The sequence below is a fragment of the Lynx canadensis genome, chromosome E1 (genome assembly GCF_007474595.2).
Source record: "Lynx canadensis isolate LIC74 chromosome E1, mLynCan4.pri.v2, whole genome shotgun sequence".
Taxonomy (NCBI): Eukaryota; Metazoa; Chordata; class Mammalia; order Carnivora; family Felidae; genus Lynx; species Lynx canadensis.
Window position 1 is genome coordinate 7,186,386 of NC_044316.2, and position 144,179 is coordinate 7,330,564.

The window sequence follows — 144,179 nt, forward strand, 5'->3', positions numbered from 1 at the left end:
GATGTGTCAAGCACCAGATACGCTATGATAATGTGGATGTTTCCCCAACAAGGCTTGAGGTTTGGGTTTGAAGTGGCCCATTCTTCAGGAATTGTAGGATGGGACAGGAAAATAGGCCACACTTCCCCATGTGTGACAGTCCTAAGCTCTTCTCTTCCCTGATTCTGTGGAAATCACACACAAAGTTCTGGGCTTTCTGGAAAGCATGGCAGTTAAGAATCTGCCTTCCTTTGCCATCGCTCAGCAGTTTGGAGCCCTTTGTAAACCCTAGCACCCCCGTCTGATTTCAGCTGTTTACCAGAAGTGGGGCCATTTACTTCTGTCTCTGGACACGTTGGTTACGTCAGGTAACAAGAAATATGGTCACGGCGCTGTCGTGGAGACACAAGACACCGCAAGACTTGAACGTGAAAAAGCCTTCAGACACGTTTTATTGGGAAGCTGTTTTTCCCCTCGAAGTTGATGGATTCCACTTCACAGAAATGCCATTGTCCGTTTGTTGTTAGGAGCTCCTGGACCTCGGCTGGAAAAACTCAGTTCAGTGATGTTTCTCTTTTGTGCTCCTCCTGACAAAAGTGTGGCACGAAACATAGATCTGCTTACTACGATGGGATCACTCTCGGACTTGGGAGAAAGAAGGGTTTTCAAGAGCAAAACCTAGAGTGACAAGGGAAAGAATTACTGGGCAAGCATTCAGTAGAATCTGGTTTTTACACCCGCTTTAGACCCGCGCTCGCTGGATAGGCTTTACTTCTTCTTAAACCAGGAATCTCAGCACTGCTGAGATTTGGGGTAGGGTGATTCGTTGTTGCAGGAGCTCACCTGTGCATCATCGGTCTTGAGCAGCATCCCTGGGATCTGCCCACTAGAAGCACCCTACACTCCATCACCTTTGAGTCAACAGAAGTATCTCCAGACACCCTTCCTGGGAAGCAAAGGCGTCTTTTGTTCTCTTAAGTGTTCCTTTCCTTATCTGTAAGGTGCAATTCAGCAGAGCAGAGAGCTGCTGTTGGTTTAAGGGGATGCCTCTGACAGGGTAATCCGCCACGTGAATGGAACGTGCTATTATCTAATACATGTGTTTAGGTATTCACACATTGAATTGGAGACATCTCCATGTGGAACAGATTGAGCAGGTCTCGGCCGACAGAACCGGATGAAGGGGTTTAGGAGAAATTATTCCTCTTTGCAACAACAGCAAAATCAAGAGTGAAGAATGTCCAGACCCAGGAATGGTTTAAACCCCCACGTAACCAGTTATAGAAAGGATTTAAGTGCCAAATGGGGACCGGATCCATGAGGTTTGTTCCGACTTTGGAGCTCTTTGAAGATAAAATCACAGTGGGATTGATACTCTGCAATAATGAAGGAGCTTATTAATGTCCAGTGGTTAGAATAAATGAGTTCCCCTTGAAAGTTACCAAGTTACCTAGAGAATTATATGCTCTTCTGGAGACAGAATTCTCCACCTCTAAGAAGCGTGTAGGAGGTCAGCGTGGCTATGGAACAGACAACTGAAGAGAAAGCTTGGCTAAGATGTTCACAGCAAGGACAAAACCTGGGGCGCTTAGGTGGCTCAGTAGGTTGAGTGTCTGAGTCTTGATTTTGGCTCCGGTCATGATCTCAAGGTCATGGGATGGAGCTCTGTGTCAAGCTCTGCACGGAGAGTATAGCCTGTTTGGGATTCTTTCCCTCCCTCTCCCTTTGCCCCTCCCCCACTTACTCTCTCTCTAAAAAAATCTTAAAACCCCCCTATTTGATATAGCTAAATGGACAAAAGAAATGTGAAGCCAAGTCCACACACAGCAGGAGTTAAGTGCAATTTCTGCTCTGGAGGAAACTTCCAGTACACTGACTCTAGATCTGTTTGGCTGGGATCTGTAACTTCTGACCCTCTTATGAAACTTGAGAAGTTAGAAAGCTCTCCTGGCGGGCTCTAGAGTCATTCATTTTTTTTTTTTAATAATATGAATTTCAAAAAAAATCTACATGCAAGGAGAGGTGCTTTGAACTCAATTCCGTTCTTTTATTATTTCTTAACACAACAAGAGGAAAATGGCGGAATACAACTGTCAGATGCGCTATTTCCCTGCACAAGGCACATCTGCGCAATGCCAGGCAAATGCTTACCAAGGAATCAGAGGCATGAACAAAATGAGTTAAGAGAAAAGATGCAAAGAGTTTCAGATGAGTATCTCGTTTCTCAAAGTGAGGATTTAAGAATAACAAAACCAGGGGTGCTGCATTGGAAAATTAAGGGCACGGAAGGCAAGACAATCAACTGGGCAAAGGAGATGGGGAATTGGGGTTTTCTTAACTCTCCTAAGTGGTATATTCGTACAGAAAATTCAAGGGTCTGGAGCAATGTTGGAACACCTTGAAACTTAAATAATTTTTCCCCTTCATTTGAATCCTGTGTTAGGTCTCTCCGGAAAGATTTACTTCCCTTGAGGCAGCGTCTACGGTTGAGGCACATTTGGCTGTACATTTGCAGACAACTCTAGTTTCTTTTGATTGACCGCGCCGGAGAAGAAAAAGAATTATTATTTTAGGAGACTGTAGGGTCTGGTCCTTTAAATTTTTGGCAGGTACGGAAAACTTCCATGAGATGGGAGACATTTTCCTCTTGGGTTTACAACTGTAATAAAAGGTTGCTGACAGACTAATTATAAATGTTTTATATATTTCGTGCATATGTGCTTCTCTCTAAACCAATTTAATTCCCATTAATGCTAATCTTGTTAATGCCCACTCAGAGAGGAAAGGAATACTCTTAATAAACTATTGATTTATTTGAGCTATTTAAAGGGAGGGGGAGGAGAGAAATAGATGGGGAGAAGAAAAAAACTGCCATTTTACCCACATCTGTGTTTCTTAGAATATTTCTCAAACATTAATGAATATTCGGTTATCCCTGGTATGAACAGGAAGCAGGGGGAGAAAGAAAGTGATGGTGACAGTCTTCGACCCGTGAAAAATAATGACATTTATTTTTTTTTCTTAGTATTAGCTCCAAGATTAGAAATGACACATTACAAAGAGAAGCAGATTTTCTTTGTTAAAAAAAAGAGGTAACAAAAAAGGAGGTTCATACTCATAAGCTCTTGCTGAAGTGGGTTTTTCTTTAAAAAAAAAAAAAAAAAGGACAGTGAACACCACACATAGGTAACTTATGCTCCTACCACTCTTTTCCTGTCCCTAGTGTGAGTGTCCGTCTGGTTCTCCAGACACAGATCCAGTAATTTCTCTCAACCTCAACAAAACCAAGATTTCTAGATCTCAGGGTACTTCAACAAGCTAAGACTGGCCCTTAAAAGACGTTATGTCCACGTCTGAGCGGTGTCCTCGAACACGGGTGACTCCTTGTGACTTAGCGTGTCACAAAGCTAGCCTGGAACTTCAGAAGGCGACAGGAAACCCTCGCTGTCCCATCTCCGATCGTCCTCAGACTAGCTAACCGTCTCTAAAAGGATACATGCCTCACTTCCAATTCTCTCTGGAACAAGTGGCAAGATATAGGAAACAGGTAAAAGATGGGGTTTTGCCCAAGGTCCACCATCTGGCCTTATGAGAAGTCATTTAACGTCCCTGAGACTCAGTCGCCTTCTCTGTAAAAAGGGAATCATAATCTTTATGTGCTATGCGCTTACCCCACCTTCAGATAAGGACGGGAAAAGGTGCTTTATTCAAAAGTTCTATGGTAACTGGGAAGCGGTGTACAAAACATGGGAGTATTATTAACTGGGAAACGCTTTTTGAAAAGTGGTGCAAGAAAAAAAAAAAAGGGACAAGGGAGGAAATAGAAGCAGAGATCATTTTATCTGGGACCTGTGGAAAGACAGACAAGAGACAGAGAGGCAGAGACAGACACCGAGATCGATCGATTTACCCTCAGGATTTCCCTCAATGGCCACCAACGCTCATGGTTTATAACTGTGTATAGAACACATAAAATAAAAGTAGAAAACTGAAAGTATTTAGACCAGTGAGGTTTTCCTTTTTTGCTGGTCCAAATGTTGGCATGTGGAAGGCAAGACGCGGGCAGAGGCCAGAACACTCTCTTTAACATTCACTGGGGGAAAAAAAAATTCGGAAACAAGTATTTTCAGCACAAATATTAAACTGCCTTTTCCCTACCGAGTGGTAAAAAAATATATTATATTTTGATATTTTTCTTTTCCTTTTTAAATTATACTGTTATCCATCCCAGCCGAAGTCCTGGCCGGTCATCTGGTAGAACTTCAAGTTGAAGGGCCGGTAGAAGTCGCGCAGCAGGCGCACCACCTCGCGGTCGATCTCCGGGTGGGTCCTGCCCTTGGTCTTGCCCAGGCAGTGGGGCTTGCTGCTGCCCTCGGCCTTCTTGAGGCAGGGGAAGCCCTTGGTCTTGTTGAAGTAGAAGTGCTTGTCGGTGATGATCCTCTTGAGGCCCAGGAAGTCCTGCACGCGGCCCAGCTCGCCGGCCGGGTCGCTGATGAGCCGCTCCCCGCTCACGAAGAGCATCTGGCCGATGGGAAAGTGGCGCAGCCAGTGCTCCAGGTGCTTGGCGTAGATGCCGATCCGGATGGCGCTCCACGACGTGTCGATGAGGCCCGTCGTGCGGTTCTTGAACGTCAGGCTCTCGAAGGTGGGGATGTCGGGCCGCTTGGACAGCGTCTGCGTGTAGTCCGAGATGGCCCGGGTCACCGGGTCGCGCACCACCACGATGAGCTTGGTGTCCTTGGACATGGCCGAGATGCGCGCGGGCGCCTCGCGGGTCACGAAGTAGCTGGGCGTCTTCTCCATGGTGATCTGCCCGTCCAGGGTCCTCGGCATCAGGTCCCTGGGGAAAGCAAAAGGTCACGTGAGAGCCTAAAAAAGGAGCGACCTCCCCAGCTGTACAGAGAGAGCGCATTCCGAGGAGGGACGCGTCCTGTAGACTCGGGAGCCAGGGCCCCGGAGCTCAGGGCTGACTCTCCCACTTCCTAGATGGAGAGGTTGATCGAATACTGTGCCTCGAGGGAAACAACAACATTATGGATCTCATACAGCGTTAGTGATGCTTAAGGGAGTTAATATATCTCAATACCTTAGAAGAGTGGCACAGAATAAGAGCTATGCAATTTATTATTATTATTATTATTATTATTAAAAAAAGTTAACGTTTATTTATTTTTGAGAGAGAGATTGAGAGGGAGAGAGAGGGAGCATGAGCAGGGGAGGGGCAGAGAGAGAGAGAGGGAGACACAGAGTCCAAAGCAGGCTCCAGGCTCTGAGCTGTCAGCACAGAGCCCGACTTGGGGCTTGAACTCAGAACTGGGAGATCATGACCTGTGCCGAAGTCAGACGCTTGACGGACTGAGCCACCTAGATGTCCCTTATTATTACTATCATTATTATTATTATTATTGTCAGCCCACAATGCTGTAAGAAAATAACCCTGATCAAATTCTTCAGGCAAATTAGACATAATAAACACATGACTACTATGAGATGGTATTAAAATACCCTGAACACTTTCTGTAGTTTTCTTATAAACAAAGCAATCAGATTTAACCTGATGCCCCTGCATAGTACACAGCATACTTCCCTTTAGAATTTCTGAATGTTCCTGTAACAGACAAGACTTATTAAACTTAATCTAATAATTTGAAAAGGTGTCACTCCAACAGTCTACATCCATTGGCTGGATTACGGCATTATTATCATGGTATATTTTCAGGACAACAAAGTGAATTCTGGCTCTCCGTTCGGAACATTCTTGATTCTTGTCTGCTCACTTTTCCTGATGAACGTTAGCATCACTTGGCCACGCTGAAAGAAAAATATGCCACTGGAGTCTTGATGGAGCAGACATTGCTATCCAGTTCAAGCACGAGGTCTTACCGGGAACTGATGGGTTTCAGGACCAGTCAAAAAGTGTGAGTAGGAGAGGGGCACCTGGTGGCTCAGTCGATTAAGCATCCTACTGTTGACTTCAACTCAAGTCATGGTGTCACAGGTTGTGGGATCGAGCCCCAGGTCGAGCTGACAGTGCAGAGCCTGCTTGGGATTCTTTCTCTCTCTCTCTTTCTCTCTCCCTCTCTCTGCACCTCCCCCACTCATTCTTTCTCTCTCTCTCTCTCTCAAAATAAATAAATAAACAGGGGTGCCTGGGTGGCTCAGTCAGTTACGTGTCTGACTTCAGCTCAGGTCATGATCTCACAGTTCATGAGTTTGAGCCCTGTGTTGGGCTCTGTGCTGACAGCTCGGAGCCTGGAACCTACTTCGGATTCTGTGTCTCCCTCTCTCTCTCTCTCTCTCTCTCTCTCTCTCTGTCCCTCCCCTCCTTGCTCTCTGTCTCTCGAAAATAAATAAAAGTTAAAAAAAATTAAAAATAAACAAATAAACATGTTTTTAAAGTGTGAGGAGGAGAGTTAACCTATTTATTCTTCCATGTTAAACGTACTACTTACCATTAAACCCCCCATCTGATATAAAAGCACTGTCTCCCTAATTACAAGTTTTGTAAGAAATAGCTGTTGCACAAATCATTACTAGAACAAATGTATTTTGGAGATTTATTTCAATGACTACATTTGTTCTTTGATCCGTCATTAAGAAGAATCGAACTTCTAAATGTTCTTACACTGGATTCACTTTTATTCCTGGAATACAGACTGTTTCTGATCTATTTTTCTTTTTATATAGACCTGATTTGGCTCATCGTTATTTTCTTTTGGATTTTCATTCATATTCATTATGAGCTGTTCCGGCCATTTTTCTCTTGATCAATAGCTTAATCAATTGTTAGAATATGAAATATTACACAAATGAGTTGAGCAATATTTTGTATTTTTCCATATCCTAGAGAAGTTTAAGTAGAAAATAATTTTCTGTTCTTTAAATTTGGGGGGCATTACCTACAAAGGCATCTAATACTGGTTCTTGTGGGAGGCAGGATAAGAAAGAAACTAGAATTTTCTTTTTTTTTTTAACGTTTATTTATTTTTGAGACAGAGAGAGAGAGAGCATGAACAGGGGAGGGTCAGAGAAAGAGGGAGACACAGAATCTGAAACAGGCTCCAGGCTCTGAGCTGTCAGCACAAAGCCCGACGCGGGGCTCGAACCCACGGACCGCGAGATCATGACCTGAGCCAAAGTCGGACACTTACCGACTGAGCCACCCAGGCGCCCCAGAAACTAGAATTTTCAAAAACCTTTTCACTTTTACTTACTTATTTTTTGTAAATACTCTGTCTCGTGTCAGTTTTGGCAATTAAGATGCTTCTAAGTCACCCAGCCTTACATCCCAGTCTTGACCGTAATTTTACAGTCTCCCGTAATTTTGTGTTTTCTGCCCTTCTTTCTGCTTCCTAGATTCGTTTATCTTTTTAAATTCATTTATTTGCATTTTAGCTTTTTTAATGCTCCCTTTCGTCTTTTTCTTTCTCTGCTCTGTTCTTCAAATTCATTTTGCAGGATGCTTCATTTATTTTCGATCTCTCTTCTCCAGTAATAAAATCATTCTGAGACCATTATTTCCCCTTGACGTAGAAATTTGGTCAAGTTTCACGTTTTCACACACTGTTGTCATTTTCATAAATATGTTAATTGCGTTTTATACTTTTTATTTCCTTTTTAATCCAGGTATTATCTGGGATTGCTTTTTATTTTATTTCTAAAGGTGGGTTTACTGTATTTTCCCCTTAATTTGGTTATGCATTTCTAGTTTGCCTCTGGAGTAAAATAATGCTAACGTTGTATTAAGAAAAATTTCAAACACACCCCGAAGTAGAGAGAAAGGTAATGCAAATCTCACGTACCTTACATCCAACGTCAAAAAAAATAAAAACTAGTGGCTAATTTCACATCATTCATAACACCCTCCATTTCTACTCTCTCCCTCCACAAATGAATTACCCGAAAGTCTGTCTCAGATGTCGTATCAACTGGTTCATAAACATTCTGGTTCCCCGACAGCTGTTGGCAAGGATGTGGAGAAAGGGGGATCCTCACACACTATTGGTGGGCACGCAAACTGGTGTAGCCACTTTGGAAAACAATAGGGAGGCTCCTCAAAAAATAGAGCTACCCATGACCCAGCAATTGCACTACTAGGTATTTATCCAAAGAACAGAAGAATACTAATTCAAAGGGATACATGCACCCCAATGTTTATAGCAACATTACCTACAATAGGCAAACTATGGAAACAGCCCAAATGTCCATCGATGGATGAATGGATAAAGAAGATGTAGTATATATATACAACAGAATATTACTCAGCCATCAAAAGAGAATAAAATCTTGCCATTTGCAATGACATGGATGGAGCTGGAGAGTATTATGCTAAGTGAAATAAGCCAGTCAGAGAAAGACAAATACCATATGATTTCACTCATATGTGGAATTTAAGAACTAAAACAAATGAGAAAAAAAGGAAAAAAAAAGAGAGAGAGAGAGAGAAGCAAACCAAGAAACAGACTCTTCTTAACTGTGGAAAACAAATTGATGGTTATGAGAGGGGGGGATGGGTAAAATGGGCGATGAGGATTAAGGAGGGCACTTACGATGAGCACCCGGTGATGTATGGAATTCCTGAATCGCTATATTGTACACCTGAAACTAGCATTATCACACTGTATGTTAACTAACTGGAGTTTACATGAAAACTTAAAAAAAACAACAATTCTGCTTCCTCGTGGCAGATTCCTCAATATTTGTGGCAATAAGCCACTGACGTTGGGTTAGTTTAGTAATGCTGGGTATTCTCAGATTCTTGCGGTCTTGGCTACTTCAGTCAGGTTATCTTCACTTTCTTCCTTGGAGAAGGACTTGATAAGTAGATATCTGATTTCTGTTGCTTTTTGTTGTTTTAAGAAATCTGCAATTCTTTCTGCAAAAGAACCTTTCACGTTACCCATCCTCTCCCACTCCTTAAATACGCCTTCCGGTCGGGGTTAAGATTCAGCAGAGACCAGAGTTCAGTGTTGCCATGAGGAAGACACAGATTGCGGTCACTGCCTTATGCAGCACTGGTGTCTTTGTGTGACCTCCATTCACGGACTCGTCACGGTGACGCTCCCCACAGAGATCTGACAAACTGGCTAGGCCAATCCCCTTTGGAAGCTTAGGTTACGCTTTTCCAAGATGAGCCAGGAGATCCATCCAGATACTGTTGGCATAAATCAGTGACGGAAATTTGATCACCTGTGTGAAAAGGTCTGGGGTAGCAAAAGCAAACGTTCAATGTCAGTGACGTGATAAGAAAAAGGATTGGCTGATGAAAAAAAAAGTACACATTCTTGCCTCCTTTCCTAGGATCTCGGACTTTCAAACTACTCTGCCTCCTTTTTTGGCCAGTAAAATAGAGAAAACAGAGTTCGCTCAGAAGCTACTGGTTGGTGATCTCAATCCGCCCCCCCTTGGGTCTCTGGAGAACAGATTCCCCAGCAGCCTTTCAGCAGAGATTATGGCTACAGATTGTGCTGCACCAGAGGAAACCCGGCTAACGTCCCTGAAAAAAGAAACCATATTTCAAATGATCTCAACACAGAAGGGGAAAGAGCTATCCAAGATAGGCGTTTAAAAGAGGAAACAGCTCAAATGGGATTTCAGAAGAAAAACACATTCGTTACTGTCATCCACAGGATGAAGAAACGGACTGGTTTTGACAGGGCGGGTGGGGATGGGGAGTCCGAGTTAACTGGAAGCTGCCTGCAGGCTACTTTCTTCAGAAACCAAGTAATCATCGTCTACGCAAATCCTTAACCAAGCTGACGCCGTAAAAGGACTCGCGACAGGATTCGCTGAAGAGGAATCTCCTTTTTAATTTCTTTATTCCTTCCCACACTGCAATTTGAATTGTCGCGTTCAAACTCAAGGTCATCTATCACAGGAAAGGAAATGCACGTGTAATTTGGAATATCTTATTTCAAACTGTTGAGGACAACCTGCAAACCAACCTTCCTTATTGAGTGAGGCATAGACCGGGACCCTACGCCGTGCCAGGACTTGGGCCCCGAATGGGCAGGGAGAAAGCCATCCCGGTATCATGAAAGTTTTGAAGAAACACCAGACAGGCTAAAGGAGAAGAAAGGTGTGTGCAGTAAGACGCGTGAAGGTTCCCTAAAAACAGAACGAGTAGGGGTGGGGAGTGAGAAATTCAATTGGTAGATAGGAAGGGTACGTCCTACGAGGCCTCAATTCCCAGCTATGTACCCTATCCCAACTTCACCTCTCAACAGTGACACAGATTTAGAGACAGTGGTAGCAGGTATGGAGATAGGGAAATGGGTAAAACCAGAATTTCGAGGGGCGCCTGGGTGGCTCAGTCCGTTGAGGTCGTGATCTCACAGCTTGTGGGTTCGACCCCGCGTTGGGCTCTGTGCCGACAGCTCAGAGCCTGGAGCCTGCTTCCGATTCTGTGTCTCCCTCTCTCTCGCTGCCTCCCCTTCCCTGCTCATGCTCTGTCTCTCCCGGTCTCAAATAAAAAACATTCAAAAAATTTTTTAGAATTTTGAGGAAACATTAGATAAGCTTGTTCCCCCCCACCCTGAGGAAGCCAAGGGTAAGAGGGGATCTCATAAGCAAATGAAGGATTATTACAAAGTGGATGGCACCAACAGGGACACAACAGGAATCACAGCGGCCAAAAAGCGAAAGCAACCAAGTGACCATCGGCGGATGAATGGATACACAAAACAGGCTCCATGCGCACAATGGAATATGCTTCAGCCTTAAAAAGCAAGGGGAGTCTGACATGTGCTCCAACAAAGGACGAACCTTGATGACATTATGGTCTGAAAAATAAGCCAGTCACAGAAGGACTGTGACTCTATGTATGTGAGGTCTCTAGAGCCATCACGTTCATAGGAACAGAAAGTCGAATGGTTGTTCCCACGGGCTGTGGGGGCGGAGGGGAGGGCTGTTTAACCATACACAGTTGTAATTTTGTGAGATGGAAAGAGTTCTGGGGAATGATTGCTCCACGACGTAAATGCACTCAACCCTACCGAACTGGTCACTTAAGAGCGGTTAAGATGGCAAATACTACGTTCTGTCGATTGTATCATGTTGTCATTCATTAAAGAAAAAAACACAACGCACTAAGAAGACAAGGGCTCCAATTGCATCCACAGAATTTAATCAGACAGAAGAGCCTTTCTGGTTTTGCAGATCATGAAGCATTCAGCACAAGGTACTGAGAGAGGCTGTGGTTTTCGCTCTCCTCTTGCTAGACCAAAGGGGAATAGAAGAATTTATGTCGTATCTGGAGCTGTCTGGTTAAGAAATGAGGTTTTTGGCCTGCTTCTTGCCCACTGCTGGCTGGGTGACTGTGAGTGAGTCATTCAACCTCTCTAATCTCCGCTTACTCACCTCACCCGAAAAAATCAAGCCAAAGGGCTCAGAAATCTGGACCATAAGCAGTATTGACACGACCATTATAGCAAGGGACATACCAATAATTGTTCTCAAGAAGGGGATGCCTGGTGTTTAGAATTTCCAGCTTCCAGGAAAACCCCATCCAGTCCAGAGAAGATCAGAGACCCTCTGACATGTTCCCGGGACATCTGCACACCTGTCCGCTAGAGGCCCTGTATGTATGATGTTCAGACAAGGACAGTGCCTGGTTTGAAAGCCACAGCCTGGCAAAGCCAAGTTATTTGGAAGGACTGGCCTGTTCCGGTGAAGAGAGGTGAGCTCAGTTTTTCAACTCCTTCCCATGCCATGTGGCACACCTGTCCCCAGAAGGAAACTGTTTGGGAACACTTCCATGTGCCTTGGGCTGTTGGGCTACCCAGATGCCCTAGGATTTCACTTTGGATCTGATCAGTCTCACTGGGATCAATCTCTATGGGCCTCCAGTTATATTTGAGCCGTTTTCCAGATGTCTGTGGTACAGGAAATGGCCAAGTAGGAACCATAATACACCTGCTAAATAGTCTGTTTTTTTACCTAAGCCCTAAGTCAACTGAGTACTTTGTGATAGGAGTACTCAGGTGACCCAGAAGACTTTTCCTTCTGCCACACTGCTGACCAGATAGATCTGCCTCCATGTCCAGTGACAGTCCCAGAGACAAGGCCACCCGCCACTCTAGTGCTGTGTGCACCACCATCACCTGGCACGGGCAAGGGCACCACCAAGAGGTAGCCCTTGATGGCACTCAACAACACATATTCATCGCGCGTGTAATACAGAGAAAGTATAAAAGAGAACCGACCTCATCATGTGCTTCACCCTTTGTATTCATTTGGGTCATTTCCTCTGAATTCACACTGACCTCATATTGCCTTCCTGCTGGAACTGCTGCTGGCCCTCTCCAGAGGCACTTCTTCCTTAAAAAATTACCCTCCCTCATTGTATTTTTAGTTTGGTTAACCAGTTATTCACATGGAAAAATAAATCTTGGTCTCTCCCCACAGAGAGAAGTCAACTCCAGATGGCTGGTACACATAAACACGAGTGACAAAATAATAAAAACTTTTGTAAGGAAACCTAGGAGAGCATCTTAATGATTGAGGGGGGCAAGTATTTCTGAAGTGTCTTAAAAGAATAACCACAAAGAATGATGAATTGGACTATATTAAAAATAGGAACTCCTGTTCATCAAACGGTTCCATTAAGAGAGTAAGGAGACAGGTGTTAAAAGAAGATATTTAAAATACATTTACCTGACAAAAGATTCATACCCGTAATACACGAAGAGTTCCTACACATCAACGAGTTAAAAAAAAACTAGACATCATAAAAGAAAAATGGGCAAATGTCTTGAACAGGCACTGCATACACAAATTAAAGTACCCAAATCGTCAATAAACATATGAAAAGGTACTGCACCTCATTAGTTATCAAGGAAATGCATATTAAAACACAGTAACACACACCCAACGTGGATGGCTAGAATAAAAAACACAGAGAATTCCAAATATGGGCAAAGATGTGCAACAACTGGCTCCCTGTTGGTCTGAGTATAAACTGGCATGAAGACTTTAGAAAACTATTTGGAACTATTCACCAAAGCAGAACATATGCATACCCTATGGCCCAGCAATTGTACTCCCAGGACCATATGCACAGAATACCCTATGTATGCATAGGTGGCTGGGTGGCTCAGTCGGTTGAGTGTCCGACTTTGGCTCAGGTCATGATCTCACAGTTCGTGAGTTCAAGCCCCGCATTGGGTTCTGTGCTGCCAGGTCAGAGCCCGGAGCCTGCCTCAGATTCTGTGCCTCCCTCTCTCTCTGCCCCTCCCCTACTCATGCTCTGTCTCTATCTCTCTCAAAGGTGAATAAACATTAAAACAAAAATTAGAAATCATACATATGTTCATCAAAAGACATGGTCATGAACATTCACAGTTAATCATAAGAGCCCCAAAGACAAGCTCCCCAAATATCCATCAAAAATAGAAGCATATATATGTATATAAGTATGTATACATATATGTAAATTCATGTATGCATATACATGTGTGTATATGTGTGTGTGTGTGTGTGTGTATCATTTTTGATGATGTAAATTGTGAATGAATACCCAAAACACAATGTTATTAACAAACACAAGCCAGACACAAAATTGTCTATACTGAATGATTTCTCTTCTAAAAAGTTCAAAAACAGGCAAAATCCACGTACAGTGTTAGATGTCAGGACAGTGGATGCCCTTGGGGGAGTGAGAGACTGGAACGGGGCACAAGGTGCCTCTGGAGAGATGGAAGTAACCCCCCCTCCATAATGCAGGATTTGTGTCCTTTTCTGGATTCGGTTACATTGCGGTAAAACGTTTCCAACACTTATAAAAAAATAAATGGACCAATTCTCCCTAATTCTCCAAGAAAAACATGCCATTCAAAACAGTGCATTTGCTAAACCAACCACATCTCCAACTGGTGGAAATTCAGACCATAAAGGAAAAGGAGCTCAGCTCCCATACACGGGAATCAGTGGTCCTCTCAATGACCTCTCCCCCCGCCCTCGCCCAGATCAGTGATCAGAACAGGAGCCACCTAACCTCTGTCCCACACCCGGGTCACTGATTCTCATGGCTCTGTAAGCACAGCAGTGTTCACAGCATCAGGCATCACAGCGGACGTGTCCCTAGAGCGTCAACAGGGGTACAGAGATGATAAAGAATGCATTATGTTTGCAAAAAGTTTAGCAATTGCTTTAAGCTTTACCCGGATCCAGGAGGGATAAGACAGGCATCGTGCTCCCCAGTTTTTCTGACGAGCAGGCTGAGATTCAGAGAGCCTAAGTGGCAGACACAAGTTCCCATAGGCAGTACGGAAGGTGACGGACGGGTGCCCCAATGCCTAGTGCAAGGTCATGTCCACTGCATCGGATAAGAGGAAGTCAGCAGACAGAAGGAACGGGATGAGAATACACTGAAGATGGCTTAGATGGGCAAATCCGACAGGTGGAGAACGTGGGATCGTGAGACACCTGCCCAGAGGGTATCTGTGAAGACCCTGGGAGCCCCGAACTCTGAACTGAATGCAGATGAAGAAATGTGTCTGCACGCTGGGATGGACGAAGAAACAAAGTAGGTGGTTAGCTGGGGTAGGAGGCTCTGCTAACATGAGCTAAAGACCTGGACTGCAGGGGGGTGGGGTTGGGGGGAGGCTTATGCAGGAAAGGAAGAGGTCTTTTGATGAGGCTGAAAAGCTGAATTACGATGGGAACAAAGCAGTTTTCAAAGAAGATCCCAAAGGCTTACACATGGAAAATGCCAGGAAATTTACTGAAACAAATCAACACCCCCCCCCCCGCCAAAAAAAGTTATTTTGAAAAAAGAAGTGGGCTCCCTTTTCCCCCAAAAAGGAAAAGAATATGTTTTTCTTTCAGTAGAGTTGAGGCTAATTTTTAAAGGTTAGGATTTCTGCCTAAGAATTCTAATGAGGACAAAGCATTATTGATTTTACAATAAAATATGGCCCGGATGGATCACCTACCTCCATGAGGACAACACAGTTTTACAGGAAACTCAAAACTGGGACTAGGAAAGAGAATCCATCTTGATTTTGCTGTTCCTGAAATGTGCGACCTTGAGCAAATCACATCAGTTCTCTGGGCCTCGACATCAAAACAAGAGGTCACTGCTAGACCGGCTAGGAGACGAAGATTCACAGACAGGGCTTTGTGAAAAATAACAGACACAGGGCAGCCAAAAATTCAGAAGGAGGTGTCTGAAGACAGAAGCCAATGAACACTTACTAAGCATTTACCGTAGGCAGACCCCGATCTGACGTGTATTTCTCGCATCTCACGACAGCAACGAAAAGCTAGAATTGTTGGTATCATTTCCCAGTTGGAGATCGGTTCAGAGAGGGAATGGGACTTGTCCAAAGACACACGGTGATGAGTGAAAAGAGACAGAACACGAAAACCTTTGAACCTCCCCAGGCATGCCAGCAGCCTTAGCAGGACGGTTGCCGTAACTGGCCACCTTCGATATTCTGTCAAAACATATCAGCATGCCTGATGTTTCTTCCCTACTCATCACACCGCGAAAATGTTTCTGCTTGGAATCTTGCAAACAGGCAGGAAGAGCTAGAACATGGTTTCCAAAGGCTTTCTTCGTAAAGGAAAGTCCCTGAGCTGTAACACACAGGTAATTTACCTTGAGGAGTCAATAAATCTGGCCCTGGCGCTCACGCTCACCACACATTTTCTTACTCTGTACAACCAGTGTGTCTGCTTTTGGAAGCCTCTGGCAGCAGAAAATTCTAGGAAACACATGCTCTTTGCATGGCCTTGGCGTGAAGGTGGTTCCCAGGGGTCCCCGATGCCGTGAGCCTGGAGCAGGAAAGCTCCCAGCGCTGTCAGCCCGCCGTCCCTCGGGCCAAGGTCCCAACACATCAGTATTTCTTTTCCTACTGCTGTGATGTCGGACCCCCCTCCAAACGTGACTTGTAAGGCTGGAAATAAAACTCCCTTTAGCTGTTGTTTGAGTTGGCTTCTGTGGGAGAGGAAGACTTATGTTTTTGAAGCGGCTCCCACACTGACCGAATCAAGATATAGAATTCTTGTTGTTTTTTTTTTTAATGTTTATTTATTTTTGGGGAGAGACAGACCATGAGCAGGGGAGGGGGAGGGAGAGAGAGAGAGAGAGAGAATCTGAAAGCAGGCTACAGGCTCTGAGCTGTCAGCACAGAGCCCGACGCGGGGCTCGAACTCACGGACTGTGAGATCATGACCTGAGCCGAAGTTGGACGCTCAACCGACTGAGCCACCCCAGGCGCCCCTAAATGTGCGATTCTAGTAACCAAACCATGGTCAAGGTACGTCAACATCAATGCTAAAAACCTGGCATACTTCCTAGGGCCACTGATAGCAGATTCCTTCTAAAACTGTGAACGACCAAGTAAAAAAAGAGAAAGGGTTCTTCCCTCTCCCCAGGCTTGATGACAAAGGGAGAAAGCTCATTTAAAAGAACCGACTGGGGCACCTGCGTGAGTCAGTCAGTTGTGCGTCCGACTTCGGCTCAGGTCGTGATCTCACAGCTCATGAGTTCGAGCCCCGAGTGGGGCTCTGTGCTGACAGCTCGGAGCCTGGAACCTGCTTCTGATTCTGTCTTTCTCTCTCTCTTTCTCTCTGCCCCTCCCCCACTCATGGTCTGTCTCTCTCTCCTTCAAAAATAAATAAACAAAACAAAACAAAACAAAACAAAACAAAAAAAACCACCAAACAGGGGCACCTGGGTGGCTCAGTGAGTTTGACACAGGTCAACTCACAGGTTTGTGAGTTCAAGCCCCACACCAGGTTCTGTGCTGTCAGCAGGGAGCCTGCTTGGGATCCTCTGTCCTCTCTCTCCGCTCCTGCCCCGCTCATGCTTGCTCTCTCTCTCTCTCTAAAAAAAAAAAATAAATATTAAAAAAATAAAAACCAAGCAAACAAAATACACATTATGTTCCTTGGCACTCCAGGGGAAGAGAGAAAATTCAATGCTTCTTGGTTGATAACTGGAGCGGGCGGGGGGGAAGGCTTCATGAAATGGCAGAAAATACATCTGTATCCAGGTCAGAGAGGAGGATAATCCTGAAAGGGAAGGAGCCGGAGTCATCCTAGATCATAAATTCAAGCACTAATCCTTTCTGTCTGTGTAGGACCATGGGTTTCCCAAGCAATGACACAAATTATCTTATTCATCGACTCTTAGGAAATGCAGAAATAGACCAGTTTTTTTACAAGGCTCGTTGCCTCAACCCCCTGATTTTCTCCTTCCAAGTTTACTTCACTGGGGAATTTAGGCATTTGTAAGATTTAAAATATCATTTTTAACTCTGTATCCATGGGTCCCCAATTCTGTTCTTAAAAGGCGTCCGGCTCTTGGGAACTGACACACTTGTCCCAATGTTGTATGAAGATATCGAAGAATATCCAGGGTCACCTGCGGGGCTCAGTCCATTGAGCATCCGACTTTGGCTCAGGTCACGATCTCACGGTTCCTGGGTCATCAGGCTCTGAGAGCCTCACATCAGGCTCTGTGCTGACAGCTCGGGGCCTGGAGCCCGCTTTGGATTCTGTGTCTCCCTCCCTCTCTCCCCTTCCTCTGCTCGTGCTCTGTCTCTGTCTCTCTCAAAAATAAACATAAAATGAAATAAAATAAAATCAGAGTAGAAACAAGTCTTAAAGAATGATTCTACATTTAGTTACAATAAAGGACTATAAATAGCAAAGGTAAAGTATAATTAAATTAGTGAGGATCTCAAGGTTGTTATTTATAGACCCTTAGAAGTATCTGTGTGTGTGTGTGTGTGTGTGTGTGTGAGAGAGAGAGAGAGAGAAAGAGGGAGGTTGGAAGAGAAGGAGACTGCTTATAGGGAGACAAAGAAGAGATGGAGAAAGTGAGAACAAAGAAGTCAAGAATGTTCTAGAAAAGGCCAGTGCTGAGTATTAGAATAGGAAGGATCTCAGAACTCCCGCTGACCCAGCCCCGTCATTTCAGGCGCAGAAAGGTCTGAGAAGTCAGCTGAAGGGAGACAAAGCTTAGCTTAGACTCTGGTCCACTGAGCCCCTCGGGTTCCCTCTCTTTCTGTAATAGGACATTCTTCTCTAATCCTAGAAATACCCTACGCACAGGGCTTGACCACCTTTACGTTTCAAGTCCCTGGAAGATAAAATCCCCCCCGTAGAGGGAAAATTCCCTTACAGTGCTTCTGAGGCAGAAAGTGACATTGAACGTGAGCCCTGATTACAAGAATTGGTTTTTCTTGGTCCTATCTGGTAGTTTACCCGGCGTTAGGAGATCAACCATCTAGAAGGGGAGTATGGGGTTGCTAACCGAAGTGGGGGCCGAGGGTGGGCACGTCTCCCGGCTCTGTGGTGGCTGCCCCCACAAAGCCCCATCAAGGCTTGTCTTGGCCTTGACAGGAGTTTTATAAATGATCCGTTTGAGAGCTGTGCTATCAGCTGTGTGCTACTGTGGACAGCTGCTTCGATGCAGAGCTCTCTCATAGCCTGGAATTATCAGCTCTTTGCATATGTGCTGCTGGAGATAAGAAACGTGTTTTCCTTGCCTGGAAATGGACAATCTAAGGACAGTGGGAAAGGTAAGAGAGAGGTGCGGAGGGCAGGATGCAGAGAAACCAGAAGGAAGGTCCATTGTTACATTTGTGCAATGTTTGCTTCTTTCCGTTGCTTTATTTTTTCCCTTCTGTTTGTTACAATCCGGACGCAGAATAGGTGCTAAGTCAATGTGTCTCTCTTCAATTTTTTTTTTAAAGTTTATTTATTTCAGGGACAGAGACAGAGCACAAGCAGGGGAGGGGCAGGGAGAGCCAGACACAGAATCTGAAGCAGGATGCAGGCTCCGAGCTGTCAGCACAGAGCCCGACGTGGGGCTCGAACTCACGAACCGCGAGATCATGACCTGAGCCAAAGTTGGACACTTAACTGACTGAGCCACCCAGGCGCCTCTCAATGTGTCTTTTAAGTTTCCAACAGGAAAAGCGACGCTGCGGTTTTGCATGATCTGGGGGATTAGGACTGCCTGGAGGTTCTTACTAAAATTGCCAGCAGGTGACCCCCGCCACCAGCTTTTGGTTTTGAACAGGAGAAAAGGATACACAGTCTGTCCCACGCACAGAATGTCACCCGTATGCTATAAAGAAAACCTCCAAAGTCATGACATCATCTTGAAACGAAGCACGCAGACAAAATAAACTTTGGGAAAGCCATCAACGAGTGTCCATTAGACATAGTCGGTCGATGTGGCTGTCCCACACGCCATTCTGAAGGGGAAAGCCATCATCGCTCCTCCAGGGACCCCGGGGAACGGCATCAGCGGTGCCCTTCGACAAGAAACAGCCCTGCTCAGAGCCCTCCCCTCGCCCCAAATTCAGAAAGTCCTCGCTGCACACATACACATTTATTAGCCTATTGACACAACCTATTACCATAGACATCCACTCTCACGACTAACGCTGCTCAGGTCCCAGAAGTAGCTTCCACAAGTCTCCCCCCGTGGCTTTAAAGCAAACGGCTGAATGCCGACAACTGACACGGGTCTGGGCTTCTGCTGACGCGGACACGAAAATGGACACAGATCTGGTTCCGGGAAGGTCTGAGGGAGGGAAGCAGTTCGAGGCGAGAAGAGACAAGTCGCTTATCAAATAGTGCTGATCAGAGAGCACGCAGTACCTACTGGGTACGAAAGTAGCAGTTGCACCAGCTCGGCTAGTGATGCTGAGCGTTCATCTCCTGGCTTCACCTCTTCTTCCAATTCACGGCCCCAGAGGTGCTCACAGGCCAGCCCTGTGCTCACAACAGGTGCACTGGGAGGTGGAGGGACGTTCCGCATCACAAAGCGAATGGTGCTACTCAAAACCTCGTGAATACGTAGGGTCCAGGGGAAACAGGCAAAGCAGGACACGGAAGTCTTTGCCTGGGCAGCCCGGTGGAGGCTGAAAGCCAGGCTTCGGAACGGTTCTAATTTTGTGAAAATGTTTCATAATGTGCAATCCCCATTTTTAAAAATGAAGCGTTAAGGAAGACGTTTGTTGGGATGAGCACTGGGTGTTACGCATAGGGGATGAACCAATGGATTCTAACTCCTGAAATCATTATTGCACTGTAAGGTAACTAACTTGGGTGTAAATTAAAAACAAAACATCGGGGCGCCTGGGTGGCTCAGTCGGTTAAGCGTCCGACTTCGGCTCAGGTCACGATCTCACGGCTTGTGAGTTTGAGCCCCGTGTCGGGCTCTGTGCTGACAGCTCAGAGCATGGAGCCTGCTTTGGATTTTGTGTGTCCCCCTCTCTCTCTCTCTCTCTCTCTCTCTCAGCCCCTCCCCTGCTCACACTCTGCCTCTGTCTCTCCAAAATAAATAAATGTAAAACATTTAAAATAAAATAAAATACTATCTTGGCCCTTTCAGAAAAACACCTTTTCCAATCCCTGCTTTGGATAGTTTTTGTCAATAGGACAAAATTATAACAGAATTAGCATCTGCCTGAAATTAAGCATAAAAAACGGAAGATACTGCCGAAGTATAGACTAGCTCGTGATTTGTGTGTGTCCTAATTTTACGACTCGTCTAAGCTTTGCTGACCCATCAACAGAATACCCAGCTGAGCAACAGAATGACATCTAGTTATCTCTGGCATTTGACCAATACTTTCAGACATGTAAAAAAAAAAAAAAACAATAGATTTCAACATACTTTTCTGTTCCGTTGTTAGGAAGGAATATCCCTAAATAGAGGAGAAGAGAATATATGTCATTTAACAGTTTATTAGCTTGATTTAGGACTTTTTAACCATTCAGACCGATGGGATACGGGACCTCCACTTGCGTTTGTGTTCAGGGACCGGACGGCATGGATGTCGGGGCAGAGGGAAGTCACGGGGCTTAGAAATGTCATCCTAAAAAACAAGCAGGCACACAAAGGAGGCTCTGGTTCCAATCAAGCCCGAGGGCCCTCAGGAGCTGGACTTTCCAAATGAGAGATGTCACAGACATGCTCTCACAATATTTGAGTGATTGCACAGGGGAAGAAAAAGTCACAGGATCTAGGGTGAGACCATCCAGAAAACACCTGCATTCCAAATGTACATTGTTTTAACGTTTTTAAGTTTTATTTATTTATTTTGAGAGAGAGAGAGAGAGAGAGAGCGAGCACAAGCAGGGGAGGGGCAGAGAGAGAGGGAGAGAGAGAGAATCCCAAGCAGGTCCCCCTGCTGTCAACACAGAGCCTGATGCGGGGCTTGAACTCACGAACTGAGCCAAAACCAAGACTCAGGTGCTTCAGCGACTGAGCCACCGAGGCGCCCCTACTCTGAAATCTTTACTAATTAGAATAGCAGGTCAATAGTGGAAAAAGGAGAACAATACAGTAGTAACTATTGAAGTCTGAAGTTTAACAAATAAGAAACAAAGACAACGGAAGGGGTACGTTGTCTTTTGTCTCCAGAACATTGGCAGATCAGACCTATAGATTTTTAATAATTATTGCGATTTCCACCTACTAATATTCCAAGGAATGTTCTACAGAGTTCTGGGTCCAAAACACCTTTCCATGAGTGAGTGATAGGACTCTTTCAAGGAATTTTGGAATACGTGGAGGGTTTTGTTTTCTTTGGTCTCTTACACCAGACAAATGCCAGTAAAGAGAAGGAGATCTTCCGGCTTCCGACCAACAGAACTGTGACAGACCTTAGGGCATAGAATTCTGGCAACAGTGACAGAAATCTGGAACCCCTATTCATAGACAGACCCTTGGGAAGGGGGCCACAGGGAAACACCGGGCTGGGGTGGGAAGGATCACAATAGGCAGGAGGTTGGAGGAAGGATGCTTTACGTTTAAAGCCACGAGTATATTTTTAATATAAAAAATGAAATAAAAGTTGCACATGTCAAAAAGCTACACCATAGAAATAGGAGAAAAATCAGAGAAGCATACAATCCTAAAAAGGAGAAGTACCCACCACCCATCACTCAGATGCAGCATTTTAAAATATATCTGTCTAGACTATGCATTTCTTCATAACTGATTTGTAAAATGAAATTATTTTGTGCATATGCCGTTCTACATTGCTTTTTAAAAGCACTAGAGATAAACAGAAAACATCACTCCTGGTACGAACTACGCATCGACTTCATTTTAAATGACTGTGCAGTATCCCATTGTACGAATCGCCATAAAGTGTTTGCTGAATCCCTTATCGTTGGACACTTAGGTTGTTTCCATAGGTAAAGATTCTAATGTTTTATTATTTTCTTGACCTGGAAAAGAAAGCATGTGTATTTTCTTTGTTATTTATTTTTATTTCTTTTTTTGAGAGAGCGAGTGAGTGTGCGAGCAAGGGAGAGGGGCAGAAAGAGACAGAGAGAGAGAGTCTCAAATAGACTCCACACTCAGCTTGGAGCCCGGGAGCCCGATGTAGGGCTCCATACTATGACCCTGGGATCATGACCTGAGCCAAAGTCAAGAGTTGGACACTCAACCGACTGAGCCACCCAGGTGCCCAAGGTAGGTATGTTTTGAAAGTTTTTAAATCGTGTTGCAAACTTGTCTTCTATAAAGGTATTTACACTTTGTCCTTGAATTTTAATGTATTTTTTGAATATCTTATTTCCACTTCAGTAGATTAAGGTACATGTTTTTCATGGCCTAATTAATACTATGCATTTTGGCATTGCACAATTACTGCTGATAAACATAGGAAAATGATGTTTCAATATTTTAATACTTACATTTTAAACTAGTGAGCATTTTCCCAGATGTTTATTAGTTATATGATTTTTTTAAGACATTTCCTGGTTATGTATTTCTTTTGCTGGGATGCTTTCTTCCTTAGATTTTAAGCATTTTCCTTATATTGACAATACTTATACATTTTTATGTGTATGTTTATATACACTTAACATGTTTTTGTATATATGTAGCAAATGTTCTGATTTGTCATTTTTAATCTCTTTGTTTATGGTATTTACAATTTTTTAGTATTTATTTAATTTGAGGGGGGAGGGGCACAGAGAGAGAGAGAGAGAGAGAGAGAGAGAGAGAATCCCAAGCAGGCTCCTTGCCATCAGCACACAGCCTGTCAACCAGGAGATCATGACTTGAGCCAAAATCAGGAGCCCTGAGCCACCCAGGCGCCCTGGTATTTACAGAAATTTTTAATTTTTTTAAATGTTTATTTATTTTTAAGATAGAGAGAACAGAGCAGGAGCAGGGGAGGGACAGAGAGGGAGGGAGACACAGAATCCAAAGCAGGCTCCAGGCTCCGAGCTGTCAGCACAGAGCCCGACGCGGGGCTTGAACTCACGGACTGTGAGATCATGACCTGAGTCAAAGTCGGACCCTTAACCGACTGAGCCACCCAGGAGCCCTGGTATTTACAAAAACTTTTAAACGTCTTTACATCTTCCAGGTCTTTTCTTTATGACCCTTGTTTTTCTTTGATGATGTTTTCTACGTAGGGTTGTGCTGCTGCTAACATGAAATAGACATTCATCCCTGATTTTAATTTTATTCTGAAATTCACTTCCAGTGACTGCTGAGATTGAATTCTAATTTTTTTTAAATGACAGATAACTGACTTTTCATCCAGGACTGACACTCCATATTTGAAATCCCACGTCACTGTCGTGTGCGTTAAGTTCTGCTATTCTATGTTTATGTTGGCACTAGGAGGACACTTTTAAAATTATTATAACTTCAGGATATGTCTTAAATCTAAAATGACATGGCTTCTGTCTTCTATTCTTGAAAATGTTTTCTTTTTATTTTATGTATTAAATGGGTTTTCTTCCAAAAGAAGGAATTATAAAATATGTGCATCAACTCCTCTTCCCCTCTTCACTTCCACTGGCACCAACAACACCATTACATGCACGGACCAATTTAGGAAGAAATGACAGCTCGCTATATCGAATCCGTCAATCTACAGAGATGAGATGGCTTTCATTCATATAGATTTTCTTTTATGTTCCTAATAAAACTTTTCTTTTATTTCGTATTTAAATGAACACACGGCAAAACTGGCTTTTTTCGGGAGCGCGGTTCTATGAAATTCGATAGGTATCTAGATTCGTGTGACCACGACCTCAAGTCAGCGTATAAAACACATCTATCACTCTGATGTTGTGCTCTCGCTTGGTAGTCTTACCCTCTCCTTCATCCCTAACCCCCAGCAAATGTTGATCTGCTTTCCATCACTGTAATTTTGACTTTCTGAGAATATCAGATAAATGGAAATTTTTGTCATATAACCTTTTGAGCCTGGCTTCTTTCAGTCAGCATAGTGCCTCTGAGATCCATTCAAGCGGCTGCATGCATCAAGAGCTTGTTCTTTTTCAATGTTGAGTAGTATTCCACTGTATGGACATACCACAGCTTTTTTCTTATTCATTCACATGTTGAGGACAGTTGCGTCGGGTCCAGTTTTCAGCCATCATGAATAGAACTGCTATAAACCATCTGGTGTAGGTTTGTGTGAACCGATTTTTTTTTCTCTCTCAGATAACTAGCAAGTTGTCTGGTTTCCGGGTCGTTCAATAAGTTATATATTTAACTTCCCAAGAAACTGCCAAATTATTATTTTTTTTATTTTATAGAGAGAGAGAGAAAGAGAGAGTGTGGGCAACACAGAGAGAGAGAGAGAGAGAGAGAGAGAGAGAGAGAATCCTAAGCAGGCTACATGCTTCGTGCGGAACCCGATGTGGGGCTTTGATCCCACAGCCCTGGGATCATGACCTGAGCCAGAATCAGGAGTCAGCCGCTCAACCTACTGAGCCACCCATGCGCCCTGCCAAATTATTTGAAAGAGTAGCAATCCTATTCACATTTCCAAAGCAATGTATGAGAATTCCAATTGTTTCAGCCCTTGTCAACACTTGATACTCTGTGAAGGTTGTGTTTTGTTTTTGTTTTGTTTCTTTGGTGTGTGTGTGTGTGTGTATGTTTGGTCTTTCTAACAGTTATGCAGTGGTATCTCATCGTGGTTTTCATTTACATTTTCCTAACGGCTAATGAGACTGAACATCTTTTCATTTGCTCAACCGCCTCTTTGGGGAAATGTCTGTTGAAGTTTTTGGCCCATTTTTTAAATTGGGTTGTTTATTTATGTTTTTTTACTTCTGAGTTTTGAAAGTTCTTTACATATTCTTTTAAAAAAATTTTAAGCTGTACATTTATTTATTTTTTAAGTAAACTCTACTGGCAACTTGGGGCTCCAACTCAGGACCCCAAGATCAAGGACCACATACTCTGCAGACTGTGCTGGCCAGGCGCCCTGTAAAATTCTTTATAAATTCTACCTAGACGTCCTTGTTTAGATACGGGATTTTGAAATGTTTTCCCAGTCTGTGGTTGGTCTTCTCATTTTTTTTTTCATGACTGCTTGACTATTTTGTGATGATTAAATTTTGAACTTTTTTTTTTCCGTTCTTTTTTACTTGGGGGGAGAACATTTAAATGCTACTCCCTTAGCAAATTTCAATTATGCAACTGTGTTCCCAACTACAGTCATGTTTTATGTTAGATCCTCAGGGTTTACTCATCTTGTAAATGAGAGTTTGTGCCCTTTTACCAGCCTGTCCCTACCTCCCCAACCCCAAGCCTTCAGTAACCACGTTTCTTTTTGTTTTAAATCTGATTTTAATGGTCTATTTATTTTTGAGAGAGAGGGAGAGACAGAGTATGAGAGGAGGAGGGGAAGACAGAGAGGGAGACACAGAATCTGAAGCAGGTTCCAGGCTTCGAGCTGTCAGCACAGAGCCCGAGGTGGGGCTCGAACTCACGAGCTGTGAGATCATGACCTGAGCCGAAGTTGGACACTTAACCAACTGAGCCACCCAGGCACCCCAGTTTTTTTTGTTCTTCATGTTTAGTTTTGGGGAAGAAGGGGCAGAGAGAGAGGGAGACCTAGAATCCAAAGCAAGCTCCAGGCTCTGAGCTGTCAGCACAGAGCCCGGTGTGGGACTCAAACTCATGAAGTGCAAGGTCATGACCTGAGCCAAAGTTGGACACTTAACCAACTGAGCCACCCAGGCACCCCTGGTAACCACTTTTCTGTTCTCTGTTTCACTTTGACTTTTCTTTTTAGGTCCTCATAAAAGTGATACTACATGGTACCTGTCTTTCTTTTAGCAGTGTCTTTGGCTGAGCAAAAGTTTTAATATTGATGAAGTTCAATTTATCCATTTACTTCCTGGATTATGCTTTTTTGGTGCCATGTTTATGAACTCTTTGGTCACAAGTCCCCAGTGAAGTTTTTTATAGGCAGGTTGTGTGTATTTCTTGTTGCCATTATTCCTAAATAGCTTTTATTTTTGCTACTATTTTGAATGGGTTATTGACTTTTCATTTTATTTAAATATACCTTAAAATGTTTATTAAGATGCAGAAGTCCTATGTCCTATGTGGCAATTTTCGTTGAAACTCCTTCTTCCAACAAATTGAACATACCTTTGTTTACACAGAATTATGGTTATGTAATGTCAAACAGGTCACACGGCATATTTGTGACAGATGTTTCCATTTGCATCTATCTCATTATCCATAGCCTACAAGAATACATGAGTGTCAAAAATATTTTAGGGGTAGACTAGATATCTAAAATATAGATTAAGAAAAATAAAATAAAATAAAATAAAATAAAATAAAATATAGATTAAGATATGGATATGACAGACCATACTCTGGCCACTTGCACACTTGTTACGAGGTAAGAATTAAGAACTATGACGGATGGGCAAGTCGGTCATAATGATGATCTAACCTCAAGTACCCAGATCTGCCTCTGGTGTAGTCAAGTCTGACATGGGGCCATGCTCCTACGAACTGAAGGCAGTAAGTTTTTAACCTAAGTTCTGAGAGTAAGAATCGAGAGGTAGTGAGCCCATGTGAGTGTATGTAAAAATGTGAGGGTGAGCATATGTGAATTTTTCTGGGCAAAAAGACTGAAATTTCATCACTCTCTAAAAAACACCATTCCATTTCAAGAAGGCACATGCCTGTTCTCTCCCCATTCTCTCATTTCAAACATATCCAACTCACTGTACAAATTCAACAAGTATGTTTGAACGAATGAGCGAATAAATATTTACTGAATTACTCTTATATGGTCAAAACATTACAAGTGTATCTTACATCTGCATCTTACAAGCATTAAGATTTTTCTTGTTTATTCATTTATTTTGAGAGAGAGAGAGACAGAGAGTGTGCAAGAGGGGCAGAGAGAGAGAGAGAGAGAGAGAGAGACAGAGAGAATCCTAAGCGGGATCCAGGCCGTCAGCATAGAGCCCGACACAGGAATCGAACTCATGAACCTGTAAAATCATGACTTGAGCCAAAACCAAGAATCAGAGGCTCAAATGACTGAGCCACCCAAGCGCCCCATGATTTTTATTCAGTAAACATTTAGTGACTGCCTCCTTTAGCCAAGGACCCTACTGGAACATGGAACTTCACGGACAAAAGGGCAATGATCCTCCTCTCAAAGAGAAAGGCGTAACAACAAATGTATTTCAGTGGGAGAAGTACCAGGATGGGAGTGTTCATTATGTTTGGAGAAGGAGTGCCTGACCTGCTTAAGGACTGTGGAGAAGCTTCACAAATACAGTGGTGCTTGGGTGGAGACCAGAGTGCTGATGACAACTGAGCTCTAAGTAGCTTCCAGAACACGTCAATGGCACACGCTGGGAACTTGAGGTTATTGCAGAGTGAGTGTGATACGGAGGCTGGGAGCCCATCTTCAATTGTGTACATTCTCTTTACCGTGGATTTTGCTAGTGTTTATCAAAGTCAAATCAGAGAAGCATGAGCATTCCAGAAGAAATAGCGTTTGAAAACACAGAAGTGTTAAGAGACAGTGGCTCAGTCTTTCGGGGGGATAAAGTGCGACGGATCCCTAAGTCCTGAATATACAGGTTCAATTTCCAGAAATACCAGTATAAATACACAAGCATTTATGCAATCAGGTGCACACTATAGCACTGTCAAAATGGTCTCCAAAACAGGAAACGACTTAAATGTCCATCATGAAGAGACCGGATAAAAACTTCTGGTATGCTTCTATAATGGAATATTTTCAGTGTCAAAGAGATCGAATTACATCTTTTCAAATTAAGATCTTTTCAAATCTGTTTGAAGTTAAGTAAGGTCTTCAAACTAGCGTAAGCCATGAAGTGATAGGATGTTATCTCATATTTTTAAAAGCCTACGATATAAAAAAAAAACAATGCTTGTGTGTTACGAGACGTTCAGTGATCATTAGGTGGATAGTCCTGATGGCCCGATTTTTTGCACCAGTCTCCATCCTTGCCTTTTGCCATGGATTTTGCAGCTTTTTTGAATCCTGAGTGGAATCTCTTTTCCTGTTCCTTGGTACTGAGTTCAGTCACCTGACTTGCTCTGGCCGGTGGACATTAGCAAGGGTATAGTTATTTCAAGGAGAGGCTTGAAAAGCCTCTTGTCTATCCCACTCGTGCTCTTGCACATGGCCACTACTGTGAGGACATGTCTGGACCAGGCTTCTGGAGGATGACAGACAAGGAGGACAGAGTTGAGTCACCCAAGTTATCTGAGCAAAGACCACCCTAGATCAGCCTTCAGCCAGCTGATTCCCAGACATGTGAGCAGACCCAGACAAGATCAGAGAGCCATCTGGCTGAATCACGGCTGACCACAGACACATGAACAAGGCTGGCTCAGATCGCAAACCAAGCGTGGAACCCAGCAGCCTTGTAAAATAAAGAACTGTATGTCTCTGAGGTTTTGTGGTAATGCCATGGAATATTATTTCAGCCATAGATAACTAATACGCTGTATTTGTATGTAACACAGGCTTACCAAATATCTGGACAGATGCACACCCGACTATTAATAGTGGTTACCTCCAGGGAATGGAATGGGCAGTCAAACACTGAAAGCATTGCTGTACTCTCTAAGAAACGGGGTTGCTGCTTCTGATTTGATTCGTTGTCCTTCTCTACCCCGTTCTTTAAATGTCAAAAATAGAGTAGATAAGAAAATAGATCCTGATTCTGGCAGCTGCCTGCCGCCTGAAGGGTAAGTCGAAATGGTTACAGCACCGACTCTATGTGCAAAAGTGTTAGAACAGCCAGCTTTTGTTCTGGTCTGGACACTAATAGGACGTCGGTGAATGAGCCACGTAACCGCTCTTTTTTTAGCCCATTTTTCTTCTGTAAAGATGCAAGGGGTTCCTGCGGGGGGTGGGGTGGTCACTGAGATAATCATGGTGTCTACTCTGAATGATAGAAGCCATGACGGAAACTGTTCAAGCTACCTGAAACGATGTACCAATGAGCAAATACTCTGAAAAGTACTTAGATTGGCGATGATGAGGATGATGACGACGATGGCGGTGGTGTGTGTATTTCTAGCCCCAGGGACAGCCACCTGATCTCTTAAACTCCTTGAGGTTGATCTAGTTTGTGGACTAGGTGATTAAAATAAAATGAGATCAGGTGGCTGGATACTGATGCGTACAGTTATTTCACTCATTCATACTAACCATCCAGGAGAAGATGCGGTTAATGCTTAACCTTCACCAAGTCTAGAAAAAAGACAGTAATTACAAAGTACTATTGATTTGGTTGGACTGCCCTCCCCACATTAAGCTTCAACAAGTGCTGTTAACTGCCTGCAGGGCATTTAAAATAACTGTAGAAACCCAAAATATCAGGGAAGCATCCCTTGGTGAGAAGCACAGAACTGAGAGGTAGGAGGTATTTGGTCCCATTTCCTCATAGGTGGATGACCCACAATATCAAAATTTCTCTTTGTCTATGTGTCCTCATCCATTTAATGGAAATAGCCAAAGTTCTCCTGTTATGAAAATCAAATTCAACCATTTGCCATCATCTCCCTACTTCCACATTAAAAATAGTGAGAAGTCTGGCAAAGGATCAATAATGAACTGATGAACTATTGCTATGGACCCTCTCCCTATCTCTTATAACCAAAAGATTTTCACTTTATTATTATTATTATTAGGAAGTATGAGTGGGGGGAGGGGCAGAGAGAGAGAGAGAGTAGGGGGAAGGGGGACAGGCTCCACACTCAGCATGGAGCCCGACATGGGGCTCAGTCCCAGGATCCTTGGGATCATGACCTGAGCCAAAATCAAGAGTGGGAGGCTCAACCGACTGAGCCACCCAGGCGCTCCTTGACTCGTTATTAATGTCCCTTTCTGGTATGCTTTACTTTCCAAATGTCCACTTGGGGAGATAGAAAAGATTGGCTAGAGTCAGGGAAGTTCCATGATTACCCAGTCCTCTTAAATCCATCGTACAGTCAAGGGAAAACACACCTTTATGAATCATACCAGACCAACCATACACTTACATTTAAATGTAAATATAAATGTTTATTTACAAGTGCCTACCTAAGAGACATAAAATAATTTGTTCAACATCATACGAATCAAATAGGGACAAAAATCCAGGACCCTGCCCTCCATGTCAGAACAGCCTCTCCAACATTCCCCAACCAGTGCATGTCTGTAGAAGCAACCCATAGCAATCTGTAGAGCTAAAAATGCTAAATAATGTGCAAAACATTTCCACTCAGATAAATCGCTTATTCCCAGAAAAACTAGAATAACATCCCTACATGTTGAGTTTGTTGAGAGCTTGCAGAGACAGCCTCAAACCTTTTATTTTCTAGTCTAAAAAAATTTTTTTAATGTTTATTTATTTTTGAGAGAGAGAGACAGAGACAGAGCATGAGTGGGGAAGGGGCAGACAGAGAGGAAAACACAAGACTCCGAAGCAGACTCCAGGCTCGGAGCCACCAGCACAGAGCCCGACGCGGGGCTCGAACTCCCGAACGGCAAGATCATGACTTAGGCTGAAGTTGGATGCTCAACCGACTGAGCCACCCGGGTAGCCCCACAACCCTTTTAAATAAAAGCAACTTCGTATGCTTCCTCCCAGATTCTCAGTGGCTCACGCGAGCTCTGATGAACGTCCCCAGGGCCACTGCCGTCCCTTCCTCCTCCCCAGCAGCAGCTGTCTGTGGTGGCACAGTCCCCAAACCCACATTACTGAGTTGTACCCACAACCTGCTTCTTGGCCATGTTGTTCTCCAGATCACGTTAAAAGTCCCTCCGCCTCGCATGGCGTCTCGCCTTCCGATTCTTTGCTAAACGCCCATTTCTTCCGAAGGATACAAAACCGCTCAGCGTCCCCGCCCCAGCAGTCAGGATGTTCTCTGCTTCCAGATGTCTCCAGCCCTTTCCAAACTCTAGTCTTGATCTTGGGAAAAGAAGTAATTAGCCTGATGGGGAGTAAACTGCCATGTCAGCAATTTTCTCACTACTGGGTTTTGAAGAAACAGAGGCGCAAGCAGGTCAGGAAAAAGTGGACCGCTGCTGGGTGTTCATGCCCCACTAAGCTCAAATAGCAACCACTCCACCCAGAGCTCATTAGTTCTGACCCAACACTGCTAATTGCCCTGAGCGCTGAATCAGCTTTCATGGACACTTGGAGACACACTCATTAACGTTTTAACCTCAAAGTGCCCCGTACTTTGAAGACCTAAGTCTCACGAGTTGACGTAAACTCAAAGAAGAGCATACACCGGGCGCTCGAATAAGGCAAAACGGGTCTGCTTTGTGGGGTCCCCATGAAGACAAAAGTTGTTATTATCCCTCTGGAAAGACCCCTGGCATATTATTATTATAGGCGACGTTCCCCCTCTCTTGGAAACACGAGCATAGAGGTGTTTCTAGATTGGTGGGTTTTCGATCAGGGTTTCTCAACCTCAACGCTACTGACACTTTAGGATGGATAATTCTTTGTTGTGGAGCTGTCCCGTGGAACGTGGGGTTTGAGCAGCGTCCCCGATCCCCACCCACCAGATGCCAGTAACACGCTCCCCCCGCCCCCAGAGCATGACAACAACCACACATGTCTCCAGACATGGCCCAATGTCACCTGGGAAGCAAAATCACCCCTTATTCAGAGTCAGTGCTTTACAAGATTGTCACCTACATTAAAAAAATAGAATAAAATAGGGGCGCCTGGGTGGCTCAGCCAGTTGAGCGTCAGACTTCCGCTCAGGTCACAACCTTGCAGTTCATGAGTTCGAGCCCCGCATCGGGCTCTGTGCTGACAATGCAGAGCCTGCTTGGGATTCTCTCTCTCTCCCTCTCTGCCCCTCCCCCGCTCGTTCTCTCCTTCTTTCTCTCTAAAATAAACATTAAGAAAATTTTTAAAAAGAATTGAATAAAATAAGATAGGATAGAAATTATCAGAATCAACTAAGGGAAAGTATTCTTTCATGAACATATATTTCACACTTGTTTACTTGTATGATTATGCATATAAATAATGTGAATTTTATTTTTTTTTTAATTTTTTTTTTCAATGTTTTTTATTTATTTTTGGGACAGAGAGAGACAGAGCATGAATGGGGGAGGGGCAGAGAGAGAGGGAGACACAGAATCGGAAACAGGCTCCAGGCTCTGAGCCATCAGCCCAGAGCCTGACGCGGGGCTCGAACTCACGGACCGCGAGATCGTGACCTGGCTGAAGTCGGACGCTTAACCGACTGCGCCACCAGGCGCCCCTATAATGTGAATTTTAAAAGTATGAATAATACTGATAGAGTACATCAACTTTCAAAAAAGTATTTATCTGTGTTACTGCTAAATTTCCCACTTAGAAATGTCTAATTTTTTTCTCAGCGATTTATGGCATGCTTTTTGGGGTTGTTTTTAATTTAATATAGTTTTCTACCAAAACTAATGAAATTTTGTCTTCTATCAAGTTAAGGCAATTATGGTAATATATCTGTACCGTAGATACACAAAACTACCAAAACAGAACATCACGGGTCATCTAGCAAATTAGCGAGTCTTTACTCTGTGCTGAAGGACAATGTGTGAAGCCAGATCTTGCCATGTGAAGATTTATCGTCTATTTCAGGATAAAATCTATTAAATAATGTCTGTGAACATCTCACTTTGTGGACAGATCACACAGAGTTCGTTGGTGAATATTGGAGTCGTACAAGAAACGGTATTTGCTCAGTTAAGACCATCCGACACAAATCCATAAAAATTAGAACAAGAATATAATGGTCAAATAATGTTTAACAACACCAAAGCTATTTCAAGTTTCATAGGCCACTCATGTACACACACACACACACACACACACACACACACACAAAGTGAGTTCAGAAGAGGACGCTCCTGGTTTGTGCCATATTACCACAGAACATTGAAGTGCGATTTTGTAGGTATTGGTAGAGCGAGTTTTTAAGCTGAAATGGATATCTGGAATGAGCTATAAATGCTGAGTGTTTGGAAATGAAATAAATGGGGGAAGATAAGAATCAGAGGCAGAAGGAATATCAAAAGGGAGAAGTTATACCAGCCAGGAAGTTCATAAAGGATAGCGGAGGAACTCGATCTCAAGGGTCCAGCATGTAAGACTCTGGGATCAAGCAAAAAGATCAAGCCAAGTTTTGTCCATTCTCTTCTTACGTGCGATCCTTTCTGGGGGAAAAAAGTGATTTCAAGATCTGGTCATGTAGTTGTATAGAAAGTGGGTGAAATAATAAGAAAAAGGCCAAGAATGAGGCCAGTCCCATTATTTTCTTGAGAAGGAAAAGGATGGGTTCCTTGAGACAAACGATTTAACAATTGGTAACGACAAAGCCTGGACTTGGGGTAAAATCAGAAAGAAAAGACAGCAAAGGAAGAGGGTGGTGTTGGTGGGGAACAAAACCAGTGGGTGGATCTTTAAAAAGTAGTCTTGGGGGAGCCTGGGTGGCTCGACTGTCAAGCATCCGACTCTTGGTTTTGGTTTAGGTCATGATCTCTTGGTTCATGGGTTCAAGCCCCACACTGGGCTCTGAGCTGACAGTGTGGACCCTCCTTGGGATTCTCTCTCTCTCTCGCTCCTCTCCTGCCCCTGTGGTGGGGCAGGGTCTCTTAGGCTTCAGATAAGAGATGTGGGTTAGTTTTATAGGGAGAAACGCCTGACAGTTTTCTCTCCCTTAGTTTTGCCTGCTCTTCTTCAGTCGTTTTCAATTTAATTTGGATTCTCTTTCAACAGCTGATGTCCTCTCTGCTTTCTGCAGACAGTTTTGGTGATGGGTACCTTTTTGATAGAGAATGTATTTCTAGTCTGTTTCAGATTCATGATCTTAAAGTTATACGGTGTGTGTTTTCCATGGTCTTCGATATTTCTGGCCATAACTATTCTCATCGTTTTACTCTATTTTTCTTCTTTCTTAGTTTTTGGATTTCGACATTGACTCGGCTCATTTCCATTCTTTTCTAGAGTGATATTAAAACATGCAAACGTGGGGCGCCTGGGTGGCGCAGTCGGTTAAGCGTCCGACTTCAGCCAGGTCACGATCTCGCGGTCCGTGAGTTCGAGCCCCGCGTCGGGCTCTGGGCCGATGGCTCGGAGCCTGGAGCCTGTTTCCGATTCTGTGTCTCCCTCTCTCTCTGCCCCTCCCCCGTTCATGCTCTGTCTCTCTCTGTCCCAAAAATAAATAAACGTTGAAAAAAAAAAAAAAAAAAAAAAAAAAAAAAAATAAAACATGCAAACGTGAATTCATTCCACTTACGTCACTGACTACAGAGGCATGACAGCTATTTAGTTGATCATCTGGCTTTTCTCGAACTGACCTGTAACCGAAGATTTGATTTCCTCTTGAATTCAAGGATTTAAAGAAAAGAGGTTTTAATCTTGTCATGACTTTCATTCGTCCTTGTTATTATTATTTTTTACTTGTGGTCAAAGTGTGAGTTTCGTATTATTTAAACTTTCAGGGAACTTACTATGCTTTTTATGGCCGAGTATATAAACATTTCTGTAAATGTTTCACAGACTTTTGAAAAGACCACCTGTTTTCTGTTTGTAGGATTAGGTAGCCTTCTGATCCTTATTTTTTTAAGTGTATTTTGGAGACTCCCATGTTTTTTATGCATACTTTCCCAACTGCTCTGGCAAAGATTCAAATGGATGTGTTGGAATATTTTACTGCTATTGTGATATTTTAAGCAATTTCTGCTTGTTCTGTGAATTATATCAGTGCTAATTTCCTGGTTAGGATATTGTACTATAGTGACACAAGATGTTTCCATTGAGGGAAGTGGGTGAAGGGTACACAGGAACTTTCTGTCCACTTATTTGCAATCCTGCAAATCTATAATTATTTCAAAATAAAAAGTAAAAAAAAAACCCACAAAACGTAAAATGTATTTGCATTTCTAACAGCTTTCATATATCTTGGCGCTACATGGTTAAGCCATCTGGTACATAAAGGTTCACGAAAATTAAGCTACAGGTTGTACTCTTGATTATTGTTTAAAAAAATTTTTTAACCTTTATTTTTGAGAGAGAGAGAGAGAAGGAAAGCATGAGTGGGGGAGGGGAGAGAGAGAGGGAGACACGGAATCTGAAGCCGGCTCCAGGCTCTGAGCTGTCGGCACAGAGCCTGACACGGGGCTCGAACTCACAGACCATGAGATCATGACCTGAGCTGAAGTCCGATGCTTAACAGACTGAGCCACCCGGGTGCCCCATCTTGATTATTAACAGTAGATCTCATTTTAAGTGTCTGATCTTGAATTTCATATTGATGCCAATTCTGTCATGCGAGCTAGCTTAATTTCCTTTCTTTTTTTCCTTTGAGTGTGTGTGTATGTGTGTGTGTATGTGTGTGCACATGCGTATGTGTGTCCACGTGTGTGTGGGCATGCACATGCCCACACACCTAAGTCAGTTTTGGCCCTTCTTCTATTTGTAAACACTACTCCATATTGTTTTTTTAAATCTCTTGAAAATAAGAGTGATCACAGATTACTAACTCCCTTTTCTTTTTAAAATTGTTAACATTGACTCATTTTTGAGAAACAGAGCGCGATTGAGCAGGGGAGGGGCCGAGAGAGAGGGACACGCAGAATCCCAAGCAGGCTCCAGGCTCTGAGCTGTCAGCTCAGAGCCCGACATGGGGCTCGAACTCATGAACCATGAGATCATGACCTGAGCTGTAGTGAGATGCTTAACCGACTGAGCCACCCAGGCGCCCCTACTAATTCCCTTTTCTACTATAGAACTCCATCCAGTTAACTCGTTTTTATTGTAAACTGTCTTTACATTAACCATGTCTTTTTCTCCCTCAAAAGTCTGTAGTATCAGGCTACTGCTTTTTGAAAGACGATATTTTGAGAAAGACGTCTCAGGGAAACATCATTTTTCTTCTTTTAGGGGAACCTGTGCTTGTCATCTAGATGATTAAGATTTTTTGTTTTTCCCCCTTCATCCTTTGAGAAACTTTTCTCTGTGGAATCAGGATACATGGAGGGCCGTGTTCATTACTTCTGCATGGTATTTGGTTAGCCTTTTGAACTGAAAACTTAAATCTTGTTGGGAAATGAATGAGAGATTTTTCCAAGTTTTCTCTTATTTCACACTGAAACTCTAGATCCTGGGGGATTCTTCCAGTCGGTTATATTCTCTGAAAGGACTAAGCCTTATGTTTGATCATGTGCCCTTGCTGTTGCCCTTACAGGATGCCAGAGGTGAATCCGTATTTGTTCACAGTTAGGACAGGGATGGCTTTTGTTTTTCTGAGTTCCTGCTGAAATCTGCCAGGGCCAGAGGAAGGGGAAAGAGAAATGTTACCTTATTATCTGGGCTTTACTTGGTCTAATTAAAAGTCAAATGGGGCCCCTGGGTGGCTCAGTCGGTTGAGCATCCGACTTCGGCTCAGGTCATGATCTCGCGGTCCGTGGGTTCGAGCCCTGCATCGGGCTCTGTGCTGTCAGCTCAGAGCCTGGAACCTGCTTTGAATTCTGTGTCTCCCTCTCTTCTCTGTTCCTCCCCTGCTCACGCTCTGTCTCTGATTCTCAAAGATAAACGTTAGAAAAAAAATTTTTTTAAGTCACATATATATATGGGGAAGGAGGGGTGTGAGCACAGAAGCTGCTGGGTCCAGGGAGGGGACACCAGGCATGAACTGTGCTGAGCCCCCACCTGCCGCTGGAGGGGGTGGGATCAGGGTGGCAGGACCCACCTAATTGTCTGCAGGTGTGAACGCTGCCCCATCAACCTGGGCCCTTGGGGTCTCCCCACGGTACACTTGTGTCTGCCCTTGGGTCACTGCACTACAGCCTACTCTCCCCAAGGTCCCAGTATCTGAGGGTACAGGCTTCCAAGTGGGTCGTTCTGTTCTCTTCCCTGGCTCCTGGCCTGCCTGCCCTTTCCCTAATCCAAATTCCCCTGCGTTGTATCTTAGAGAGGTTTACAAATTTTTTGGTAGATTGACGGCGCCTTGCTTTTGTTTCATTACGGATACTGTTTGTTCCTCATTACTATTATTTCTTTGGCCATTTCATTAGGGATTTGGGAGAAGGGGAAACTTGCATTCATACTAGCATATTACCACCATTCTACCATATTCTCTGGTTTGGCCTGTGATTTTTTTTTAATGTTTATTTTTGAGAGAGAGAGAGAAAGAGAGAGAGGAGCAGAGAGAGAGGGAGACACAGAATCGGAAGCAGGCTCCAGGTTCCGAGCTGTCAGCACAGAGCCCGACACGGGGCTCGAACTTCCCAACCATGAGATCATGACCTGAGCCAAAGTCGGATGCTTCACCGACTGAGCCACCCAGGCGCCCCCTGAGGGAATTTCTGTAGTAAATGCGGCCCCATTGAGACAAGCGCGTCACTATTCTGGGGATAAGGAGCCCCATTTCCAGAGACTTCCTGCACATCTGGATGTGCCAGCCTGAAACACCCTGCCCCCTTTCCACGCCTCAGCCCCAAGAGCTGCGGCCGGCCAGGAGAAAATACCAAATCCCAACAACTGGAACCCGGCAGTCTGCGTCTGCACTCAAGCTTCCGCTCCTTACGTTTATCCCTTTCAGTTGGTTTTTCCCCCCCTCTTCTGCCTGGGCTTTAAAAACACAGACAGACAGAATAGAGGCGTCCTATGTCCACAAAATGACACTTTAGGAGAAGGGGAGGGAGGGAATGGGGCATGAAAAAGAAAAAGACGTAGAATGCTCAAGGGACCCAGAGTTGATTCTGTCTAATTATACTTTTTAAATTCCCCTAATTGCTCTGTTTAATTATTGATGTGGAAAGTGTTCCCTTTTAGGGAGTTGAGCCATCAAGAGCCCTCAGGACCAAGAAGACAGACATCACCTGCTTTGGGTTGGGTAATTAAGGCATTACTGGTCACCAGTAGAGGGGGGCAGACCCCTGTGGGAGAGTGGAGCCCCCCCACCCCCACCCCACCACCACGCCCTCAAAGAGCACCAAGAGCCAGTGAAAAGACAGCAGAGCTTTGAAAAGTGCATCTAAGCCTTGGAGCCACTACGGTTTCTAGAAAGAGCGATGGATAAACAGAAAGGAAAACAGACACTCTGCTGTGATTCAGACCCATTCTGCTTATTGATTTTCCTCCTTCTACAAACAAAAATCTGTTCCAATTCCCAACTATGGCCGCAGCTGATCTGCTGTTGTTGGGTTCCAGGTCCCTTCATTATCCATAATTGTTTGGGGACTGCAAGTCATAAAAGCCTACTATTTAAAGTGTCAGGGCTGGGTTTTTTTGATGTGTCATTGAACTATTATAGCCTATTATAGATATCACTAATATTTGCCTCATTTTCTACCCAAAACCCATCAACAGGATGGATACAGTATCTTTTGGCCCCCAGGAAGAGAGTGCTTGCTGGGTACAGATAAATGGATACACAGATGTCATTGGAATGAAAACAGCTAGACTGACCCACTAGATTCTGATTTGGGACTCAAGTCAGTATGGACCATACAAGGAAGGAAGTCATAATCCAGTGCGGGTGAAAAATGGTGCCGTGTCCTTGTCTGTAAAACGTGGAGGCTCACCTGCATGATAACGAAAGCCCCTTCGAGTTCTCACACGCTGGGTATGTGGGTCATGGAATAAAAAGTCCGAGAGGCAGCAAAAAGAGAGAAGACACGAGATGAGCTACTCTGATCCTTCTTCACGAAAAGGACTCGTATCGTAGCCCAGCTGTGGGAAGTGCCACCAGCTGACAGCTTCCAGCTGTTGGGAGTCCTTCCATGGGGTCAATCTCAGTGGCACAGGAGCTGAGCCCCGTCTGCGGGAATTGGGACCTTCTTCGATGAGCAACCTTTACTCTACGTTGGCTCTGTCCAATCCAGCTTACTTCCCTGTTCCTGTGCAGGTGGCTATCTCCAAGACATCATTTATACTCCTAACCCCTTCTAAGGATCTGCTTTCTGGAGAGTTCAAATGGTGACAAAGCATGAATTACAAACGAAGTGGCCTACAGCTCCGGAAAGGAAGTCCGGCCACCGGAACTACACTGGGGCCAGCCAAGTCATGAAGAAAGTGGCATGTGAATGTATCTTTGAAGGATGAGTTGGTGGAGGGGGGATGCCTGGGTGGCTCGGTCGGTTAAGCATCCAACTCAGGTCATGATCTCACGGTCTGTGAGCTGGAGCCCCACGTCCAGCTCTGTGCTGACAGCTCAGAGCCTGGAGCCCACTTCCGATTCTGTGTCTTCCTCTCTCTCTGCCCCTCCCCCTTCTGTGTCTCTCTCCAAAAATAATAAACATTAAAATTTTTTAAAAAAATTTTTGAAAATAAAAAGAATGAGTGAGGGTTGGATGGACAGAATAAAGAAAACAGGCATCTCGATCACGGGGATGGACACGCGCACAAAGGAACAAGGACATAATAGCTGTGGATGTGGGACAATGGATAGTGCCTGGGAATGAAGTATATGCAGTGGTGGGGGCGGGCAGGGAGATAAAGCTGGAAAATATGGGGTCCAAGATATACAGCTGTCACAAATGCCTTATATATATACACAGTCCTATTGGTTTGTAGACTTCTGATATAGGGAAATGGTAACCCTGGGAGAATAACGAGGCACCCAAAGCAATAAAATATGGAAAATTCCATAGCATAGTACTTTTGACAGCCCTAGAGAAAGATATTTTATCTCTATGTAGGTGGTTTCCTTGAACCAATAGCACCTGTTATTTGTTAGGGAGAAAATAAACTGCTTGTCCCATGGTACAAAAAAAAATCAATCATATCATAACACCAACCTATCATGTAAAATTCAGACTCTAGGCCCATGTTTTCAGGAACGAAACTGACAGTCAACATTCCTCTCGGTCTACTTATTTAGGAGAAGAAAAGGACCTGCCTATATGGGTCCTCAGTTAACCTCCCAAAGGCCACAATCAAAGTCTAACAACGAAGTTCGTCTATCCTCACGAAGTTTTCATTTTATCAATCACAACTTTTGCTTTAATTAAAAAAAAAAAAGTAGCCTTTCCCAAACTGTGTTCCAAGGAACACACCGTCCCGACAGATGTTCGTGACAAATGCTCTTGTGCCGTCACCGTCCTTGGAAAACAGTGCCGACGACAAATCCCATTTGGTTGGTCACAGTGAACCTTACACATACAACTATTAAAAGTCCACTATCAAAAAAATCTACCCCAGAAAGAATTCATTTCCCATTCATATTTGACCATAAATCCTCCTTCCTTCATGATACCATAAAACACTATAGAAGTAACATTATAAGGAATACATTTTGCAAGCTGACTTTGAGGATTTCAAAAGCATTTCGTATCAAAATGGGCTAGCAGTAAATAAAAGAACTGAACTTATTCTTTTTCTTAAAGTTTATTTGTTTATTTTGAGAGAGAGAGAGGGGGGAGACAGCACAAATTGGAGAGGGGCAGACAGAGAAGGAGAGAGAGAGAATCCCAAGCAGGCCCCACACTGTCAGCTCAGAGCCTGATGCGGGGCTTGAACTCATGAACCGTGGGATCATGACCTGAGCTGAAATCAAGAGTCAGACGCTTAACTGACTGAGCCACCCAGGTGCTCCAGAACTGAACTTATTTTCTTGAACTTGCCTCTGGACTCAAGGATGAAGTTAAAGAGATTTGTCTCCAGCTAGATACGAGGACAGTCCTTCCAACTGGTCATGACGTGGAAGGTCCAGTGAATGGCGGGACTGGGGAATATTCGACGTACTGTTCCTGTGGTCGAAAAAGAAACGCTTAACAGCCGGGAAGCACACTTGGAAGGTATGAATGAGAAGTTCCAGGCCTACGTTTTGCTGAGTCGCCGAACAACCATCTACGGAAAGAATTTCCCGTTGTGTGAAATGAAGGAACATTTATGATGGCAGCACGATACTCTTGTGTTCGTTTCAAGTTGCAGTGATGTGATAAAAATTGCACATTACTAAAACCAAGATGACAAATATGACCAACACATGCTAGAGAAAATGTGAGCCGGTGAGTTATGCATTCAAACCAGGCTGAATACAGCCCTAGAGGTCCCCTGGAAAGGGTTTAGGGAGACCTGACCAAGCGAGAGGGTAAGCCGGTGGGTTCCTGGCACACCCCTCCCTCAATCAACTAGCACGTATTCTATTATACAGTAAGCGTTGGCAACACGGTGTTTGTTTTTGTTCTTAATTTTAAGACTGAGTCCCAGGGGCACAAACATTTAAAACCACAACTGTACTCTATCCATCTACACACACACATACACACACACGCAGAGGAACATACATTAGTCATTAGGAAAAGAGACGTGACGAGAGGCTAGATCGCCAGGAAAGAAATGCTCTTCTTTTAATCTCCGAAGAGATAGAAAACAAAGTTCCCAAGGAATTCTCTTGGTTGCATATACACAATTCCACCTACACTATTATTTTTATTTTAACTTTGAAAATAAGTAGAGAGTAGAGGGTCCAATGTCTCTAGTCATTGGACTAGGCACTCAAAGTTTAGTCACTCAAAGTGTGAAGGATGCTCACAAAGGATGGGTCCAAAAATGATGGCTTCATGGGGTCATGGGAGAAAGGATACAACCACAATGATCACAGTAAGGTAGTTCACATACACATCTCTACTCCTGACCAAAGCCAAACAAGGCAGACATTATGATTTCTACTTTTCCAGAGGCTAAGTGACTTGTCCAAAGTCACCCAAGGGACCACAAAGGGTGTTGGGACTTAAACCCACGATGGGCAGAGTCCAAAGGCAGTGGGTCACATTCACTAACTTTTAAAAAACACCATGTGCCACGATCTGTTCAGATGTAGGACAAAATAGATCCTCAGTTCGCTCTGTGGAACATGGGGGAATCTGTCACCATCCAAAATTAAACGATACTTCAAAAAGCTTAGATCCCTGTATCAGGGCATCTTCCTAACCCTCCCACTGGCCCCAGTCAGTACAACCCACAGTCATCGCAAGCGGAAACACTTTGTAATCTCTGAGGTTTTATTTTATTTAATGTTTATTTATTTTTGAGAGAGAGAGAGAGAGAGAGAGAGGGCACAGTGGGGGAGGGGCAGAGAGAGGCAGACACAGAATTCGAAGCAGGCTCCAGGCTCCGAGCTGTCAGCACGGAGCCCGACACTAGGCTTGAATCCATGAACTGTGAGATCACGACCTGAGCCAAAGCCGGACGCTTAACCCACTGAGCCACCCAGGCGTCCCTATCTCTGTTTTTATTTTTATTATTTATTAATTTTCCTATCTCTGTTTTGAAAACGTGGCTTTCCATGTTGTCACTGTAACAAGAGGGTAGGAGGGAGGCAATTCCTCTCTTCCTTCCACACAGTGGTTTTACAGCATTGACTCAAATCCTCCTCTCTCTTTCCTGGAGACCTCAGTGAGGGTCCTGCTCACCCCAGTCTGCCCAGGAATGAATCCCCTGGCTTCCCCACTCTGAGAAACAGCATCAAACACTAGAATTTATTTCCATTTGGCCCTGTTAAGCAACTTCTCCTGAGGTCACTTTAGTGTCGTGCAGAGTTCAAGAGACTCCGTCTACTGCACGAGCCTGAATGTCTTGATTAATTCAATCAAACACTTAGGGAGTAAAGCATACAAAGATGCCTGTGTAACCGCATCATTTCTTCTTTCCTAAGTGAATTCAAAGCAAAGCTTGGGTTGAGTTTGTTCAAGGAATGGCCAGCTCCTTAGTAAATAGCTCAGGATTCGAAACCCAGAACCCAGCGTTGGTTTTCAACGCTCCATCAGTTTTTGCTATAGGTGCGATTCCTGAGTGACCAGCCACCCTCCACCAATGTCGTTTCTGGTCCTAGGAGCAAGATTTTGCAAATGGCAGCTGTGTGCATGGGGGTAGAATGGGGGCGGGGGGTGCTGATCCTAACCACATCTCAATATCTGAGAGAGCAAAACTAAACAGGTTTTGTCCCTTTTAAAAGTGTTTCGGCGGGGCGCCTGGGTGGCGCAGTCGGTTAAGCGTCCGACTTCAGCCAGGTCACGATCTCACGGTCCGTGAGTTCGAGCCCCGCGTCAGGCTCTGGGCTGATGGCTCGGAGCCTGGAGCCTGTTTCCGATTCTGTGTCTCCCTCTCTCTCTGCCCCTCCTCCGTTCATGCTCTGTCTCTGTCTGTCCCAAAAATAAATAAAAAAACGTTGAAGAAAAAAAAAAATTAAAAAAAAAAAAAAAAGTGTTTCGGACAGGAAAGACCTCCTTGAATGTTATGAACTTGAATAGGAAAAATGTCCATTCTCCTTCCCCACCCCCCACCCCGTTCCCAGAATCTTTGTTTGCACGAGCCTCAGAAAACATGTAAATCTTGGCCCAGACTAAGCAAATCACCTTAAAAAGGAAGGTTAGAGAACTGTTTATTATTTGAAATGTCTCTCCCTAGACCTTATTTTTGATAAATTGGCTTCAGCTTCATTACTTCATGATCTATCTCCCTTGACATTTAATTATACTTACTCCAAACACATTAAGCGAATCAGTCTGAACAGCTTCTTATTAATATGCAAATTTCTCCTTTGAAAACCCATGAATCTGTGAAAAATCTCTTTAGACTTCCATTAAACCCGCTCAGGAAGTTGTATATCTCACACAGACCCTCGCTCTATTCACTGACTCAATGATTCAGCATTTACTAATTGTCTGAGTTAACTATTCTGGCCACATCAAGGGGAGGTGGGGAGGGCCAGGAGGGGGGACAGGGAACCAAATGGGATTCAGAAGCTGAACACTTAAAAGACGAATGATCAGAAGGCCAGGCCTGAATGAGCGGCTGTAATTAAGAGTTCCGAATCAAGCCTCTTTGCAGGCACAGGGAGCCAGACCAGCCGAAACGGCCCCCGCCCGAGTGGAGACGCCATGGACACAGTTCACCAGTGAGCGACTTCTCCGGCCACCACTGTGAAGCCCGGGGTAGGGAACGTGGTCTCCCGCGGACGCAGGCAGAGGGCTCTCGCTTGCACTCACGAGTGATCCCTGCACACGCGTTCATTTACAGAAGACCTGCTTGTCACGGAACAGGGAGAAGGCCATGGGTAGGTTCTCCTAGTCAGCAGAGGGACCAGGCGAGACCAGGAATGGGCCCCTGGGAAGTTCAGATTTCAAGCGGGCCAATGAATGGTCCTCAGGCTGTCAGGGGCCAGAAGGAAGTTCCAGAAGAAGGAAGCTGAACACCTGGGACCAAAGAAATGGAGACCATGAGATGGGCAAATCGAGCTTTCCAGGAGAACCCAAAGCCCGAAGTGTCAGAAAGAACGTGGAAAAGTATGGGGCGCCCGGGTGGCTCAGTCGCTTGAGGATCCGACTTCAGCTCAGGTCATGATCTCGCGGTTTGTGGGTTCGAGCCCCGCGTCGGGCTCCGTGCCGACAGCTCGGGGCCTGGAGCCTGCTTCGGATTCTGTGTCTCCCTCTCTCTCTGCCCCTCCCCTGCTCACACTCTGTCTCTCTCAGAAACTACATAAGCGTTAAAAAAAGATTGAGAAGGAAAGTGAAGGAGAGACCCACAAAGAAAAGGGATCTGGATGTTCAGAGTTTAGAAGAGGGTTAAGAAATTCTCCGGTATCCGGAGAAAGGATACCCAAGATGGAAAAAGGCAACCATTTTCTCTCGCATCCTCCAATAAAAGTGTGAAATGTGGGACATCTGGGCGGTGCAAGATAAGAACCTCGAACAGTAGCATTCTGCGGTCCGGTTCTGGTGATTTCCAAGAAGCATCTGCAGCTGGTAAACAATCTGGTGACATATGTACTTGGACTCATAACGAAAATGGAAGAATTCTTGAAAATGGAAGAATTCTATCAAGTTATTTTCAGTGACATCTTCGCTCTTATCCCGAATAACCTCATCCTCTGTAGACCCCGGCCTCACCATCTTACCTTAAAAAAGACAATGGCATCTGTTCTGTCCTTTTCTCAGGGATGCTGTAAGGATTAAACTGAATGAAATATGTCTGAGAGTGAGAAGGGGGCTCTGTAAACTATAGAGAAATCTACACGTACAAAGTTATTATGTGTGGTAATAGCTGTACCAGTTAGGCTTTCTGATTTATACACTAGCCTTGTAAATGACTTTATAAATGCTAAAGAGAAATAAACTGCTGACTAAGGTCTCTCTGCCCTTCCCCTGTGCTCGCAAGCTCTCTCTCAAAATAAATAAATAAACATTTTTTTTAACTAAGGGGAATAGAAAAGGAACAAACATTTAAGGAGTCCAGCTCTAGGACCCACTGAAGGTGATTTTTATAAATGATTCCACTCTGTCCTTACAGCAACCTTTGAGGAACATTGAAAAGTTGTCACTGTCCTAAGTCCTGTTTGGAGGGGAAAGGTCTGAAACACAGACCCTACTTTAAAGAGAGTCCCCGGACTTTTCAAGGAAAGACGACAACAGTAAGAACAAGAAAAAAAAATAGGTCATAATCTGAAAAACTACTAAACTTTTTATTAAGTCCACAGGAAATCCCCCTGTATCTGTCCTTTGAGGTTGGTGACATCCATTGCAAATCGGTTAATTCAAAATAATAAATAATAGGAAGAATCTGTATCCCAATAAACAGATGTTACTTTCATAAAAACAACTCCCTAATGCTTTAGATGTGACCTGTAAATTGATCAGATGAGACAGCAATAACCAAAACAAATGAACAAAAAACATTAAATGCTATTTACTATGATCAAGGATCACAGACTAGCGTATAAAGTTCTTTTCTTGTTTAAAATTCTTGTCTTATATGTATTGCAACCAATCAGAAGAAAAGGGACAAATGAAGGGTGGTAAATTCTAGAAAAGCTTCTCTCAGAACAGCTTTACAGGTATCCCAAAGCAGCCCGGAGAGAGAAATTAGGACGAACTTGGGGGTGTTTTTTTATGAAAACCAACTAGAAATACCCATTTTGGTCCCTTCTTTTTCTAGGTCCAAGAGTGACAGCAGGTGAGTGGCCTTTTCCTTGGCCAGCTAGACAGAAGAGCATGGGACAATGAATTGGGAGAGCCCATGAATCGAATCAGGTCCAAATCCTAGCTATTCCATTAGTAGCTGTGCCAACTTGAGTCTTTGTTCCTATAAATAGTTTAATGCCCAACTTAACGTTATCACTGATATAAGTTAAGGCAGGTACTGTATTCAGGTGCTTGGAGTGAGTAATGCTCAAAATGGTTACTACTGCCTTTAAACACACTTCTTGAGAACAGGATACATTCTATTTCACTTCAGGGCTCTTGAACAGGGTGGGCTCTCCACACCTCTAAAGTCTGTTCTCATTATCTGAGGTCGTTACGGTCCATAAAGCCCCAGGAATGCTGAATTAGTGAATACCGAACCGATGAATCTCAGGGGAAATGTAGGGTTAGCTTCCCATGAGCCTCTGGTGACACTGCTGTCAACAAATTAATACAAAATCTTGTTTTTCTATGTGTTTCTGTTTAAAACCTCCTTATTTAATAGAGACTACTGATGCATTAACCTCGAGCTCACAGCCAACCGCACTGTAACTCTTGCCTGAACAAGGCTTATCTACCACACGTATTTTCTCCACGGGGAACATCACAGCCTTCCTTTACTTAGAAACACAAGGCAGCACTTTGGCAGTATCTTGGGGGGGGGGGCACTAAAGAAACACAAAGAATATAAAAAAACATGGCATCCTACAGACCACGAAAAGGACACTTCTTGACAATCTGAGACGTAAAACAAGAAGGCAAAGCACCGCTTTGTTTGACTTCAACTCGGAACACACGTCCAGGGTGACTGAAGTATCTTGTTGCTCTGAGCATGTCCAAAAATGGCCACCAAAGCACCGCAGGTGTTAATCAGGGGGCTGCAAACAAATTGTAACAAGTGGGCGAATTCACAAATAGAAACCGGGGAGTAACAGAGGTCAACTTTATTTATTAGGCGGTTGAAGAGAAAAAAAGAAATTAAAACCCTGTAAAAGTGGACCCCAGGTACTGCATGACTCGGGCTCCTCCCAACTGGGGCTTCCTCTCTTCCAAAAGAAGGAAAACATCCATAGGTCGGAAACACATGTGTTCCTACAAAACAGCCAGCTGATGTCAAATTGCTATCTTTATGCTAATGAGGGGGATTTAGTGACCCACTGTTCTCTGGGGCAAGAAAGGGGTGAGGGGGGAGAGAAAACAGATCTGCAGAATTGTATTAGATTCTCTCTTCAAGACCAGAAACTGGAAAATCAGCATGTTTTTTGTGGCGACTCCAGAACCTTTCCTAAGTGACCCGGAGGACCACAGAAAGTCACTCACTTTGCAGCTGCTGGACAGAGAGTGATGTTTCTCAGAAGTCACAGGCCAAATCTCTATGTTCACGTTTCATGATCCTTTTATGGCGAGAGCAAGAAAAACGTGATGTTCCATCCGAATCTCATCTATCATCTCCCCGAGGGTCAGCCTCAAGACCTAAGCTTTAAAGAAGGCACTAGGGTTTCAAGGTCTCTTTTCAAACAGATAGACCTGCCAACATTGCCTGCAAAGCCAATTCTAAGATAAATGAGCTTATGTTATTATTTTTTTAATTTTTGGGGGGGGCAAAAAGTGGTTTACGTTGCCTTAGAAGAAAGGCGAGGAGTAGTTTTTAAAGTAACTGAATAGATTTGATTTTATTTTATGGATATGAGAAGACATGTTCTTTAAAAAAATTTTTTTTAGGGGCACCTGGGTGGCTCAGTCAGTTGAGCGACCGACTTGGGCTCAGGTCATGATCTCGAGGTTTGTGAGTTCGAGCCCCACGTTGGGCTCTGTGCTGACAGCTCAAGAGCCTGGCGCCTGCTTCGGATTCTGTGTCTCCCTCTCTCTCTGACCCTCCCCGACTCGTGCTCCGTCTCTCTCTGTCTCAGAAATCAACATTAAAATTTTTTTTTTTAATTTTAAATGTTTACTTATTTATTTTTGAAAGAGAGACAGAGCGAGAGTGGGGGAGGGACAGAGGGAGAAAGAGAGAGAGAGAGAATCCCAAGAAGGCTCCGTGCTGTCAGCGCAGAGCCTGATGCGGGGCTCGATCTCACCAACCGTGAGATCATGACCTGAACCGAAATCAAAAGCAGGGCGCTTAACCAACCGAGCCACTCGGGCACCCCTGGCTCTTTTGTTTTTCAACTAAGTTCTCCTTTGCCTCACAAGACAATAGCCACGCACTCTCTGTTCCCCACCTCCTGGGGACCCAAGAGGGTCCACAGATACGTCTCTTTGCACAGATACATCAGATACATGGTTTGAAGAACGGCATGCCAGGGAGGTTCTTTGGAATGAAGATCTGTATTCTCTGACGGAGAGAAGATCCAACTTAACGATACGGCCAACCGCCTTCACCAATGTTCCGATACCGTCCCCAGCCCCGATCGGTTTCTTTTCATACAATGGAAACTGACGACTCCAGACGAGAAGCTTCTTGTCACAAAGTCCTAGAGCCAGGATGGGCTTTCGAGGCATGACACCAATGTGATCTCCCAGGAGACACGCTTCGGAGAGCTTCAGCCCGTGTTCTGTGTCCCACTGTCAAAGCCACGATATTCAGCCCTGTAACCAGGAGCCCTACACTTGCACTGTGAGCTCCGCCTCCCACACGATAAGCCTGATCGCTGACGGATGGAAGAATCCACGGATTCCTGGAGGAGCGCTTCTCTCCCACCCATACTGAGCGATCGACGTCAGGTCCGCGAGACAGACGGGTCGCATACACAGACTTCCGTGCGGCATCAACTTTTCGCCCACAGCCCATCCGTCTGGCCCAGGGCGGGCCGTGCGCCGATCTCTCTTGCAAGGCCCGATTCAAACACACAGGAATGACAGCCTCAGCTCGGCTCTGCACCGACCCACTTTATCTTTATGAAAGGAATGAGCCGACAGACAGGCAGGTTAGGAATACAGTCGTTTCCCGGATAAACAGCCCGGCCCCCGCTCACTCCTTCTGTGTCATGGGGACGTATTTTATGCATATGTATTTTTATAAAGCAGCTAGAGAAACAAAGCAATCTCAGATCATCTAAGAACAACAATGAGACTTTCTGTTTGGCAGGCTGCCCCAGCGTCCTTCCTTCTGCGGGGTCTGGAACAGTATCCCTCACGTGCCCCTTAACTTTGCACAAGGATGAATAAATCAACATGAAACTCTGATTATCTTATTTTCTCTCTGCGCCCTCCTGTTCTGTCCTCCCAGTCTTGAATGGGTTGGGAAAAATTAATGCCCGTGTCTCTGGCAAATGTATTACGCCTATAATTCAGTTTTAAAACAAGCATTCGAGCAGCGGCCAAACCTTGGGTAGGACGTTCATTTCTCATAGGAGTAATTGAATCCTTCTCTTCCATTTTCTTTCAAGTCTTAAAGACAAACTCGTGCCCCTCGAAAAAATCTTCGAAAATTTCCACCAGATGCTTATCAACTGAGGGGAGACATACCTCATGCACAGGATAGGGATGAAAAGGGCAGGCAGGGGGAAAGCATTTTCCTCTACTGCACAGGTAGAAGGTCATTCCAAGGTACCAAACGTGATGACAATTATTTATTTCATCAGCCTCCACTTCATGCCATCGATATTCCAGGAAAGCGAAAGTCTGGGCTTTGGTGTTTCCTTAGGTGACAACAGGGCTGAATGTAGCGGAGGTTTTCGACTAACACGATAAACATTCTTGAGACGTTGCTTCTCCCTGCCAAGGTCTTAAAAGGCGTTTTCTGTCAAGAATTATCTATTTGGCCTATAAAGTGCTACGTTTGTGTATTTTAAGTGACACGGTGATTTTATAGTGTTTCTCTATCCCACAGAAGTGACGCGTCTCCCTACTTAATCTTCAGACATCTAGCAACTGTGTTTCACGGAACCAAGCTCCCTGTGGGTACTGCCTGCGAAAATCATCCTTTTGTGTTTACAGATGGTGTTTCCACCTTTCCCCCCCCGCCCCGGAAAAACTTCTTTTCTAGTTGACTGAAATGACTCTATGATGGACTTACTCCCAGCCATTCAGAAGGCCAGCCGCTGAGGTTGTTTCTTGACATTTTCATGGTGGCCCTTTGTTTTCCTAGAAATTCATTTACCCTTCCTTACCCTGCAAGTGTCTAGTTTTCCCATTTCGGATCCTTATCGCTGACTCCTTCTCCCTGAGGATTTGAATCCTTTAGAAAGTAACTGTGTGCCACCTGTCACCGGGTCCCTTTGCAACAGGAATTGGAAGAAGAGTCTATTTGGAAGAAAGAGAGAGAGCAGCGAAGCGGCTACGAAACAAAACCCATTAGAAATCTCCTGGCCGCGGGGCGCCTGGGTGGCGCAGTCGGTTAAGCGTCCGACTTCAGCCAGGTCATGATCTCGCGGTCCGTGAGTTCGAGCCCCGCGTCGGGCTCTGGGCTGATGGCTCGGAGCCTGGAGCCTGTTTCCGATTCTGTGTCTCCCTCTCTCTCTGCCCCTCCCCCGTTCATGCTCTGTCTCTCTCTGTCCCAAAAATAAAATAAACGTTGAAAAAAAATTAAAAAAAAAAAAATCTCCTGGCCAACTGTCTCCATCACCTACTGCTGTTTTGCAACATACTCAAAACTTAATCCTTAAAACTATACAAAGCATTCATGTGTTCATGCTTCCGTACTTTAGGAAGGGCTCGACTAAGTGGTTCTTCCATTCCGTGTGATGTCAGTCGTACCCACTCACCTTCACTCGTCCCAGAGCTCAGCGGGGGCCAGAATGACCAAGATGGCTACCCTCATGTATCTAGGTGCTCAGCTGGGAGGCCAAAAGACCTGGGGGCTGGCTGACCTCTCTCCCCGGTGGGATGGCCGGCCTCTGAGATGGTGGCTCAGCGCTCCAAGGCTCAACAGAAGCCGTCATGCCTCCACATGGCCAAGCCTAGAACTGACCCAGCATTGCTTCTGCCTCATTCTACCAGCCTCTGCAAGTCACAGACCAACCCAGATCCAAGGGGGAGGAAATAACCGGATTCTACCTCTTGATGGGAGACGTGGAATGCCCAAATGTGGATTGCCATTGTTGGAGTAATCCCACAACTATTGTCAGTGTTCTTCTAAATCCAGACCCTACTTCACAGGAGGGTACTAACGGCCAGGTTTGGGGGTGGGGGTGGGGTCATGGTGATTCTCCATAATTTCACTCCACAGGTTAGAAACACTGCCCAAGAACACTTTTCTCCTTGTATTTGTTATTATGTCCTAGTTTCAAATTTATTTAAGTCACAAGGTAGTTCCATCACCAGGAGTCAACCTGTGGCTAAAGTAGGACATCTGTATGGTGGAATCAGATCATGTGCAAACCCATCCACATACTCAACCAATCAAGGTCAGAGAGAACAAAACGCATAACATATTTATGCCACCTTGTTCCATCCAAAAGAGACCCTGGCTTCCAACATCACAGGAAAAGGAACATCTCAGCCAAATTTTCAGAGACACAAATAACAGATGATAGGTCTTTGAGCTCCTAAGAGTCGAAAGGACGTTTAAAAAGGGTGGGGTGATGCCTGGGTGGCTCAGTCGGTTAGGTGTCCGACTTCAGCTCAGGTCACGATCTCACAGTTCGTAAGTCCGAGCCCCGCGTCAGGCTCTGTGCTGACAGCTCAGAGCCTAGAGCCTGCTTCGGATTCCGTGTCTCCCTCTCTCTCTCTCTGCCCCCACCCCGCTCACACTCCGTCTCTTTCTGTCTCCTGACGATGAATAAAATGTTTTTAAAAAATGAGTCCAAAGGATTCTCAGAGATAATTTTGATTTTGTAGGATCTTTGCCTTTTATGCTGATTTTAGAAACTCACCAGAAACCACATAAGATGAAAGTCCACTCTACATTTTCCAACATGTATCACTGAAGAGCTATAAAGAGAAGGAGGGTGCCCCTGTGCTCCCCAGTTTGGGCTTAGGTCAGTCAGCTTCCGTGCCCTCCATGAACAGGCTTCAGACTTACAGGTCCAGTCTGATGGCCTTGTCTTTTGTGTACCAACAACAAACAGTTCCTTGGGATTCATCTCAGGTAGAGATGAAACACACTTTTTATATGAGAGAAAGTATTGTCCTTTCTGACTGGCCTCTGACCAGTAGGCTTTTGTGACTTGATCAAAACGTCCTCAAGCAACAATCTATGTTCTAGCGTCCCCTGCGTCACTGACTAGCTGCTTGACCCTGGGCAAGATATTTCCCCCTTTTCTGAGCTCCATTTAAGGGGGTCAGGGGCTAAACATCAAAGGAATATTAAAGTTCCAGTTAAAGGAAAGGAGGGAAACATCACCATCAACACTTACTCTTGCAAAACGTTCTAGATGTTACAAAAAATAGTTTTATGTAATGATCTCATTTGATGTCAATATACAAGGTCTCCTCCATGTTCAAACCCCCCCCTTTTTTTGGGGCAGTTTGTTTTAAACAGTCCGAGTTTTAAATGTTCCCGCTGTGAGGAAAATTCACCTCCTTTCGTTTCTGCATTTATGTTGGAAGACCGCATCGCTTTCTAAATATTTTTGCAAAACTTAAGGAGAGGTGTGACTTACTATTTAATGATCGACTGTCGTTCACACATGTTCTGTGGTTCACTGGGAGACATTCACTGTAGAGTAATAATCTCTAAGAGAACAAGAATTCAATCTATCGTCTTCGAAGATCTGGCATTTAAGGGTTACCCAAAAGGGTGAAACAGGAACACTGGGGTCTCTGAGACCCCATATCCCGATCTAAACAAATCCACTTTCCTTGTATCTATCAATTATGTTTCATTTCACTTCAGTGTAAAATTTCATTTGAACCAAGACTTCCAAGGTCATCAAATATCTGAAAACTACTGCTTGAGGGAACACATGTGGATTTGTAAATCCTGCTAAGTCTACTTATATACTGCGATAGAATTCTCCCTACTGCTGTTGTAAAAGAATTTTTTTTTCCTGAAAACTATGATAGAAACTATTCAGACTGACCCTACATATCCCAAAGGCCACCTTTATAGTTCTACCCTGTGGTTTGAATGAGCTTTGAATGGATGCCAAACATTTCTATCTCCCTGGCTAAAAAGACTACAGAAGAAGTCAAGCCAGGAAAAAAAGAAATCTCAGCCCTAAAGTTTTAAAGAATTTTCAGATGTTAATTTTGACCCCAGTGCCAGAGTGATTCGCTGGTCGGTGATGCTGAGTAATCTGACTTTGGGCTTCCTAATCCATGTTCTATTAATGGATTTTAGCCACAGCTCAAAAGGTTAGGAATTAAAGGCCCCATTTCCACCTTTTTTCTTATTAAATTATTCTAACCTCATCGCGGGTAATTCATCACTGTCTCACTCACTCTTGGGATACACGTTGGGAATGGAAGGGTCAGTTTCTGTAATTACCCTCACCACCTTCCCAAAAACAGACTGTAAGAAAACAAGATCTGAGTCCAGGGTCTTTGAGATTTGAGAGGGGCGGGGGGAGCCTTCCAATTTTACATCCTGTGCTGCTCTGAGAGACTCGGGTTCCTGGAGAGCTCTCTCTCCTTCGTGGAATCGTACCCCTTGCCTTGGGTGTGACCTTGCGATGGGTTTGATCATCCTCAATGCTGATCTAGCTTGAGTTTTTGAGTGCCATGGCCAGATAGCCATCTGTTGGCTACCGACACAGAATGCACACAGTGGACACAGCCCCTGAAGGCCACTCAAATCTACTCAAATAACAGAGATGCACCTCGGGGCCTTCTCCACCTGTGAATCGTGCTGGCTTTCCGTTTCCTGTACAAGTGACAACACAGACTGAAGAAACGGATGCCTTGACTTAACTGTACCTTTATGGACTGAGTCATGCCCCCCCCCACCCAAATTCATGTGTTGAACCCTCAACCCCCAACGCGACTATATTCAGAGATAGGGCCTTTAAGGACGTGTTTACAGCTAAGTGAGGTCCTAGGGGTGAGCTTTCATCTAATAAGACTTAGAGACTCTTCTAATAAGAAGAGAGAGAGAGGGGTGCCTCGGTGGCTCAGTCGGTTAAGCGTCCAACCTTGGCTCCGTTCATGATCTCATGGTTTGTGGGTTCAAGCCCCACGTAGGGCTCTGTGCTGACGGCTCAGAGCCTGGGGCCCACTTCGGATTTTGTGTCTGGGTCTCTCTCTGCCACTCCCCTGCTCACACTCTGTCTTTCTCTGTCTCTCAAAAATAAATAAACATTAAAAATATATATATTAAAAAAAAGAGAGAGAGAGAGAGAGAGAGACACCAGGGCGCATGTGCACAAAGGCAAGACCATGTGAGGACACAAGAAGGCAAGGAGAGAGGCGTCAGGAGAAACCAGCCCGGCTAACATCTTGACCTTGGACTTCTAGCCTCCAGACTGTGAGACAACAAATCTCTGTGGTTTAAATCACCCAGTCTCTGGTACTTTGTTATGGCAGCCGTAGAAGACAGAGACACCACCACATACCTCCATACCTGAAATTAGTCTGAAGGAAAGAAAATTCCAGACTCCTATGTCTGTCTTTAAACCTCTGGCGGGCTACCAGAATCAGATTTTTTCCACGTGTACCTAGGAGGAAATCTAGAATAGGCGGGAAACGACAAAGATAAAGATTTTTGGCTCAGGGCACCTGGGTGGCTCAGTCAATTAAGCATCTGGCTTCAGCTCAGGTCATGATCTCATGGTTCGTGAGTTCAAGCCCCGAGTCAGGTTCTCTGCTGTCAGCACAGAGCCTGCTTTGGATCCTGTGACCCCTCCTCTCTCTCTGCCCCTCCTCAGCTCGTTCTCTCTCAAAAAAAATAAACAAATAAACTTAAAAAAAAGATTTTGGCTCAATTATTAAAAAGAGGATTTCGGGGCCCCCAGTGGCTGTCGGTTACGCGTCTGACTCGATTTTGGCTCAGGCCATGATCTCACAGTCCGTGCGTCTGAGCCCCACGTGGGTCTTCTGTCTCTCCCCTCTCTCTGCCCCTCCCCTGCTCTCTCTCTCTCTCTCTCTCTCCCTCTCAAAATAAAACTAAAACTTTAAGAAAATTATCCAAAATGAAGAAATAAAGAAAAAGGTAATCGCCGAGACTCCTTAAAAGCCAAACTCTGAAAATCATTGGTCCTTCAGAAGAACAACAAAAAGCCTCGGTGAAATCGGACGGGGGCTTCTTCCCCGAAATGGGTGAGAGATCACCCCAAACCAGCTGTGGATGCAGAAACCACCCGTCCTTCAGCAGAAGGGTCTAGAACCAGACTAGGACGACCTCTCAATCGTGGGCAACGCCGTCTGTCCTGCCTCTCCCTTCCAGGGCAGTGGCTCTCTGCCTGGGAGCACTTCTGTGTCCCCCTGCTCCCGCTCATCCTTTGCAACGTCTGGCCCGGCCCCCTCCTCTTTATTTGCTCTGTTTGGCTCGTGCTGCTGTGAAGTGATGCTGGGAGGCTCTGACTCAGGTGACCCATGAGGGGCCGATGGCACCCTCCACAGCCCTGGGTCCTCTCCCCGGGCCCCCACTCCTTGGAAGAAGAGTTAATTATTACCAACGGGCAGCGATGGGACGAGCAGAGTCACGTTTTCCACGGGGATCTGGAGAGCGGCCTCCTCCAAAACAGCCAGGCAGCCGCTGCCCAGGGCAACACAAAGGCACCCTGATTGGCTATTGTTTACGAACGTGGTGCCCATTCCGTGGGTTATTGTCCCCATCTGATTAATGACGCGGTGACGCTGACGGGGTGGCCGGCCTGCCGCATCCCATGGCTGACCCACACTGGGCGATGCCCCCGGAACATCAATTCTCGGCACCCTTGTCACAGGACTGCTTACGGGAAGACGGATGCGTGCGGCACTCTCGGGCGAAGGAGGCTGATGTATGTGTTGTTAATGATCGAAACGATCAGTTGGGTAATAAGTGGCGTGTGGGTTTGTCAAGTGGCGAGCTGAAGAGGATTAGCATTCTTCAGGCGCCTCGCCTTTATCTCCGGGCTGGTGCCTGACAATTCCCCAAGATCCCCATGAATAAACACCGAGCCTTACCCAGACAGAATGAAACTGCCAATGCAGATACACCTAAATAGCGTTTATATCTTAATGACAGCAGATAGTGTTCAAATAATGAAAGCAGCGTGCGAGGGGACCGTGCACAACGAATGGAGACATCGATTGCTCCGCGCGCTCCACAGAGAGCGCCGCCCCGAATAACTCGTCCTAGGCTCTGCTTGTCCTCATGGCGGAGCTTTCACGTCTCGAATTTTCTCTTCCATTGGTTTGCCTTCACCATCTGAGAAACCTTTTCTCCCTTCTCCCTACCTATGCTTGGGAGCTAAGCATCTCTCTGCAGGGAGGAGGTTTTATAGTTTCCAGAACAGTCCACTGGCCCTGGAGGAGGTAGTCCTGTGATCTCTGAAATGACCCAAGTGGGCTTGGGACACGGAATACGGTTGATCCCGGATCTGAGGCGGAATTGCATCTCCCGCGAGATCATGGAGAAGTCCTCTCTTCCACGGAAGGGATACGCTGTCCTCCTCGTGTCTGCGTCACCCAGGGCATCTAACACAGTAACTCAGAAAGTATCAGCTGAATCCTTAACTCCAATCTCTTGCCATTTTGGAGGCTGCCTGAGGGTGGGATTATGCATATGTATTTCTCTACTTAACTTCTACCAATCCTTTTAGACCGATTCTCTACGAGACCAACCTTTCACAGCACCCTGCCGTCCAGTAGATGTTCAGTAAATAGGTGTTAAGTGGATGAAAATACACTTACCATGAAAAATCTCCATTTCTCCCCTCAGCATCTAACACTATATGTCGTGCCTTTTCCAGTCCCCATTATTTGATTACACTAACAAGTCCACGTCTCATGTTCATACTCTGATGCTTTCCGACAGTCATTTCCACGGTCTTTAAATGACTTCGCAGCTGTACTGCTTTTATGTATCATCCAGTGTCGGGCTGCTGTTAACAAAAGTCTACAGACTAGGTGGCCTAGGCAACAGACTTTTATTTCTCACAGTGCTGGAGGCTGGAAGGTCCAAAATCAAGGCGCTGGCAGGCCTCGTGCCGAGTGAGAGCTCTTCTTCCTGATTTGCAGATATCCACCTTCTTACCGGGTCCTCATGTGGCACAGGGAGAGAGGGTTCTGTCTTCCTCTTCTCATAAGGACACTAATGCCAACCTGGGTGTTCGCCCATCATGGCCTCGTCTAAACCTAATCACGTTCCAAAGGCCCCACCTCCAAATATCATCACATACGAACTTGAGGGGGATGCATATTTTCAATCCGTAGCCTATAACCACCATGTTTCTTAACATCCTAGATAGTATTCAGGTTAATGGAACCATCCATCACCTTGACATTGGTTCTACCATCTTCTAAGACTTCGCTGATAGCCTCCATTCCACACCTGCCACCCATCAACAAAGGCACAAGCTTAGTTAATGGTACAGCACCAATCAGTCTCTGAGCTCTCAGATGCCTCTTATGGGGATATTTTCTCTTGCCGTATTCTGTTTGCTCACCACCACTCGACAATCCCCTGACCTCAGGGAAATTGACCTGACACTGATCCCTCCCCCATGAACCAACTGCACCGTTCCTCACTCTATTGGGACCCTGTAGTTGAACTCATCAACACTACCATACACAAATCCCCTCAACCACCACAAAGACTTCACTATTTACAGTTGTCATAGCTGGAACTCTCTTGCCAGGTCTTTTTCCATTCTAGCCTCTAGGAAACTTACTGCAAAAAGTCACAAAATCTGCCTACCGTAAGTCCCAACAAATCCCTTAAAAAAAAAGATTTTATTTTTATTTTTTTACATAATCTCCATCCAATGTGGGGCTCAAACCCGTGACCTCAGGATCAAGAATCAATACGCTCTACCGACCGAACCAGCCACATGCTTGAACATAAATTCTTGCCCATAAATATAACTGGGCTGTTAATGGTCAATGATTCTCGGAGGACCTTTTATTCATTTCCTATTGATTATCTGAAAACTTTCCTTTCCTCTAGACACACCATTTCCCAAAATGCCCACAGGATATTGACAGACATTCTATGAGAATGTCCACGGTCCTATATATTTGGGGGAACATAAGGTTAAATGAAAACAAGCTTGTTTCATTTATTGTCAGAGCTTTAAAATGTTATCATGCATTATGAATCTGCTAAAGGGTACAACAAACATTTAGAAGTTTATTTGATACTTGAACCTATTTATTAGTAACCTACCAGGTATACTACATTTAAAAATTGTTTTAATGTTTATTTATTTTTGAGAGAGGAGAGAGAGAGAGAGAAAGAGAGGGAGGGAGAGAGAGGGACTTCACACCCAATGTGGGGCTTGAATTCACAACCCTCCTCCAGCAACTGAGCTAGCCAGGTGCCCCCTAATGCGATATTTAAAAAAAAAAAATCAAAACCGGTGCTAAAAATATCCACCATGCACAAACTATCAACATTTTAAAGAAAGTCAGGATCGCCATTTATTTGCTCCAGTCGCCATGTTTCCCAAACTGACAGAAGTTTCGACCGGACACACAGCAGCAGGTTAAACTGTCCTGTTCTAAGGGCACCAGATAATGCTAAACTACTGAGCCAGAGTCCTTCCCTCTCAGGCTCCAAACCGTTCTTCCTGCTTAAATAGATCTCTCATTCTCTGGGGGGAGAAAAAAGGAATTTTCTAAAACATTCTTTTGAATAAATTGCATTTTCTTCCATCTTTACGTGATACTTGAACGGCTTCCATTCCTTAGCTCTTTTTTCTTTACCGTCTTCATCCGACCAAACACCCCTCGGTGAAGGTCCAAGCGTCTCCTCCACGAGACTTCATCATAACGATCTACTTGTCTTGTGTCATTTCCTTGTTCTCTTTTATGGCTTCCGTACCTTATGTAACCCAAGAATTACTACTGAACATTCCGGGTCTGAGTCTACTCTGTCCAACTCAGCGACATGCTTTGTGAAAAGTCAAGAATCCTGTCTGCCTTCTCCTTCTAATCCCCAAGCAAAAAGATCTCAATTGATGGGCACTTACTGATTTGATTTAGACCTGAGTTTATGGCTGTCTGACTGGCAATTGCTGTATTTGCTTCTCGAACACTTTAATTTTCCCTCGGCTGACCACAGTGCTTATAACCTAAGTGCCAGGTATGACAGGGCGAAATAACGACTGCAGCACTGATCAATATAGCTTCCCCAAGAAAGCGTTCTTAAGGGCAACGTCAAACGTGGATCTGTGCGTGCCCTGCGGGAGGGGGCTCCTTCTGCCTCCTCTTAGGTGTCTGGCTTCAGCCCTGTCACCTCTGTTTGTAAATATGGAAGAAGTTCCCATCTGTACTGAAATGTATTTTTCTCCAGAACTATGTCTCCTGCCGAGGGGCTCGAGGGAGAGTGTTAAAATCTACCTTCGTTGATTTTTCAGTGGCGCATCGGTTAGGAACATTCGAGGAGGGTCTGGGCGACTTTTGAAGACTAAGAAAGGTACAGAGAAAACTTTTCCTCATCCAGCCTCGTCACCAGTCATTGTACTTGAGGTTATTCCAACAGCAGAGGGGGGGTGAAGGGCTTCCCACGGCTTACCTTTTCCACAGCAAGCAAATCATTTGAACCTTGAGTAAACCCAGTCAACTACTTCTCTCCGTGGTGGTTCCTGACTCACACATAATCCTTCCCCTTGAGCAGGGAGGAGAAATGCAATCGACTGCCCCAGAAAGTGGCCTTTCAGTGTCATTTGGACTTCCGGTTCCCAGGGTCTAGGGGTTCCTGCCCTTTCCGTAATCACGTTTAACTTAAATTCGTGTTTTTGTTGTTGTTGTTTTTTTAAATTCCCATGGAGCAGAGTCTACAGAATAAGCCTAGATTTTTCTAGAGGCCCAAAGGCACATACCAAATCCAGAGCCCTGTTAAGGAGCGATTAGACTGTTTTTAACGCGGAGTCATACAGCGGGGGCCCATTCCTCCGGCTTCTTGCTGGTAGGGAGAGTACAGGTGGGACAGGAGAGTGAGGAGGGGGCCCTTCGAGTCCCAGGACGGGACACACGCTGCTCCCCACCTACAACAGGTGCAGCCAGGATGGCCGAGGAGAGCCCCTGCGCAGACCCGGTGCGTGCAGAGCCCCTGCTTGCGGGAAGGAGCAGTTCTCCGCCGCTGCACCTGCTAACGCGGAAGCTACCAGAAGCCATCACCGGGCCGGCGGCTTTACACCAGCACCAGTGAAGACCCCCCTGTGAGAACGATACCGTGCTCTCTAAGTGGACGCCACTGATAACCTGTCTACTGTGCTTGGTGCAGGGTCCTGTCTGGATCAGACTACTTTCTGAACCACCTCCCCAACGTGGGCCAAAATTCTAAGCAGTAGTTCACATCTCCCTAAAAATCTCTGAGATGAGGATGCCTCACCAATCAAGATCAAGCTCCAATTCAGAGCAATCTCTGCCTTAAAGACGTTTCTTCTGGGGCGCCTGGGTGGCTCAGTCGGTTGAGCATCCGACTTTGGCTCAGGTCATGATCTCCCAGTTGGGGAGTTCGAGTCCCACATCAGGCTCTCTGCTGTCAGCACAGAGCCTGCTTCAGATCCTCTGTCCTCCCTCTCTCTGCCCCTCCCCCACTTGCTCTCGGTCTCTCTCCAAATAAATAAATAAACTTAAAAGAAAAATAAAGACTTTTCTTCTGAGGTGCCTTGGCCAGTTAAATTACTCCATTCTCAGTGCTCCTAGAGTTCTAAACATATGAAATAGGATGGATTCCTCAAAAATAAAATAAAATAAAATAAAATAAAATAAAATAAAATAAGCTCTTGATCCCTAACTTTCTACCCTTCTTCTTTCAAGTACTGTCTTTGAAAACTGTTCGTAGGCTCATAGCCTACCTACCCACATCTTTATCAAACTTCCCTTAAAATGACATCCAGAGGGAATTTTCTTTCTCTGATGCGGATGCCCTTTACAGATAGATACTTGATTTTTTAAATGTTTTTATATATTTATTTTGGGAGAGACAGAGAGAAAGAGAGCAGGGAGGGGCAGAGAGAGAGAGAGAGGGAGAGAATCCCAAGCAGGCTCCAAGCTGCCCGTGCAGAGCCCGATGCAGAGCTCAATCCCATGACCTGAGCCACAAGATCATGACTTGAGCCGAAACCAAGAGTAATACACTCAACTGACTGACCGCCCAGGCGCCCCTACGGATAGGTACTTTAGAGCAACGGACAATCTGATTAGTTTCCTTTGAAAAGTCTAGGCAAGAATCTCAAGGAAAAGTAGACAGCAAGATACAGGAATGAGGCCATTGACATGATCACCCCCAAGGATGGGCCCTGGGCACTGTGAGAAAACATCAGGGTTCAAAAGGAAAAACCACACCCTTGGAGAATTAACCAGAGTTGGCGATTTCCTGCTTCGTAAACAAGACATCATATCCATTTGACTGTAGGTTTATTTGGGGGGGGGGGGTTGTTTGTTAGTTTGCTTTGCTTTGTTTCGCCTGGTTTCCGAGCGCTTCTGCTGAGTGGCCAGCCTGTGCTCCAGGCAGGACGGGGCTCAGCACTGTCCAGCCAGCCGTTTGGGGAGCTCAGAACCTTCCGCCGAAGGCAGACGAGTAGCAGAGAAATCCACAACGCTCAAAAGAGTAAACTGCCCGGTCGCTGCTCTACTGGTTGCAATTTTAGTAGCGAATGAGCACTGTATAATGTATCCAGCTTATTAAAAATAAAAGTGGGAAATCCAAGTGCTTACCAGGGGAAATGGCAAATCCACAAAGTTGTCCCAGACATCACCGCTCCCGGACTAGTGCACAGCACGAGGTCCCGTGTGGTGCTGATGTCACCGCGATGCGGTCCCTGATGGACACTTGCTCTCAGCCTTGACCCGCACTCCTTGCTAAGCGCTGGTGGCTTAGGAACTGTCAAGTCCCAGACCTATGAGGCCAACCTAGCGAGAAGCAGGTTCAGCCTTCCTTCGCAAGAGGAGCCAGAGTTGCGTTTTCCAAGCGAGAAGAGGAGAAGCGCATACAGATTTTCCAACCCCACCAGCGTGGGATAAAAGTGCCACCCCTGAGATTAAAACAGATCCCACCTCCCTGGCCATCCATCCAACTTCCTTACTGCCTTATAATCTCGAAACGCAACGATGGCAGTATCCTCCTAAGTTATCTCCCTGCAGGCACACGGCCCCCTTTCTGTTCCATCCTACGTCCAGGTGCTGTCAACTTTGTCCTCCCTAAGTCCCCCAAGGATGGCGTCACTTGAAGCCATTCAGTGGCACCCAGCTGCTTAGCAAATCGTGATGGAACCTTTCAGTCTGGAATTCACAGTTGTCCCCCAGTAGAGCCCCAGACCACCTGCCTCTCTGGCGTGATCGCGCACCCCTCCCCAGCTTGAGACCCACGTTTCTGCTGATCTGGAACACCTAGGGCTCCCCGAGTACAGCCTGAACCATCATGCCTCTCTGCGGAGCCCTCTGTCTGCCTGAAGCTCACCGTCCGGCCACTCCCCTTCCCCAGATCCTTGTCCTTCTAAACCCGACCACGGGCTACCTGCAGTGTGGGAATGAAAAGAAGTGGATGGAAAAGCATCACCAGCCCTACCCTTGTTTAGTCGGTGAAGCGTCTGACTTCAGCTCAGGACGTGATTCTCACAGTCCGTGGGTTCAAGTCCCGCATCGGGCTCTGTGCTGATGGCTCAGAGCCTGGAACCTGCTTCGGATTCTGTGTCTCCCTCTCTCTCTGCCCCTCCCCTGCTTGCACTGTCTCTCTCTCTCTCTCAAAAATAAATTAAACATAAAAAAAAAAAAAGGTGTCATACTAAACCCAAATCCCTTAGGTAGATTTCAACTTGGTGGCAGAGAAAGAACACAAGTGAAACAGAGCAGGGGATTCAAACCGATGGTCAGCTGGGAGCTCATGACCTAGAAGGTTGGGAAGGGGCTGACACTCCATGATTTCATGGTTCGTGGGTTTGAGCCCCGCATAGGGTTCTGTACTGGTGGTGCAGAGCCTGCCTGGGATTCTCTCTCTCCCTCTGTCTCTGCCCCTCCCCGACTCACACTGTCTCTGTCTCTCTCAAAATCAATAAATAAACTTAAAAAACAAAAGAAGACCTAACACCCAAACAAGACATGACCCACCCCCCCGACCTCCCCCCCCACACACACACACACAAAGTAAAGGTGGGACGATCACGTAACTATTTGAAGTAAGAAATAAAGTTCCATCTGTACCTCTGGCCACACACAGAAGTTCGTTCCAGATGCGTGAAGAGTGAAATGTGTATATGACTGTATTATATTACGGCAGAAGACCTTGAACCCAGAGATGAATGCCCAGATGAATCCCTGGAGAGGTTTTTGTCTGAAGTATAAATGACAGGAACAAATCACGAAGGTCAAAGATACCTCTGGCTTCGTTACCACCCCTCCTTCTCACACCCTTCATCCATTTTAGGCAAAATGACCAAAGGAAGATCAAAGTGTGGGAAACCTCCCTCCAGCACTGAAAGTCTCGTTCAGTGCCCAGGTCCTTCTGTGGAGGGGACACAGACAGAATCAAGCCAAGGGATGGTCATAGGGCTATGGTACCCGGTATCTTTCCTAAACAGCAGTGTGCTGTGACGAGCGGTAAGCAGGGAATATCCTAGAAGAACATCTGGAAACATCTGGAATCCCCCTCAATTTGGGGAGGGGTCAGAGAGCAGGGAGAAGTCCTAGGATCCACAAAGAACCACTCAGAAACTCATTGGTGCTTGCACCCCGCAGAAAATCCTCAGGGCAGCAGAAATTCTCCCTGGAAGAAAAGGCAGCCACACAGGAGTATCAGACACAGTCACATCATCTACCCGAAGCCAGGGCTCAGCCCAGCGAATCAGACGAAATGTACAGACTCGCAAGGGACGCCCATGGAGAAGGAAGCCATCTTGTCCAGCAGATCCGCAAGAGTGAACAGGGGTCCGAGGGGCAGCCCAGAAAGGCTCTCTTGGTGGGTGCTCTGCCCTGTGGCCTCTTTTCCCTCCCGGATGCTGCCAAAGCACTTCATCAGAATGTGTTTCATTAACTGGACATCCTGTTTATCGGAGGTGACTCGCCCACCCTGTCCGTTTGAGCAAATTAAAGGGCTGAATAAAACCTTGAGCATTCAAGTATGAGTCAACAGATAACAACCGACATCAGTTCTAGAAAGGGAAGCCACAGAATTAAAGGAAAGGAACAGAGCCCTAAATAGAAAGAGACAACAAAGGTATGTTTTGGAGAGGGAAAAAAAAAAAAGCACAGAACAACAAAACCCGAATTAAACCCCATATGCTCACAAAAGTGAAATAAGGACTCTAAAAATAGAGCAGGCATGAAGCATGAAGACTAAAAACAGGCTAAGAAGGAGGTGCTGGAGGGGGTTGAATATCTGACTTCAGCTCAGGTCATGATCTCAAGGTTCGTGAGTTCGAGCGCCGCGTCGGGCTCCGTGCTGACAGCTCAGAGCTTAGAGCCTCCTTCGGATTCTGTGTCTCCCTCTCTCTGCCCCTCTCCCACTCATGCTCTCTCTCCCTCTCTCAAAATAAAGGAATAAACTCTTTTTTTTTTTTTAAGAAAAAAGAAGGAGTTGCTGGATAGAGAGACAGAAATGAAAAGCAGACAGGTCAAAGACATCAGTAAAAGAAACCGAACCCGCTGACAAGTTAACCATTGGAGGCCAAACTTGAAGTCCTTTTGGGCTGCTCAGAAACGCCATCAGGAGACCAGAACAGGAAGGGAGGAGAACAGAGATTAGAGCTAAGGGAACAGAGTCTGAGGATGCAGGTGACTCGATGTTCCAGAAAAATCTCTCATAATCTGGAATCCGCAGGCAGAAGGGATTTACCACTGACGAGGCAAACTTACCGAAAAGGGACCATCGTGGGATGTGGCCCGGCAAATGTTTTGAATTTTAAGAACAAAGACAGAATCCCGTAAGTTACCAGACAGCAAGACACAAAGAAGTTGTCCAAGGCACCGGTGTCCCAACATTAAAGTGCCGGGAGACCGGGGCCTCCGATCAGGCAGAATTTCTGGAGGAAGGATCTGTGACTCAGGAAAGCTATACTCCACCAAGACATCACTATGAGAAGACTTTTTTAAAAATTGATGTTCAGGGGCGTCTGGGTGGCTCAGTCGGGTAAGCGTCCGACTTCAGCTCAGGTCACGATCTCACAGTTTGTGAGTTTGAGCCCCGCATCGGGCTCTGTGCTGACAGCTCCGAGCCCCCTGGGGATTCTCACTCTCTCCTCTCTCTCTGCCCCTCCCCCACTTGCACTTTCTTTCTCTCTCAAAAATAAAGAAACAGGAACAAAATTGAAGTGCAAAGATTCACAGCGAAATGCTGAAAATATTACTTAAAACTAGCACTACAACGAAGACAGAAATCAGCCCTTTAATCAAAATCGAAATGCCAAATATGTGATACGAATTTTAAAATAAAAAAATAGCTGTTACTTACAGTATACGTAAGTAATAAAAGTATCAAAATATGCAAGCAAAGGACTCAAAAACAGATTGAGGAGTGTGGTTTCCTCAAGAAAGGAGGGAGGGGAGAAGGTACAAGAGGCCTACATTTAACGACAAAGTTTATGTCTCTTAAAAATGTCTCTGTCCATCTCCATCTAAGTCTGAAGCAAAGTATCAAGTCTAATACCCAAAAGATTATCTGTATCGTGTGTATGCTTGAAGAAATACATGTGTCTTTTTAAATAACGGCATAACGGAGAGAGCAGAGAATAAAAGGCTTATCAAACAAGCGAAACCCAAAAGTCCATATCATTGTCATAAAAATGTTTACACAGAATGCCAGTGTCAGGAACAGCTCTTGAAAAAATGGCAACGGCATTAAAAAGTAACAATAAAATGCCAGGTGGTATAATACAGTTAAAGATTTGAGCTCAGGAATAATACGGAACAGGGTTCACAGCCTGACTTGAGCCCTTAATGGCTGTGTGACTGGAAGAAGTTGCAATGCCTCTTTCTCCCTTTCTGTAAAGGTGAATAATGCCACCTCATAGGGTAATTATAACAGATCTGTAAAACAAAGACTACAAATCTCTTATCCCACAGTCCGGAAATACGAACTCTCAATTAGTATTAGTTATGGATATTATTATCACCACAACAAAAGAAATGGGACCAGGTAGAAAAAGATGTGCTAAGAGGTAAAAGCAGGAATATTAGTTCATTTTATTTTTTTTTAAATTTTTTTTAACGTTTATTTATTTTTGAGACAGAGAGAGACAGAGCATGAATGGGGGAGGGTCAGAGAGAGAGGGAGGCACAGAATCTGAAACAGGCTCCAGGCTCTGAGCGGTCAGCACAGAGCCCGACGCGGGGCTCGAACTCACGGACCGTGAGATCGTGACCTGAGCCGAAGTCGGATGCTTAACCGACTGAGCCACCCAGGCGCCCCAGGAATATAAGTTCATTTTATAGAGGGAGAGTAAATAGATACCTTCTCTCTGTGCTCTGATGATAAAAGAAATGCATTTTCCATTTTAAAAAATAATAAATATAATTAGCAGATAAGAAAAATGAATACCATTCAGATTACGTTTACAGAGTTAGCAAAAATCATAGTCCATATAAGAAAATGATGATCGCTCGGCTAAATGCACCACTTACAGTGACATCAGTGAAAGAAAGTGAGGTAATCCTATCAGACTGACAGATGTATTTTCAAAAAAATGCACGAATACATTTCTCTGGAAAGATATATTAAAACAAAGTGGCACCAAACGGCTTTTAAAAGTAAAACTCAAGGCAAAGCTGACCAAGCAAAAATGAATAAATTACTGAAGCGGAAAAGGAAGAGTTAAAGGGAAGATGCCCTAAGGAATGGTTACGAGTTAAAACCTCTAGGGTCTCCTGGCTGGCTCAGTCGGTTAAGCATTTGACCTCAGCTCAGGTCACGATCTCACGGTTTGTGGGTTCGAGCCCCGCGTCGGGCTCTGGGCTGACAGCTCGGAGCCCGGAGCCTGATTCGGATTCTGTGTCTCCTCCCTCCGTCCCACCCCTGCTTGCACTCTGTCTCTCTCTCTGCCTCTCAAAAACGAATAAAAATTTTAAAAACTTTTTAAGAATTAAAAAATAAAGAGTTAAAACCTGTCACCCCTATAGTACCTTGATGCAAACCTAAAAAAGCACCCCCCAGGCTGTATATATATATATATATATATATATATACACACATATATATATATATACACACATATATATGTGTGTGTGTATACACGTACATATATACACACAATATATACACACACACAATATATGTATTATTTATATTATATATGTGTATGTATATATATATATATAGGTTTAAGTAATTTATCATCTTTCCAGCATTCTTCCTCTTATAGAATCACAAGAATTAGCCAACCATGAACAGACAGCCTCAGTGAAGAGCTGACAGTGGCTAGCACGGTCTTCCTCGAATTCTCGGCCCGGAACGTAGGAACGTACTATCCTTAAAGTAACAGGGGATTCTGGGAAGATGGCGGCGTAGGAGGACGCTGGGCTCACCGCGCGTCCTGCTGATCACTTAGATTCCACCTACACCTGCCTAAATAACCCAGAAAACCGCCAGAGGATTAGCAGAACAGAGTCACCGGACCCAAGTGCAGACGAGAGGCCCACGGAAGAGGGTAGGAAGGGCGGCGAGGCGGTGCGCGCTCCACGGACTGGCGGGAGGGAGCCGGGGCGGAGGGGCGGCTCGCCGGCCAAGCAGAGCCCCCGAGTCCGGCTTGCAAAAGCGGAGGGGCCTGACGGACTGTGTTCAGACAGCAAGCGCGACTTAGCAAGCGCGACTTAGCGTCTGGGAGGTCATAAGTTAACAGCTCTGCTCGGAAAGCGGGAAGGCTGGAGGACAAAGGGAGGGTGAGCTGCGGAGCTCCCGGACGACAGAGCTCAGTTTGGCGGGGAACAAAGGCGCTAGCCAGCGCCATCTCCCCCGCCCATCCCCCAGCCAAAATCCCAAAGGGAACCGGCTCCGGCCAGGGAAATTGCTCGCTCCGCGCGAACACCCAACTCTGTGCTTCTGCGGAGCCAAACCTCCGGCAGCGATTTGACTCCCTCCGGCTGCCACAGGGCCCCTCCTGAAGTGGATCACCTAAGGAGAAGCGAGCTAAGCCTGCCCCCCCTCCCGCCGTGCACCTTGCCTTCCCACCCCAGCTAATACGCCAGATCCCCAGCATCACAAGCCTGGCAGTGTGCAAGTAGCCCAGACGGGCCACGCCACCCCACAGTGAATCCCGCCCCTAGGAGAGGGGAAGACAAGGCACACACCAGTCTGACTGTGGCCCCAGCGGTGGGCTGGGGGCAGACATCAGGTCGGACTGCGGCCCCGCCCACCAACTCCAGTTATACACCACAGCACAGGGGAAGTGCCCTGCAGGCCCTCACCACACCAGGGACTATCCAAAATGACCAAGCGGAAGAATTCCCCTCAGAAGAATCTCCAGGAAATAACAACAGCTAATGAGCTGATCAAAAAGGATTTAAATAATATAACAGAAAGTGAATTTAGAATAATAGTCATAAAATTAATCGCTGGGCTGGAAAACAGCATACAGGACAGCAGAGAATCTCTTGCTACAGACATCAGGGGACTAAGGAACAGTCACGAGGAGCTGAAAAACGCTTTAAAGGAAATGGAAAACAAAATGCAAACCACCACGGCTCGGATGGAAGAGGCAGAGGAGAGAATAGGTGAACTAGAAGATAAGTTATGGAAAAAGAGGAAGCTGAGAAAAGAGAGATAAAAAAATCCAGGAGTATGAGGGGAAAATTAGAGAACTAAGTGATACACTAAAAAGAAATAATATACGCATAATTGGTATCCCAGAGGAGGAAGAGAGAGGGAAAGGTGCTGAAGGGGTACTTGAAGAAATTATAGCTGAGAACTTCCCTGAACTGGGGAAGGAAAAAGGCATTGAAATCCAAGAGGCACAGAGAACTCCCTTCAGACGTAACTTGAATCGATCTTCTGCACGACATATCATAGTGAAACTGGCAAAATACAAGGATAAAGAGAAAATTCTGAAAGCAGCAAGGGGTAAACGTGCCCTCACATATAAAGGGAGACCTATAAGACTCGTGACTGATCTCTCTTTTGAAACTTGGCAGGCCAGAAAGAATTGGCACGAGATTTTCAGGGTGCTAGATAGCAAAAATATGCAGCCGAGAATCCTTTATCCAGCAAGTCTGTCATTTAGAATAGAAGGAGAGATAAAGGTCTTCCCAAACAAACAAAAACTGAAGGAATTTGTCACCACTAAACCAGCCCTACAAAAGATCCTAAGGGGGACCCTGTGAGACAAAGTACCAGAGACATCACTACAAGCATAAAACATACAGACATCACAATGACTCTAAACCCGTATCTTTCTATAATAACACTGAATGTAAACGGATTAAATGCGCCAACCAAAAGACATAGGGTATCAGAATGGATAAAAAAACAAGACCCATCTATTTGCTGTCTACAAGAGACTCATTTTAGACCTGAGGACACCTTTAGATTCAGAGTGAGGGGATGGAGAACTATTTATCATGCTACTGGAAGCCAGAAGAAAGCTGGAGTAGCCATACTTATATCAGACAAACTAGACTTTAAATTAAAGGCTGTAACAAGAGATGAAGAAGGACATTATATAATAGTTACAGGGTCTATCCATCAGGAAGAGCTAACAATTATAAATGTCTATGCGCCGAATACCGGAGCCCCCAAATATATAAAACAATTACTCATAAACAGAAGCAACCTTATTGATAAGAATGTGGTAATTGCAGGGGACTTTAACACCCCACTTACAGAAATGGATAGATCATCTAGACACACAGTCAATAAAGAAACAAGGGCCCTGAATGAGACACTGGATCAGATGGACTTGACAGATATATTTAGAACTCTGCATCCCAAAGCAACAGAATATACTTTCTTCTCGAGTGCACATGGAACATTCTCCAAGATAGATCATATACTGGGTCACAAAACAGCCCTTCATAAGTTTACAAGAATTGAAATTATACCATGCATACTTTCAGACCACAATGCTATGAAGCTTGAAATCAACCACAGGAAAAGTCTGGAACACCTCCAAAAGTGTGGAGGTTAAAGAACACCCTACTAACGAATGAGTGGGTCAACCAGGCAATTAGAGAAGAAATTAAAAAAATATGGAAACAAACGAAAATGAAAATACAACAATCCAAACGCTTTGGGACGCAGCGAAGGCAGTCTGAGAGGAAAATACATTGCAATCCAGGCCTATCTCAAGAAACAAGAAAAATCCCAAATACAAAATCTAACAGCACACCTAAAGGAAATAGAAGCAGAACAGCAAAGGCAGCCTAAACCCAGCAGAAGAAGAGAAATAATAAAGATCAGAGCAGAAATAAACAATATAGAATCTAAAAAAACTGTAGAGCAGATCAACGAAACCAAGAGTTGGTTTTTTGAAAAAATAAACAAAATTGACAAACCTCTAGCCAGGCTTCTCAAAAAGAAAAGGGAGATGACCCAAATAGATAAAATCATGAATGAAAATGGAATTATTACAACCAATCCCTCAGAGATACAAACAATTATCAGGGAATACTATGAAAAATTATATGCCAACAAATTGGACAACCTGGAAGAAATGGACAAATTCCTAAACACCCACACTCTTCCAAAACTCAATCAGGAGGAAAGAGAAAGCTTGAACAGACCCATAACCAGCAAAGAAATTGAATCGGTTATCAAAAATCTCCCAACAAATAAGAGTCCAGGACCAGATGGCTTCCCAGGGGAGTTCTACCAGACGTTTAAAGCAGAGATAATACCTATCCTTCTCAAGCTATTCCAAGAAATAGAAAGGGAAGGAAAACTTCCAGACTCATTCTATGAAGCCAGTATTACTTTGATTCCTAAACCAGACAGAGACCCAGTAAAAAAAGAGAACTACAGGCCAATATCCCTGATGAATATGGATGCAAAAATTCTCAATAAGATACTAGCAAATCGAATTCAACAGCATATAAAAAGAATTATTCACCATGATCAAGTGGGATTCATTCCTGGGATGCAGGGCTGGTTCAACATTCGCAAATCAATCAACGTGATACATCACATTAACAAAAAAAAAGAGAAGAACCATATGATCCTGTCAATCGATGCAGAAAAGGCCTTTGACAAAATCCAGCACCCTTTCTTAATAAAAACCCTTGAGAAAGTCGGGATAGAAGGAACATACTTAAAGATCATAAAGCCATTTATGAAAAGCCCACAGCTAACATCATCCTCAACGGGGAAAAACTGAGAGCTTTTTCCCTGAGATCAGGAACACGACAGGGATGCCCACTCTCACCGTTGTTGTTTAACATAGTGCTGGAAGTTCTAGCATCAGCAATCAGACAACAAAAGGAAATCAAAGGCATCAAAATTGGCAAAGATGAAGTCAAGCTTTCGCTTTTTGCAGATGACATGATATTATACATGGAAAATCCGATAGACTCCACCAAAAGTCTGCTAGAACTGATACATGAATTCAGCAAAGTTGCAGGATACAAAATCAATGTCCAGAAATCAGTTGCATTCTTATACACTAACAATGAAGCAACAGAAAGACAAATAAAGAAACTGATCCCATTTACAATTGCACCAAGAAGCATAAAATACCTAGGAATAAATCTAACCAAAGATGTAAAGGATCTGTATGCTGAAAACTATAGAAAGCTTATGAAGGCAATTGAAGAAGATTTAAAGAAATGGAAAGACATTCCCTGCTCATGGATTGGAAAAATAAATATTGTCAAATGTCAATACTACCCAAAGCTATCTACACATTCAATGCAATCCCAATCAAAATTGCACCAGCATTCTTCTCGAAACTAGAACAAGCAATCCTAAAATTCATATGGAACCACAAAAGGCCCCCGAATAGCCAAAGGAATTTTGAAGAAGAAGACCAAAGCAGGAGGCATCACAATCCCAGACTTTAGCCTCTACTACAAAGCTGTCATCATCAAGACAGCATGGTATTGGCACAAAAACAGACACACAGACCAATGGAATAGAATAGAAACCCCAGAACTAGACCCACAAACATATGGCCAACTCATCTTTGACAAAGCAGGAAAGAACATCCAATGGAAAAAAGACAGCCTCTTTAACAAATGGTGCTGGGAGAACTGGACAGCAACATGCAGAAGGTTGAAACTAGACCACTTTCTCACACCATTTACAAAAATAAACTCAAAATGGATAAAGGACCTAAATGTGAGACAGGAAACCATCAGAACCTTAGAGGAGAAAGCAGGAAAAGACCTCTCTGACCTCAGCCGTAGCAATCTCTTACTCGACACATCCCCAAAGGCAAGGGAATTAAAAGCAAAAGTGAATTACTGGGACCTTATGAAGATAAAAGCTTCTACACAGCAAAGGAAACAACCAACAAAACTAAAAGGCAACCAACGGAATGGGAAAAGATATTTGCAAATGACATATCGGACAAAGGGCTAGTATCTAAAATCTATAAAGAGCTCACCAAACTCCACACCCGAAAAACAAATAACCCAGTGAAGAAATGGGCAGAAAACATGAATAGACACTTCTCTAAAGAAGACATCCAGATGGCCAACAGGCACATGAAAAGATGTTCAGCGTCGCTCCTTATCAGGGAAATACAAATCAAAACCACACTCAGGATATCACCTCACGCCAGTCAGAGTGGCCCAAATGAACAAATCAGGAGACTATAGATGCTGGAGAGGATGTGGAGAAACGGGAACCCTCTTGCACTGTTGGTGGGAATGCAAATTGGTGCAGCCGCTCTGGAAAGCAGTGTGGAGGTCCTCAGAAAATTAAAAATAGACCTACCCTATGACCCAGCAATAGCACTGCTAGGAATTTATCCAAGGGATACAGGAGTACTGATGCATAGGGGCACTTGTACCCCAATGTTCATAGCAGCACTCTCAACAATAGCCAAATGATGGAAAGAGCCTAAATGTCCATCAACTGATGAATGGATAAAGAAATTGTGGTTTATACACAATGGAATACTACGTGGCAATGAGAAAAATGAAATATGGCCTTTTGTAGCAACGTGGATGGAACTGGAGAGTGTGATGCTAAGTGAAATAAGCCATACAGAGAAAGACAGATACCATATGGTTTCACTCTTATGTGGATCCTGAGAAACTTAACAGGAACCCATGGGGGAGGGGAAGGAAAAAAAAAAAAAAAAAAGGACGTTAGAGTGGGAGAGAGCCAAAGCATAAGAGACTGTTAAAAACTGAGAACAAACTGAGGGTTGATGGGGGGTGGGAGGGAGGGGAGGGTGGGTGATGGGTATTGAGGAGGGCACCTTTTGGGATGAGCACTGGGTGTTGTATGGAAACCAATTTGTCAATAAACTTCATAAAAAAAAAAAAAAACTGAGAACAAACTGAGGGTTGATGGGGGGTGGGAGGGAGGGGAGGGTGGGTGATGGGTATTGAGGATGGCACCTTTTGGGATGAGCACTGGGTGTTGTATGGAAACCAATTTGTCAATAAATTTCATATAAAAAAAAAAAAAAGGATCTAAAAAAAAAAAAAAAAAAATGTAACAGAGGAGACTCCTGAACAATATGACAAGATACTGATTGACTGATCGACGGGACAGATTTTTGCTGGGACTGTGCAATCAGCATATCATTTTTCAAAGAGTCGCTTTAGAACTGGAATGCAACTTCTGAATCGACCCCAAATGTTCATTTTGAAAACTTTCAAAGTTGTAGGAGAGTCGTCAGAGCGAGTGTCTGTAATACTCCTCGCCCAGAATCACCAACTGTTGTTGATTTTTTTTTTTGGTTCTGCCACACTGGCCTCGGCGTGCGTGGGAATATCTGTTCTTTTCGCGGAGGCATAGCAGAGATGGTTGGAAGCCTGGTGACATCTCCCCCCTAAAGACTTCTGAGGACACCTCTTAAGAACAGAAACATTCGGGGCGCCTGGGTGGCGCAGTCGGTTAAGCGTCCGACTTCAGCCAGGTCACGATCTCGCCGTCCGTGAGTTCGAGCCCCGCGTCGGGCTCTGGGCTGATGGCTCAGAGCCTGGAGCCTGTTTCCGACTCTGTGTCTCCCTCTCTCTCTGCCCCTCCCCCATTCATGCTCTGTCTCTCTCTGTCCCAAAAATAAATAAAAACGTTGAAAAAAAAAAAAATTAAAAGAACAGAAACATTCTCTGGGGCGCCTAGGTGGCTCATTCAGCAGAGTCGTGATCTCCCAGTTTGCAAGTTCGAGCCCCGCGTCGGGCTCTGCGCTGTCAACACAGCTTGGGATTCTCTGTCTCCCTCTCTCTCTTTCAAAAATAAACTTAAAAAAAAAAAAAAGAACGAAAACATTCTCCTAGGTAACCAAACCATGATCACACTCTGCATACTTAACCCGGAGAGACTTCTGCTTTTTCGTCATAACACGTGTCTGGATGTTTGGTTTAGAGTATAGGGTTTTCGTTATTCTGGATACTGTCTTCTGCCCACGCTAGTGAGCTGACCTCTTTCAGGACAAAACGAGACAGCTCCATAACTCAATACCATAGATGAATATCTCTAAGTAGTTAAATGCTCGAATTCTATTTTGCTCAAAGTACACCTGCAGTACAAGTCCCGGGGAAGAAACTTCACGTTGAACTACAATACTTGGTACTTTGGAAACTTTTTAAAAAAAATTTTTGTTTTTAAAGACAAAGTCACCAACGTTTGAGAACTTAAAGAGGCACGCCTCAAGTTTACTGGCTGAGGAACATCAGTAAAATTCAGACTTAAATTCCAGCAGTCTTGTCCAGCAAAGCCCAAAACCCTAAAACGCACAGCCTTTGGGGATGGGGGTGCGAGAGTGTCACCCCAGGCCAGGCGCAAACTGCTTCCATGTCCCATATTTCTATTCATAACCGTCTACACAGAGGTGCCCATCCATCATGCCCTTTAGAACCATCTCGAGGGGCGCCTGAGGGGGCTCCGTCAGTTAGGCGTCCGATGTCGGTTCAGGTCATGATCTCACGGTTTGTGGGTTCGGGCCCCGGGGTCAGGGTCTGTGCCAACAGCTCAGAGCGTAGAACCTGCTTCGGATTCTGTGTCTCCCTCTCGTCTGCCCTCCCCTGCTCACGCTCTGTCTCTCTCAAAAATAAACAAACAGTAAAAAATAAAAATAAAAAAATAAAAAAAAAAAGAACCGGGACCTTTGAAAGGACACATAGATGCCTGGGAGACTACCCTGGGCCAATTAAACAGGAGTCCCGGGGAGAAAGCCAAGGCATCAGTATTTACAAGCTCCCCAGGGGATTCTGAGAAGTAGCCTGCTCGGGGACCCAACGTCCTGAAGGAACAGAAGCCCAGGCACTGGCTGCAGCTGTTCATTCTGTCCGCCTCCAACCGTCTCTGGTCTCAGCACATCATGCTACCCTGCATTTTTCTCTCCCCTGCTGCGATCTCCTCGCAAGCATTCGCCCCGAGATGCTGCCGGGCCAGAACGTTCCTAAAGGCGCTGACCGCAGACCTCCCACCAGGCTGGAGACACCGGGGAATTCTCTTAGCAGGGTGGACACGGCAGGTTCTTTGGGTCCCACCAAAAAAGAGCTGTGCATTCTGCCAGCGGGAAGGTCCCACATCGCCGGGGTGGGGAAGGGAGGAACCAAAAGCAAAGGGAGGACGAGGTGTGTGCTGGTCCGTGCGGGGCTTTCTCAGCTAAGCCCTTGGCAGTGAAGGGTGGTCACTGGGCCAGGATGCTCAGTGACAGGAGAAATCGGTAGGCACCGAAATGTCCCTTAAGGACAGTTCAATCCTCAAGCAAGCCGGGCGTTGGTGCTAAAATACCGAAAAATGAGAACACAGGGCAGTGCGACTGTCCCTTCTTTCCCTTCTGCCCATCACAACTGCCACACTGTCTTCTCTAGAACCTGGGCTCCGGCTCCTGGGAAGGCAAGCCCTGCGACGTGCAGTTTCCTGGGCTCCCGCGACAGGCCAGGAGAGGAGTCTGAGACAGCCAACTCCGCAAGACGTGGGGACACCCAGACCCTTCTGTGGACACCTCACATCCTGTCACCAGGGAGGCAGCCGGGGCACACACGGACAAACAGCGGGCCGGCCGGTAACCCTATCGATTCCTGACATTGCGGCCCCCTCCCGCCCCCCTCTGATCTCCCTTACATCCTGGGATTGAATGGCCCTATAAAAATGTCCAGCGTGAAAGACAGATTCAAAACCGAAGAGAGAAACATTATCCTGATGGCAGTCTTTTAACATCCTCTGTCTTCAGGCCCTTCCCCCAACCCTCCCCCCCACCCACCCCCAGCCAGGCAAGAGAATTTATGGGCTGTAAGTCCTGTTTTTCTACATTGATGGAAACGGCTGGCAAACATTTCCACTGGGCCAAACTCCATCCAAAGAGTCAAATATCAAGGCACCCAGCTGAGCTCCCGGAGTCAGGGTTTATGAAGCCAATCGATGTGCCCTGCGACTGTAAACCATCTTATATTTACTATGACAGGACAGTATTTGAGTTCATAAAAAGATGATTTTTGTCTAACTTCGGGTGCCTGCAAGGAGACTGTGTATCAGGCGCAGATACAGAGCCTGAAAAGCTAAGTCAGCCAGCTGTTGTGGGCTCATTTTGTTGGAGAAAAGGGGTCAGCATCAGAGGTAAAGGGGCCCTAAGCAAGATCCCAGTGATCGGGGGTGCGCTCAGAAGTGGGAAATAGTTACCTGGTCTGAGCGCGCTCCAGATGCAAGGTGGGAGGAGAGAGACCGATTTCCTCAACCTTCCAGACCCTACCTCCTCCAGGGATGGATCCCATTGGGAAAGGAAGAAAGCCAGTTAGGAACCTCTCCAACATGCCACCAGAATCCCGGGGCAGGTCAGAGTCATTGGTCATCATTTCATGGGGGGCCGTGGTACCAAAAGGGGAGTAAATTAAACTACAAGGGGTTGTTTTGAGCAGGGGGGGGTGACAAGGGCAGCGCCTGCCACAGAAAAGGGCAGCGAGTTCTCTGCTGTTTCAGGAACTGAAGGATCTGTGTGTTGGTTAGACCAATGTCATGATTCACTAATCATTAAGCCTCGTTACAGGACCTGGCGTCGGCTGGAGCCAGCGAAACCCGAGTAGGATTTTCGTACGTCATTTATTTTTAAATGTTTCTTTATTTTTGAGACAGACAGAGAGAGAGAGACAACAGTGTGAGCCAGGGAGGGGCAGAGAGAGAGGGAGACACAGAATCCGAAGCAGGGTCCAGGCTCTGAGCTGTCAGTACAGAGCCCAACGCGGGGCTCGAACCCGAGAACTGTGAGATCATGATCTGAGCCAAAGTCAGACGCTTAACCGACTGAGCCACCCAGGAGCCCCTTGTACCTCATCTTGTAATAGGAATTTGGGCAAACTATGAAAGTATCAGATGTCCAGCCATTCCCCTGATCCCATGCGGGGGCTGGGGGGGGGGGTGGAGGTGTAAAGTTTTCTTCACCTTGATAGTGGCTTGACGGGTTGGAAATTCAGAAGGTTCTTTCCAGCTCTGACACTCTCTGCCTCTAAGGAATCAGTAAGTGGATGGAGTCCAGAGGGTTTTTAGCCTAGCAGAACATGAGGAAATGTCCTTCCCTCAAGACATATGTCCATAATGCTGAACTGAAGGCTGTTATTCTCCCCCCTTCTGGCGGTGGACATTTCTCCCTAGAGAACATGGCTGGCACTCCTTCCTTTCCTGAGTCTACGTTTCCGAACTTTTTAAATGCTTTTTCATGAACTGTTGGAGGGCAACGTAAAAATCACGAAATTGCAACTGTTAGCACTGGGGCCAGGGTTATGGTTTTTCTTAATTAATTATTGTCGAATGAATGGTCCAATCTTCTTTTACACAAAGAAACATTTGGACCCGTCCCACTGACCGAAAAGCTGCCTTACCACTGCTCTGTAGGAAGTTTAAGAGTTTAGAATTGGTTTTAGAAAGTTTTTAATGTTAATCCAAGAAAAGCAGTCAGTTCTTCCATCAGCAACACCTCAGGACATGTGTTCATGTGTTTTTGTTGTTTTTTTTTTTTCCTATACGCTGATTTTATTCGCCCGTGCACTGCAACATGTATTTTTATCCCTTGCTGTAGAAAACACCAGAAGTGGAATGCACTGAGAAAGTTTGCAGGGCGTAAGGATCTTCTCTAAAGACCCAGGTGCTTTTTGACAGAGATTTATTTTTCTGAGGAAATCACTCAATCCAAGAATCTTTCCATATTTGAGTTTAATCCATTTACGTTTATTTTGATAAGTTACGCATCTGAACTTGTTTTCTACCACCTTATTGGGTGCTTTCCGCCTGCTAGGTCTGTTTCTTTGCTCCTTCCTTAACTTCTTTTGGATCGAACAAATTTATTTGTATTTTGTTCTATAGTCTCTCCAGCTTGCGTTTTATTCTTTTAGCAGCTGAGCTGAAATGTTGTGCATGACAAAGGACTTAAGAACACTGAAAGTTAATGTCGCTATCCTTCTTGCCATCCAAAGACTTTAAAATGCCTTGACACTGTCCCCTCTTCCCCGCCCCACTTCACTTCTTTATTCCTTCTGTTCATTTTATATTCATTGCTCATTTAGACCTCCTAGTTTAACAATTTCTTGCCTCAACACTGCTTTAATTACACCACGCTTTCTTCACTGAGTCAGTCTTTCTTGCTAAAGTACGTCATCGAGTAGTGGTTTCATTCAAAGCCTGTGTGTAGTTAGTTCACTGTCCACATTCTCCCTGCTCCGTCCTAGGGAAGTCTTACTAAACAGATCTTAGACCTATGTGGTCTATTCTCTGTGCCTCTAAACTGCCTGATCTTAGTTTCTATCTCATTACCTCTTCGATAATTTTATCAAATCTTTTAGTTATTCCTATTTTTCAGCTCTCTTGCTCTGCTGTTTGGAAAACTTATCAGGGTGATCCTTTATTTATGACTGCATTTTCCTGTTTCACTCCGAGGGTTATCTCATCCACAGAGTTGCTAATCTCAAATCTACTTTTTTTTTTTTTCAACGTTTATTTATTTTTGGGACAGAGAGAGACAGAGCATGAACGGGGGAGGGGCAGAGAGAGAGGGAGACACAGAATCGGAAACAGGCTCCAGGCTCTGAGCCATCAGCCCAGAGCCCGACGCGGGGCTCGAACTCACGGACCGCGAGATCGTGACCCGGCTGAAGTCGGACGCTTAACCGACTGCGCCACCCAGGCTCCCCTCAAATCTACTTTTTATTTCACATTCTCTCTGGTTCTTTTTCAAATCTTCTTTGTGCGGGCATGAGTCTTCATCCTGGATTTTACATTTCATTTGACTTCTTTACTCATTTGAGATAAGCATTTCTGTACCTTTGGGATGTATTATATGAAGTCTCTCTTGAGGTTTACAAGGCCAATAGCCCCTCCCTCGTGGTTGATGCCTGTCCTGAAGTAACTGACATTGGTAATGGTGCACTTGTCCTCAGTTGTGGTTGTTCATTCTGGGGAAGTGGTGAAAAGCAAGGGAACCAAGTTACGAAATTCACCCAGGGGCACCCGGGTGACTCGGTTGAGCATCCACCTCTTGATTTTGGCTCCGATCGTGACCTCATGCTTCGTGGCTTTGAGTCCCACATCGGGCTCTGTGCTGACAGCCCCAGAAACTGCTTGGGATTCTCTCTCTCCCTTTCTCTCTGCCCCTTCCCCGCTCTCTCTCTCTTTCAAAATAAATAAATAAAAATTAAAAAAAAAAAAGAAGAAAAAGAAGAAGAAGAACAAAGAAAATCACCCAGGGTAGTTTCAGGTTTTCTTCTGCCTAAGATACGGGGTGTTCAAGGCAGGTTCTTATGTTCATTTCTCAGCTTGGACTTCTCACACTTCACAGGAAATATAAATTCAGACCACATGCAAACATACAACTCCTATAGCCGTGGTTTGAATTCCCTGGGGGCAAATTTCTTCTTGTGTCCAAAATCCTAGAGAGAGGGAAAGCTTCCTCAGCACTTTTTGTTCTGAGCTGGGAGGCGAGCCATGAGGTCAAAGAGTGCGGAGTTTGTCAAAGCATTTTGGTTTTATGTCGGGGGCAAAATCTGGATCTCCCGGCAAACCCAGGCCAAATCCCAGAACCCCAGCCTTTCCACCTGCGGGTCCTTTTTCCTGCTTTGCCTCTGTGGGTTCCTGCGGCCTCGGGCTCTCCTTACTGTTTTGGCAGGATTTCCTTTCTTTAAACTTTGACTGGGTGTACTTGTTTTTACTGTGGTGGTTGTTAGATTTTTATGCAACATTCCTATGTGTTTATTGTTCATCGTTAGAGGGAGGCAGGAAGGAGATCTCATCTTTCCCCAGCTCCATCCATCTCCTCGCTGGAAGTGTTTCTGAGATAATGAAAGGCTTTAATAACGAGGTTATATTTGTACAGCATCTCAGGAGCCGAGAGGCTAACGAGCACCCAGCACCTACATGCAGGGCCCTCACACAGCAGACGTCCGCGACAACACGAGCCCTCCGGTGGAGACCGCTATGGAATGCCGTCGGGGGCACAAAGCCCGATGCCCCGAGATGATACCAGAATGAATCAGATGATTCACTGCTCGCGTTCCCAAGCTGTGCCTTGCCAGATCCTGCAATCTCTACCTCTCTATGTAACCATTAACGGTTTTTAAGGCTCTCATTTTTCACAACTATCGGCTTCTGAAAACTTTAGTGCGGAAGACCAGACTGGAAGTCAAATTCTGATGTAAATTCAATCCCTTGGAAACGAGAGCAGGGGGAAAAGGGTAAAAATGGGAACTTCTGAATCGCACACCCGAAGAATCTCAATGATGCCTCCCCTGTGACCTTCCTGGGGTTCACATTCTGTGCTCTACAAATCTCAAGTGGATCTGTAGCCGTTCCACACTCCTCCCACCTTCCTGCTCACATAAACTGTGTCCTAGATGGGTAGACTGGAAATTCTATTCTGGGAGTCACCACTAATCCAGCTTGGAAAGTAGCACAGACAGCAGTTAGCAGGTTAACCAACAGCTAACCCCACCTCACAAAGTCGTCTTCTAGCTCAAAAGTGGTAAAATCTGCTAGAAGTTTTGACTTTCAAATATTCTCAACACATTTGAGAGTTCCCAGGCCTCTCCCCTTTGCAGGGGTGCAAGTAAAGGAATGTTCTTAGGATATGGAAAGCATAAATCAGGAGTCAGTGTTCGTATTAGGCAAAGAAAGGTCATCTCTATAATATTTCAATTTCTCTCCCAAATGACTGGTCATTTTCTTCTTTGGCTATCTACTACAGAGATCATGTCTTGCCTTTTGTCCCCAAATGGTAAGAAAAGATGCTTAGTCCTAATGCATTTTTTTAAATGTTTTCTTTATTTCTGGGACAGAGAAAGACACAGCATGAGCAGGGAGGGGCAGAGAGAGAGGCAGACACAGAATCCGAAGCAGGCTCCAGGCTCTGAGCTGTCAGCACAGAGCCCGACGTGGGGCTCGAACTCACAAACTGAGAGATCATGAATGACCTGAGCCAAAGTTGGACACTCAACGGACCGAGTCACCCAGGTGCCCCTGCATTAAAAAAAAAAATAATAATAATAAAGATAGTATCACCTGATAAATAACTCTGGAAATAAGAAGAGGAAATAATCCCTCATCGATAATTCTAGCATGCTAGCCTCTAATGTATTTCCTTCTAGTCATTTTTTTTGCCTTATGATTTTATTTCAATAGTTGAATTTTTCATGTATTTACAGGAGTTTTAGGTTCCTAAAGTTCCTCTTCCTTTCTTCCTTCCCTTCTCCTTTTCTTCCTTCCTCCCTTTCTATCTCTTCTCCTTTCTTTCTTCCTTTTCCTTCCTTCCTTCCTTCCTTCCTTCCTTCTTCCTTACTTCCTTCCTTCCTTTCCCTTTCTCTCATTCTCTCTCTCTTCAATCACAACAACCCTCAAACTAGAGCAAGGTAAAAATTCCTGGCCATATTTTACAGAGAAGGAAACTGAGATCCAGGCATTTGACGGTCCGTTGCTCAGTATCAGAGACACAGGAGGCGTCTGTGGTTATTAAAGCTTTTCTTCGCTGACTGCAGACCCAGGAGCTCACATTTGCTACTTCAGCCCACACAAACTCCTGGGTGGTGAATGGTGAGCCACCGCCAGAACTACAGGGGAGAGAGGAGGACAGGTGGTGACTTGAGAAGTGCCGATGACGAGTCTAATCAGCATGTGCCTACCAAGAGGCAATTGAGCCAGTTTCTTGTGAGCTGGACAGTTGTGAGAAGAAAAAATCCCTCTCCCCCCCCACCCCCGCCCCCCCATACTCTGTGTGATAGCAAGGCTGCTTTGATGAACTTCAGTCATTTAAAACAACAAATCTTGTGTTTCATAAAAAAGGCCTCCGTGTCCTTATGTTCGTGTTTATGTTATACAGTTGACACATTACTTTAGTAAATGCTGGCCTCTGTAGACTGAAGGATGACAATCTCCCGCACAGGACATCCAAGATGGCACTGGTAACCAATTGGCCAACTCCAATTTGTCTCAGAGGTTAATGGCAACTTTTCCTACCCTTCCCATGGCCCTGTGGTGCTCGGGAGATTCCTCATGCCTGAGGGCTATGAAAATGGAAGAGAATTCACACTGGACAGAGGATAAAGAGATGGAAAGGTATGCGACAACACAAGTGCAGTCAAATGTTAAGTAGAATGTAGGAGGTGAGTGGATGCACGTGCCCTGTACAATTCTTTCCGCTTTGCTACATATCAAATTTTTCTTTGTAAGAAAATGCTATTTTAAAGAAGAAAACTAAAGGGAGGACCGCCTCCCCAGAAAATGCTTTCCTAAGTAACAAATGCTGCTGGTTAGACTTTTTTTCCACGTCTCCTCGTCTTTGTTCACCTCGCCCCCTCACCGCGTCCTTCTTACCTCCACGAATTGCTTGGGAACACTTCTCTAGAGATGACCAAATGATCAAAAAGCATTGAGCCGAACCCATTTTGGGGAGGACAAAAGTGAGTCCTAAAAAGGGGAACCGACTTGTCCCAAATCAAGCCGTCACACGGCAAGTTCAGGAGCATAAGACAAATCTTCTGTGATCTAGAACATGCAGCATTGCTGTATACTTTCCTTCCTAGGGGATGAACAGTTGGACTTCCTTCTTGTGGGACCTTAATCAGGAGGGACTAGAACACTACGTTTAGAAACTTTAAGTGGAGGTTTTAAAGAAGCTGGGATGCTGAGCGCAACCTACGAGCCAGCCAAGGGGACGGGAGGGATTTGATTTGATTCCGTGGTTGACACCGGGTGCACAGCTAAAGTGGTTGTTCTTGAACTTCTGTCCATAAAGGCTGGGCTCCCTAGAGGGGAACGTCTGGGCTGCCCAGAGGCGATTGAGGTGACACTCATCTGCCTAAGGTCATTCCACCTGCCTGACATTCAGACCCACTCTCTTATTTTGCAAGAACAAGGAGATGGGGAATTCAAGAGCTAAGTGTCTGAGTTTCTACCAGGTGTGGGGCACTGGGCCAGAAACCACAGGAATTTTTTTTTTTTTAAATTCAGCAAAACACACACTCAAGGAACTAACCATCCTATTAAGGATACAGGAGACACGAAAAGAGTAAGTTAAAAGGTTATGTATCGAATTGCAGGAAAGTGATGACCCGTTTTCCAACCCTATGATCATGCTTATTTAATAGCTCAATCCCAGTGGGCAGGAAGCGATTTTTACGCGTGGGCCTGGAGTTCAGGAGATCCTGGAGAAGCAGAACAACCCATTCCATTGGCGTTTTCCCGCTTTCATCTGGATTTCAGCCAAGATATCGAATGCCCATCAGATTGCTCACCCTGACCTCCTAACTGCCAAACGTACTCGATTCTCACCGTCCTGGGTTCTCCAAGCCTCCTGCCTGTCTGCACGGAAGATGAACACCGTCCTGGCCTCCGCGGCACGGCAGCGACCCTTCATTTCATCTGACCCCTCTTGGTCGCATTTCAAATACCCTTCTGTGGCCCAATGGCCCCAACGAAGGCTTCTTCCAAGTCCTCCTGCTCCCCATCTCTTGTAAGTGCAATCCATCCCCGGTTTGTCCCCTGTGCTGTGCTCCAAAACATCACTCCAAGTCGGCCTTGCAGTGTCACTCCTCCGGCTGATGACGGTTCCGCCTGGAACTCACCTCCTGACCTCTCTGAGAATCCAGGACCACAACCTTTTACCCATGCTCGCTTACCTTCCCCTGTTGCCATACAATCGTGATGAACATCTAAGAACGCTCACTTTAAGCTTATCTACTTATTTTAAGAGACAAAACCCAAGCGGGGAAGGGGCAGAGAGAGGGAGAGACAGAATCCCAAGCAGGTTCCGCGCCATCAGCGTGGAGCCCGATGTAGGCTTGAACCCACGAACTGGGAGATCGGGCCCTGAGCTGAGATCAAGAGTCGGATGCTTAACCGACCACGCCACCCAGGAGCCCCAACAAGGGTCACTTTTAATTCCTTGTTATTCTCCCAAACCAATCAGACACCGACATATGTGATGGTTCGGCCCCTGAAGGTGTCTTCCTGATACGAGACTGTCTCTTCACCGCCTCTCGCTCAAATGACAGAAATGGTGGCCTGGTGGGAGTTCTCACCCCCCACTATGCTCCAGCCCACACCCAGCACCCCCTCAGTTAATTCAATCTATCTTCAGTGCCGTAACAGTCTTCCGAAAACACTGAAGGGCACCCGTCATCACCCTGCTCTGAAACTTTCCCTACTTCCGTGGGAAAGAATTTCCAAACTTTTCAAGGGACTTTCAAGATCCCCCACCACGAGGTTCTAACTTTTCTTTCTCATCTTGTCTCATAATCCCCTTTGTCGCCAAAACATTGCGCCCAGTTAGATGAATTCTCTTCCTTCCCCACTACGACAGCCCCCAAGTATAATCCCCCTTCCCACTTTGCCATTGCCCCTACCTGGAATTCTCCCCGATGTTTCCTTGTGTATTTAATTTCTATCCGTTTGTTAAAGTTTATTTATTTTTGAGGGAGAAAGAGCATGACGGGGGGGGGGGGGCAGAGATAGAGGGAGATTTGGATTCGAAGTGGGATCTGCACCTGACATGAGAGAGGCCTGACGCAGGGCTTGAACTCATGAACCGTGAGACGGTGACCTGAGCCAAAGTCAGATGCTCAACCGACTGAGCCACCCAGGTGCCCCCTACCCACGTTTAATGATCCAGGAGGCTTTACTCCAATGCCCCGCCACACAAAGATCTCTCCTGCTCTCTTAGCTCGAAATTCTCTGATATTTGCCACCTGTTCCCCCTCACGGGGCATTGCGCATCCCACCCTCTACCGCGATGCTTTCCCCGATTTCTCCACCAAACTGCAAACTCCTGCACGAAGGGGTAGAAAGTATCAAAAAAGTCGGGTAATGAGGCTTGAGGTCAGAAAGGAATGCAATTCCCAGCCTTCAGAACAGTGCCATGGAGAAGCTCTGCTCTGCTGTGAATGAGATGATCACAGCAATGTTTTCCAGGAAGGAGATAAAGGCCTTTGCGCTTAACAGACGGTCCCTGACCATCATTTAAACAAGAACTTGTTAGAAATGCAAAGTCTGAGGCCCCACACTAAGCCTCCTCAATCAGATTCTCAGGAGCTGGGGCCAGGAGTCCGTATGTGTGTGTTGGGGTGGGGGCGGGGGGGAGGTTGTGGTTATTGAGATATATTTGACATCCAACATTGTGTTAGCTTCCGCTGTACTCCATGATGATTCGATATTTGTACGTATGGCAAAACGATCACCGCTGTAAATCTAGTTAACGTCCTTCATTGAGCAGAGTTACAGAACTATCTCTCGATGAGAACTGTTACGATTTAACTCTCTTTCTTAGCTGGGGCGCCTGGGTAGCTCACCCGGTTGACCGTCCGACTCTTGGTTTCGGCTCAGGTCATGATCTCACAGCGTGTGAGTTCAAGCCTGACATCGTGTTCTGTGCTGACAGTGCAGAGCCTGCTTGAGATGCTCTCTCTCTCCCTCTCTCTCAGCCCTTCCCCCCCTGTATATACTATGTTCTCATGACTGACTTACTATAAATTAAGGTTTGTAACTTCACCCATTCTGCCCACCCCTGCCCTCTGGCCACCACCAGTGTGCTCTCTGTATCTTATCATCTTGGTTCTTTTTCTGTTTGTAGATTCTACACAGAGGTGAGACCATATGGTATTTATCGTTTTCTGACTTCCATCAACTCAGCATTCTGCTCTCAAGATCCATGATGTTGTCACAAATGACGAGATGTCACTTTTTTTTTTTTTAATGGCTGATACATATAGCTCTTGAAATTGGTGTTTCTGTTTTCTTTGGATAAATACCCAGAAGTGGGATCTCTGGATTATAAGGGTGGTTCTACCTTTAACTCTTTAAAGAGCCTCCATATGGTTTCCCAGGGTGGTTGCACAAAATTACATTCCTACCAACCATGCACAAGGGTTCTCTTTTTTCCACATCCTCACCAACACTTGTTATGTCTTGTGTTTTTGACAACAACCATTCTAACAGGTGTGGGGTGACAGCTCATTGTGGTTTCAGTTTATAACTTCCCTGACAACGAGTGATGTTGGGCAATTTTCCACATACCTGATGGCCGTCTATAGGTCTTCTTTACAAAGAATGTTTATTCAGATCCTCTGCCCATTTTTTAATCAAATTGTGTGTTTTTCTTGCTACTGAGCTGTTATGAGATCTTTATGTATCTTGGATACTAGCCACTTCTCACACATAGGATTTCCAAATATCTTCCCTTATTCAGTGGGTCTGTTCATTTTGTTGATGGTTTCCTCGGCTGTGCAAAAGCTTTTTAGTTTGGTGTAGTCCCAATTATTTATTTTTGTTTTATTGCCTTTGCTTTTGGTTGCCAAAATTATCTCTAAGACTGATGTCAAGGAGCCTACTGTCTATGTCTTCTTCTAGGCATTTTAGGATTTCAGGTCTTACGTTCGAGCCTTTAATCCATCGTGAGTTACTTTTAGTATAATGCAGAAGAGAGAGGTCCAGTTTTCCCATCACCATTTATTGCGGACACTGTGATTTCTTGGCTCCTCTGTCATAAATTAATTGACCATCGGTGCATGGGTTTATTTCTGGGCTCTCTATGCTGCCATTGATCGAGGTGTCTGTTTTTATGCCAGTACCATACTGTTTTGATTCCTACAGCTTTGTAATATCATTTGAAGTCCGACAGCATGATGCCTCCAGCTTTGTTTTTCTTTCTCAACATGGCTTCCACAGTACAGGGCCTTTTATGGCTATATACACATTTTAGAACTTTCTTCTATTTCTGTGGAAATTGCCATTGATATCTGATAGGAGTTGGACTGAATCTGTAGATTGCTTGGGGTAATAGAGACATTTTAACGATATCAGTTCTTCTGATCCATGAACATAGACCATCTTCCCACTTATTTGTGTCTTCTTCAACGTCTTTCATCAAAAGAACCTGTGCTTTCATGGCTGTCTCTAGGAAATTCTAACACCCACTTAGATTTGGGAAGGAAGAGCTTCACAAATGGTGCTACGTTGTGTTAGGAACGGCCATGGAGCAGATAACTCTAGAACTTAGTGACTGAAAACAGCAGACATTGATTACCTCTCACAGGTCCAAGACAGCTTGTCAGGCTCAGGGTTATCTCTTAAGATTGCAGTCGAGTTGTCAGCAGGGGCTGCAGTCACATGGAGGCTTGACCATGGTGAAGGACCCACTTTCAAGCCACTAATGTGGCTGTGGCAGGAGGCTTCAGTTCCTCACCTTACTGGCCTCTCTACCAAACGTGGCAGCTGACTTCCTCATGTCAAGTAATCCCAGAAAAAGGGCACACCCAACCTGGAAAGCACAATCTCTTAATAAATGAACCCTGAGAAACAGCATTCTAGCACTTCGGCCATATTGAATTTGCTGTCATAACCCAGTCACTGGGCTCAGCCCACACTCAAAGGAGAAGGATTAAGCTCCACCTCTTGAGGGAAGGACCATCAAAGAATCTGTGGCCCGGTCTTCAAAACCACCACAGTAGTGTTGGGGGCGTCCAAAAACCATTAAGAGCGCACAGCACCCATTTTAATGAAGACCTCTGCAGCCTGTGAGATCAAGGGACGTGGTCACCATCGGTTAGTTATTCTGAGAACAAGCAACTACTCTACTTCTTTTCTTTGCCATTAAGCTGATGAGTGTCACTCCTCCCAAATTCCATTCCTCCAAGAACAGGCATGGGGGTTGGTAGGATGGCCTACCCAGCATGCTGTCATTTAGTGGAGTTGAGGGATCTTCATCCCGATCCTGCCTAGTCTGGATTAGACGCGATCCTCTGAGCTATTACGGGCTCTGTCTCCAACATGGGTCCGTGGGCTTGCTTCCCAGCTGCTTCCATAGGGAAGCCTGTCTTCCCCCCCAGCCTTTCACCCTGCAGAGCCTTTAGGGAACAAAGCCCACCGCCCCCTCCTAAAAGAAAGGAAGAATGGGACCTTGAGAATATGGGTCATGATAGAAAAGCCCAGAAGCTCTCCTCAGCCTATATTCATACAGCACAGTACAGAATGCATGCGGAACAGCACAGTTTTAGGCCAAGGGAACAGAAATCCCTTCGTTTGATGTAATTCTGCAGAAGAAGGAATTCGGCCACAGGGAAGTCAAGTTTAAGTTCACTCATCAATGTCAAAGCCAGGACTAGATCCTGGGCTTCTCAACTCCACAGTGGTTGGTTTTGGGTTTTTGTTTTGTTTTTTTTTAATGTTTATTTTTGAGAGAGAGCGCGCAAGCACGGGAAGGGCAGAGGGACAGGGGGACAGAGGACCTGAAGCAGGCTCCATGCTGACGGCAGAGAGCCCGATGTGGGGCTCCACTCACGAACCCGTGAGATTGTGACCTGAGCTAAAGTAGGACGCTTTACAGACTGAGCCACCCAGGGAAGTGACGCTTAGTTTACTAAGCCATCCAGGTGCCCCTGTTTTGTAAATGGTCAGATGCTTAACTGACCGGCGTCTCAATGCATTAATTCCGTTGGGACACAGTCGTGCTTTCAAAACAAGCCTGACCGCAGAACTGACTGTATTCTCTTTCTAACAAGTAAATAAGCTTTAATAGGAGCTAATGAAACATTTGTAATACATTCGTCTACACACTCCGCAGGGTCTCAGAACACCGAGTCCCATGAACGAAGAATAAATAGATGTGAGTCTGCCTGGCACCCAGTAGGCAAAAGCAGCAACAGATGACTTACTAGTTCGCTCTGCAAAGAAGTTGTATTAGATCAGTGTTTTGGAGACTTCTCTCAAAAGCATTACTTGATGATTAGAATAGCTATGAAGCTGTTTTGAGAAACTTCCGTCTATCAGATAAGAATTGGACGAGATGACCCGGAGGTCATTCCCAATGCTAATGATGAGATTTTATGAGAGGGTGCTGTTTTTCTCTTAATGTAACAAGGTATTTATTTTTGGATGAAGAGTAAAGGAGTTCATGTCCCAAAGGGCTGAGATTTAGTACAGGCTCCATAAATTCCAAACAGGAACTGAATATAATAACAGTAAATCCAATCACGCCATTCTGAGCCTAAATATTTCACATTTTGCAAACAAAAAAAAAGCCCCCAAAATAACATTTAGAATACATTTTGTGTTTTGTTGGGGCAGCATCTTAAACAACCGCAAACATGTGAAACATGTCTTATCTCTGTCATTTTTATATGAACATATGCCGTGAAATAGTCCAAATTACTTTCCTCTGATTATGGAAGACACTTCTTTCCTTCGACTGCTGTCTTACCATCTCTGTGCCGATAGAACAGAATCCACAGACTCAATCCTTCTCACTTCCTGAATGTCACCGGAGAACAATATCAAGCTTTCCTCTGATTTTAAAATTACCTTGACTTCAGCAAATACACAAAAAGGCCTTTCCTGGGAAACAGTTTGTCTGACTGGACACTTCCTTTTTTTCTGATGGATGTTATAAAAGGGGAAGCGACTCATTTGGCAAAGTATAGTACATCATTACTCAGATCTGAGTTCAACAGTTCAGATTTTTAGAGGCCTTGGGGAGGAAGAAAAAGAACTTTCTGTTTTCAAGGAAAATGATGTTGCCCAAGCCTTCACCACTAAGCTAACATATTCTACAAAATTCTGATAAGCATATAGAAGTCGGATGTCCAGATCAATATACTGAAATTGCTTACACATCTGATTACTTTCCAATTTTTAACAACTTCCTGTTTTGAAGGGCAATGATTTCACCCAAACCTTTCAAATGATGCTGGCATATTATGATAACGGGTATACATAATTCACATGTTCAAGCCAATATACTAATAGAGTTGTCTAAATGAACTATTACTTATTTGATTTTTTTTTAACTTTTTAATGTTTATTCATTTTGAGAGAGAGAGAAAGAGCTTGAGCAGGGGAGGGGCAGAGAGAGAGAGGCAGAGGGAGTGAAAGAATCCCAAGCAGGCTCTGTGCTTCCAGAGCAGAGCCAGACGCGGGGCTCGAACCCACAAACTGTGCGATCGGGACCTGAGCCGAACTCAAAAGTCAGACGCTTAACCGACTGAGCCAGCCAGGCCTTCCTATTTGATTTTCTTACACATGCAGGTGAAACATGCTTGTGAAAACAGAGCCAAACAATAATTTACCCATTTGAGGTAGTTTGCTACACAATCAAGGGGTTACACGCGGAAGCTTCAACGTCCCATGGATTTCTAAGCATTTTCTAACAGTCATCTTTTACACTTACAGAGCACTGCTCCCACAATATATCATTTGATTAACAATTTTCATGCTTCCTCCCCCTGAGAAATCAATCATCTATTATCAGAAACAGTATCTGAGATACCAGCCATGTTTCTGAACGCCTTACTTTTTTAAACTAGCATCTCAACATAGAGTGACCCCGGGCATGCGCTCTGATAATGTGTAAAGAGACCGCACAGTTCGTGAGATTCTGCCATTTGCTAATTTTTGTAGAAGCGGATGATTTCAATTCCTACGAAAGACAGCACAGCCATTCGGCATCCAGAAACGGGGACACGTTTCTTTTCAAAAAAGAGCGAGGGGAAAAAATTATGGTGGAAACTGAAAAGGCAGTACATTGAAGGTCTCGGGAAATTTACTGGAAACCCATGGCTGCAGGGAAAAAGCGTGTGATCGGGGACACAGACCCAGAGGGGCAGGAACGACATTTCTGCAGCTGAGAACTTCAGGACGCCAAAGCGTCTCCAGAGGCTTCTGCTGGAAATGCCAAGGTTGGCCATGCACAAGGCCTGTGTCTGCTTTTACATCCCGCTCCCCTTGGTGGCGGTCCCTTCGCCCGGTGGCTGGTGGCCCTCCGAAGCATCTGTCCGGTGCTGCTTTTTCTTTCATTTTCCCTTCTGGGTCTCTACGTTCTCCTCTGCTGTCATTATGCAGGGTGTCTGGACATCCAAAGAAACGCTGTCATGTTCTGTCACATACATGCAGAGGCCACATATGGTGCCTGGCTTTATCTCAGTCAGCATATTAGACGTGTAAAGATTTCATGCAGGTCTTTGTTTCGACTCGAGCCCCCTAGCTCTTTTCATCGTTTTCTCCTCTGGGCTCTGTACCCTCTCCCCTCTAGGGAGAGAGGAAAGGATCAATAGCAGAATAAGGAATGTCTGACCCTTGGTGTTCATAGTGAAGAAATGAGAGGTCACTGATGAAAGAATATTTTATGGTTGAAACTTAAAAAAAAAAAATTCAGTGCTGACGATAGAAGAAGAAAACACAATGCAGTTAAATTTCTGCCTTCTCTCATGGAACTTCCAAGCGAGTGTTCAAAAGATAAATGCTCTTCTTTTTTTAAGGTTTATTTATTATCGAGAGAGTGCAACCAGGGAGGGGCAGAGAGAGAGAGAGAGGCAGAGGATCCGAAGTGGGCTCTGATGGGCTCTGAGCTGACAGCAGCGAGCCCGATGGGGGGCTTGAACTCATGCACCGCGAGAGATCCATGACCCGAGGTGAAGTTGGATGCTCAACCGACTGAGCCCCCCCAAGTGCCCCAAAAGATAAACGCTCTTAAGGCAAGTTAATTTTCCTTTGCACACTTGCAGGGGAATTTAGGATAGGCTGGTGCAGCGTTGCCTTGAAAACTGGCTAAAGTTTTCAAGAAAATAGGCATAGCAGACACTACTTGTGTTCGATAATTAATGCTGAAAGCCTTAAGCATCCAGTAAAAAAAAAAAAAAAGTCCTAGCTAAAGCCCTCTGATTAAAAAAAACAACAACAACAAAAAAACTCTCCATCAAGTCACTGCACATTAGTAATCACATCGGTGCAGAAAGCAGGTTGTACAAATGCAATAACCCAGATAAAAGCCCACTAAACACGTTTTAAGCCCTCCTTTCACACAGGGCAGTTTTATCTCCATGGATGACCCACTATAACGGTCATAAAGCATGTTTGAAGACCCCACTGGTTGACCCCAGTCCAGGCAAGAAGCAGGAGACAGACACACGGGGGACGTTCATTTACAATCCTGTGTCTTTCTAATTTTTTTTTAACGTTTTTATTTATTTTTGATAGAGAGAGACAGAGCATGAACGGGGGAGGGTCAGAGAGAGAGAGAGGGAGACACAGAATCCGAAACGGGCTCCAGGCTCCGAGCTGTCAGCACAGAGCCCGACGCGGGGCTCAAACTCACGAACTGTGAGATCATGACCTGAGCCGAAGTCGGACATTTAACGGACTGAGGCACCCAGGTGCCCCCTGCTTTTTTTATACAACATTTGATAACACTGACCTTAAAACTCTTCCCCTCTGCCGCCAACATTTTAGTATAAAAATTTTCAACACAGCAAAAACTGGAAGGAATTGTACAAAACAAAACACCCTTTGCCCACGAGCTAAATGCTCAATCTGTATTTTCCTTAAAAGTAATAAGAGACTCTTAAGTATGGAGAACAGACTGAGGCGTACTGGCGGGGTATTGGGGGGAGGGATGGGCTAAATGGGTGATGGGCGTTAAGGAGGGCACCTGCTGGGATGAGCTTTGGGTGTTACTTGTAAATGATGAATCACCAAATTCTACTCCTGAAACCAATACTGCACTGTATGTTAACTAAATTGAATTTAAATTAAAAAAAGAATCTAGGGGCGCCTGGATGGTTCAGTTGGTTAAGTGTCTGACTTCCACTGAGGTCACGATCGGTTCACGAGTTCAAGCTCTACCTACATGGGGCTCTGTGCTGACAGCTCAGAGCCTGGAGCCTTCTTTGGATTCTGTGTCTCCCTCTCTCTCTGCCCCTCCTCCGATTGTGCTCTGTCTCTCTCTCTCTCTCTCTCTCAAAAGTAAATAAAGATTAAAAAAAATTTTTTTTAAAGAATCTATATTTGTATTACCACATTACCTATCCATCCCTCCATCCAATTCATCCTCTCTTTTTTACCGTGTTCCAAAATAAATTATAAACATGAGTCCTGTTCCCTCTAAACACTTCTACATGCATGACATAAACTATAGAAACTATATTCCTTTGGGGCAAAAATATAAACGTGTTTTCCTGGTCCCACTCTCTTCTCCCCCTTCCTTGTGCCTGCTACACATTGTCACGTCTCAGCTTTGTGACAGCTGGCAAAATCTCAACAATCATGCCTTACGTGCTCCCAAGCCTGACCTCACTCACGAGCTCCAGCTTACCCCAAAAGCCCTTTCCATTTCACGCCTAAGACACGTCTAAGTTGTTTGTTCTCGATGGTACCTGTTGTTTCCGTGCTCCCTACCACAGTCACAGTTATTGATAAATAAACCTGAGCTAGCAATCTTCAAAGATTCTCCAATTTCTCCTGCCTCCCTCATGCCTAGAATACCACGGGAAGTTTTGTAATTCCTACTACCAAAACTTCTAGCAAATCTTTCTCCCACTTACTCACGCCCACTGCTGTGCTCCAGTTCAAGCCTCCTTCATCCATCTTCTAGACTCTGAGACAGCCACGCAGCTCGGTCTACCTGTTCTAGTCCTCTTATGCCACCTGGGATTAGATGTCCACAGCAGAACCAAAGGCGGTCTGTAGGATCAGTCCTCTGCTGAAAGCCTTCACTGCCCTCTCCCCCCACCCCGGCCCGGCTTCCAGAGCTATGCCGTCCAATATGGTGGCCACTGGCCTCACGGGGCCATTCAAACTGTAGGACATGTGGCTAGTCAGAATGGAGATGCATTGCAAGCATAAAACGTGTAGATTTGGAAGATGCTGCATGAAAAATGCAAAACGTCTCCTCAAGAATGTGTTTTTGATTATCTGTTGAAATCACTGTATTGCAGACGTACTGCCTTTCAATCTAAATAGTTATCGGAATTAATTTCGCCCCTTCGGTCTTACTTTTTATAAGGTGGCCACTAGGAAATTTAAAATGACATATGTGGTTTCCATTATATTTCTATTGGACAGTGCCGATCTAGAAGAAAACCCCTCAAACATGCCACTTACTAGCCCTCAAAACTCTTTCCCCGTGCTTGCTTCCCAACATGATGTCTCACCCCCCTTCTACAAAGGCAACGTTGAATTAAACCACATAGTGGGATTGTTCCTCATAATGGTGATCCATCAGGGGATAAGTATGACCTCCTGTGTCCCCCGTGACTCCTTTCAAATGCTTCATAGAATGCCCAGGCATAACACAAAAGAGAAAATGGAGGTGCAAGGGAAAATCTATAAACGAATCATGCACTCAAGTACAAAGTCAAGGAAACCTCAAAATGGATTATTAAAATGCCCAAAGGCTGCTCTGATTTGTTTTCATAGGGAATCTCTTCCAAAATAGAATGCGTGTAGTTGAGCGTATGATCCCCTTGACATGAAATGCCACCATCCCGAACAAATCCGCAGATTTCAAAAAGTTCCCACAGGTCGCTGCCATGCTGTTCTGGGGTGAATTATTCTGCTGTTACACAACCACAAGGAGGTCCTCTATCTGAGTCGTATCTCAAGTGCAAGGTTACTTCTACATCATGTGTTGAAGACGCCTGCAATGAACGTTGGGTGGGGGTACTCACCTGAGAGCAAGATAAGTAAAGAAAGGGAAATCGGGGGCGCCTGGGTGGCGCAGTCGGTTAAGCGTCCGACTTCAGCCAGGTCACGATCTCGCGGTCCGTGAGTTCGAGCCCCGCGTCAGGCTCTGGGCTGATGGCTCGGAGCCTGGAGCCTGTTTCCGATTCTGTGTCTCCCTCTCTCTCTGCCCCTCCCCCGTTCATGCTCTGTCTCTCTCTGTCCCAAAAATAAATAAAAAACATTGAAAAAAAAAAAGAAAAAAAAATTAAGAAAGGGAAATCGGCATGTTTGAAGCCCTCAGCTTCCCCTAGAAGTCTTCAATCCATAGCCAGGGGGCCAAAAGCCTATTTTGCTAAATAAAGTTTTATTGGCACACGGCCCTGCCCATTCATTTATATATTGGCTAAAGCTGCTTTTCTGTTAGAGAAGCAGCACTGAATAGTTGAGACCTGAGAGCCTAGAAAGCCTAAAATATTTACTACCTGGCCTTTTCCGGGGGGGGGGGGGGGGGGGCTGAAAGGCTGACCTCTGGCCTAAGGGTCAGTTTTTCTTTACACCAATAAAGAGGGGCGCCTGGGTGGCTCAGTGGGTTGAGCGTCCGACTTCAGCTCAGGTCACGATCTCACAGTCCGTGAGTTCGAGCCCCGCGTTGGGCTCTGTGCTGACAGCTTGGAGCCTGGAGCCTGCTTCCGATTCTGGGTCTCCCTCTCTCTCTGCCCCTCCCCCGCTCATGCTCCGTGTCTCTCTCTCTCTCTCTCTCTCTGTCAAAAATAAATAAACATTAAAATAAAAAAAATTAAAAAAAAAATAAAATAAACCAATAAAGAATGTCTTAGGCAGAAGGAGAGCTTCTGGCCCTGGAGATACAAGGTTGAAAAACACAGAGATGATAAATCCGCAGCCTGGAACACTCCCATTTAGTTTCTCGAGGAACCCCGAAAACACATTCTTTTTGGACTTTTCAAACAGGACTTCAGTTCACACTCGTCAGGATTTTTCAATTATTTTTTTACGTCGGGGGCCACTGTTAACATATACTCTGGCCTTCACCACAGACCAGAGGCTACGTTTCACCTTCAGATGAGACGGAGTTGCTTCACCCACGCAGAATTTTGTTTTTAGCATTGCTTCGGGTTTTTCATTATGATTAAATTATTTTCCAGTATTTTTTTTTTTTTTTTAATCAAGAGTCCAAGATTCTTTTGAAACATCCGAGGGCATGGCCATAATGAGTCTACTTTCTTACTTGGTAATAACAATGAGCTAGAGCTGAGAAGTAATTTCTTCAATGCTTAGTTCAACGCCAACTCACCACCCTTTGCCACAGGGCAAATGCACCTGAAAATCCCAAGAATTTCCACCACCCCATCACAGGCATTAGCTCCCCATGACTTCCCCTCCAAGATAAATATAAAACAGATCCAATTTGTTTTGTTTCCATCATTAAACCCTCCCAGGGCATTCTAGTAGACCCGCTGGGTTGGGGGTAGGGCTTTTTTAACAGATACTTTTGTAATCCCAAATCCTCCCACACTAAGAAGAAAGAGTGAGAGCTCATTAGAAAGAAAAACAAGTAGCTTTTATTTCTTTAAAAAAAAAAAAAAAGCAACCACAGCATTTGATGAAAGAAACTACAGGAATAATTAGAGTCCGCCAGGAAATTAAAAAAAAAAAAAAAATCAAAAAAACAGACGCCAGATTTTGTTTACTGAAAAGCTTTGCTGGGGAAACGAAGTCACTTCATCTCTGCAGCATCATTCCTACAGCCAGAGCTTTCCAAACCATCAATACAGCAAACGTGGCCTCGGTATGGAAAGGTGAGGAAGCCCAATGTTTAGCTCCAAGGACGTCACTTTAGTTAACGGCTTAATCCAGTTCTCTCTTTATAAACACCTGAACTTTGTGAGAATCTATAAAGATTTATGACAGCACCAAACACACCGTTTTTGACTCTGTCCTTCTACCCAGCTTGGTACTTTTGTTACTTCTTATTGAAAGGAAAGATCTACTCCAAGTAAAAACGCTGAAACAGGGAAAAGGAATTTTATTCCCATAATCTGATTGATTACTTCCTACTCTGAGCACTCTGGAGAGAAAAAGCAAACTAGAGAAGAGAAGAGAAAAGGAGAGAAGAGAAGAGAAAAAAGAAAAGAAAGAAAGCAAACTTTTACCTGTCTGTACTTGGATTTCCCCCACTAATCTTTTACAAGCAGGCAACGTCCATGAAACACAAGTTACTGACGAGAACCCATAGGCCAGTCGTGCTAGCTGGGTCCCCTAATCCATATGCATCAAAATATGGGGGAAGACATCTGAGATGAAAAGCAGACATTTAAAGATGTCCTGACCGCTGACTCAGGTGAATTCGATGCTTTAATTCACCCATTCTGGGAGGAGGAAAAAAAAAAAAATCTGTGACTTGTTCCATTCTCTGGAGTATTTTTAATATGTTCTGTCATTGTTGCAAAACTTCCCAAGTGGAGTTTTTATCATTTGGAGTCTGTAATTTTATTCTGCAGAATTCTACCCTGGGAATTAGAACCCCTGGGTTCCTATTTAGCTGAACCTTGAGCGAGGCACCTCGCTTTCTCCATAAACCAAAGACCATCTTAATCTCTCGGATACCATCGAACGCCAGCATCCTTCAGAGTTTATGATCCTATCTGGCTCGAACCAATGGAAATGTGAATCAGCAACCATGTCTTCCGCAGCAATGAATGACCTGACCACTACAGCAAAGGGCTTGGGGACTGATAACGACCAGCTGCCAAGAAAGCAATTAGATGACGGTTATTGATAACAATGATAACGAAGACGGACAGGGCAGTGCTGTGGGGTAACAACTGGGCTGTGCCCTGACTGGGAGGACGAGCATACCTCAATGAATTAAAAAAGGAATGTCAATCAAAAGACGCACGCACAGAAGAGTGAGAGAGCTGGGCTTCGGCAGTGACACAGCCACGTCCGGGGGAGGGGGGTGCCTGCAGGGAAACAGAGCAAGGCACCGCTTGGTAATGCCAGCAACTGGGCACAGCCACCAGCTCGGCTGGCCTCAATTTCTAGGAGCAGGGAGAAGCCTTCTGACTGTGTTTCCGACAGTATTTTGGCTTTCCCACACAGCAGCGTAGGAGGAAACTGGCTCATTGGGGCCACGTAATAGTTAAGAGTTGTTTTCAAGGATACTGGTCGTTTTTAGTGGATGGGGAGAAAAATCCACTGAATGGCCCAGGACGTTTTTTGTTTTGTTTTGTTTTAACGTTTACTTTTGAGAGAGAGAGAGAGAGAGGAGACACAGAATCCAAAGCAGGTGCCAGGCTCTGAGCTGTCAACGCAGAACCCAACACGGGGCTGGAACTCGTGAACCGTGAGATCGTGACCTGAGCCAAAATCAAGAGTTGGATGCTTAACCGAATGAAACACCCCGGCGCCCCCCACGACTTCATATATGCTCAATAAGATGAGTTCTGTGATCAAATTACTTTTTAAAAAGAGAGAGGGAGAAAGAGAAGCCGAGAAAAAACACAAGTGGTTTTAAGTTATTCCATACAGGCTAACACTCACAAAGATATATAATTACCCTTAAAATTTTACTTTTTCAACTATGCTGATACATTGCCCAGTCTTTTTTTTTTTTTTTTTTTTAATTTTTTTGAAAGAGAGAGAGAGAAAGGTAGGGGCAGAGAGAGAGGGAGAGAGAGTATCCCAAGCAGACTCTGCACTGTCAGCACAGAGCCCGATGCAGGGCTCAAACTCACGAACCGTGAGATCACGACCTGAGCTGAAATCGAGTCGGACCCTTCACCACCCGAGCCACCCAGGTGCCCCTACATCGTCTAGTTTGGAGCAGCCTTGACCCACAAGCTGTGAGCCACTGATGGCTTGCTGTCTGGGCAGGAACCACACAGAGCAATCCTGAGAACGTGACAGATTACCCCAGTGGCAAAGCAGTGACACTCGGGAGGAAGACAGACCCGGATCCAGCACTGGTCTACCATCCACTTGGCTAAAAGACCTTGGGCAAGTTACTTCACCTTTCCTGGGTCTCTGTTTCCTGATCTCTAAAAAGCAAACAGTGACATGATCTCCCCAATATTAGTCACCACATTAATAAAATATTCAGACTACACACAGCAGACCATTCAGCAACAGGGTGAAGCCGCACCCCAAGTGGCTATGGTTACCTTTCGTCTAAAATGATAGATCATCCATGGGGAGCTCGGGTGGCTCAGTCGGTTAAGCGTCCGACCTCGGCTCAGGTCATGATCTTGAGGTTTGTGAGTTGGAGCCCCCATCGGGCTCTGTGCTGAGAGCTCAGAGCCTGGAGCCTGCTTCAGATTCTGTGTCTCCCTCTCTCTCTCTGTCCTACCCCCCTCTCACACTGTCTCTCAAAAAGTGAATAAATATTTGAAATTTTTTTTTAGCAATAAATCATCCAGACAGAAAATCACAGAGGGAACAAACACTGACTTGAGCTACACTTTAGACCAGATGGACCTCACAGATACACGCAGACCATTCTACCCAACAGCACCAGAAACACACATTTCATCTCTAGGACACATAGAACATTCTCCAGGACAGATCACCTGCCGCTCCACAGAACAAGTATCAACAAATTTAGGAAGACTGAAACCCTATCAAGTATCTTTACCGACCAAATCACATGAAACCAGCAGGTAATAACAAGAGGCAAACTGGTAACCTCACAAATATGTGGAGATTGAACAACGTGCTCCTGAAACAGATTTAAGAGGGACGTTTATAGCCACAAACGCCTAACTACCCTGGAAAAAAAAGAAAGCTCTCAAATGAGCAACCTAACTTGACATCTCAAGGAACTAGAAAAAACCCACCTAAGCCCAAAGTTAGTAGAAGAAAGAGAGTAACAAAGATCAGAGCAGAAATAAATGACAGAGAGACTAAAATGATATATTTCATCAGGGTTCAAATATTTTGCTATTTAAAAAATTTAAAAAAAGTTTCAAGATGGGGCACCTGGGTGGCTCAGTCGGTTAAGCAGTCGACTTCGGCTCAGGTCATGATCTCTCAGTTTGTGAGTTTGAGCCCCTCATCAGGCTCTGTGCTGACAGCTTAGAGCCTGGAGCCTGCTTCAGATTCTGTCTCTGCCTCTGTCTGTCTCTCTCTGTCCCTCCCCGACTCACACTCTGTCTCTCTCAAAAAAAATGAATACACGTTAAAAAATTTTTTTCAAAGTCCAAGATGCATAAAGAAAAGCATATGCAACTGAGATGGAAAAAAGCCAAACAAGTAAGGAATTAAACCACAAAAAATATTTTATCTACATCAGCATGAGTAGCCTGTCCTTTGCACAAAACAGGCTCGTAAAACTGATCCGATAAAGATAAGTGAGGGATGATTAAAAGGAAACACTAAGTTCTTGAGATGCAGTCGAGGCTGTTTTGTTTTGCTTAAGTCAAAACGTAACGTGGATAAAACTATTTTTACGGTCGTTAAAAATATCAAAGGAAACGTTTCGAAGGAGATTTTCATTACTGTGTCAAACCAGAATCTCAGACGCACAACTGTGTGTTTAAAAACAGAAGCGGGGGGCGCCTGGGTGGCGCAGTCGGTTAAGCGTACGACTTCAGCCAGGTCACGATCTCGCGGTCCGTGAGTTCGAGCCCCGCATCAGGCTCTGGGCTGATGGCTCGGAGCCTGGAGCCTGTTTCCGATTCTGTGTCTCCCTCTCTCTCTGCCCCTCCCCCGTTCATGCTCTGTCTCTCTCTGTCCCAAAAATAAATAAAAATAAAAATAAAAAAAAATAAAAAAATAAAAACAGAAGCGGAAGATGCCAGCCTGTCACCTGGGCTGGACACGGGAGTCCAAACGGACAGTGGCACCAGCCTCAGCAGCCCCGGCGGGAAGAACCACCCAGGACACCCTGGTCCGGGTTCTCCAGCACTCTAGAAGTTGGATTTTCTCCGATCCTTCCTCGTCCGTGAACTCTGTGGTCATTCCACGTCTGTTTTGCTCCCAGTGGCTGGTCTCATAAGCCACTAACCAAAGCCACTGTCTAAATCAAAGGCGGAAAGCACCAGGTCAAGCGAGCAGATAGAACAGGGAAGCTGGTCAAGAAAATGGGGGCTGTGCTGTCACCTCAAGCCACGAGCCACAGTGCCATGGGTCCACCCCATAACCAGCTTTCTAACCCGCCACAACCGCTCCTCCTACATTGTAGCAAAAAAAAAAAGAAACCCAGATGCCCCAGACTGATTTTCCTCTGACCCCTCCTTCAGTTCTTTGTGTTCTCAAAAACCTTGTCCTTTACATCAAAGTTTCTGCTCTCCGGCACGAGGATCCGGTCAGGGTGGGTGACTTTTCACGCCTTCTTCACTTTACATGTGCCAGCCATTAGAGAAAAAGAGAGAGAGAGAGAGAGAGAGAGAGAGAGAAACAAAACCGTCTCTGTGTATGTTTCAGGGACAAGAGAGTAGGAGGGGAGCCGTGAGCCAATTTTACTACGGAATAAGCCGAGAGAAAGATCAGCATGTCTGGAAGCAACAGGTGCTGGCAGTGCAGGGGAGAAGCTGGCAGGGCTGTGCCGGGGGCCTTCGGAAGGAAAGAAGGAGGAAGGCACAAAAGGGAGCTGGCGTGCGAAGGAGTAGAAGCCTTTATCCCTGGATGCTGTCGGGCATCCTTTGGTTTTAGAGTAATTCGGGATGTTAAAACTGCTCCCAAATAATAGCACCGCAAATTCTCAGATACCCCTCCACCCAGATCCCAAGGTGATCATCTTACATGACTCTACGACGGTGATCAAAACTAGAAATTAATCTTCGTCTAATTCCATGAATGAAACCTAAACACGCGCAATACCCATTTCACCAGCTTTTCCACCAACGTCCTTCCTCCAACAGGATCTAATCAGGTCCCGCACTGTTTTTACTCACTGGTGATTAGTCTCTGATCTGTGACAGTTTACCGGTCTTTGGTTTTCACCATCTTGACTTTATTTGTTTTGAGAAAGAGAGAGAGAGAGAGCATGATCAGGGCAGGGGCAGAGAGAAGGAGACAGAGAATCACAAGCGGGCTCCGCACGGTCAGCACAGAGCCCGACATGGGGCTCGAACCCACAAACCGTGAGATCGTGACCTGAGCCGAAATCAAGAGTCATCATGCTTAACTGCCTGAGCCTTCCAGGCACCCCATGATCTTGATTATTTTTTTAAGAATACCTTTGGGGCACCCGGGTGGCTCAGTCACTTAAGTGTCCAACTTCGCGGCTCAGGTCATGATCTCGCGGTTCGCGAGTTCGAGTCCCAGGTCGGGCTCTGTGCTGACAGCTCAGAGCCTGGAGCCTGCTTCGGATTCTGTGTCTCCCTCTCTCTCTGCCCCTCCTCTGCCCACGGTCTGTGTCTCTCTGTCTCTCAATGATAAATAAACGTTAAAAAATTAAAAAAAAAAAATACCAGTGGTCATTTACTTTGTAGCTACCCTGCCATTTGGGTTGGTCCAATGTTTTCTCATTAGACTAGGATTAGGGATTTGGGGGAAGAATACCCCCACAGGTGAGGTGCCCCCCTTGCTGCCACATACCGGGGGTGTGTGATCTCCGCGTGATACAAGGCAGTGTTAACATTATCACCTGGCTACACTTGGGGTCTGCCGATCTCTCCGCTCTAATATTCCTATTTTTCCCCCTCCCCCCTGCCTTACTTTCACCTGACCGCCACCCCTCTCCCCCCGCTTCCATCCTCCCCAGGCACTGGGCTGCAGTCACAGGAAGGGCTCTCCCGTTGGGACTCTGAAATCATCTTCCCGTGCAACTGTCCCTCATGGGCAGGATCTTCACGGTGTGTCTGTGGAATCGGGGTGAAACAGGCTTCTGTGCGGTGCCTGTTCCTGGACGGCTCAGGGGAAGGAATAATACGCCTGCATCACTGCTGTTGAACTAAAATCATCTGGAAGTATTTTCATTTGAAGCTGGCTTACAGAAAGGGAGGGGGAAAAAAAACACACTAACCAAACTAATCTGGGGCACCAGGCATCCCATTTCACTCATGCACGTTTCCAATATAAATCTCCTAATCACTTATATCTTGTTTCTCAGGTTTATTGTGAAGGCAAGTCTCTTTGATTTCTCTCCAAAGGATCAACCTCCTGCCTGAAAGGAGCGAGCTCAGGCAGACAGGCAAAAAAACACTGTTCAGCCACGCCCAACAGACCATCTTTGCTGTAAGATGCTACCTAAAGGCGACCCGCCCCCCTTTGCCTAATTAAGACTGCACTTTACTCTCTAGTAAGGGAGGTTTTTCTCCCCAAGTTCAGCGGCTTGGGTCCCTTGCAGACTCTCCCTCCCACTAGGTGGCACCAGATGTCACCTTCAACGTGGGCTGCTCTCCACTGATTTTCTTTTTCGGCTGTGCAAGAGGGTCCCGCGCCTAACGGCAAGCACTAAATTTCACTCGTAATGAACGCTTCCTCTTTTCTGACACGCACGGTCATCTGACGGGTTCTGAAACAGGTCAAATCTGAACTTTTGGAATACGGTCCTCAAGTGATCACAGGGCTCGTGTTAACGGTCACGGCCATGGTACTCACGACCGCAGGAGCAGAGGCGAGCAACTGGGAAGAGGTTTCAGAGGGCACACTGAACGCAGCACTTCCTCAATTTCTAAGCTCTGGTTTCACATCAGTTTATCTACCAACTGGATCACTATCCCCCACCCCCCCAGAGAGGGTTCAACTGTGTCCAGTTAGCGAATGTGCTATCAAACATTTTAAGATGTGCCTTCTACATGCCCGTAGTTACAATATGACTCCCATTACATATTAAAGGCACAGATTTAATGATAAACCTCGTTTTCACCACTGTTAACTCATCCCCTCAGCAGAAACCAATTTTCCAAAAGCGTGGAGGCGGACATCACCGGGAAACGTACCAAGAGAGGACGCTCCCTATCAGCCAAGTTACCATTACTTGGGTGGAAGAGGATGTCCCCTCCCCCAAGGGAAAGCGTTATGTGTGTGAAGTTCCCAATGGGGCCCCCGGCAATCTGACCGATGGTAACTGCAATTTACAGTTGTTCGAATGCATCCCTTAGAGATGTGAGGCCCTTCGTTGTTAATATTGTAGCAACTCTGTGACAGTCTCCTCACAATGTGAGCATCTGGTCTGTGGAAGGTCGGCCCCTGATGTCGTTAATTGCACAGGCTTATCATTTTATTCCCATGACCCCTCCAAAATACAGACCTGGCATCTATTCTTTCCCGGGCCGATCAACAGACTTACGTAGAAGAGACAAATATTTTGGCCCCAGGGCTTTCTTTTTAAGTGGAGAGCAGATCATATCAAGGAGGAGTTTTCAACCCAAGAGGAGTTATGCATCCCACATCGAATGTATCCACAAAACGCATCCGTACGTGATAAATCTCATTGTTCTAAACGAGTATTCGCGCCTGCAAAGTATTCCAGTTCTGGGCTACCCCACCTAAGTGTTTTTTGTTGCTGTTGTTTTTCATGCCTGGACTCAATCATCAAGAGGCTGTTCCATATGCTGGCTGTCTGATCTTGTCCAGAAGCTCCTCCCCCAATTAATAACTTGTCTGTTACCAATTTCATCACCTTCCCTACCTACTAGGTGTCTGCTTTTGCACGTACGCGTGGACACACACACACACACACACACACGAACTAGGCTGTCTGACTGGTACTGCTGGGGCAGTCTACTGGGATGCTAAGCCCAGAGTACATACATTCAGCTAACAAAATGACAACGCTGTGGCTTCTCAGCCCCCGGGAACTATATGCGCCAGAGAAATTACATCCTCCCCCCTGTACATGTGCACCCTCAGCTCGCGGTCCAAAGCAACGTCTTCCCGCTTTCCTCCTATCCCACACCCCTTCTCAGCGCTCTTCACTCCGATCTAAGGACAGAAGAGCCTCTCTGGACTTCAGTCCACATGACCTTGCATGGGTGGCCACAGACTTCGCAGCTCCCTTGGCTCGAATTTCATTTCCACCCCTTCATGCAGAAGGGGTGTGTGGCTCGGGAGGGGGGAAAATGGCACAGGGAGGTACTCTGCAGCTGCTCCCAGCTGCTGAGAAATGCCGGTTTCCCCTGATAGGAACCGAAAGTTCCTCTGTTCTGTCTGCCTCTTCAGGGGACGTGAAAAACAAGGCACTGATCATTAGAGGCCCGAACACTTGAAATTTTGACGAAGCTGTGGTGGGGAGTGGGGGACGGGAGGGGGGAAGAACTCATTTCTACTAAACTACAAGCTGAGTGATCTTTGATCTTCCTGGATCCTGTAAGAGTACAATATTTTAGTGATATTCTTCTTCACTCAAATTATCCAGTATTACTAAAAAAACACATCACAGCGTAGGAAAGAACTATGCTATAAGAGATTAGGTACGTCCAAACAGAAACTGAAGTGTTACGTATACGTACGTTCGCAGTCCTTTAAACACTACATCCTCTAAATACTTTATAAATACGTATCTCTTATCTTACACACACACACACACACACAAACCGCATCTTGTTGGTGCAGAAATACACAGGGAGAGAGGAGGGCCTCTTTATTCCATTCCAAGCTCACCTGCTCTTAAACTCCCAAAGTTTTAAAGCTAATAAAACAGTTCCCTACTTTCATTTACGAACCCGCCACCCCTATAATGGAAACGCAGACTGTTCGTTGCAAAGGATTGCTTTCCCATGACACGTAAGCCACAGACATTTGTTGTCCTGATATCATGTCTGCTAAATTAAGTAATGCGGAATGTTGTTTTAAACCCCATCAGGGTGGAGTTTCATCCCCAGAACACTCCACTGAAGCCTTTTTTTTAGAGATTTGCAGTAAAATTTCATTTTCTTGCCATCACTACAAATCTGTTCCCACGAAGAAACAGATTATACTATTCTCGGGATGCAATTTACAAAGTACTTTATGTTTTCTCTCACTGAGAGAAATTTACCGAGATATCCTGGCTGGGGTGGTTTTAATTCTCAAACTCATTGTCCATGGTGTTTTTTTCCAACTTCCTAACAGGAACACACTTCTCCTTCTGTCACGACGGTAGGGGGCGCTGCCACAACGAACTATTATGGCCTACTGAGAGATTTCACCAGGCAAAAAAAACAAGGCTGGGTTTACAAGATTGTCCCATGTCAACAAGCATCTAAAAAATATCTGACAGGGTTTTTTTTTTCTTCCATAATTCACTTCAGGGCGCAAACACTGGAGTTTTCCTTCTGTTCATGTGTGGGGAGGAAGTGAGGTGGGGAGGTGGGGGGAGACAGAAGTATGTGATAGAAATCCCATATTACAAATTTGGGGCTGACTCCGGAAGGTCTCACCGAATCCCTAACTGTAAATATGGGCTAAACACAAAGCCGTAACATGCACTTAATATAGGTAAGTAGCATTCTGCGTAAGAGAATGTATATATATATATATATATACACACACACATATATTTGTCTTCAATCTTTCTCATGAACATCAGACTCGCAAGTTCAGAGACAAGATCAAAGAGAACTGTGGCAAAATTTCATTAACTAATCGCACGATCCTGGCTCCATAGGTGGAGGGGTTTTTTTTTAATAAGATTTTTATACGTAATTGAGTTAAACTTAAATTTATGCATCCAATAAAACACCATTGCGAATGGTAAAACAAAGACATTACTCCAACACTTAGAAAATTAAATTCACCAAACCATGAAGTCTACTGTATTTTTGTAACCACCGTAAATTGCTTTACAGCACTCTTCTGCTGAAATAAACAATCCAAGGAGAGATTTACTTTACAGCATGCATCTAGTTTCCAAAAGAGAGAATGACCTAAAAGCTTACGGCTCTTTCTTTTGTTAATACTTGTGTTTCTAGTTACCTTGAAACCTTCCTTCTCTTACATGAGCTTAGAAAGATTCACGTAAAGTAAGATCCACGTCTGTAGAGACACTGTGCCCTCAAGGACTCACTTCTGGAAGAAGAAACCATCCTACTTTGTGGAAACAAAGGCTACACAGCAATACGAAAATAAAGGGTTTTTAGGACTACATATTTCACCATATTTAATGGCACCTCAGAGTCAAAAGTTGTCTTAGGCGTTCTGCGAAGTTGGCTTGAAATGTGTTCACTTACAGCACCGTGCAAGGCCCGATTCAATGCAAACTGCTACAGATAAGAGTTTTAGGGGTCTTTAATCACTTCTTTCTTGTGTCCTTGATGGAAAAAACAGAGAAGTCTTTGTGCTAAAAAGAAGGACCTGTTGTTTCCAGATTCAACAGGTCATTTTTATAAGAACTTCCCAGAGGATACAACATAAATGTCAGAAACACAAGGGGATTTTTTAAGTGGCTGATGATTTTAAATGATATATATTCTATATTAAGGGAAGGTTGTTTGTTTTTCTTTCCAACAAATGGAAAGTTACTGTTTTAAAAGTGTTTAATGTTTGAACTTGACTTTTAAGACCAAATGTTTTCTCATGAGTTGGATTACTGTAAATTCGGCTCCCGAAATCAATCCAAGGGGTATGCATGACCCCTCAAGTAAATAAACTTGTCACATCATGTTCATTTTTGTTTTGGAGATGAATTATTTACTTAGTGGACTTTTGAAATATATCTGAATTGTGTCATAACTTTTGTAATGTTGTTTCACTTAAAATAACAAAAAGAATGCATACTTAATGAAATAGATTACACTTTAAAAAATGAAAATTCTGGCCACACGATTTTTCCTTGTTCTCCGAGAAAAAAGAACACGCCAATATTTTATGGCAAACAAAATCCAGGTGACACTTGGATTTACTGGAGTTTGGCTGATTCTGTTTAAAGGTGGTCTAAATTTGAGAAGACTGGCAAATTTAAGATTAAGATCTGAATCAGACCTGTTTCCTAAACTTTATTAGGAGAGTTGTTCACAATGTGACCAGTGTCATTCCCACCCCCCCCACCCCCCCACCCGTCTTTCTTCTTAAAAAAAAAAAAAATTGGCTACCTCATTTGTAAAGAGAAGTGCTTGAAGATCTCTAGAAAAGTTTCAGCCAGGCCCAAGACACAAGGTACTTTTTTTCCCCTTTAAATACAGAAAACACTTTCCAAAACTCATCCCTCACTCCAAACAAAAGTTATTATCCAGGAAGCCTTTCCTGCCCGGACACAGACCTAGATTTCCCGACTGCCTTAGCTTCTGGTTCTTGACACTTTTACTAAGTCTCCAGATTACTTACCACCTAGGACAGTGATCTGGCAAAGGGTCAAGGGAAATGAATGCCTGATGGCAAAGACCAAGCGTGAGCCACGGGGGTTTGTTCGGCAGACAGAGAAGAAATAAAAACACGCTTTCTTGGGAAAGGCATGGAGTAAACGACGTTGCCTAATAATTGATGAACAGGTTTCTAACTGAAGTCCCCCCCCCCCCTTTAGCCCACAACAGGGATACTCTCGCAGAGCAGTAGAAAAAGAGGAGGAAGATTGGCTGTTTGAGGGAAAGGAAATCCCAAAAACTAAAGAAAAAGTCATCAAGGCCAAAATGTCCCTCCCACCGCCCCCCTCAACACCTACCTCCCTGCAAACAGAAGGCACGGTGGGGAACGAGACCCCCGAACCCAAGAATTACTGATGACCCTCTGCCCTCTGCAGAAAATGGGGAGGGAGCTGAGTAGGGGGGTTCCCCCCCCCCACCTCGCCCACCCGAAGCCCAGGCTGCCCCCCACCCCCCACCCCGGTGGCACCCGGAGCCAGCTCACCGGTACCAGGCGAGGCCCTTGTCGTAGCTGCGGTCGAAGAAGTGGGGCTCGGCGCCCACGGCGCGCACGTCGGGGTGCACGCGCAGGAACTCGAGCAGCGCCCGCGTGCCGCCCTTCTTCACGCCGATGATGATGGCCTGCGGCAGCTGCTTGCTGCCCTCGTCCAGGAGCAGGGCCAGGGTCCCCGGCGGGGCCTCGGCCGCGCTGCTCCCGGCCCCGGAGCCGCCGGGACCTCCGGCCAGGCCGGGGGGCTCCTCTTCCCAGGCCGCCTCCTCGCCGTCGTCGCGTGGCGCGGGCGGCCGGCGCCTCCGCCGCTGCTGCCGCTGCAGGAGCCGCTTCCGCTGCGCCGCCGCGGGCCACACCGCCAGCTCCCTCGGGCCTCCGGCCAGGGCGCCGCGCCCCGGGGCCCCCGCCTCCTCGCCGCCGCCCGACGGCCGCACCACGGGGCCCGCCAGGGTCTGGCAGCGCTCGGCCAGACAGTAGAAGACGTAAAGGGACGTGAGCAGGGAGCAGAGCATCAGCAAGAACTTCCGGAAGATGCTGCGGGACAGCGGCTCGGCCGGGGTGGGGTGGGCGCCGGCCGGGCCCGGAGGGGCCATCCTAGCCGGAGGCGACGTCGGGCCGCGCGCGGGCCATGCTAGGCCGGGACTCCGCCGGGGGCCGCGACCTCGTGCGGGGGGGCCCGCATCGCCCGTGCGTCTCTGCGGCCGTGCGCGCTGCCCCGCAGAGACGTAGCCGCGGGCGCCCGGCGCGGGATCCCTGCCTCCGGTCGAGGGGGCGGGAGGGGGACGTGGTGCGGTGCTTAAGAAACCATCGTCTCAGACTCCCCCGAGTCCTGAGCCTTGGGGACGCGCTCTGCGACAGTGACCGGAATGGGGAGTCCTGGCGGCGGCGAAGGCGCGCGTCTCAGCCCCGGCCCCGAGCGGCCTCCCGGCCTGGATCCCTGCTCAGCGATCGCGCATCCCTCGCTCGGTCGCGGGGAAGAGACTCCAGGCCCCAGGGCCGCGGAGCTCCGTGCGCTGCAGACGACAGCGTGCGACAGTGCCTCTTCCTTCGTGACCGTGGCCGCCGGGGCGCGCCCTCAGCGCCCCGCTGCGAGGTCCCGCCGAGTCCCGCTGCCCGAGCGGGAGCCCGAGGCCCGCGCCAAGCCGTGCGCCTCTTTCTGTGCGCTCCCGGCTGCTCCAAACTGCTCTCGGTCCCCACCTGGGTGCGGCGTGCCGGAGCCCGGCGGCGCAGGACCTGTCAGCGGCCGCGGCCACAGCGCTCGCAGACGCTCCCCCGCCGCCTCCGGGCGGTCGCCGCCGCCGCCACACGTGGGGCGCCGAGGGCAGCAAACTTGGCGGTGACGTCAACGTCCCGGGCCGCACCAGCCGCCTGACGAGCGCAGCCGGGCGGACCGGGTGGGATGGAGAAAAGGTGGCGCGGACCCCGCAGCGTCGGCCCAATGACATCGGAGAGGGCGGGGGCGATCGGGGCGACGCCCCTTCCCCACTCCGCCCTCCCTCCCCTCCCCGCACCGCCGCAGCCTCGCCCCCTTTCCGGCGAGCTGGGGGCTCCGGGGGACTCTGACTGACAGCTAGGACCGGCCGGATCCCCGGGGGCCTGACTTCCACCCAGCGAGCCACCTCTCAGACTCGGCTCAGCCCAACGCAGCACTGACCTCCTCCGAGTCCCCGCTCCCGCCTGTGTCCCTACATTCTCCCCTACCCCGCCCCGCCCCCTGCCACCTCCCCGGCCCTCTGGAAGTTTTGTTGGCTTCAGTTGCGCGTACCGCGCTGCTCGCCACGCCCCCGTTTGTCTCGGGCGACCCGAATTCCTCCCAGCAGCTCCTACTTGACTTGCACCTACGGAGTTGGTCCGCTGCGGGCCAAGGGCGAGCGAAGCCTTTTCTCCCGAGGGCGGTATTTCGCTTTGCTTTTGGTTGTTTTTGGCTTGTGTTCGTCTAGGATGATCGAGAGTTCGTCTAGGATGATCGAGAGTTCCCCAGGACCGAGAAAGGAACCACCTCTTGGGAAATGAGCCAGTAGAATCAAGGAGAGAAATGAAGAGGTTTAAAAAAAAAAAAAAAAAAAAAAAAAAAAAACAGCTCCGATTCCAAATCCATATGCCCAGCTTTTGACGAAGGAATTTTTTTTTATGTTGTTTGTATTGCTGCGTGTGCGTGTGTGTGTGTGTGCGCGCGCGCGCGCTCGCGAGTGCGCACGCGTCTCGGTAAAGGAGTTCAATTGCCTTCCATAAACAGCGGTTTCCTCTTTCTCTTGCCTCCCCTGACCCTATATCCTCTTCGCGCGTTCCGCTGAGAGTAGGTCAGGAAGGGATACAAATCACCTTGCTGTGTAATGGAGGGAGGTGGCCCGTGGAACCTGCATGAGGTAGGGTTTTTTTTTTTTTTTTATTCCATTCTGATTTGTTGCTGATTTCCTAGCTTCCTGGTCTCAGCGGGACGCCTGGCAGTGTGGGCGGTAGCCTGGCAGCTGGGCACCAGCCCGTGTAAATTACAGAGGCAGCTCTCTGGGCCCGCTAACCTGGCCCCGCAGCAGGCTCGGCGTCCTGTGCCTTCCAGGGAATTCTGCTGCCCACTGCTGGGACTTTCCAGCCTTCCTCTTGCCTGCCTTCCTGCGCTGCGTGCTCTATTTGACCCTGGAAGTGCAAGTCAGCGAAGACCGCCTCGACCTTCCAAAGAAGAGCTAGTGATTCTAACTCTATGCTTGGGTGGAGCTTGGGGGGTACTTGTGGCTTGCGAGACACGTTTTTGTGTTGAGAAGTACCAATCCCAACCTATTCTACAAACGAGCCAAGAGCTTATTAGCTTCTGATGCCTTAAAGCAATGAACTTTTACAAGGATGAACACCAAGGTCTGAGGTCTCGTTGTGTCCTAAAATTGGATATCGACAAACCAGTTCAGTTTTAATACTATTTTGAGCTGTAATATATTTTGAACTTTTTCTCTAGACGTTTCAGTCCGATTTGCGGGGGGGGGGGGGGGGGGGGCGGGGGGGAGGATTTAAAAAAATCAAACACCATTTTAAAGTTAGTCTGAAAGCATATGCTGTCTCACAAATGCTGACAAACAGGCCTTGGTTTCCTCCTTGGGGAAATGATGGTCTCCAAATTCCCTTCTGGCTCCAACAGGTCAGGTATTTTCTTTATGTGGATATTGAAGACCTCCCCTACTTAGGAGACATAGTTTCAGGATCACTCACAATACCTACAGCGGCTCTGTACATTAGAAATTAAAAAATCTAGAAGGGAAAAGTCCTTTGGAGGAAACCCTTCACAGAGGAAGCAAGCTTCATTGCTGGGACCCAGACCACCTAAGGCAATGAATAGCTCAGGGAAACAGTCGGGGAAAGAAAGATCTTTGACAAAACAGCAGGAGGGAAGACTGTGGCATTTTGTCTCATCAGGAAAAAAACATGCCGAAACCTGATTAAAGTTTCTGGATAACATTTGTGAGAGTCCCACTCCACAACTCCTTAGAAAATGCTTTTTCTTTGATCCACTCAGATGCATTTGTTACAATGGAAAGCAATTGCAGCTAATCGTTATCGGGACTCTTTGAGAGAGAAAAAATGGCCATGAAAACAAGTACAATGGACTTAGTTGCAGTTTCTTCTTATTTCTCCCTTTCCCCTGTCCTTCCATGGCAGAGCACATAGCCACTCCTTGAAAATGATCAGGTTGTGCCAGGAAAAGCGTTTGCTGTCATAGAATCTGGTCTCCTACTGGTGGGGGAGGGGGAGTGACATAGATGAGGTTGATGTTTGGGGACTTCCAGCTTCTTCCATTTTCCCTAGTGGGCACTCACTCCTCCTCTGGCGTCCTTGTGTGGTGTCTTACCCTCAGACCTTTCCCAGCCCTGGATCTCAAAAACCCGTTCACTCTGCTGTACAGGCACTTGCTTACCTTCTCTCACGTGGCACCCACAGTGGATTTACATTTTAGGGTGAGGAATCCCTTTAAGAATGACTTTCTCCCACCTGCCCCAAAAGCAATCATTTAAGCTATTTTTAAAAATGCAGCACCCAGGGGTGCCTGGGTGGCCCGGTCAGTTAAGCGTCCGATTCTTGATTTCGGCTCATGATCTCATAGTTCATGAGTTTGAGCCCGGCATGGGACTCTGTGCTGACAGTGCGGGGCCTACTTGGGATTCTCTCTCTCTCTCCCTCTCTCTCTGCCCCTCCCCCGCATGTGCTCTCTCCCTCTCTCTTTCTCTCAAAATACATAAAAAGAAACTTTAAGGGGCGCCTGGGTGGCGCAGTCGGTTAAGCGTCCGACTTCAGCCGGGTCACGATCTCGCGGTCCGTGAGTTCGAGCCCCGCGTCGGGCTCTGGGCTGATGGCTCGGAGCCTGGAGCCTGTTTCCGATTCTGTGTCTCCCTCTCTCTCTGCCCCTCCCCCGTTCATGCTCTGTCTCTCTCTGTCCCAAAAATAAATAAAAAACATTGAAAAAAAAAAAGAAACTTTAAAAAATGCAAAAACAGGGGCGCCTGGGTGGCGCAGTCGGTTAAGCGTCCGACTTCAGCCAGGTCACGATCTCGCGGTCCGTGAGTTCGAGCCCCACGTCGGGCTCTGGGCTGATGGCTCGGAGCCTGGAGCCTGTTTCCGATTCTGTGTCTCCCTCTCTCTCTGCCCCTCCCCCGTTCATGCTCTGTCTCTCTCTGTCCCAAAAATAAATAAAAAACATTGAAAAAAAAAATTAAAAAAAAAAAAAGAAACTTTAAAAAATGCAAAAACACAAAGCATAAAGAATAAAACAAATCATACCCAAAATTTCAAATTTTTTTGGCCCAGAAATGACCATGATTAATATACTGGCCAGTTATTTATATATATTATACATTATTTATATATATTTCTGTATAATGTTATATACATAAGTATATGTAAGTTATATATATAAGTAGTATATATATATAACTTATAGTATATATATATACTACTTATAGTAGTATATATATAGCTTATAGTTCTGTATGCTTATATATACTAATCATAGTATATATATATATATATAACATATATATATAACTTGTATATATATGTACTATATATATACATAAGTACATATAAGCTATATATAATGTTATATACATAAGTATACATAAATACATATAGACAGGTGGACGTAGGTATATATGAGACAGATAAAAAGATAGATGAGATAGATGATAAAGATATATATATATATATAGGTAATAGATAGATGGTAGGTAAATATAGATGACAGATAGATGATAGAGCTAGATAATTCTTTAAAAATACTAAGACTTTCTAGCAGTGTGGAGAATACAGAGAGCATCCTTTGGACATCTGTAATAATGAGCCTAATTGATGTGTATGAACCCACAAATGGTCCTGCTCAAAGAACCTGCATGCTTCACTGGACCTGTGTTACCTCCCTTACCCCAGAGAACATGCGTATAGCGCTCCATTGCCCCATTCCTTTACCGTCCGTCCTACACTCCCGGCCCTCCTTCCAGGTCTTTCCAACCCCACTGGCCACACCAACATGGAAGCCAGAGAGTTCAGGAGCCCATTGATACAACAGATGAAAGTCACCTCCTCCTGGGGCTGGAACAGGGGGTAAAATGGATCTGGCAGAGCAGAGTCTGTCCTGCAAATGGGGAAACATGAGCCTTAGGAGCTTATCATCTTAATGAGACGAGACCCGCACACACTCTTTAGCATGCAAATTTGCACTGTGTTCTGCTGAAGTAGCAGATATTTTGCTACACGTTCACCAGGTTCATTTTCGGTTCTTGGCTATGCGTTCCCCTTCCTGTCTCAGCATCCCTGGTGTCTCTACCTATAATACGCATCCCCTTCACCCTTCAGCTATCAGCTGGAACACATCTTAAGGATGCCTTCTGTGTCCCTCCCCCACCCCTATTTTGATCAAGTCTCCTGGCACAGATTCTCTGGAGTCCCCAGCTATCTTCCTTACAGACTCTATGAGGGTTTGTAACATTAAAGGTATGAGCTTACGCTATGCCCCCCCCCTTAGACTATAAGCACTCCAAAGAGCCCAAGGCCATCGCTCAGTAGTGCCCGTGGACATCTAGCATATCACTTGGTGCAAGGAGATGTCCAGTAAAGACGTGTTGACGAGCTAAGGGACCCAGGGAAGAAGGGACCTGGGCATTCCCGTCAGAGAGCACCTCACAAAAAGGCCGAGTCAAGAGAGGGCACTGTGTGTTGTAAACTGCTCGTGTTTCAGCCTGAATGAAGCATGGGCTTGGCCTGGGGAAGTCACTGGAGGGGAGCTAGAAGGAACACAAGAAATGACGACAGAGATGAAAGCCAGGAGCCAGATCCCGAGGGCCTCGTGTGATTTTTCTTGAGAGTTTGTACTTTTATCGGACATCTGTGGAGATCAACAGGCAAATGCTTGGCTTTTTAAGGAAGATTTCTCCAAGAGAAGGATTTCTCAGCAGCGTCGAGACTGGAGGGCGGGATTCCAGCTCAGTGACCGATTCCTGTTAGCACAGAACCATTGTGGCAATAAATAATCAGCTAGAAATTATGGGGAGGATGGATTTTGAAATGGGTCCTGAGGAATTGAATGGGGGCAGGAGCCTGATAGGTTGGATCACAGGGGAAATTCCCAGTGTGGCGGTCACAACGGGCAGCCAATAAATGTTGAGTACATAACTGTGACCAAATCTTTATTTATATACTTGTTTTAGCCCCCAAGAAAGTGTTTCTCTTAATCAACTAACTTATTTTTAATGTTTATTTCTTTTTTGAGAGACAGCATGAGAAGGGGAGGGGCAGAGAAAGAGAGGGAGACACAGAGCACAGAACCGGAAGCAGGCTCCAGGCTCCAAGCTGTCAGCACAGAGCCCGGCGCGGGGCTCGAACTCACAAACTGTGAGATGGTGACCTGAGCCGAAGTCAGACACTGAACCGCTTAACCGACTGAGCCACCCAGGCGCCCCTAATGGATGAACTTAAGGAAGTTTCCTAGAAGCCGGAGTGTGATTTTAGTAGCCTCAGAACTTGCCTTAGGCTCCTGTATTGCTTTAGTCTCTAACCACGTACCCCTGTCTTTTCTTTAGGGGACTCACTGTTCCTGAGAACGAAGTTACCAGATAAGATGCCATTCTCCTTTTTTTCTTCATGTTCTCACCTAACGCTTCTGTTACCATCAGCTCTCTCCCTCTCAAGACCTGCATCAGACATTTTGCATCTAGGAATTTTCCTGAAGACCCAAAAAGATCAACTTCGGTCAGAAACAGCCTCGAAAAAGCCCTTGTTCATCAGAAGGCGGGAGGCAAGGACCAAAGGAATATCTACCGTGGGCCAGACTTTCGACGTACAGGCTGTCCCTTCCTTCATGAATGCTAGGAGACACGTCCACATGGTAATCACTGCAGGGGTACAATTCCTTGTGACAGCTTCCTGCCCGATGGCAGCACAGTGTTTTGGGGATGAAACACCTTGATCATTGTCAACGGCACTCATACGGGCGCTGAATGCCTCCAGGATGAAGTGTGCTTATGACCTGTGTGGGGTCCTGGGAAGAGGTGCTTTCTGCCCCAAGTGTTGACAATTCAGACCAGAGGCTGTTGCAATGGATGTCTATAATGTCTGTCTGCCCTTTTTTCAAAAAACAGCTCCCAAGGCTTCCTCTAGGCAAAAACTCCTTCTTACGCTCATGCCGTGAAATCTCAGTACAGCTAAACTCACCTTTGGCTTTCGATGTCAGAGTAATCTATCTGCCAGTCTGTAGCATCTGCTTTTCCAGACTTCGGGGAAATAAGCAAGACGCAGAATCCTTCAACGACAGGGCTTTGCCGGGCGGGGTGACTGCTGGACGATCCGTGCCCTTGCCCTAGGTTTCCAGGCGGTTACATTTCCTCACTGAGGGGGAACATGCCTGAGGTTGAAGTCAACACAGGAACACGAAGGTGAGCCAGGGAGAGAGAGCGATTCCAGAAAACTTGCTCTGAGACCCCGATTCATCTCCACCGCGGAGTAAAATCTGCTCTTTCCAACGTTCTTTGAGATTTTAGGAAAGCATGCCTGTCTCTGTGTCATCAGATCCGGTTTCGTATTCCACCACACAGACTCTCTTGCCAGCCGACCAGACCGTCCCGCCAGTGATGTTATTAATGACCCCAGCCTATACGGGGCGTGCTCACCATTGAGACCCACCAGGTGTTACCCCATGCACCTGACTGATCGTACCTGCCCTTTTGCCCGCATCCACCAGCCAGGCCTGAACCGCTCACCACCTACCTAGCCTGACTCCAGAAAGTGTAGCCCAAACACAGTAAACTAACTCCGACATTTTATTTTTAAGGTCTATTTATTTATTTTGAGAGAGACGGAGATGGCGTGAGCGGGGTGGGAGCAGAGAAAGAGGGAGAGAGAGAATCCCAAGCAGGCTCCATGATGCCCGGCACAGAGCTCGAACTCACGAAACCGTGAGATCATGACCTGAGCCAAAACCGAGAGTCAGATGCTTAACCGACTGAGCCACTGGGGTGCCCCTCATTTTGACATTTTAAGTTATCTCTGTATTGAGGCACCTGGGTGGTTCATCAGTTAAGCGTCCGACTTCGGCTCAGGTCATGATTCACAGTTCGTGGGTTTGAGCCCCGTGTCGGGCTCTGTGCTGACAGCTCGGAGCCTGGAGCCTGTTTCAGATTCTGTGTCTCCCTCTCTCCCTGGCCCTCCCCTGCTTGTGCTCTCTCTCTCTCTCTTTCAAAAATAAACATTAAAAAAAATTTAAACATAATAAAATAAATTGTATTTACCTGATGAGAGGTTTAACACATTGCTAATTTTTTTTACCATCATATAAGAATGTTAGCCCTTGAAATCCAGCTGACGACTCTTACACAACAGATATACCTGTTGCTTTGAATTCTACATGTGCAACATACCCGTACAGTTTGTAAAAGCTTTATCATTCATGAATGGAAACGTTTTGCTTCTCAGAACTTCCTTCAATCACAACACCATGAAGAGAACAGAAGGTTGGTACATCCTTGCTTGGGGTATAGACCTACCTGGTCCCACAGACTTGGACTTATTTATAAATCCACACAGACAAAAACAAAGAGGCAACAAGGAGGTCCAGGATCTTCAGACCCCAAATGCAAATGCCCAATTTCTGGTCCTCAGCCCCAGGCATAATAAAGGTAGCATTTTAGAAGAAGACGCTGAGAACCGAATTCGGGACAAGTGAGAAAAGCTTGCAGCCGACAACCTGGTAAAGAGGCTATAGTTAGATGCCAGCCATAGAATCATAGAATCCCAAACTGCAATGTCAGTAGAGGGTACAAACAGGAAGAGAAAATCTAAAATATCTCCCAGAGCAAGGAACTAGATAGAGTCGATACAACAGAGGAAGGAATAGCAGAAGTCGGGACCCACTCCACATGGAAGGAGGGTCAAGTGCCATTCAGAACTGAAGGTAGCATCTTGGTGTCGAGTCAGTTCCCCCCAGACGTGGAGGCAGGCTTGAAACGAGGCCGCAGGGACTCTGCTGACCTTTATCCAAATCCTCTATGGTTCTCGCTAATCTCACGCCAGGGTAAAAATTGCTTCCTCGATCGCAAGTGACTTGATGGCGAACAATTTATTATTATCGAGCTGTGAGTTACTGAGAATTCAGATCCAATGGAGAGGTGACCAGGAATTTCCGAAGTAAGTGGAATTTAGAAAGACCTTGTTGAAGAAGGAGTACGATTTTTTGCAGATGGGGATGAGCGAGGGGTGGTTGTTCCAGATTGGGAAACAAATAAAAATTAGGGCAAGGCAATAGTAAGAAGTCTCGAGCATTCCTGTTCAGTAGTAGCATAGTCTAGTCTCTGAGACGACTTTTCAGTAAAGAAGACAGAAAGGAAATTTGCTCGATCCGGTGTTTTCAAGCCTTTTGGACCACGGGCTCTCTTTACCCGTGCCCTAGCTAGTAACGGTCACTGTTCTGAGGAACACGGGTCAAGAAACATAATCCTAAACTGTACAGGACTTGTTATTGTCAGGAACCCCAGAGGACACGTGTTTTGTGGACGTCCCGGGGCCTCAGCTGCATACAGCAAGGGCTTGGTTTACTCTGAGACCAGGTGGAGGACAAGTCACCAAGTATCTGGGGTTTTCTTTGTTCTGTTATTTCCCCAGAGGCCCACCGCCCCCAAGGGATAGGGTTTTAACTAAGGATTTGACAAATGGCAATTTTCATGAATTATTGATTTGGCCAAAAATCATTGGAAGGATTGATAATTGCATAAAGATTTCCTCATGCTTCCCGCCTCTGGTCTGGGTCAGTTATTTCACATATGAAAGGAAGGGGTGCAGGTTTTGAAAGACACCCTATCAAAAACTGAATTAGCATGCAAAAGTGTGGAGACCTTTTTTTTTTTCAGGAGACTAACCATCCCAGCTTTCAAAATCTCTTGGGTACAATAATAATGATAATAAAAGAACATCAGAAGAAACAACTGTTCGTTGAAAAACGGGTCCTGTTTAGATAAGTAAAGGAGAGAGAAAAGTCGATTCATCGAGGGTCATGTTCTGCTTTTTTTTAATTTTCTTTTAATGTTTATTTTTGAGAGAGAGAGAGAGAGAGAGACAGAGTGTTGAGTGGGGGAGAGGCAGAGAGAAAGGGAGACGCAGAAGCAGGCTCCAGGCTCTGAGCTGTCAACACAGAGCCTGACACGGGGCTCGAACTCAAGAGCCGTGAGATCATGACCTGAGCTGAAGTCTGACGCTTAACCGACTGCGCCACCCAGGCGCCCCCAAAATATTTCTTTAAACAACTAATCTTGGGGCGCCTGGGTGGCGCAGTCAGTTAAGCGTCCGACTTCAGCCAGGTCACGATCTCGCGGTCCGTGAGTTCGAGCCCCGCGTCAGGCTCTGGGCTGATGGCTCGGAGCCTGGAGCCTGTTTCCGATTCTGTGTCTCCCTCTCTCTCTGCCCCTCCCCCGTTCATGCTCTGTCTCTCTCTGTCCCAAAAATAAATAAAAAACGTTGAAAAAAAATTAAAAAAAAAAAAAAAGGATGTAGGATGTAAATAATAAATCTGAAACGTAAGGGGACTCTGGGGGAGTTTCCTTGGGTCCCCACCTCTATGAGAGATTAAATTTTTTTTCTTTGTGTTGTAAGAGAGGGGGATAAATCAGAGGGAAAGGGAAAGAGTGATATGCTGATGCTTTCTGAGCAGAAGCCAATGTCCTGTCACTTCTACTCCAAGGCATACGTTCGTCAGGAGCTGGAGGAGAGACGTAGACTAAGCCTGAGGGAATCTCAGAGCAAAGGAGGCTTGTACCTCAGTCCCCAAGGAGGGTTCAGGGAAGGGGCAAGTCTCCGAGAGCAGAAAAGAAGGGCTGTGGTGCTCCTTAGCACAAAGGACCCACAACACCTCTTTAGGGGCCCCTCAAAGCTCTGGAGGCATGGAGAAGGGTCTGAACATAACGGAGAGGGAGCAGGGGCGAGATAAGGGAGTGACATCCGGAGAAGCCTGGCAATCTGGAACAAGGCATAAAACACAACTGTTTAAAAAAAAAGAAAAACGGGCGCCTGGGTGGCTCAGTGGGTTCAGAATCTGACTCTTCTTTTGGTTTTAATTTTTTTTTAATGTTTATTTCTTCTTGAGAGATAGAGAGATACAGAGCATGAGTGGGGGAGGGGCAGAGAGAGAGGGAGACACAGATTCTGAAGCAGGCCCCAGGCTCCGAGCTGTCAGCGCAGAGCCCAACGTGGGGCTCGATCTCATGACCCGTGAGATCATGACCTGAGCTGAAGTCCACGCTTAAGTGATGGAGCCTCCCAGGTGGCTATAAGTGACTGACTCTCGATCTCAGCTCAGGTCATGATCTCACGGTTTTGTGAGTTCGAGCCCCACATCGGGCTCTGTGCTGATGGCTCAGAGCCCGCTTGGGATTCTCTCTCTGTCCCTCCCCTGCTCACGCTGTCTCTGTCTCTCTCAAAAATAAATCAATAAATTTAATATCAAACACACACACACACACACACACACACACACACAACTGTGACAGGCACGGACTAGTGACGGAAGATGGGTAGGGCAAAAGGGCAGCTCATCATTTGCCCCGTGGCTGGGTAACAATGGCCAAAGCCCAGATTCCCTATGATGTCTTGGCACTAAGACCAACCGGGAGATATTGGGTGGGAGCAGAGGGATTAGATAAGGGTACAGGGGGGAGAGGATCAGGGAGTGCCCCTGAGATGACCCAGAATGTTCTGAGATCACATCTCTACCACTTAGGAAGATGGGCATTTGAATGGAAACGCAGTTCAGTTTTCAAAGGCGCAAGCAAGAGAGTTCTTTTTTGCCCACCCGATCTCGCAGCCAGACATTTTTGTGTCTGTGGCACTCACTGACGTAGGCATAGACGCTTAGGCTTGGTTTTCTCATGAGAACCTAGAAGGCGTGCCTTCAAACACCCATGGATGGCACATCTTTCTGTAGATGGTTTTTATTTTTCTTTTAGTTCCGCCTATTATGTTCTGCGTAATAATATAGTTTTCTCGGTCATATCATTAAGCACCTAAAAGTGCAAGATTCGTTAGTCCACGCTGTATTATTTTTCCAAGGCCGCCATAACGATTTACCACCAACGGGGTGGTTTTAGACAACAGAAAATTACTTTCTCGTAGTTCTGGAGACTGAAAGTCTGAAACAAGGTGTCTGCAGAACCATACTCCCTCCGTCAGCCCTAGGGAAGGATCGATCCTTCCTTGCCTCTTTCCGGCTTCTGGTGGTTGCACTAATTCTTGGAGCTTCTTGGCGCGTAGATGCTTAGCTCCAGTTTCTGTCTCTATCATATCCCAAGGTCATCTCCCCTCAGTGTGTCCGTCTCTGTTTCTTCTTATCAGGAGGCCAGTGATTAGTCTGGGAGCCCACCTTAATCCAGCATGACTTCGTTTTAACGTAAATGTTCATTGCAGCCGTGAAGACCGTATTTTTAAACGAGATCACGTTCACAGGTATTAAGGACTAGGAATCGAACATACACCTTTTGGGAGGACACAATTCAAAGCACAACAAATGTGTCAATGCGGTTAGTTTAATAATAACAGCTAACACTGATGAGCTCCCACCCAGCGTTAAGTGCCTTTCAACCAGGCTTTCACTCAATCCTCACGTGGACCCCTGAGAGTAGGTTTATAACCCCTATTTGACAGATGGAGAAGTTGAGGCCCAAAGACTAGGCAGCGTGCCCTGAGTTGTGCAGCTCAGAAGCACATTGCTGTATCTTGTTGATACCTGTAGGTGTCCCAGAAATGTCCTCAGGTGGTAGAACTCCCAGGAGATTTCTGCTCTGGAAGCTTCTGCTCCTTCTCATCATTCTCATTTCCTGGAAAAGACCGAAAGTTGATTCTCTTACATCCCCCATTGCCTCCATAATTCTTGCAGGCTTTCCAGGAAAGAAAGGGGAGAGATAGAGAAAAAGAGAGAGAAGGAGAAAGAAAGAGAGGCAGTGGAGAGAGGAAGAGAGAGAGAGAGAGAAACAGACCGATTTTGCAAATGTCACTTCTCTGCGGGTAGAGGACCATTTTATCCATCTGATCGTCTCTTCTCTTTAGCATTCTGCCCTTTAACTGTTGAAATAATATAGCTGAGGCTGCAAAGAAACTGCTTATTTTTACTAACGAAACACTGGACGCCCAAGGTCACGTCTATGCTTTTTACAGCTTGACCTCTGACACAGGTGCAGTCTTGTAAAGGACTTAGAATAACTCACATCGCTACGTACGAATGTGACTTTTCAAGACCCATTACACAGGACAAAATAATGTTTTTCAACACGGTTATCTAGTGAGTTTAAGAACGGCCCCTTCTTTGCTTGGATATGATTAGGTCTCTTTGTTCTCCTTTATAAACAGGGAGCAAGAGTACGACTAGGGAGAGTGACCAAGAAAGAGATCCTCCCAGTGAGCTTCTTACCTGATCCATTTCTCTGTTTGTAATGAAGGAACCATCTAACTTTTTTTCTTTCCAAATGATGAACTAGTTTTCTTAATACCTATTCTTTTCTCGCTGATGTGAATCCACACATTTATCTTGCATTTAAATTGATACATACTTGAATCTCTCTTGGGACGTCTTATTTTGGTCCATCGATCTGTCATTGTCATGAGAACCTCACCGTTGTCCGTCATAGTATTTATTACATGCTTTCACTCAAAGACTCCAAATGCTATCATTTCAAAACGTCTTGGTTATTCTCACATGGTTATTCTCCCCCAGATTTTAGGCTTATTAGGTCAGTCACCCTCAAAACATGCTGTGTACATTTTTATTGGACTTTCATTACTCTTATGGATTGTTGCGGGGGAGGGAATTCACATATTTATAATGTAATACATTATCACCCCTTCAAAGAACATGGAATGCCTTACTATATTGTATGACGTGGGAAAATTTTTCATTGCCTTCGTACAATTCCTGCTTTTTTTTTTTTTTTTGCTGTGGTTGTTCCTAAACAATTTAGATAAATGATTGCTCTGTGAATGAATCTTTCCCCCGTGATATCTTCATGGTTTTTCCCCCTGAATCTAAGCAGTTATGAACTTTTCCATATATATTTAGTAACTGGCACCTTTACTGGCCACACCTATTACTTTCAATGTTTCAGTAGACAATTACCTAATTTCTCGTTGATAAAAATTTTTTTTTAATTTTTTTAATGTTTGTTTTTGAGAGGGAGAGAGAGAGAGGGAGAGGCACGTGCACAAGCAGGGGAGGGGCTGAGAGAGAGGGGGACAGAGAGGCTGACAGCAGAGAGCCTGATGTGGGGCTCAAACTCACAAACCCTGAGATCATGAACCCCTTAACTGACTGAGCCACCCAGGCACCCCTAAATGGTTTGGATTTTGTGTAGGACCTTTTACAGATGCTTAGATACTTGAGGTTTGGGGGGTTTTGTTTATTTGGGTTTTTTTTTTGTGATCTAGTAACATTTTACAGTGCATCACTTTAATGCTTTATGCATTATTTTATGGTAATCACGTTAACGCACTTTAATGCACTCACATTCACTTCTTTGGTAATGTGGTATTGTTATTATGTTATTTTGTTATTGTATGTTTTCTGCTAAGGTTTTATTTGCTTACATCTATAGTCATTTAAAAGGCCACCTTTTGCTGTGTTCAATTTTTGTCAGGTGTTTTAGTACGATTAAGCTGGCTTTCTAAAATGACATGAAAACTTTCTGTACTTTTGAGGGCTCTCCAAGAGTAAACATAACCGATGGGTTAACTATTTCTTGAGAGTAATATCAAAATTATCCACGCAGCAATTCAGATCTGGGGCCCTAATAGAGACAATGAAAAATTTTTTCGCTGTTGTTATATTAAGAACTTCTAGCCTTTTTTGGAATCAGTAATGATTCCTTAAAGTCATTCGCAAGAAATGAGGTCCAGATGGCAAAGAGGACACCCATCCGTGTTTTCAACCCACTCAAAGTGAATCAATTACCTTAAGGGTTGGGCCGGGGGGGGGGGGGGGGGGGGGGGGGGGGGGGGGGGGGGGGGGGGGGGGGGGGGGGGTGGGATATGTACCAAGGAGACCCAGAAATGTTGCAGAATGCAAGCAAGCAGAATACAAAAAACAGATTAGTGATATGGAGCCGAGGTGCTGTCCAAAATACTGTAGGAGACACTGATTCAGAGATGAGAGTGGTCCCATGTGGTCCCAATGTCAACGGTCGACACGTGGGCTCAAAAAGCGAAGGGCAACTCCTCAGGATGATGAAATGGGAAATGACGCTCAAACCCTCTCCCTCCTCCCTCCCACCCACAGCCATTTGCTGTGTGGCCCAGCAGTGGGAAACCCTCAGAGGCTCCGGTTCACAAAGGGGTCAGCCCACCTCACCTGGCGACAGCGCCTAACCCCCCATCAGTGGCCACACTACAGAGAAAAGCGGAGGTGGAAAAAAACAAGCGATTCTTAAAGCTTTGCCAGATACGAAACCTGCCCTTTTTGTAGGTTTACACCACAGCAAGTATCAGTAATGCATTGGTTTAACCTGATTTGAGCCATCAAGACAGATCGATACCTAGTTGCACTCAAAGGAGAAACAGGGGCGCCTGGATGGCTCAGTCAGTTAAGCGTCCCACTCTTGATTTCTGCTCAGGTCACGATCTTACGGTTTGGTCTTTGTGAGCCCCGCGCTGGGTTCTGTGCTGATGGTGTAGAGCCTGCTTGGGATTCTTTCTCTCCCTCTCTCTCTCTGCTCCTCCCCCACTCCTGCTCGCTCGCGCGTGCGCGCACTCTCTCTCAAAAGAAATAAATAAACTTAAAGAAAAGAAGAAACAATATTGGAGGAAAAATGGTTAACACAGGAGACAACTCTAAAAACCCTTTTCGAAAAGCAAAATGAAGATCACCGGTAAGGATCAAGAGAATATTGCATTCATAGAAAAAAAGCAACTCAATTTCTGCCTTAAAATGGAAACGTCTTCACAGAAAGTCTCTTTCCCAATACCTAAAGAGATGAGTAAAAATGAAGAAACAACATACCTCTTCCGCATTTCAAAATTCATCAATTAAATTTTAAAAAAAGAAAGAAAGATAGAGGAATCCTGATTCAATCAGAGCAGGGCAGGGGGATAAGGCGTGATTCTGCCCTATAGCTGCCTTTCAACCCCCAGAGACCGTTCTAGTGAACGGACATAATCCTGAGAACTTTTACTAATATTCCCAAATCAGGAGGGAATAAAACTGTGGGGGCAGATTTATCTTTTTGACTCTTCTGATCAATGAGGAAATGCATGGAATGAATTACGGGGTGGCCTCATCCAATTAGCAGAGTAAAAACATCGGTGATAGAAAATGTTGTCGAGATGAGCAGAACAGAGAAAATCTAAAACAGCTATACGGAAAGTTTATTGGTGTTGACTTTTATGAAGGCAAGTTGCCACCATCTATCAAAATAGAAATGATAAATCCTTCCAGGAATTTATGCTAAATAAATACTTGCACTTGTATCCAAAGCTGCATACACAGAGATGCTCAGTTTCCATGTTGTTTGTAATAACAAAATTGTTAACATCCTAAATGTCCATCAACAGAGAAGTGGTTAAGTAATTTAAAAGGCAAGCCTTCCTGAGGGGCACTCTGAGGCTGTAAAATTGGATGAGATAGACCCATATGTCAACACCAGATTTATCATCAACTCATTTGCTTAAGCGAAAAAGTACGTTTCGGAGCAGTATGGATAATATTAACTCACATGTGGATTTTTCCATATAACACAGAAGGCACAAATACATACATATGTAAAGGCACCAATGGGGGAGAAAGAATGAATCCCCAAGTCTTGAGTGGTTATTTTTAAAAACAACGCAAGCAAAGAAATGTGAAAAAGAGGCATTCTTTTTCTTGCTATCTTTAATTGCTTGATTTCTTTTTGTGATAATCTATTCATGCTTCATTTGTATACTATTTGTGCAATAAACATAAGCATGCTAAAAGCGATTCTGTTTGTCAAGTCATTCAGATTGCGTATGTATCAAAGATATTTTTTGGGCGCCTGGGTGGCTCAGTCGGTTAAGCGGCCAACTTCGGCTCAGGTCACGATCTCACGGTTCGTGGGTTCGAGCCCCACGTCGGGGTCTGTGCTGACAGCTCGGAGCCTGGAGCCTGTTTCAGATTCTGTGTCTCCCTCTCTCTGACCCTCCCCCGTTCATGCTCTATCTCTCTCTGTCTCAAAAAATAAATAAACGTTAAAAAAAAATTTTTAAAAAAAGATATTTTTTAAAAACAGGACATCTCTTTATAATTCTAATTCTTATGTAAGGCCCTTGTGCTGCACATACCTGATTCATTGATTTTTGCTCCTAACTTTATTATTTCCTTTCTTCTTTCCTCAGATGCGTGTTTGTCGTGGCGTTCTAGAATCCTGAGCAGGCAACGATCGTATTTTATTCATTTTCCTTCCTTCTTGCTCAGTGGTACAAGTTTTGGGGGTTATGACTTCTTATCTCAGTAGATCTTTGCCCACATCCCAAAGCATTTCTGTGTGCTATTTGCATCTGATGGGTTCCTGGCTATATGCTGGGCATTGTGTTAGGTGTCCTACCTAAGTCCTACCACGTGTCACATATGTGGTAGGAACTCTTGCTTTGTTTTAGGTGTGAAGGACCCAAAACGTGTCTCTGGGGAACTGGTACTCCCTTATCCTTAGCCCATGTGGTTTAGGAAGCATGGGTGCACCCTGACTTTGAGGGGGGGGGACGGGCACATGAGCTGGTATGAGTCATTCCGTGGCCAGAGTCATTGATTGAGGACTAAGCAAATGACCCAGACCCATTAGAGCTTTCTTGGGACTTTTGCTAAAACGCTCAGAAAATAATAAATGTTCTTTCCTGTGGGATCTTCAGCTACATAACGAAATGAAAACAGAGATATCTTTGCCCCATTGTGGATAGAGTTTGCCTCAGTTTGAACACAATCACGAGGTGCCTGTGGTGGTTTAAGGAGAGTAAGAGGCAAATTCTTAGTGATAGCATCTGAGCACCTATAGCCAAATATACCTGAAGCCAAAAGAACTCCTAGAATTTCCTGATTTAATAAGCTGATACATTCTCTTTTTGGATTTCAGCTAGGTGAGGTGATTTTTTTGTCTTTTTTTTTTAATGTTTATTTATTTTTGAGAGAGAGAGAGGGAGAGGGAGAGGCAGAGGCAGAGGGAGAGGGAGACAGATAATCCCAAGCGGGCTCCAACACTACCAGCGCAGAGCCCAACCCGGGACTCAAACTCACGAACCGTGAGATCGTGACCTGAGCTGAAATCAAGAGTCGGACACTTAGCCAACTGAACCACCCAGGTGCCCCGAGGTGATTTTCTATCTCTTAAAATCAAAACAGTCCTCAGAGAGTTAAATCTGACAGATCCCATAACTATTAGTGGATCTGAAATATGACCACAGGTAATCTAATACCAGAGCCCACACTTAGAACCATAAATTCTGTTGCCTTTATTTGTTCATTTATTTATTTATCTAACCACTTATTCATTGAACACTTACGACATCGAAGAGGTATGGGTTAGATCATTTAGCGTCTCTTAAGACAGGGAAAAAGAGTATGGAGGTCATTCTAGTTGCGGTAGGAAAACCATTGACGGAGTTTCAGTAAAAGTAATACAGTACTATTTTCGTATCTAAAAGATTACTCTAGGGGCGCCTGGGTGGCGCAGTCGGTTAAGCGTCCGACTTCAGCCAGGTCACGATCTCGTGGACCGTGAGTTCGAGCCCCGCGGCAGGCTCTGGGCTGATGGCTCAGAGCCTGGAGCCTGTTTCCGATTCTGTGTCTCCCTCTCTCTCTGCCCCTCCCCCGTTCATGCTCTGTCTCTCTCTGTCCCCAAAATAAATAAACGTTGAAAAAAAAAAAAAGATTACTCTAGTGATGCATGGTGAGCAAGGTCTAAGGGGACAAGAGAAAGCACGAGAATACCGAAGAAGAGACGATCACAGTTTTCCAGTACAGAAATCATGTTCTGTGGAGTTGGGTGTTACTGGTGAAGGTACTAATAAGATATTGAAATGCACTTTGGAGGTAGAGTCAATGAGATCCGCTGATGGATTAGATGTGGAGCATAAGGGAAAGAGAAGAATCAAGACTGGCTTCTAGGTCTTTGGCCCAAGCAACTCAGAGAATGATTATTACACTTACATAAATGGGGAAACACAGATTGGATAATGGCTTAGAAGCAGGAATCAAGAGTAGAGTTTTGGTCTCGCGAAGTTTGAGATGCTCATTGGACATCCACATGGAGATGTCAAACAGATACAAATCTGGAGCTCAATGGAGAAGTTGGAACCAAACATATAAATATGGAAGCCACCAGCTCGTTGAATGTACTTAAAACCACGGAAGTATGTTCAATCATGGCCCAAGGAAGAACATAAATTAAAAAATGAAGAACCCAAGCTCTGAGATGCTAGACGTTCCATATAGTGCATCCCAATAAAGACTGGAAAAGGGGGGGAGGTGATGAGGAAAAGAAATGTGAGAAGAAACACCAGTAGGGTTGGAGGAAAATGATAATGTGGAGGAAGAACTTGTTTTAAGAAGGATCATTGGGGTGGGGGGCGGGCGGAGCTGGGTGGCTCAGTCAGTTAAGCAGCTGAGTCTTGATTTCGTCTCAGGTCATGATCTCATGGTTTGTGAATTCAAGCCTCACATCAGGCTCTGAGCTACAGTGTGGAGCATGCTTGGGAATCTCTCTCTCTCTCCCTACCCCTCCATTGCACTCTCTCTCTCTAAAAGTAAATAAATAAACTTTAAAACATTTAGAAAATAAAAGGAGGATCAATTGGGTCAACCGGTTCAAATTGGGCTGTTAATCAAACTTAATATGAGATTATAGAAATTTGGGGCATAAGACCAAAAAAGGGTCAATGAAACAACCGTCACTGGATTGACACTGTCCGATGCCAATAGTATTTTCTCCCCCAGGGAATAATTTAAAACTGAAATGTCTTCCATTTCTTTGTACATTTTCTTCTACTTATGGTCCTCTGCCTTGTAGTGAGTCTGCTGAAGTCAGAAGGCAGGAGACTTTTAAGGAAGATTCCACTTAAATTTCTTGGTATGGATAACAGTTGATCCAATAATCTCTTGAAGCAAAGCTACGTCTTTCTATTTGATCCAAATCTACTATGACCATGATTAAGGTCCCCCACATGAATCCCTTTGTCATCAACACTCAGTTATTAAAAACAGATCATTATTATTAAAGTACAGAGGATAAGAACAGATGTGTTAGACACATTTTGTGTTAAAAAGTCCCACTTCCAGAAGAATGCATACGTTATGAATTGTTGAGTTTTAGCCAAAAGGGCATGTCAGCATTGTGCTAGAGTGTGAGATACTCGGGACGATAAGCCTTGTGGAAATGTCAAAAAATTCTTTTAATAGAAAAAAACATCTAGAATATATGAAAATCCGAGGGAGTCCTTTAGTCCTGTGTCTCCATATCAACCACAACAGTTGCTATTATTATTATTTGTTTTATTTTGTTGATTTAGCGAGCATTTATCATGTGCCTTCCATGCGTGTGGTCCCAAAGGTGGAGTAGTATTGAATAAGGAGGGGCAATTCTGACCCTCACCCAGAGGCGGTATGACGAAAGATAGAAACCAAGTACCAAATCAGTAAGTTCCAACACTGAAGAGGGCTATGAATACAATAATATAGATGTGTGATTTGCAGAGGTTGGGGGGAAAGGCAATGGAAGAAGAGTCAAGAAAGGCCATCTACTGGCATTTATTACGTCACACATTCAGCCAACTGGGTTACGTAATTATTTCCTACTTTGTGTCACCATCACCCCTCCAGGTATCACACCCAGTATTCAGATGAGAATACCGAGGGTTAGCTATCTAGCATAACCTGTCCAAAGTCACCGACCTAGAAAATGGCGGATCTGGATACATACCTCAGGTTGTAGAACTCTCAACCTCAAGGCTACGAGATTACTGCCTTGTGTGTTGTTAATATCTATTCACAATTACACTTAACTGTAACACATACTGGTACTACCTTACTGAACATGCAGTGGGTATTAGTTGTATGTGAGATTCTCTACCTGTAGCAACACTCAACCTTACAGCCCTCCTACAGGATCTTAGAAACGCTAGACCAGGCTCAGAAAGTGGAACTGAGGTAGGTTGGAATGCATTCCAGATCTTTCTGCCTGTTCTCTTTCCCCTCTACTGCACTTGCAGTGGTCTGAGGCCCAAAGGTGTGCCCCAGAAGTCTCGTTAGCAAATGGCCTTTATCTGTTTGGCTACTGCACGCGACTTCACAGGGCAGCAAATGTGTGCCACCAGCCCACGGCTCCTGCTGCATAACTAGCCTTGCCAGGTGTACGTCTCGAGTACTTGGATCAAGTAGTAGTTATAACTGAAGTGCAATGTCATTCCTCAAACAATTGTAAGCTGCTGAAGTAGAACTCCATTCAATTTACATCACCAAACTGACACAATGAAGGATTGCCAACAGAAGGAAAATAGGTACAAAGTATAGCTTCCTGTGCACTTGAATCATGGTTGAGCCATATCTAATACTCGATCACCAACTATAGACACTCTTAATTCAGTAAAGTTATCATTTTTTAAAAGTGCTTGGGACAGGAGCATCTGGGTGGCTCTGTCGGTTAAGCTTCCGACTCTCGATTTTCGCTCAGGTCATGATCTCATGGTTCATGAGATCAAGCCCTGCATCAAGCTCTAGGCTGACAGCTTGGAGCCTGCTTGGGACTCTCCTCCCTCTCTCTTCCTTTTTCTCCCCCAATCTTCTCTTTCTCTCAAAACGAATAAACAAACTTTTTTTTTGTTATTCCTTGGAACTTGTGTACAGGTGAATTTCTCATCATATGCCCATGGTAGAAATAAACTTGAAGCTATCAGATTGAATCCAACATCCCCATTTTACAGATGAGAAACTGAGGGATTATAGGAAAGAGTAACTAACATTTCTATAGGGCTGTTCTAGAGTCTTCACACATAGCAACTATTTTGATCTTCATTAACAACGCTGTGAAATAATGTTCCCATGTTGAGTTGGGATAACTGAGGTATTTGATGAAATAAAGATCGTCCCGTGTTGAGATGGGATAACTGAGGTATTTGAGATGGTTAAGTGATGTGGAAGTGGTCAGGATTTGAACCCCACGGTCTGGCTCTGGGGTCCATGCCCCTAAACACTGCATGACATTGCACTGCCCTCTACCGCCTGCAAAGTGGAAGTAACCATTCACGTTGGAAGGAATGCAACTCACTGAGCTCTTCACCCCTTCTTTCCTCTTTTTCTCCTTCCTGCCATGACCCTACACTGACTTGTGTATGCCCCTTTTCTAAAGAGGAAGGGAGAAAATGGGAGAAATTACAATACAGCCAAACTGGAAAATCTCTTTACTTTCTTTCCCCCGAAGTATTTTTGGAACGTAGACACCTTTTTGTTCTTTGAGATGACATTTCGATATTTCCTTGGAGGGGAAAAGTATTTATTTATTTATTTATTATTTATTTATTGGGCACCAGTGAGGAAGGGGCAGAGAGAGAGAAAGAGAGAGAGGCAGAGGGAGAGAAGTGGGGCTCACCCAATGTGGGACTCGAACTCATGAACCGTGAGTTCATGACTGGAGTAGAAGGCAGATGCTTCACGATTCAGGCGCCCAAAAGATATTTCTTTTAAATCAATGCCCTGAACCCCTAAAAGACGAGTGAGAGCACATTCTTATAATGAGGAAAATAATCAAACCGTTTTATTGGGGAACCTTATCAAAGCTCTGAAGTGCTAAAATATCTGTCTAGAGGCAAGGAAAGAACGAGAACTCTTGATGTGTCCGTGTGTTAAGAGCTGAGTGCGTCATTGTGAGCAGTAAATGAGCTCATACCTGTAAAGAGCTTCATAAAGCACCTGACTCATAGAAAGTGCTCAATAAATGCTACATCTTGTAATTACCATCATCTCACCGCACTTAATTCTTTAGGCACAGCAATGGCAAAACCCGATAGCCAAACTTAGGGCATGTGTGTTTTATATCTTGTTTCAAAGCTATCTTAGCAACAGGAATGAAAGGCTTTAAAGAGAGCAAGTCCCTTGGAGGAAATAATGGTTTTTCGTTGGAGAAAACTGGAAGACTGTGAGCTCCATGGCAGTGAAAATGAATCTGTCTTGCTAACCGCAAGCATATGGCGGGTGTTTGGTAAGTTTCGCTGCCTGATGTACTAATTTGCAATGTAGTTAGGGACCGAAGACAGCCACTTGAGAAGCTCGTTTACCATAAAAGGAAGAGGGTGCCTGGCTGGGTCAGTTGGTCGAGCGTGCGACTCTTGCTCTAGGTGTTGTGAGTTCGAGCCCCGTGCTGGGTGTAGAGGTTACTGAAAAAAATACAGAACAACTAAAGGAAGAAAATACATGCCCATTGAAGAAATAGAATTTGGACAAAGAGGTGTCAAAATGGAATTTTCAGTGTTCATGAATCTAATGAAAACGTATACTGGAACTGACATTGTACGATACAAATGACTTATAATTAAGTGAAGGCTATGTGATAAAAATAATGCAGGATTAGGAATTCAGAGAAGAAGGAACTTTCTGATGGTTGGAAGAAGCAGAAGGCTGAATAGATTTTTTTTAATGCTTGGGGTTTGGATAGGTGGAAAGAAAAAGAGAGGCCTTCCAAGCAAGGGAAATGACATAAGTAATGGCCTCCAGGTAGGAATAAATATGGGTAGAGATCATTGACAAATAGGGTCCAGGAAGAAATGACAACTTTTTTAATGGGTGTGGCACAGGGTATCTTGGCTGAGTTGAGTGTATCAATGGGTAAAGTTTGTGGACACCTTTTTTTTTTTTTAAAGTATTTATTTATTTTGAGAGAGAGAGAGAGAGAGAGAGAGAGAGAGAAAGCAGGGGAGGGGCAGAGAGAAAGGGAGAGAGAGAATCCCAAGCAGGCTCCATGTTGTCAGCATGGAGCCTGACATGGGGCTCGATCCCACAAATTGTGAGATCATGACCTGAGAGTTGGACCGAGAGTGGGATGCTTAACCGACTAAGTCACCCAGATGGCCCTGTGGACACCCTTTTCTGAGATCTTCTTTGAATTCAGGATGGAGAGGGAGCCTCCTTATCGAGTATGGATGCTTGGGGTTCCCCCAAACAGGTGCTGATTACATCCTCTCATTTGGATGAGCCAACAGCCTCTGAGAAGTAACGTGCACCTGTTCCAGAGGTGGGCTAGATTTTGGAGATTTGGAAGGGGTGTGTGTGTGTGTGTGTGTGTGTGTGTGTCTAGTTTACAGATATGGACAATAGGGAGGGATGCATAGGCCCAATTGGGGACAGAGCAGTCATGAGGTGGTGACTCCAATGTCAGCGTCATATTGTGATCCAATTGCCCCCTTTTCAGGGTCTCTCCAGGTGGTGAAACTAAAACAGCCCTTTCACCAGGATCCAAGTTGCTCTCCTAGGGACATTTCTTCCCAGATGTGATTTTAAAAAGAAAAAAAAAGTCTAAAATTCATTAGAAACCTTAAAAACAAAATTTACTCTCAAGAAGATTGAATTACAAAATTGAGAGTAAAGAAGCTATTTCGTGGGGCGCCTGGGTGGCTCAGTTATTTAAGCATCTGACTCCTGATTTCTACTCAGGACATGATCTCACGGTTCGTGAGTTCGAGCCCCACATCGGGTTCAGCGCTGACAGTCCAGAGCCTGCCTTGGATTCTCTTTCTCCCTCTCTCTGCCTCTTCCCTGCTCATGCTCTCTCTCTCAAAATAAAAAATTAACTTAAAAAAAAAAAAAGAAGCTAGGCCAGGGTGCAAGAAGGAAAAAAAAAGGTAATTTAAAAAATGAGAAAGAAGGTAAGAATGCCAACTGGCACAGCCTCTCTGGAAAATAGAACTACCCTACGACCCAGCAATAAGGCTACTAGGAATTTATCCAAAGGATACAGGAGTGCTGATTCATAGGGTCACATGTACCCCAATGTTTATAGCGGTGCTTTCAAAAATAGCCAAATCATGGAAACAGCCCAAATGTCCATCAACTGATGAATGGATAAAGAAGATGTGGTTTATATCTACAAAGGAATACTACTTGGCAATGAGAAAGAATGAAACCCTGCCATTCGCAACGACGTGGATGGAACTGGAGGGTATTATGCTAAGCGAAATAAGTCAGTCAGAGAAAGACAGATATCATACGTTTTCAGTCATATGTGGAACTTGGGAAACTTAACAGGACCGTGGGGGAAGGGGAGGGGAAAGATAGTTACAAACAGAGAGGGAGAAAACTATAAGAGACTCTTGAAGGTGGAAAACAGGGTTGATGGGGGAGTGGGGAGGTGGGAATTGGGTGATGGGCATGGAGGAGGGCACTTGTTGGGATGAGCACTGGGTGTCGTATGTAAGTGATGAATCACGAGAATCTGCCCCCCAAACCACAGAGCACACTGTATCCCGCTGTGTGTTAGCTAACTTGACAATAAATTTCCAAAAATGAAAATAAAAAAATAAAAATAAAAAATAAAATAAAATATGAGAAAGAAGACGATAGACACGGAGAAAAAAACAAGTTCAGGATTTATTACATAAACCCTTAGCGTTCTTGAGGTCTTCTCTAGAACAGACACAACCAGAACAGAATCAACTTAAAACACCTGAGGCCTTTCGTGAGCTGAACGGAGCAAAGCAAACAAAAGCAAATCTTCAGATTCCAAGACCAGACGTAATCACCAAACGTCCCTGTGTCTCTCCTCTTCAATGTGGAGACAAGTAGCCAAGAATTTCAGGCCACAGCCCTACAGTCAACGGAGGCATCCCATGGTATCCAAGGTCAAAGGCGATCCCCCAGAGCATCTGCGCTGCAAAGACTTCATGAGAGAAGTGGGCAACCTGGGTTGTATGTTAGACCCCTGCTCGTGCCAGAGGCTTTCACAAATGCAGTACAAGAGTGTGGGCGGTAGGCCACAGAATCTTCTGTTGATCAGACTCCCCTGGGACACTGGTGAGCCAGTAGAACCCCAGCTCGCCCACATCTACGGAGCCATAACCTCTATCAGAGGACCCTGGAGGGTCTTTAACAAGCACTCCGGGTTCCTTTTATCCCCAGGGCATGTTTGGACCACCTGATTTAAGGGACTTCTAGAAAGGTGCCAGGGTACCAGGGTGGAAGGAGGTCCGGCCACTTAGCATGCAAGGGGGTACTGACACAGCGGATCTGTTCCAGTGAGTAATGCAGGCCAGTGGTGCACAGAGGACATTGGGGTGAGCGCTGTAAACAATTCCGAGTTGGCATGTTCTGCAGATGTCAACCTGTGTCTGTGGCATGCATTAAACAGGCCACAAATCCTGGGCGGGAGGGACAGTCTGCCATCAGCAAATGTATCATAAGTCTTTCTCCCTGAGAATTTTTCTGATGACAGTGTAGGAAACAAATCTAGATATTCTACTGAATCAATGTTGTCATTAACAGATTTACAATTTAATCAATAATACAGGCACTCTGGTCAAACAAAGCGCACAGGAATAACGGTATTAAATGCCCGACAGCTTAAGAAGTTATTTATCTGTGCCTCTCTCTCTAAATCTATATCTATTTTTTTCCATCAGTAGAGGAAAGGAAATACGCATCGAAGTATCGATATATTCCTTGGAACAGCTACCAGCTTCCACTTTAAACTTACCTCCGTCCTCCGATGGCACTCTGAATATAAAATAATTGAAGAGTGCCAATAATTCGTCAAGCAAATCTTTGGGGACTGCAACGAAGTCTCCATGCCCCCAGAAGATAAAGCTTTTGGGCAGGGCTCACTGGGGAGAACCTTCGAGATCTTTCTGCCTTTGTACGCCGTAAATGTTGTCCGCTTTGCATGTTGGAGGTACCTACTATTTTAGTAGGAATTTGCACTTCCTGTCTGATATTGATCTGGCCCCCAGGTTCATGTAAACTGCAGAGGCTGCCCCCCCCCCCAGGAGAGAACGTCATTAAAGAAAACTTTTCTGTCCTTCTGGAATTCACCCCGTTCCCCTCCTTTCTCTCTCCCCTTTCACCTTCACCCCTCTCCCAGCCCAATTCGGCCCTTCCCTTTAAAAAAAGTGGCATTAGTTCTTTACAAGTGAGCAGGAACAGAATGAAATGTTTCACATCTGCTCTCCGAGTTCACGGATTACCATGAGAATGAGTAGCCAGTGTTTCAATGATGCACAGTCCAGTGGATGAGAATGGGGCTCAAGCCCGGTATCAGAGAGCTCTCTGGCTCCTGCCAGATGTCCTAGGCCCAGGACACAAAAGCAGTGAACCCAGGGCTTTAACAAATCACCTTTCTCTGGGGCTAATCACTCAAGAAAAGGTTTTGTCTCGGGTTTGGAGAGGGTCAGGTTGGTATTTCTCCAGTGAGCTGTAGCCTTGCCCAGCCCCTCCAGCCTTCACCCTCAAGCCTTTCTAAAGAGACCTCTTATTTCTTCCTCCTCCCTCCCCCCCCCCCCAAAATTCAGGGCTCTGAGGGCAAAAGCTGCATGCCGGAGTCTCCCACAAGGGCGGCAGGGGACTCATTAATCAATGGTGGCCATGTTGCTGGTCTACCTCTCGCTCTCTGTCTCTGAACAATAAAGACTTTAGCAAGAATAAAATGGCTCAGTGGGCATGTACAAGGTCAGGCTTAGTGGCAAGATGGTTCCGGTGTAATCACAGTTGGAGGAATCCTGTATTTTTCTGCAGGGAAGTTCTGTAAACCGGAGGGCGGCCGTTCTCAGAGGATAATGCCCAGACCAGCAGCATCAGCATCGTATGACAACTTGCTACCCTGACCTCCTGAATCAGAGCTGTGGCGTGGGCTCAGTCATCTGAGCCTTTAAAACACCTTCCAAGGCGTTCTGGTGTTCTCCTCATTCCAAAAAAAAGGAAATGGAGGCAAATGGCTTTTGGGTTTTACGTTCATCTTACAACCAGATCCTTGTTTATTCTCATCTCCGCAAGAGAGGGTGGCCAGCCACCCGGGATCCGGGATCGTGGCGTTTTTCCCGGATGGAAAATCCCATGGATTTTGTATGAAAAACGTCTCCTTTGACAAATAAATGTTGTCTGCCTTTAGAGAAAAAGCTCAGAGGCTTCTTCGCAGACACAGGAGGAGAAGGCACAATCTTTTGTCACCTTTCTCTAACCTCAGCGGAAAATCGCTAGACCAGTTAAGTCTTTCCGTCTCCACTAACATTCTCCATGTTTCAGCTAGGGCTCTGTACTTTTTTTTTGGTCCAGATTTATCTCCCGTGCTGCTCTAGTAGGAAGTTATATATATGGATCTCAAGGTCAAAGGAGAGATGGGAGACAGAGATAAAGTTCAGGGGAGTTCCTGAATCTGAGATAGGATGTGGGAAGTCATGAGTTGCCTTGGAAAGTCAGGGATCTGTTAGTTAATGGGATGTAGGACACAGGTGGAGGGGAGGTTAGTCTCACTTGGGGCTGGAGGGGGTGCTTACGGGAAAGGCATGCAAAGGTCACAGCATCGCCATTGCTGAGCTACTTGACCTAGAAGTCTTCCATCCCAGGAAGTGATGGGATTAGGCATCTGTACAGGGTGAGAGAGGGAGTATTTGGTCCCCAAGGAGGAAAAGTCTGGTAACCGTGAGGAACGTGCTAATTTGCATAGACAGCAATGCATCAGGAAATTCCTGATCAGATTTGGAAATGTTCTGTTAAAAAATTATAGGAACAGAAGGGAAAAATCAGGGTTCAATGAAAGGAGCCTAGGTTTAGAGCTACACAAAGTCAGGTTCAAGTCTTGCCCTTTTACTTACTGCATGATCTTGGGTAATCTACTCAAGAAGCCTCCTTTCACAAGAAATCGGGACTAATAACATTTATTGCAAAAAGACTGAGGAGTAAATAAGGTAATGTGTGCAACATGCATCACAGAGTACCTGGTACAAGTTGGTGCTTTATAAATGCTCAGCAGCAATGTGAAAAGAGTAGCAAGGGTTTTGGATTTTCGCCTCAATAGAAACTCAGGTTCCATTTCTAGCCCTGACCCTTTTGCGTATATGGCTTTAATCGTTTAAGCTCCATCTGTGAAATTAATTGGACTGTATTTATCCCTTTGAGAATGGTTTCAGAAGTACATGAGATCCCATGGAGGTCAGTCCCCCTTCCCCTAACCGTGTTAACCACACCGTTCTCTGAATTCCCCCATCCCTGGGCTTGAACTTCCCCACCCTCCGCCATGAGTGATCATCCTAGGCCTGCCAGCTTCCCCATTTCTCTCTAAATTCCCTTTGTGTGTCCGTGTATCTCCAGCAAGGCATCTGGCAATGAACTCTGAGATGGACTGAGCTTTTAGAGAATGGACATCTGGTAATTAACAGGACCAATTTAGCCTGAGCCCTGGATCTGGGAAAGGCAGGTCAGTGAATACCCAGAACTTCACTGACTTCTCTGACTGCCAATGGCAGGCACGACAGGTGGCGAGGGGGCAGGACTTGGATTTAGGACTGGGCTCTCTTCCCGCAGGAGAGGGTTCTTCCTACTGGTGGTGCTTCTCTTCCCGCGACCCATGGCTCGGAATTTTTGGGAGCCGTGTAGGATGGCTCTGGTTTCATTTTTGTTTCTGGGCTTCTGAGGTTCTTCAGGCGGCAGTGGGACAAATCCTGGAGCTGGGGGCAGCCACTGGGTCGGCCCCCAACAGCCATCCCACCGCGCCATTCAGAGGGCGCTCACCGCGCCCACACCTGTCATCCCAGGCGGTCCTGCCCACAGCCTTGTGAAGCAGGCACATGGTTGGACACCAGGGTGTGGGATCATGCCAAGATGCGACCTCGAAAGGCCACATGAGCCGCTTAGTGACGCAGCCTGGGACTCGCAATCTCTCTGCCTCCAGGCTGCCCTATTGCACTGCCTTATCTGAGGATCTCCACTCCGCCTTCACTTACCTCCTTTGCAAAATGAGGGAGTTGGGTGCTGGGAGCTCCAGAAGGTCAAATCAGACCATCTCTGGTCCCGGGGCCATACAGTTCTGAGACGTGGCTACAGATGTAGTCAAGAGCAGGCACTGGGGACCGGTCTATCAGCCTTGGAATCCTGGCCCTTAGCCATGGGCACAGGGGAAGTTACTCAGTCTTAGTTGACTCATTAGTGAAATGGAGATAATGACACATGTAGTTGCAAGCCACCCAGAGATGTGTGACATCTGGGAAGAGTTAATACAGGTAAGCCTAGGTACCAAGTCCAGCACTAGAGTCGGCCATCAGCCCTGCAAGGTGAAGACGGCCCAGCTCACACTGATCTCGGTTGGAGGCTGGAAAGCAAGCATGTCTGGATTTACGCCCCAAGGCAGGGCTGTGCCCCCTGTATTTGCTCGATTCCCCGCTTCTCGTTTGGCTCACTAGCTGTGGTGGGAGTTGAAACACCACAACGGTAATGATAATTAACATTTACTGAGGGTTTACGAGGCACCAGGTCCCGTTTAATCGTTTCCATCAAGGAGCGGCTGGGTGGCTCGGTTGGTTAAGCATCTGACTCTTGAGCTTGGCTCAGGCCATGATCTCATGGCTCGTGAGTTCGAGCCCCGCATCAGGTTCTGTGCTGACAGCATGGAGCCTGCATGGGAGTCTCTGCCTCTCTCTCTCTCTCTCTCTCTCTCTCTCTCAAATAGGTAAATAAATTTAAAGCCTTTTCATCAAAATGCTCACAGCCTCCCAAGCGTGAGAATGAGAACCCGGAGGCAGTGAGATGCTGACTCAGTGGCCCTGGGCGGCTAGGAAATGGCCAAGCCTGACGCAAGACCAGGAAGGCAGAACCAGCAGAGGTTTGCTGAGCCAAGTGTTTTAGAAGGTGCTGATGGAAAGTGAGGCCCGTTGACCCAGGGTTGCTTTCTTGTCAGCAAACTCTGCTGCTCCCAGAGGGCCACCTGCGGCCGCTTTTCTCCTGATAGAAGAAAAAAGGAGAGGGTGGGCTGAAGGGCTGATCTCTTAGCAGTATTTGCTTAATAGCCACTTCCCCCTGTGTTTATAAATCATAAACGGAAAGTGAGGTTGTTGCAAGCCGGGCAGCCGATCTGTGGAACAGACGCTGGCCATGCCTCCCGGTGAGGACGATTCCAGATTTGCACGAAGCACCTCTGGCTCACTTATTCCGTTTTCGGTGGCGAGCAGATCAGGCAGCATCACTGAGGGAGACAACCCCAGGCTCCCACCTCGGGTGTTGTTGTTGGTTTTTGTTTTTTTTTTTTTGTTTTTTTTTTTTTGTCACAGCGTCGCAAGCAGATGGCAGCACGGGTCCTGCTGTGGCTGGGACGCATCGGGCAAAGTAGCAAGTACCAGCTTACCCGGGGCTCCCCCTCATGCCGTAAATCAGGGCAGAAAGCAGCCTGAGGCCCCAGCAAACTGAACAAGGACCAGTCCCCTCACTGATCTAATTGCCCGCAAGCACAGGGCCAAGAGGAAGTGAAACAAAGGGCTGGCCCCTTGCAGAAGGGAGCCAGGAAGCTGCTCAGCCCCGGCTGACTTCCACAGGCTGCTGGGCTCTAAATCTTGAATCGGGATTCAAGTGCTATTTAGCGTTGGGTGGATTGGGACTTGAAGCAGAATTAATTGCCTCCAAATTGTATCTTTCCTCCCAGCCATCCATTAGTTTGCTCTGGCAGAGGAAGAATGACACTTCATGAAATACGGCCGCAAAATCCAGCCTCGTTCCTTGAATCCCTGGAATGAGCTCAAAAAAAGGAAAAACTCTCCAACAATGTGTTTCCCCCTCCAGGGCGAGAGTGCATGTAAAACCATTAGGTCACTTTTGTTTTCTCTTAAAAGAAACCTGTATTTGTTTGTTTTCTAATAATCGTGAAATTTCAGAACCTTCCAAATAAAGGGCTGTAAAGGCATGTGTATTGTTTTACATTGTGGTGAAAGAGTGAAATCTTCACTTTGGTTGGAGTTGTTTTACCCAAGGTGGACCATCTTCTCGGCGAAGCTTACTGAGCAGAGAGGAGGAAGGGGGGACAAGTGAGGTTGAGATGGCACTATGACACAGCCCCCCTTGAAGAGTCTTCTCAATCCCTCCGGGAAATCGGTGGTAAATGTCAAAGCTAAATCCTGATTCAAATAGAGGCTGAGTGTGACATTCACGGAGCCATGGGCTCCTTTAGAGTGAAGGTTATGCCAACGTCCTCTTAAATCCCCCTGAAGGTATTTAGGGCTCAGAAAAAGTAGCAGGAAGATGCCCACGAGGTATTGAATACCTGTATTCCACTGACTAGAGGCTGAAACTGACTAGCAACTGACTAGAGGCGGAAATGCTCCAGGATCTGTGATGCCCAAATGCAATTGAAAGGGAGCTAAAAGGATCTAATCGGTGGTATGTATGTGCATGTGTGTGTGTGTGTGCATGTGTGCATATATACATGCATATGCATGTGCGTGTACGTATGTGTATATACACCTATACATACATACAGTAAAACCTTGGATCGCAAGTAACTTGCCCTGCGAGTGTTCCACAAGACAAGCAAACATGGCTAATAAATTTTAACTTGATAAACGAGCCATGTCTTGCAATCCTAGTATGTGACGCTGAATGTCACATGATCACAACTGAGCCAGTGGCTCTTCTCTCTCTCTTTCTCTCCCTGGGATTGTGGGTGATCATCTCCCAGGCTTGGATGCTTGGTCTCAGGCCACGGTGTTTGACCTGAATCAAGGATTTTCCAGAACGTTGGAAGGTGCCCACAACTGGCATGAGTGTATTTTTTTTCACTTCACAGCACCCCCTGGACAGTCCTTTGCTTTTCCATCCAAGAGCGAGCCTAGGAATGCTGTGCTCCATTCTAGGTCAGGCTGCCTGCAGATAGAGACCCTTTCCTCTGCTGCCTTATGGCCAGTTACACTAAATGCAGTATAAGACAAGAGTTTATTAATACGTACTGTAGTCAACTTCCGTTAGTGATAGTGAAAGTCGTCCTACGCAGTAACCCTCCTCTCTCTCGTCTACCTCACACCAGCCACGAAGGTTTTGAAAGTAAGTGCAGGTGAATTTGTTTATTTTCCTTTATATTATGTATTTTCTTTATTATTTCATATTACATATGTATTATATTCATATTATATTACATATTATATTCATAGTGTAATCATTTTTATACGAACACTTGGGTTATGGAACAAATCATCTGAGTTTCCATCAGTTCTTCTGGGGAAATGCGCTTTGATAGACAAGTGCTTTGGATTGCAAGCATGTTTCCAGAACGAATTATGCTCGCAAACCAAGGTTTGGCTGTATGTATATATGTATGCATATACACACATACACACACATATATGTAATTTTAAAGTTTGTTTTAAGTTTCAGGGCATATTGTGTTTGTAAGCAGAAACTAATATGACCTAAGTCATGTCATTGTTTAAGTAAGGGCCCCCCAATCAATTGCCCACAGAGAACAGGCAGCCATGTAAATGAATGAAAGCCCTAGAAGGGAGAAGGAAACGATAAGATGTTGCCAAACTGAAAAGCAAACCCAAGATTGTTGTTTATCCTGATTCCTCAAGAGAGCTAGAGGCTCTGGTGGTTTTAGTTTTTGTTTTTTTCCTTTTTCTTCAATTGAAACTTTAAAAGAAATATACATATGACCCCATCTCCAGGCCTCATCCAGCCCACAGGCTGCCAAGTTGAAACCTCTGGTCTAAATAAATGCTTTTGCCGGAAGGAAAGACAAAGCAAGTGAGGCAGTAATCAGTGGTATTCATGGATCTCAGTTACCTGTGCCTGAAGGAAGGGGGAGCAGAGGAAACCAGTGTGAGCTAACACCGAACGCCTGCAAGGAACCAGAGGCCCTTTCCAAATTTACACTGATCAGGCTCAAGCCTGGAGGTGAAGGCAATGTCATCCTGGGTTAATATTTTTTTTATGCCTCTCAGTTTCTTCAGCACCTGCCCGGACCCTGGCCCACCCCCAAGTTTACGATGTTTTCGTTTCTCGCCGATTGGCTCTTGGTAACTCGACAGAGAGAAATGATAAGAACCGTGGAAGTCTTTTGCTTACAAGTTGAGCCAACACTGAAGTAATCTAAGAGTGGAGACTCATGTGGATTCTTCAAAAGTAGCCCTCGGGGTTTTCCAGGAGGCTTTGAGATAGAGGAAGGGTCTGTGAACAGGAAGGCGGGAGTCCTGGGATCAAATCATGGCCCTGCCACTAACTACGTATGTCACCAGGTGAGTGACATCTGCTTCCTCTGCGGTGATGTACAAACTTGGGTTGGGCTGTGATGTCTAAGGGTTCTCAAAGTTCTGGCCATCTGCAATATTTACTCTGACTGTCTTTTCCTTCTTTGGATGGAGGGCAGAGGCCGAACTTGAGCAGTAAATGCAAAGATTTTTTGTGTCCTTCACCTGGACCAGTCTCTCCGGATTTTGTGTTAGAAAAACATCAGCAGTGGTTTTTAACCTGCGTGTGAAGATCCTTGAGGCACGCTTTAAAAAATTACCGTGGACTGGATCTGGATCCTTTCCAAACCAATTAAATCAGAACCTATAGGAATGGGGGGGGGGGCTTCCTGGGTGACTCAGTCGGTTAAGCAACCGACTCTTGATTTCAGCTCAGGTCATGATCTCAGGGTAGGTCAGATCGAGCCCCACGTTGGGCTCCTTGCCGATAGTGTGGAGACTGCTTGGGATTCTCTCTCTCCCTCTCTGTGCCCCTCCCCCATTCATGCTTGATCCCTCTCTCTCCCTCCCTCTCTCTTTCTCTCTCTCTCAAAATAAATAAACATTTAAAAAGAGAACCTATAGGAAAGGGGTGGAGTTGAAGCGCTAATTTCTGA

The 144,179-nt window shown here is 45.5% G+C and overlaps 1 protein-coding gene across 1 annotated transcript; it reads right to left on the minus strand.

Moving 5' to 3' along the window:
• Positions 1-2,010: 2,010 nt before the first annotated feature.
• Positions 2,011-109,481, minus strand: HS3ST3A1 (heparan sulfate-glucosamine 3-sulfotransferase 3A1). Its single transcript, XM_030296753.1, has 2 exons — positions 108,883-109,481; positions 2,011-4,819 (listed from the first exon to the last, which is right to left on the minus strand). Exons 1-2 carry the CDS (start codon positions 109,479-109,481, stop codon positions 4,198-4,200), a joined length of 1,221 nt encoding a protein of 406 aa, XP_030152613.1. The 3' UTR covers positions 2,011-4,197.
• Positions 109,482-144,179: the final 34,698 nt, after the last annotated feature.

What these genes read in the sequence shown, in the direction of transcription:
- HS3ST3A1 (XM_030296753.1), bottom strand. Translation starts at nt 109,481, where the DNA reads ATGGCCCCTCCGGGCCCGGCCGGCGCCCACCCCACCCCGGCCGAGCCG. An exon ending in AAGGGCCTCGCCTGGTACCG is followed by an intron (nt 4,820 to 108,882) that starts GTGAGCTGGCTC and finishes TGCTTTCCCCAG; the next exon opens with GGACCTGATGCCGAGGACCC.